The 144,179-nt window shown below is 45.3% G+C and overlaps 2 protein-coding genes and 1 long non-coding RNA gene across 5 annotated transcripts; 2 read left to right on the forward strand and 1 right to left on the reverse strand.

Annotated features, from left to right (window-relative positions):
* Positions 1 to 54,781: 54,781 nt before the first annotated feature.
* FBXO15 (F-box protein 15) lies at positions 54,782 to 103,119 on the reverse strand. 3 transcript variants are annotated; one of them, XM_045457195.1, is made up of 10 exons: positions 102,914 to 103,119; positions 95,380 to 95,451; positions 92,533 to 92,637; positions 88,960 to 89,202; positions 88,190 to 88,399; positions 83,728 to 83,854; positions 82,246 to 82,328; positions 81,167 to 81,309; positions 57,697 to 57,821; positions 54,782 to 55,165 (listed from the first exon to the last, which is right to left on the reverse strand). In XM_045457195.1, the coding sequence occupies exons 1-10, from the start codon at positions 103,018 to 103,020 to the stop codon at positions 54,899 to 54,901; spliced, it is 1,482 nt and encodes a 493-aa protein (XP_045313151.1). In that variant the 5' UTR covers positions 103,021 to 103,119; the 3' UTR covers positions 54,782 to 54,898. The 3 variants fall into 3 exon arrangements, with proteins under 3 accessions (XP_045313151.1, XP_045313152.1, XP_045313153.1); XM_045457196.1 differs by lacking the exons at positions 95,380 to 95,451; positions 102,914 to 103,119 and adding exons at positions 92,914 to 92,939; positions 93,302 to 93,982; XM_045457197.1 differs by having other exon boundaries at positions 54,964 to 55,103.
* On the forward strand, positions 103,107 to 112,913 carry TIMM21 (translocase of inner mitochondrial membrane 21). The gene is made up of 7 exons (XM_045457198.1): positions 103,107 to 103,220; positions 103,757 to 104,248; positions 110,084 to 110,146; positions 110,241 to 110,338; positions 112,128 to 112,201; positions 112,287 to 112,392; positions 112,498 to 112,913. Exons 2-7 carry the CDS (start codon positions 103,951 to 103,953, stop codon positions 112,591 to 112,593), a joined length of 735 nt encoding a protein of 244 aa, XP_045313154.1. The 5' UTR covers positions 103,107 to 103,220; positions 103,757 to 103,950; the 3' UTR covers positions 112,594 to 112,913.
* Positions 104,255 to 106,740, forward strand: LOC123587440. The gene is made up of 2 exons (XR_006707304.1): positions 104,255 to 105,567; positions 106,245 to 106,740. It is a non-coding gene; the product is annotated as an uncharacterized LOC123587440 (long non-coding RNA).
* Positions 112,914 to 144,179: the final 31,266 nt, after the last annotated feature.

The raw sequence follows: 144,179 nt of genomic DNA on the forward strand, positions 1-144,179 counted from the left end.
CACTCAGGGAGGCCCCCCGGCACCCTCAGCCTCCCCCAGTGACCCTCTGAGCCATCACCTGGCATCTCCAAGGACCCCTACGGAGTGCAGAGAGATCACAAGGTGCCCCACTGCAAAGCCGAAGGCGTGAAGAAGGAGGCAGTCTCTCTCCCATCCTCCAGGAGCTGGAACATTGTCCCGTGACCTAAACAGAGTCTACCCGGGACCCTGCCCCCACGAGGGACTGCCCTCAGCTGAGGGGCCAGAAGTCGGCGAAGAGGGCAGAGCTGAGAGTCGAGGAGTGGCCTGCTTCCAGCCTCCCCAGCGCTGTGGGGACAGCAGAGGGAAGGCACGTGTTTCTATGACAAGGCCTCGGCGGCGCCTCGCCTCTCCTTACTCCTGGCCAAGCCTTCTGGTGGATTCTGGAAGCAGCCAAACACACGTCCAAAACGCCTTTTCTGTTTCAGTTGACCAATTTGTGCTATTTGCTACTAAGAACTCTGACTGGTTCATACTCTCCACCATCCAAAATTAACTTCTTTGTGTATTTTTTTTTTTTACATGTTTTCTATCCATCTTCCCTTCTAAAAGGTAGAGTCGGTGCAGAAAACGTGCCTTCTTCACCAGTGTGAGCCTAGTACTTAGTAGGTTCTCAATAAATATTGGTCACCTGATTGGTTGAAGTGAGTCTAAGCCTCTTATGAACAGAAATATTCTGTATTTTATATTCTCCCTTATAGCCTCAAAGACACTCCTGCAGATTTAAAAAGAAAGTCACCAATTTATATTTAAATTCTGGAAAAAGTAAGATTAAAAAAAAAAGTTTTGAAGGGATTTTGAGATGGTAAAGACACTGATGCCAAGACCAAATGCTACATATCTCTGATTCATCCATTTGAATTCAAGCCAGAAGTATCTAAAACGAACTACAAATCTGGTAGCTGTGAAGCTACCTAATACCTTGTGGGTGCAGGCCACTCAGCAATCACGTCCACATATGACATGCCCCTCAAGGCCTCTAGGACAAAGCCCTGCTTGCAGTGTCCCTTCCTGGGGCAAAGACCGAATTCCACCATAATAAGGCCCCTGTACACTTGCTCCCAGTGATTGTCACACACTGAGTAGCATCTGAGGAAGATCGGGACCGGGATTGATGGTGAGCCCCTAATCTGTCCAGTGTGCACCAGGCACAGCGGTTCCATGGGCCCTCTTCCTCCTGGCTTTTCTAGGACTTTCCATCTTTGTTCATACCTGGAAGACCAGTAGGTTTAGAACTACACCCATTCCTATTATGCTAAGTGAAATGAGTCAGTCAGAGAAAGACAAGTATCATATGACTTCACTCATATGAGGACTTCAAGAGACAAAACAGATGAGCAGAAGGGAAGGGAAACAAAAATAACATAAAAACAGGGAGGCGGACAAAACAGAAGAGACTCATAAATATGGAGAACAAACTGAGGGTTACTGGAGGGGTCGTGGGAGGGGGGATGGGCTAAATGGGTAAGGGGCGCTAAGGAATCTACTCCTGAAGTCATTGTTGCACTGTATGCTAACTAATTTGGATGTAAATTTAAAAAAATAAAAACTTAAATTAAAAAAAAAAAGAACTACACCCATTGCTAAGGACGCTTCCATCCAATGAGATAAAGTATTCTGCCTCCAATAGATGAATTGGAAATGAGACCAATAGAGAGAAAGAGAGAAATTCAATAACAGAAAGAAACTCAAGGCTGCCCAACTGGGCACAATACCAGAGCTACAGAGAGCCAAGTGACCAGCACAGAGCCAGACATATGGTCAGTGCTAAGAAACAGGCACTGACAAACGAATAAAAACACACAGCTCATCTACCTCTCCCTATGTTGGGGGTCCTTAAGTTTTTTTAGGTCACAATTTCCTCTGAGTGGCCATAATGAATGCTATAGACCCTACTCCTGGGAAGCGCATATGTGCTGACTTGTATGATATTTTGCACAATACCAGTGCTGCCATGGTCCGTCGGAAGCAAGTTCCTGGAGTCCCTAGAAGCCCTCAGACCTGGGTTAAGAACCCACAGCCCAGACTTAGCCAACACGGAAAGTCTCTGAAGGAGGGAGCTATGCAGGAGGGAGGGAGGGAACGAGGAGTCTAAGATTTGGAAGACGAAGGGGAGACAATTTGAGCAGCCCAGGCGCCAGGAACCATCGGCCCGGTGTCTCCATCTGCCGAGCACACAGCGGGACCCTGGAGAGACCACCTCACTTCCCTCCACCAACTCTTCTTCCGTCTCCAAGATATCGGCGGCTGGCACGAACGATTCCGAGAGCCCTTTGGACTCCACATCCAATGACACTGTACAACACTCATTGAGACTTTCCTCTCTGTCGACCCATCAAGTTGACAAAGTTCTCCAGGAACAACAACAACAAAAATGTCACAAAAGTCTCTTACCCTTTTAGGAAAAAAAAAAAATTCCCAAATAAGGTGCTCCCTTAAATAGCTATCTGCCTGTCTCAGTACATAGCTGGAATTGTCACTTGAGAACAAACGTAAAAGAATCAATCAAGAGGCTTCATAAATATTCCAAGCTCTTGCCTCCCACCACCTCCACAGAGCTCTGCAAAGCACTCGCTTGTGACAGTGAACCCCGACGCTTGTCTGTCTTCTTACGTGGGGGAGGTCCCTGCAGACCCACCACTCGTGCCACTAGGCAGTAGGAAGTGGTGTCAGCAAGTTCAACAGCGAATTCTGGCCGCAAAGGATTCCAATTCAGAAACTTCGTGTAAGTTCAGACGTAAAGCTCACAGTCTCATGAGTTGAATCAGAGCAATGGTTCGGCCGCACGTGCTGATGAGGTCTGACGCACTCTGTGCAGAAGCCATGGGCACTAACGTCGACACGGGTACGATGTCTCCTGGCCCCAAGGGAGGGAGGCCCCAAATGTTACTTTTCATGCAGATTAAAATCATGGACGGGGCATCTGGCTAGCTCAGTCAGAGGAACACACAACTCGTGATCTCAGGGTTGTGAGTTCGAGCTCCATGTTGGGCCTAGAGATTACTTAAAATCTTTATAAAAACTAAAAAAAAAAAATAGGGGCACCTGGATGGCTCAGTCAGTTACGCAACTGACTTCGGCTCCGGTCACGATCTCGTGGTTCGTGGGTTCGTGCCCCGTGTCAGGCTCTGTGCTGACAGCTCAGAGCCTGGAGCCTGCTTCAGATTCTGTGTCTCCCTCTCTCTCTGTTCCTCCCCTGCTCGTTCTCTGTCTCTCTGTGTCTCTCAAAAATAAATAAACGTTAAAAACGAAAAAAAATAATAATAATAAAATCAAATCATGGCGATTTCCTCATCCATGGAAAGCTCGCTCCTATGGTTTTCAGTATTGGGGCAGTCCACACACAGTAAGTGTAAATATACTTTTTAAGAATCCTTCTTTTTATATGGACACTTTTGAGGAAACAAAAAGCTGAAATCCGTTGTTTGAATAGTAAAAAAAGATTCACTGCGAAATTTCCTCGTGTCACGGTTTTCTTCCTCACTGGTGGGTGTTATGCTCAGACCAAGAGTGTAATGATTTCGTCTCCCAGAGCTTCCTATTCTGGGTTTGTGGCACATCCCCCACACAGCCCCCGCCTCACTGCAGGGCCAGTAAGTGGCACAGCTCCCTCTTTCAGTCATTAGGGTTTCTTTCTTAGAGAGAGAGAGAGAGAGAGCCCATCGAGCTGGTTACTCACAAAACAGCCCTTCATTTCAGAGCTCGTAAGGAGTTTCCATTAAAAGAAATAGGAGAAGGCAGGCGTCATTTCTCTGGGATGAAGACACGAACTGTCACGTGAGGCAGCCACAGTGGAGCCGGTGGGCAGGTGGAGGGACATCCATCTGCTGGGGGCTCCCTTTGCAGGGGAAACCATCGTCACACTCAAGGCCAAGGTCAGGGCATGCTGGCCTGGGATGCACGGTGTCCTGATCTTGTCTCGTCAGTGCAGACCAGGCAGGCGTCTCCTTCACCCTGGAGGCTCTGTGGCTCAGCTAACGGAGTAACAAATCCTTCGGGCAACGTGGGTGCCGTGGGGTCAGCCCTGTGCCGGGCACTAGAGACCCAGAAACAAGCCAGACACGCAGTTCCTGCTGCGTTCCACTGGAAAGACGTAGCTCACGATGATGAAAAGCAAATAAAACAGGAGCGCACACCAGCCAGCAACCAGCTAAGCAAGGCGAGGGGTCCTTACAGTGTCGTGGGTGTGGGGTTGGACCCCTCAGGATGGGGTGCTCAGGACTCACCTCCCTGGGTGCTGTCATAGATCATGGGGACTCCTTCTTCTTGAAGGCTGAGTAGTATTCCACTGTATGAATGTACACCATTTTCTTTATCCATTCATCCATCAGTGGTCTTTAGGTGGTTTCTGTATCTCAGCTGTAGTGATTAGTGCTGCAGTGAACATAAGAATGCTAATATCTCCTCAATACCCGGAGTTCAATTCCTTTGGAGACATAGCCAGACACAGGATCGTTGGATCCTATGGTAGTTCTGGTTTTGATTTTTTGAGGAAGCGTGATTCCACTTACATGAGGTATCTAAAGTAGAATCAAAGCGCAGATGGGTGGTCACCAGGGGCTGGGGGGAGCGGGGACTGGGGAGTCCCAGTCAATGAGCATATAGTTTCAGTTAAGCACAGTGAATGAGCCCTAGAAGCCCGCTGACCATCACTGCGCCTATAATCAGCAGTCCTGCACTGCACACTCAAAAACCTTTCAAGAGGCAAGATCCCATGTTGGGTTCTCATCACAACAAAGTAAAATTTAAAAAATAAATAAATAAAGGATTTGACAACTAATTCACACAAAGGTGCTAGTGCTGGTAAGGGCAAAGCGATTTACCACCTAAATGCATTTGTAGAAATATTAAGAAACGATTCTTGACTAATGTAACAGCAGGATTTCAGGCATCGGCTTGTAGCTTCCTGGCTTTCCTCAAAACACCGTATAAAAACATTTCTCTTCTGCCATCAGAGGTTGTCACCAGCACGGAGACTCACGCCATGAATCGTTACCCTTGCTTACATACAGCCCCAGTGACATCACCTCTCAAAGGTTATTTAGCCAAAGCCACCATCGGGTCAGCAACGTTTAATGACCACCTACTCTGTGATGCCCAAGATGCCAGGCACGGTTTTTGACAAGTACAAACGTGGAATCCACTGAAGGTCACAGTGAGGCAGCTCAGTGAGATGCCATCCTGTACCTCCCTCCTGTGAATGAGACACACATTCCGTGCAACATGAAACATCCGACTAATTTATTTATCTTTCTTCTACGAGCAATTATAAGGAAGCAAAACAAGTTAGAAGGCAGAGGGCTAGGGTCTAGAGGTAATTTATTCCGACTTCATACTCTCCGAGGATTTAATAAAAGGTAGTAAATCCTAAACTAAACACAGTCAGCAGCAGGGAGCTGCTCAAAATTTATTCTACTCTAGATTAGTGATGATTAAGTCACACTGTGGTCTATTTTAAAATACAGTGCTTTTCAGTACTGCATATGTTTAAAACATTCAGTTTTCTCCTCTGGCTTAAAACAAAGAATATAATTCCTTCGTTTTTTCAACAATACTTCTTAAATTTTCCTTCCCCTCCACAGCTGAGAAAGGGCTTCCTTGTCTGAAATACAGCTTCTGCAACCATAAAACAAGGAAATTTATTTTTTAACTATATTGCATGAGAATGTGCACAATTTTTCAAAGTAGCAACTTGCCATGAATTCAGCAAGGGCACTGGAACTTTCCATGAATTTAACAAGAATTTAAAGAGCCATCTGCATAAAGCTGAGAGATTATTAAATGTAGGGCAAACCAGAGGAGAGGGGTACGCCCCTTCCTCCTGGGCTCCCCCTTTATCCCCTCCTGGTTTCTTCTCACTCCCCAGTGTTTCTCTGGGCCGACATCATGCTCTGTGACCGAGGGCTGAGGCTGCTGCCTGTGTGGGCTCCCCCCTCGGAGTTCCAACATCTTGCCCAGGCCTCCCCACAGGATTTAGTTTTCCTGATGATGCTGCTGACCTCTGCAAAGTTCCAAATGTAGGTTCTCAGTCCTTCCCGATGGAATCGAGTGCATTTCCACTCGATAAATATGAAGTAAAGAGGCCAGAATTCTCCAAAGGTCTTTGTGCGTCAATTAAAACAACTCCTAATTGCTAAGTGCGGTTCATGTAGGGATGTCCATATAAGACACGTGGCACCCACGATGCCACATGGGCACCTTTGGGAACACTCAGCTCTGACACGAGGGCCTTGGATGCTCCACTGCGTTTCCTCCTTTTCCAGGGCCCTCCACACCCCGCCGCCTGGAGCTGTACATTCAGTGACCCAGCCCCACTCCACACTATTGTCATCAGCCCTAATTCATGGCACTTAGGGCAATGATACTCTAGGTACATCAGAACACAGTGGAAATGTCTCTAGCATTTGCTTTATATACCTTAGCTAATATATAGTAAATTTAGATGGCTCCAACTTTGGGATATGAGCTCAGCCATTCTCGACAAATCTTTGTTGCCTTTTTTATAAAGTCTCGGTGTGGAGCCTTCATCTCGGTACTGCTAACCGGTGGAGGCCTGCACCCACGAGGGCCTTCGCGCCTGTGAGAGCAGAGATACTCAGCCCTGGCCCAGAGGAAGAGCAGCAGCACTTGGCAGGGTGACTCTCCCTGGATTTGCGAGTCATTAAAGCTGCAAAGAATGACCCTGAAGACAGACTCCTGCCTGCGAGGATTTGGTAGGAAGTGTGTGAACCACGTGATTTCCCTTGGATTCTCTTAAACGTTTCCTACATCCAAAAGTACGCACTAAGGAAATATGTAAGGTGATAAGTGAAGAGATACGAGGAGATTTCTCGTGGAAAACTGGACAACTATTTAATCCTTCTCAAAGACAGGAAGGTGACTATTTAGCCAAGTAAATTCCCACAATAATATATATAAACCATTTCAAAGAGCAGTGTTCTGATTTTCAGATGCCCTACAGAAAAGGCTTCTACATGCCTTTCTTATGAGCTTCTGTAACATTTAACAACCCTTCCAGGCTCTACTTTTTTTTTTTTTTTTAATGTTTACTTATTTTTGAGAAAGAGAGAGAGAGGGGAGACAGAGTGTGAGTGGGGGACGGGAAGAGAGAGAGGGAGACACAGAATCCAAAACAGGCTCCAGGCTCTGAACTGTCAGCACAGAGCCCAACATAGGGCCTGAACTCACGAACGGCGAGATCATGACCTGAGCCGAAGTCAGACGCCTAACTGACTGAGCCACCCAGGCGCCCAATTCCTGGTTCTACTTTTAATAGAGCAGCGGTAAATAAAAGTAATAATAGTAGAAGGTTCCTTTTAATTTGCAAGGGTTTCTGAACTTTTTGAAGGTCACAGGCCTTATTGAGAATCTTCTGAAAGCAGGGACATCCCTTCAGGTGGATAGGAGTAACATATGTGTCTTCTCAAAGAACTGAATTGTGTCTTCTCAAAACTCAGGTGCTGATCCCCAGAACCTCAGAATGTGACCTTATTTGGAGAGAGGGTCTTCACAGATGTAAGCAAGCTAAAATGGGGACATTAGGATGAACCTCAATCCAATATGACTAATATCTTTATAGAAAAGGTAAATTTGGACACAGAGACATACGTAACAGGAAAGATGATGAGAAGAGACACAGGAGAAGACAGCCATCTACCATCTAAGGAAAGGGGCCTGGGACAGAGTCTTCCCTCCCAGCCTCAAAAGGAACCAGTCCTCCAGAACCTTGATTTTGGACTTCTGGCTTCCAGAAGCGTGAGACAATAAAACTCTTTTGTTTAAGCTACACGGCCAGTGGTACTTTATTAGGGTAGCCTTAGCAAACTAATACTATAATTTCATGAGATTCCTTCATGTTGATATGTGTACCTATAGTTCGTGTCACTGCTGTCTGAACATACCAGGATTTATTTATCCAATCTGCTGTTGGTGGACTGTTTCCAAAGTTTTCCAGCATGGAGTGATGCTGTTATAAACACGATAATACATGCCTCTCAGTGTGCATGGACAAGGTTTCTCTAGAAAGCCCAGAACTAGAATCGCCAGATCAAAAGCTGCATGTTTCTGGGGCGCCTGGGTGGCTTGGTTGGTTAAGCGTCCGACTTCGGCTCAGGTCATGATCTCACGGTCCGTGAGTTCAAGCCGCGCGTCGGGCTCTGTGCTGGCAGCTCGGAGCCTGGAGCCTGTTTCGGATTCTGTGTCTCCCTCTCTCTCTGCCCCTCCCCTGTTCATGCTCTGTCTCTCTCTGTCTCAAAAATAAATACATGTTAAAAAAAAATTTTTTTTTAATAAAAAAAAAACTGCATGTTTCTTCTGTGGAGGTGGTTTGGAAAGTGTATGTGCCAATTTCCATACGTATTACCAGTGTAAAATGGGATCCTTCCACTCCTCTAATCTGCCAAAGCTTGATATCATCACTCATTTTTACCTATCTGTTGGGTGTGAAATTGTATCGTATTGCAGAGATAGGTAGATAGATTCACTGATTGATTTCCATTTACTATTATCAGCGTCACTACTTATGTCTTGCATCAATTGATTTTTCAACTTGTAAAAAACCATGAGACGTGATTTGATGTTAATATCTTACGTCTCAAAAGTAGTCAGTTTATGACGGGAGCATAGTTCCTAATGAGAGAATTCATCGGCAGCCTTTCCAACACTGTTCACCCCCAGTGACCCCCTGCCCCCAAAATGTTTGTTTCCACGTCTAATTATAAGTTCAGAGCGGTTTCAGTGACAATGTGCAGACAAGAACTAGAGACCCCGGGAAACAAGTGTTGTGCTGGTGTCTTTCTAGGTCTGTGTTAGTGCCTGTAATCTTTGGTTATTTTCCTATAGAGTCTTCATTAATGGTAAAATATCATCACCTGGCCATAAAAATCTCATCTTTTTGGGGGGAAATGTCATTCCTTGGATAGAGTCATCTCATAACAACCTCTAGAGGTAAGAAGAAAAATTGCTCTTAGATCCATAAGTGAGTAAAGCACGCGGATAGGATTTAATTTCCCAAGTGCCAACCTGCAGGTCAGTGGTAATATTTAAAACAGAGACTGAGTGTCCAATGCCCCATTGCTGCCCCATCCATTAAACGATGCCAGTCCCCTGGCAAGCATTGGCCTTCGGTTCTTGCTCAGAAGAAGCAGAACTTTCGGACACTTCATCTGGTCTTCCTGACATAAGCTTAAACTAGTAGAATCAATATTTTAAAGCTGAAAGGAGCTTTAGAAATCACCCTCGCCCAATCTCTCCCCTCTTGAACATTTCAAAAACAAAACAGAGGAAATGACATTCTTCAAACCACACGCCTGTTTAGCTATAAAACAAAAATAAGAATCCTGGATTTTCTGCATCCCAGAACTGAGCCCCTTCCACAGGACACCCAGACGATTCACACTGCATCCTGAGAGGCCCAGCATCTTGCAGTCAGCATCTGTGAGAGAAAACCTCGGTTCTCTGGGCACGTCTACAGACCTGAACGAATAGCAGTTAAGGATGGAGATTGGAGATGCAGGGATTTCTCTCCAGGCAAGAAATACTACATGACCAAAGAATTTTGTTTTTTCTGTTTGAGAAAGGAATCTGAGTTTGTATTACTGATATAAATAAAATGATGTGCAAAATCACAAAGCTCAGGGCGAAAAGAACAAAAAAATATGAACATAGTGATGCTCTACCAGCTGCATATAAAAACTTTAAGAAAAGATGTCACATAGCGGAAAAAAATATTACTTATTGGGTACTTTCCAGGTGGGCACTGTACTGGTCACTTTACAGACTTTGTCTTACTTGGTTCTCATAAGGTCTTATTATCCCCACTTAACATATGACATAAATGTGGCTTCACAGATGTAAGTAACTGGCCCAAATAAAGTAAATAACACTTATAATTCAAACTCTAATATTATAATGCCCTATACACACAACTACAATTTGGGGCAGTCAGGATTTTTGCTTTTTGGTTTTTGTTTCTGATGATGATGAAGTAGAAATTCAGCGTAAGTAATTACGAAGAAAACTGAAAGTACACAGAAACAGATCTATATCTAGATAGATTAGATAGATATAGATAATATACAGATAGATGGACAGATATAAATATACAGAGAGATGTTAATAAGCGTATCATCACATCACCTGGAGAAAACTGCTTTTAAAATTCAGGTGTACAGGGGTGTCTGGGTGGCTCAGTCAGTTAAGCATCGGACTCTTGATTTTAGCTCAGGTCATGATCTCATGGTGCATGAGTTCAAGCCATGCGTTGGGCTCTGCGCTGACAGTGCAGAGCCTGCTGGGGATTCTCTCTCTCTCTCTCCCACTCTCTCTACCCCTCCCCACCTCAAAATAAATAAAGTTTGAAAAAATTAAAAAAAATAAAATTCGGTATACATTGCATTGGACAGGACCCAAAGATGGCCACCATTATTCCTTCTCTCCCTAAAGGTTCCTACACTCCACCCTCCCGTTGAACTTGGCCTCGTGATGCATCTTGACCAATGGACTGGGCAGAGGCAACGCAATGCTGGCTTTTGGTCTAGCCTTTAAAGATCCGGCAGTTTCTGCCTTTTATCTGAAGAGAAGCCGGCCACCAGGTAGAAAGCCCAACTACCCCAGACCACCTTGCTGTGAGCGAGCCTAAACTAGCCACACGGATCGGCTGCACGGAGGAAAGCTGAAGCCCCAGGCCTGGGAGAGAAGCCTCCTTGGTCCCACCAGCCACGTCCAACCCCCAGCGAGATAGAGTCATGTGAGCGACCCCAGCCAAACCCAGGAGGAAGGAACCCCAACCCAAGCACCAGCTAGGCCTAGTCAAGCTAGAGAATCACAGGAAGTGATAAATTATTGCTGTTTTACAGCAAAAGATCACTAAGACTTCATCCTCATATTCTCTTGTATGCATGAGTATATGTCTATGTGCATACTCTAAACCTATGTTGTACTCTGCTTTCGTCACTTAGAAACTCTTTCCATTTTCACTAAATATTCACATTCTTCCATAATGTGACTTTTTTAATGTCTACATAGATCTCCTTGTGTGGCTCTCGTGGTTTGTATGTGACGGGCAGGCAGGTGGCTTGCACATTTTCACTAGGATACACGGCATCCATAGTGAGCAGTCCTGTGTACCAATCTGTGCCCAAATATTTCACTTTCTCTGGATGAATTCTGGATGCGTAATCAGAGCCTCCAGGGGCTAAATGTTCTTTATGGTTCTGGTCAAACTGTCTTGAACAAAAATCATCCTAATTCCACTCATACCAGCTGTGAAAGAGGATGGTCACCTCTGTGCCCACAATCTAACACCACCAGGTATGCTTTTTATTACCTGCTTCCAACTTGGTAGATGAAAGACAGTTGGTCTCTCGTTGCTATTCTAATTTGTCTCTCATTAATAGAGGGTGAGACCTTTCTTCCCAAGTGTGAGACACCCAAGCCCACCACGCTCTGCTGCCTCAACCGCGTGACGACGTCGAACACAATGTCTGACATTCAAGGGGAAGTGGACAAGGCTACTGGGAAAAGACATGGCGGAAAGATTACTTTCAATTCGTGAATGACAGGAATAATTTTGTAGTGGGGCCTAAAGAGTCATAATCCATTGTTCTGACAGAAAAATTTCACAACCCATTGATTTAGAATCACATGGATGGATGCTGACGTTTCTAAAGCATTTGTACCCACCACTTACACTTGTTACCTACATTTGTAGAGAACTGTAAATCACTTCTCGGGAAGCCATTAACTGGGAAAATACATTTCAGCCTGATAAAACTTCTAAAGCCATTATTTTATACTCCTAACTTTTGGCAATAGGAATTAATTCTGAAATTCCTCCTCTACACAAGTTAAACTTTAATTAAATAAAATCTGACTAGCCTTCAGCAGCCATGTAGGAGAAGTTTTATGTGAAACGTTAATCTTGACACTAAAGATAAGTAAATATAATCAAATAAAAACCAGATCTGAACAAACGTCATTTATAATGTGACGTGCTGTACAAACAATTTTTCAAAACTACTTCGTTGAAAATGTTTCTTTAGTTTTACTTATTTGAAATATCATACAGAACCAAAAAAATGAAAACCTTTACATACTTCAGTTTGACTTAAGCTATTGTTTAGGAGAATGCTGCAAATACAACCCTAGAATTATGCTGAATTTTCACATTATTATTAAAAAGAAAAGCAACTAAGCTTTTGCTAGCTTCGCTCTTACCTTTCTGTTTTTTCACGTAAACTCTTCCCCTGCCCCACTACGTATTCCCCGAGTTCCATTTTTTTCCCTCCTTTTAGCTACTGTTCATTGCTTGCGTGCTGTGCGCTTGTCATTGGGTTGAGCTCCGTGTAGACATCAGTCTTTAATGATCACGAGAGCTAGAGATGGGTAGGATTAGCCTCAGCCGACACACGGGGAAAGTCAAAGTTAAAGAGGTTAAGAGATTTGCCCGAGTCACAAAAGTATGCTCTCCCTGAGAATATTCTCCCAGTGTCATCAGCTAATGTGAATGCCAGCGTGAGGCCAGAGAGCTCCCAGGTCTGTATCTTTGGTCCCCAGTTCTCTCTGAGAGCCGGCACCACACAGCAAGCCACGTGATCAGCACTGCTCCCTCCACGTCCCACAGACAGCACTGCCAAAATGACACAACTGATATGCAACCGTGGTCTTTCCTCCTGAACCTGCTGCTCATGCCACATGTCCTCGTGCTGTGGGGCATCACTAGACACTCCCGGGAGTCCCCCTGACCTCCGAGCTCTCTCCCTGCTCACTCGTGCCTGCGGTCACTGCTGCACCTTGAAGATTCAACAGCAGACAAGACTCTGTACACAGAGGCCCTGCCACTCACTCATATTCCGGTGGGAAGATGGACGAACCCAGTGGAGTTGAAACCAAAGTCGTTACGATGAGAGTAAATGGTGTAAAATGACGGGGCAGGCCACAGACTGAGGTCATGTCAGGGTGCGGTGGGGAGAGGAGGTGTCCGAGGGGGCAGGAAAGGGAAGGTGGGTAAAGCCAGAGTAGATGGAACAGCATGAGCAGGAGGGAAGGGCAGAGAGGCTGACAGAGTGCCCGCCTGCAGGGAAGAAGCAGTGGACAGAAACAAGGGAGCAGAAGCCAGATTTTAAAATTCTGTCCACTCTCCCTCCCAAGTGTCTTCCAAAGCTACTGTCTCCTCTCTGTCTGGAGTGTGGGCACAGCTTGCTGACTTGCTTCTTCCCTTCCATTCTCTCCTTCAGTCACCCTCAACACTGCTGAAGGAGTCCTTTTCCTAAAACCACACAGCTGATCAGGTCCCCGCTCAAAGCCTTTGGAGGCTCCCCATGGCTGCCAGCTCAGCTCAGCTCCTCCCGCCAGGCCGCTGCTCCAGGCCAAGGGTCACCACCAGCCCATTCCTCGGTGGGGTGCCCCTCCTTGCCCTTAGGGTTTTCCTCAGGGTCCCCCCCAGAGTCCCACTGTCTTTCCACTCATCTACCTACCTCCCAGGTGCACTTCTCTCTAATTACTTGTGATTTCCACAGGCACCATTTCAGAAAAGAATACGCCTACAAATCTAGTCTGTCAAGAAACCTCCAAGCCAAGAAGCGAGGGATCCTCCTCCGAGCTGTCGAGCTGTCGTGGGGGGCTGAAGGACCACTGCGGGGGGGCACAATAAAGACAAGTGTCTCCGGGTCTCTGGTCTACCCCCCCCCACCCCCACCCAGCCAGGCTCCTGCCTTTGCAGTGAGCGCCCCCTGCTGGATGGTGAACCCACAGGGGGGGCTGGCAGCCAGTTCCAGGAAACAAGGGGTAAGTCCTTCCCCATCACAAAAAAAACTGATTATAACGCAGGTGTTTTTAAATGAACGAAGATTTAACCTGCTTTCAATTCCTGCCTAGAAGAGCGTGCGTTGTAAACAAACTTGAACGTACTCATGTCCACTCTAGGAATGGCAGGGCAGACAGGTTACCCTTTCCCAGGACAATTCTGGGTAGACACCCTGTGCTTCTTGTGAGCTCAGCCAGTCTAGGCCGTGTTCGGCTTTATTCGGAAAGGGAGAAAGAGCAGGCACGCACCGGGGTGCAGGAGAGGGGACCCGAATGCAGCCCACTGTGTTTCAAGAACTAAAAGAACACAAGTCCCCTGGCTCTCAGATGAGCCCTGAGAGGGCTGAAAGAATGAGCATGGGTCTGGGGGGGGGGGGGGGGGGGGGAGGGGGCTCAGACACACAACCTGCCCCAGACAGAGCGGCTGGGCTGCCGGAAGATGAAAGGGAGGAGAGGAGTGTCGCCGTCCCTCCACGGTGCTCCCTGGCTGGCCACCTGGCTCCGCACAGCCCCCCATGGTGTCCCGGAGCTCGCCAGCACTCTCCTTTTCTCCTTCTCCCGCCGCTGGGGCAATAGGAGAAGGGCTGGCCTCACCATCTCCCGGCTGGTGGGGAACAGGCTCTCGCCACTGCCTGAGGCTTCTGTTGAGGCTGTGTTCTCATATGCTTATGCATCGCCTAGAACCCGAGGCCAGGACTCCCCACAGGCTCACGTCAGTCCCCGCTTGAGGCTGAGAGTCAGGAGGTGTGAGAACATGTCTGTGTGCCCCCCGTCACAGGGTGGATGTCCCTAACTGGGCTGGAAGGGGCAGATCTTGTCGCTGAGGATAAAGGCAATTTCAAAGGAAAAACAGCATAGAAGTGACACTGGTCCTCATACAAACGGGACACTGAATAAAGGCTTCTTTGGGACACACATGCTCACACACACACACACAGACGTAACTCACGTGCCTACAGAGTTTTGCACAAATGCTTAAAGACCCCCACCCCACAGTGACCCGTTTCCTCAGGGAGAGAGTGCACTCCAGGACCCTTCCCAACTCCTGTGACACTGTGCAATGTCAGCCCCATGGCACTGGCGTTCGTGGCCTGTCTCTGCAACCTGCTGAGTGAGCCATAAGGGGATGGAAGGTGGATTCCAGTCCCACAGGCAACTCTCCTGAAGCGCCTTCTGCATAGGAGCTGCCCTTCCTGTGTTCTCACCAGGAAACCGTCTCCACAGACCCTTGCTGGCCGAGCCCCCACATCAGCACGTCTCCCTCAGAGACAGCGCAGCTGAGACACGAGGAGGGGAGAGCACTGGCCAGCTAGTGTGGCTTGGGCTCTACCCCAGTGTCCAAGGACCCTGCTGCTCTGTTGCATCCTGCAGTGTCCCCGAAGAGCTCTCCCGGCCGCTGATGTCTAGAGGCTGCTTTGTTACTGGAAGACCTCAGGTCAGGTTGAGTCCACAGAGGAGGAGGTTGGGATCAGAGGGGCAGGATGCCCACGCCGCCCGAACCGTCTGTAGCCAGCATGCTCTGTGTTTGGGCACAGCAGCATAAGGGGACCTAAGGCAGACTTCAGCTGCTTAGTGTAGGGGGCTTAGCGAAGGGGGTAGAGGGAGAGGAATGTTCTGGAAGGCAGAAGCTGGTCCTTGCCGTCAGATAACCTGAGTGTTACGCAGTGTCGTGGCCAGTCATGTGAGTGACCTTCAGTAGTCTCATTTTTAAAAGTGGGAAGAGAAGTACCCACTTTCCGGGGGGTGCTGTGAGGATAAACTGAATGGTCTGAAAGCGCCTACACAGTGCCTGACGTGCGATCCACGGTGTCTTCTGTTCTGTTCTGCTAGGCTTTACGATTGGGTCGATAATAAAGAGAATTCTAAAGTCGCTCAGTCATTCCAAAAAGCAATTTGTAAAAATCTTCCAAAAGAACAAAGGAGTTTTAACTCCCATACAATTTAAAGCAGATTGGCGGGGGGGGAAAAAAAAGAGAAGGCACATTTTTCAAAAGCATCAAATATGCCAGCAATGGGAGAAAACACTGAATCATGTCTGGACCGTAGACTCTAATACAGCTCTTAATTGTTCTAATAACTCACTTTTACAGAGAGATCAAGTTATCGTTGAAGGAAATGATATCCTGTTAATGTCTTATTAATAACAATCCCATTCTTCAGAAATTGACATATGAGAACCAACAGAATTCAGCTGCTTCAAAAACATACAACTGCAACTGTATCATTTGGTGGGAAGTGTTCTGGTCACAAAATGTCCATAGTTACTGTCATTCTCTTCATTATTTGAGCCTGAAATTACAGAGCTGACATCCCTTTAGTGACAAAAGCACTTTGAACAGCCAAAACATCTTAGATACGGCTGGTAAGTCTCTTTTGATTGGAACCCTGTTGAATGCAGCTGCAACATTTCTGAGTTAAGCTATGTTCATATGTTCTCATTCTGGCTGGAACATTTCAGTCTCTGTTGTTTTGATTGCAATATTGTCCGGCAGGCTGGGTTATGATTAATTCACGTTATTAAGATGACTAACACCCTTTCAGATGGCAGTTGAAAATCCACAGCAAGAACAGCCTTGAAAGTGACTCGACTGCAGATTTAAGGGGAGGGGAGGTTTTTCCTTCCATAGTTCAACAGTAGTTAAGCAGGATGGACTTAACCACCTGTAAGCCAGTGTGGTTTCTCGAGGACCCTGTGAGTGGCCAGAAAGACGAGTCATAATTGCTGTGTTCCCAGGGGGAGAATGATGAATGCCCAGACACAATCAGTCACTGCTGCGATAAGCATACTGGAGTCCCAGGTGGGAGTCAGAGGTGGGACTTCTGTAGAAATACATCGGAGAGGGGCGCCTGGGTGGCGCAGTCGGTTAAGCGTCCGACTTCAGCCAGGTCACGATCTCGCGGTCCGTGAGTTTGAGCCCCGCGTCGGGCTCTGGGCTGATGGCTCAGAGCCTGGAGCCTGTTTCGGATTCTGTGTCTCCCTCTCTCTCTGCCCTTCCCCCGTTCATGCTCTGTCTCTCTCTGTCCCAAAAATAAATAAACGTTGAAAAAAAAAATTAAAAAAAAAAAAAAAAAAAAAAAAAGAAATACATCGGAGATGCCTGTGTAGCCCATCTCTTCTAAAATACCATCTGCATTCTGTGCTAGGGGGCGGCTCTAGGAGATACCCAGCATCGTGCCAGAGTGGGCACTTGACCCAGGGTAGACCAACAGGATTTTACTTTTACCTGAAGAGTTTGAATTGAAAGTTAAAAACAATCCACCCACACTGGATCGTGCCAGGCATTGACCACGTAAGCTCACACACAGTTGTGGACATGCCTCACACTCAAAAGCCACTTGTTTATTGATGTCAGGAGGAGGCAAGAGTTAAAGCCCATAGGGAAACCAGTCCAAAGCAGGTGCGCACGAGAAATGAACTTCTGGGGGAACGAATGCACAGGACATGTTCCAACACCCCCAAGGCTCCCACAACTGGGAGCTACAAGACTCTGCTCTACCATTACGATAGACCCTCACCTACCCCAAAACCAGGACGATGACTGGGAAACCCCAAGTACCAAAGCCAAAGGCCACCACTGCCCATCCCACAACCAGCACAGGGAATGCTGAGGAACACAGGGGACAGGGGGAGGAAGACTCTCTACCATGACCCTAAAATGACCCTCACAAGCCCTTCTGGCAGCTTCAGTATAACTGAACTAAGACCTGAATTGAAAATAATTTTTTAAAATTGGATGTTCTTTCACTGTCTTAAAATATAATTCTTCCTTCGAATTGCTTATTCTACCTAATGCAAAAATACAAAACTGGAATCAGAAACACGTGGGCTCAACTGGCCTTATTACTTCCTGTCCATGTATGATGGGAAATTATTTTACCTCTCTGAATGTCTATTTCCTTCTTTGAAAAATAGAGATGATTTGGGTACCTGGATGGCTCAGTCAGTTAAGTGTCTGACTTTGGCTCAGGTCATGATCTCACAGTCTATGGGTTCGAGCCCTACATCAGGCTCTGTGCCTGGAGCCTGCCTCGGATTCTATGTCTCCCTCTTTCTCTGCCTCTCCCTCACTCATTCTGTCTCTGTCTCTCTCTGTCTCCCTCTCTCTCTCTCTCTCTTTCAAAAATAAATAAACATTAAAATATATATATGTATATTTAAAAAATAGAGATGACAGTAATATCCATCAACTATTTCTATGGTACCTTCTTTATAAAGCCTTCTCTAATTGCCCAAGATGGAATTAGTTTGAATGGAACTTGGATTATATGTCTATAATAACAATGGACATTGTGATAGCTAATTTTATGTGTCAACTGGACCTAGCCATGAGGTGAAAAGACACTTGGTTAAACATAATTCTGGTTATGTCTGTAAAGGTGAGATGAGATGAATATTTAAATCAATACAGTGAGTAAAGCAGATTGCCCTTCCCAGGTGGGTGGGCCTCGTCCAATCAGTTGAAGGTCTGAAAAGAACAAAAATACGGATTCTCCTTGGAGTAAAAGAAAACTCCTCCTGCCTGAATGCCTTCAAACTGGGACACTGATTTTTTCCTGCCTTCAGACTCAAACTGAAGCATCAGCTATCCCTGCGTCTCAAGCCTGTCGGACTCAGACTAGAAGTACATCATCAGCTCTCCTGGGTCTCCAGCTTGCTGACTGCAGATCTTGGGATATCTCAGCCTCCATAATCATGTAAGTCAATTCCTTACAATAAATCTCTTTCTATATATATGCACATCTTATTGGTTCTGTCTCTCTGGAGAGCCCTAGCTAACACAGACGTATTGCATTATAATTCTCTGAGTGTATTGGTTTTCTTCACCACAACATAAGACCTAAAGTTGCAAGAACTACCTCAAATGCATCTTTGTAAGCACAACACAGTACAACATCAGGCAGAGAGTAAGTGCTCAATAAACGCTGAATGGATGAATGTCTGCCTTTCATATTGGCTTTTGTGGGTGTTGGGAGGCATAAAAATAAAATGTGTGAGTACTTGAAAATCGTGCAACTCTATACAGAAATTAAATATTTCTCCACATTCATGCCCAAACCCAATCTTACTGGAGAAAATCAAATCAAACCGGGACTTAAGTGTTTCTAACCTGTTTTCCATTAACATTAACCTATTTTTGATTAACTCTAAATGTAAGCAAGGGTTCCTGGCCCTGAGGGTAAATGATGTAGCTTCTAGTAGGGGTGAGGCAAACTTTAAACACGTAAATGCATAAACAGGCAAGGTGATCACCAGTAGTGATGGGAACTGGGAAGAAAACCAAGCAGGGTCATCTTGGAGCAGGGACTATATTAAATAGCACCACCTTACCCACTAGGAGATCTCCCCACTTGTGTGTCTTTCCAGTATATTCTTAGCTCATTTTCAGTCTCTCCCATCTCAGGAAGGAGCTTTAAACAAACTCTGAATTCACCCAAATTTATTTTCTTAAAACAGAATTTTGATCACATCCTCCTGCTTAACAAGCGCTGTTGTTTTCCCATTTCCTACAAAGCAATGTCCAAATGACTTACCAGTGTCCAAGGTCTCTGCAGTTTGTTCTCAGCTCACGCACACCCTCCCATCCTCTTAATCCATGGATGTGCCTGCCCACTGTCCATTTCCGGGGCACCCCTGCCTTCATTCACTCCATCCCCCAGAAAAGTCCCCTCTTAACTCGCTCTGACCTTCCTGTGGGCACAGAGTCATCCATTACACGGATAATGGGTTGCGACACCTGTTCTCTGCTTAATAAATATTAGTTCCTTAGGGCACCTGGGTAGCTCAGTTGATTAAGTATTTGATTCTTGATTTGGGCTCAGGTCACAATCTCATGGTTCGTGGGTGCGAGCCCAGCATCAGGTTCTGCACTGACAGCACACAGCCTGCTTGGGATTCTCTCTCTCCCTCTCTCTGCCCCTCCCTCCAACTCAAAATACATAAACTTAAAATAAATCCATTCATTCATTCATTTTAGTTCCTTCCTTCCCAGCCAGAGGAAAATGCTCCCCCAAGTCTTACAGCTCCTGGTCCAAAACTCCCATAGGACACTCATCTGGCACTACGGGGTATTTTTTTACGAACATGTCACATCTTCCATCTGGATTATTTCCTCAGGAGAACACATTGTTTCATTCAACTACACTTTTCCTATAGTCCAGTAGAAAACAGCATTAGATAAATGTTTTCCAAGAGGGTGAATTTGGTGAGTAAACAAATGGCCCAGCAAGTAAAGAAGGAAGAAGCTCAAATTCTTCATATTTTCTCCTTCAAAGAGTAATGTCATACTCAGAGTAAGTCTCCTATAGATACGTTCATCTTTCCTCATGGACTTAAGCAGTCACCACAGAAGTTCGGAAAGTGAGAATAATTTCTTTTTGCCAAGAGTGACTATTTTGGCGACAATTCAGTAAATTATGTGCTGGGTGTAAGTATGAGCCATTTCCAACAATTAAAAAATAAGTAATGTTTAAGTTTTCTTTTACAGAAAATTCTAAGTTTTTGAGTCTGGTGATTCTACTACACGATCATCATGATGACACTTCGTGGCAATAAGACACCCACGGCCCTTACAGCAGTGTCAGGTTTGACCAGCCTGTTGGAACACATAGCCCAGTGGACTGTCAACATGGTCGTGAGGCTGTCATAGGCCATCCAGCCCCACGGGAGCAACCAGATGGCTGTGGCCACACGAGGAACCCTCCGCAAGACCAGACTGCTGAGCCCTCTGACTGCTGTCCCCCAGTATCACAAGCAAGCAAAGCAGCTGTTGTAAGGCACAAACTTTGGGGCATCTTGTCATGTAGCATGAGATAACTGATGTGCTGTCTATCGCTAGGGGAATAAGAAATATGTGGGAAAATACATACTGTTGATCATGACACTCTAGTTAAAAGCAACAAGCTAAGTATATATTCAGCACTATGAATGGATGGCAAAAAAAAAAAAAAAAAAGAAGTGGAGAGGAAAAGAAGAAAAAGAGTGAGATTTACAGATCAACATCATGTAGGGAAATTAAAAATACTAGGGGCACCTGGGTGGCTCAGTCGGTTGAGTGTCCGACTTTGACTCAGGTCATGATCTCGTGGCTCGTGAGTCTGAGCCCTGTGTCAGGATCTGTGCTGATAGCTCAAGAGCCTGGAGCCTCTCCAGATTCTGTCTCCCTCTCTGCCCCTCCCCACTCGCTCTCTCTCTCAAAAATAAGTAAACATTTTTTAAATTAAAAAAAAAATAATAAAAATCAGTGGTGCCTGGGTGACTCAGTCGGTTAAGATCTGACTCTTGATTTTGGCTCAGGTCATGGTCTCATGGTTCGAGGGATCCAGCCCCACATGGGGCTCTGTGTTGACAGTGCAGAGCCTGCTTGGGATTCTCTCTCTCCCTCTCTCTCTCTGCCCCTCCCCCTCATGCTCTCTCTCAAAAAAATAAATAAATAAACATTTAAAAAATTGTCATTCTCAGAAGTAAAAGCAAAAAATTAACTTCCTGCTTTGTGTACGTTATGTACCCTCTTCAGGGACGCCCGCCTGTTCTAAGTACCTCCCTGTCACCATGTCACTTCCCTGCTCCAAGGTCTCACAGGCAGCCCCTGAGGCCGAACTCCTTAGAAGGACACACCCAGCCCTCCACCACCACCGGGCCCAGGGCAGACAGCCGGCTGCCAGCCATGTGGCTAAGAAGGCTGAACCATTCGCCTTCTCTCTGCACAGGTAAGAAGCCTTCACATGATCACTTGCCATGGAGCATTTCCATGCATCACTCTTGAATCCTTCAAACAATATCCCCACTTGACCCACCAGAGAGAGGAGTCTCAGAGCTTAAGTAACTTGTGCTCTACGGTTCCTCTCATGGCTGTCCTTCCCCACCCTCCCTGCCCCCCCCCGCCACCCACAGACCCTCAGCCCGATGACATTCTGACAGGCTTGCTCCTCACTGCAGCCCCTGACCTCCCTTTCCTTAGAGCATTTACTTTAGAGGACGTGTCATTGTAAATCCTTCATCCGCCCCTCCGAGATGTCAATCTTCTCCCAGCTGCTTGCCATCCGTACGGTTCCAGGAATGTCTTTCTTGAAGACCTGGGAGCCAGCCCTTTGGTATGTGACCACCGAGGAGACGGGCCCTGGTCTCCAGTGTCTGGGGGGAAGCCAGCCACCTCCCTTCCATCTGGTTCCCCTTTATGTTTCTCCTCCCCTGTTTCCAGCCCATTGGCATTCAGCACAGCACCCGGCCCTCAGAAAGCGTTGGCTGAAATGACCCAATAAATGAAGAAAACACATCTTTAAATGACAACATTTTAAATCAGAAAGAATGCAAAGGAAGAGAAAAGCGTGTATTTTATGTATATTTCACCAGCAGCTTCCAAACTTTAGGATAAGGTTTCTGTCAGCTTCTCAAGCCTATGTTACCCAAATGTCCCCAGTTCTGCTCACCGTTTGCATTAGCCCATGTTGCTGCTAAGTCCTGATGCACAGACACAATTCATTGTGATAAGCTGCCCGGCGAAACACACAGAATAACTGTATTAGTTGGACATTTATTATGGACCAGGTTCCTCCCATCCCATTTAATACAGCAATCCTGTGAAGAATCCACTGTTGTTATAAGATGACATCTTACAAGTGACAAAAGTGAGACTCATTTAAATCATATACACCAGGTTCCTCAGTTAAGGTGCGGAAGAGCAGTGATGCCAAAATCAATGCTTTGGCCCTTCTACCACCCTGCCTCCGAGCCCAAGGTCACATACAGGGAAAACCACACTTGAAAGACTACTGGTGATTTCTCCCAAACGTGATGAATACTCTTCAACTTTAAAAAGGATCTCATCTCTATCACAATTTCTTCTCCAGTCTTTCCTACTTAGATCATTACATCAAGACCTCAAAATGAACAGTTATCTCAAAAAAATAATAAAAAAAAATGTTTTCTAAAAACTCGGAGAAAATGTTTGGTGAGAAAACTGAACAACTCTTTGGATTTTATCGTGCTGTCTTTTCTCTCTCTCTTTTTTAAGTTTATTTATTTTGAGACAGAGAGAGAGCATGAGCAGTGGAGGAACAGAGAGAGGGGGAGTCAGAGAGTCCCAAGCAGGCTCTGCACTGTTTGCATGGAGCCCGATGCAGGGCTTGGACTCATGAACCATGAGATCATGACCTGAGCTGAAATCAAGAGTCGGACGCTTAACCAACTGAGTCCCCCAGGCGCCCCTGTCTTTTCCCTTATTTCTCTCTCTCCTTCTGTTCTCCAAAGGTGTCTGTGTGTTTTCTATTACACACACACGTACATACACACACGTGTACACACACCTTCACATACACACAAGCGCATGCACACAGACCTATCCTTCCTACTTGTCTTCCTTTTTTCTCTTTTCCTTCATCAGCCCAGTAGACGTCTCCATATTTTCACTTCCTTGTCTCCTAAGAAGAAACAAGAAGCTCACTGTATCAAACAATGACAGACCGCTCCAAACACCCCCATACAAACAGCAGTCATAAAATATATTTTAAGAAATGTAGTCTCATGAAAATATGCCTCCTAAAATTCTCAGGGTGCTAATTACAGAGCTCGGCTGAACCAGACAGTTGCGTGATTCAGTCACATCGATGCAGCGTTGTCCTCAGTGTCCCTGGAACCTGGGGGCACAAAGGGAGCACCATTTCCTCCTGCACCTGAGGGCCCAGGCAGGCTGGCTCCTCACGTCCACATCACACAGCACAGCACCTAGAAGTCCCGCACATAGAACAAAAACACAACGCCATCAGCCACTGTTTTAATATAAGCGACAAAGCCAAAGTCAAAGTGCAAAGGTGCCCCCCTCCACTCTCCCACCACAGAAACACACGCAACTCATCCGAACATGAAGCCCAAACACTGGGTAGTCAGCAGGTCACACACACAAGTCTTTGTTTCCCACTTTAGCTCACTTTTAGGCCTCACATCCATTCAGATTTCCTACGCTCCCTGGGGAAGAGGAGAGGAATGAACAGAGAGTAGGCACCTCCCAGAGGCAACCTCCCACGTGATGGAGGTGACAGCGACCCACTACTGAGCAGCAGGCAGTATGTCCATTTGGCAGATGACACACAGGGAATGGGAGAAGCGAAGGATGTGGCTCAGATCGCATCCTGGTAACTGACAAGGTTATGATTTGAATCTGAATTTGTTGAACTCCAAAGCACTTGCACTTTCCACTTCAGCCTCCTAATTTTACAGGTTTATAAAGCGCAGCTTCTCTAAGAAATTCAGGTTTTTAGAGTGACTTATTTCAGGGCGCCTGGGGGGCTCAGTTGGTTGAGTGTCCAACTGTTGCTCTCAGCTCAGGTCATCTCACAGTTCATGAGTTCAAGCCGCACATTCTTGATTCGGATTCTTTCTCCCTCTCTCTCTGCCTTTCCCCCCTCTTCTCGAAGTAAATAATGAAACAAAAAAAATTATAATGAAGTGACTTATTTCAATATATCCAACAGACGTAGCTAAAATGTGAAGGCCAGAAGGTTGGGTAAAGACGCTTTCCTCTGATGTCCACAGCTCCTCATTTTGGACCCTAAGTTAGAATCTTTCCCTTAGCAGATCCTACTCTGCCCCAGCTTCCAGTTGACCTCTGTCCATGCCTGGCCCCAGTGGAAGCCCCTTCTTATCCTCATGCCCGCCATCTTGTAGGTCTTGGCAACCAAAAGCAAATGATGGCGATTCTCCCTTTCGTACGGCTCCTAATAAAATACGTGATCAAAATTAGAAGGCCAAAACCTCTTATTTATAAAATGTTTTTATCTTTAAAGCACCTGCCTATTAGAGACATCATTGTAGGGTTCTCTCCAGGCTCTTTAGGGCCTTCTGATTGACACTGAGCAAAACATGGTCAGAACCAAAAGGACAAGTCAAAGAATAAAATGGGGACGTAGGATAATAAGGCTAGAAATGCAAAGCGTCAGACCGTCCTTCACTATCTGTGACATCTATTTGCTTTTCAAATATTAAGTAGCAATTATCTCCTTGACCTACATAAAGTACAACAGTGTGAAAGAACTTGCCAAGCTTGGTAAAACGGGCCGCATATGTTCAGAACTAAAAGCCACTAACATGTCCCTGCACCAAGTCAGACTACGATGGCAGACAAATGATGGATTTTCACTCATTTTTTCATTAAGTAAATGACATTTTTGTTGGGTATTGACTCTGTGCCAGGCACTGTGGTTGATCAGCGTTCTGGGAGGAAAAGAAGCCCAAACATCCTGTGTGCCAACACTCATCAGCATCACCCTCCATCCAAGAGGACTGAACCGCCCAGCTGTACCCAGAAACAGATGCAGTGGACACCTCTCTCTGAGTGGCTCAACACCCCGGTGCAGGAATCAGCCTGTGCTGTAACTGCAGCTCTCTCCATGCACAGGTGACTAAGAGAAGGATCTTCAGAAGCTTTCAGAAGCGAATAGCAGATGTTCTAGTATTTTCACCTAAATTTCCATCTTTCTGCTGCAAGATAGCACAGTCCTCTTTTCAGGCCTCTTTCTGAGAGTCCAAAGTTGATGCTAATGCCCTTGAAGTACATTTCTAACGAGAGAGCAGCAGGAGGTAAGCCATGGTGTAGCGTTCACAACAAGCCCACTTGACTTGCCCATCACCTAAAACGACTTTGCAAATTGGTACATAGTCACAATCGGCCCCAAGGTGACTCAAGGGCCATCGTTGTCTTAATGAGATTTTGTAGTTCCTCCTAGTCAAATATGGAAGCGACAGCAGAGCTCTGATTACGAGAACTAAGGACTCAGCTGTGCATCACCAGTTCCTTGCTCCTAGCAGAGATTACTCCTCATTTTGCATCAGTTCTAAAGCTACACAGAGCAGTTCTGTTCAAATCAAGGAGTCAGTGGCTTCTAGTGAATAAGTGGCTTCTAGTGTAGCCTAATGTGTGGTAATCTAACGTACGAAGAAAAAGACATCAGAGCATGTGATGGAAAGGTTTACAATCATGTTGTGCTCTTGTTGGCCTGATAAATTTGTATCTTAAAACTCAAATCAGAGATACTTCCTCAGTCCAGTTTTTGCCTTGTTTTACCATGCTTGGCTTTCTTGCGTCTCACAGATAATGTGCTTTTTACAAACTAAGTGTCTGTAGCAGTCCCACATCAGTAAACTCTATTGGTGCCATCTTTCCAACAGCATTTGCTCCCTTGGTGTCTCTGTGTCACAGTTTAGTCATTCTCACAATATTTCAAATCCGTTTGTTATTGTTATATTTGTTATGGTGACCTGTGATCAGCGACCGCTGATGTTGCTATTGTAAGTGCTTGGGGGCACCGTGAACCACACCCACATAAATGAGAACTTAATAAGTATGGTGTGTGTTCTGACTGTCCCACCAACCGGTCTTTCCCCTGTCTCTCTCCCTCTGTTCAGGCCTCCCTGTTCCCTGAGACGCCACAGTACGGAAATTAGGACAATGAATAACCCTACAATGGCTTCTAAGTGTTCACGTGAAAGGAAGAGTCAAGCATCTCTCACTTTAATGTTTATTTATTTTTTTGAGAGAGACAGAGACAGAATGCGAGTGGTTAGGGGCAGAGAGAGAGGGAGACACAGAATCTGAAGAGGCTCCGGGCTCTGAGCTGCCAGCACAGAGCCCGACGCGGGGATCGAACTCACGAGCTGTGAGATCATGACCCGAGCCATGACCCATGACGCTCAACTGACTGAGCCACCCAGGCGCCCCAAGCATCTCTCACTTTAAATCCAAAGCTAGAAATGACTAAGCTCAGTGAGGAAGGCTGAGACAGGCTGAGACAGGCTGAAAGGTAGGCCTCTTGTGCCAAAAGCAGGAGTTGTGAATGCAAAGGAAAAGTTCTTGAAGGAAATCAAAAGAGTTCCTCCGGCAAACACACTGACGATAAGAAAGCAAAAAGCCCTTACTGCTGACATGGAGAAAGTTTTCGTGGTCTGGATAGAAGATGAAAGCAGCCACGGCAGTCCCGTAAGTCGAAGCCTAATCCGGAGAGAAGCTTTGGCTCCTCACTTCTGTGAAGGCTGAGAGAGGTGAGGAAACTGCAGGAGAACATCTGGAAGCTAGCAGAGGTTCGTTCCTGAGGCCTAAGAAGCCGTCTCCGTAACATTAAAAACGACAAGGTGAACCAGCAAGTGTTGATATAGAAGCTTCAGCAAGTTATCCAGAAGATCTGGCTAAGATCACGGATGAAGGTGGCTATGCTAAACAACAGATGTTCAGTGCAGATGAAACAGCCTTCTATTGGAAGAAGACGCCATCCAGGACTCTCCCAGCTAGAGAGCAGAGGTCACTACTTGGCTTCAAACTTCAAAGGACAGGCTGACTCTCTTGTCAAGGATCAATGCAGCTATGACTTTAAAGTCAATGCTCATTTACCATTCCAAAATTCCTAGGGCCCCTAAGAATTATGCCAGATCTACTCTGCCTGTCCTCTATAAATAAAACAACAAAGTCTGGATGATGGCACATCTGTTTACAACATGATTTACTGAATATTTTAAGGCCACTGTTGAGACCTACTGCTCAGAAAAAAAGATTCCTTTCAAAATTTTACTGCTCATTGACCATGTGCCTGGTTACCTAAGAGCTCTGATGGAGATGCACAACGAGATTAATGTCTTCATGCTCACTAACACAACATCCATTCAGTAGCCCATTGATCAAGGAGTAATTTCAACTTTCAAGTCTTTTTATTTAAGGAATACATTTCAGGGAGAGTAGTTACGATGGTGGAGTAGTAAAGGGACCCTGGGCTTGTCTCAGCCCTCGAACACAGCTAGACCAACATCAAACCACTTTGAACACCTAGGAAATCGATCCAGGGATGAACAGAACAATGTGCATCATTTCAGGGAGAGAATATGGCAGTATGCAATGCAGAGAGGTGAGTAAGGGGAAAGGAGAGTTGTGCGGTGCCACAGAGGGGAAGTAACCATTTTTGCGGAGAGGGGAGAGAGGGGGGTAGATTCAGCAGCATGCTCGGATGGCACAAGAAAAGCACTCCTCCTCAAAGTAGCTAGACAGAAAGAGAGTGTGAAAACACGTACAGGGGACTGAACAAGAAAACTGTTCCTCCAAAACCATTGACGGTGGAAAAAGGAGAGGGTTTCAATACTGCCTATTTTTTATAAAGAGCAGATCACAGAGACTGGAGTCTCAGAGGTCAGTGCCTGGCAGTGCTCTGGCGAGGAAGCAGGATGGAGCCCCATGAGGGGACCTTACGGTCTGAGGATCCCCTGGTCACATGAAGAGAAACAGTTCCCCTGTTTGGAGTGCATTTGGTAGAGGCAATACGCCTCCCCAAGGGCAAAGGACCCAGCAGGTGCCAAACAGCTGCTCCACTCACTGGTACAGGAATAAAGATGCCAGCTGAGGACAGCAAACCCTGGCGCCAGCTCTGGGTGGTAATTTACCATAAACCCTGAGCTGCTGCCACTGCATAGTCATGCAAACATTTTCTGGACAAACTGTACTGGTCACAGTGCAGTGAGACCCTCCCCCAGAAGATCACTGCAGGTCTGAGCCCCAGGAGTCTCTGAAGTGTGGGGTTTTGAAACACAGCTACGCCTGAGATAAAACTCTGGAGGGGGGGCAGCCCCCTGGCAGGCACACAGCTCAGACACTGACCAGGGAAAGGCGGGGAGCTGATGGAAGCCAGGGACACAGAACGGGTAAATGATCACATGTGTGTGAGGTGCAAACTTCCTGCTCTGACGACTAGGGAGTGAGGAGAAGCCATTTTTGCCACTAGCCCACCCACACTAAATGACACCAATGAGCTAAGCAGTGTCACCAAGTGGAGAAGAGAGCCATTACACCAAGCCCAGGCTATCTTTCCCTTCCAGGCACATCGCCACTAGGGCAAGTCCACCTGAGAATCAGAGCAGCAGGCTCCACCCCCAGAAGACCAGCACAGATGCTTTCCACATACTTAGCCTATGGATCATAGAGTACTGCAAAGCTTCGGCTCTAGGGGGAAACAGGATCTAGCTTCATTTGGATGTTTTTGGTTTGTTTGTTCATTTTTTTATACTTCTACTGTTGTTGTTGTTGTTGTTGTTTTCCCTTGGATACAGGAAGTACAAATTTTTAATTTCATTTCATTTTTTAAATTTTTTTTCTCTTTTTCTCTTTTTCCTTTTTCTGTCAAGATTCTCTTAACAAGCAGAGAAAAACACACCAAGGATCTAGCTTCCTATATTTGATTTTTTTTAATTTTTAAAATTTTTATTGTATTCTGTTACTTTTTTCTTCCTCCAAAATAACAAGATGAAGCAATTCACCCCAAAAGAAAAAAACAGGAAGAAATGACGACCAAGGATTTAATCAATACAGATATAAGTAAGATGTCTGAAGTAGAATTTAAAACAATTATAAGGATTTTAGCTGGGCTTGAAAAAAGCATAGAAGACATTAGAGAATCCTTCACTACAGAGACAAAAGAGCTAAAATCTAGTCAGGCCAAAATTAAAAATGCTATAACCGAGATGCAAACCTGAATAGATGCCATAACAGTGAGGATGGACAAAGCAGAGGAACAAATTAGTGACACAGAAGATATAATTATGGAAAATAGCGAGTCTGAAAAAGAGGGAAACAAAAGTAATGGGTAACAAGGTAGACTTAGGGAATCCAGCAACTTATTAAGATGGAATAACATTCATATCATAGGAGTCCCATAAGATGAAGAGAGAGGAAAAAGGGCAGAAGGTTTATCTGAACAAATTATAGCTGAAAACTTCCTTAATCTGGGGAAGGACACAGGCATCAAAATCCAAAAAGCACAGAGAATTCCCAGTGAGGTCAATAAAAGCCAGCTACCACCAAGGCAAATTCACAAAATACACAGACAAGGAAAGAATTCTGAAAGCAGCAAGGGAAAAAAGTCCTTAACCTCCAAGGAAGACAGATCAGGTTCCCAGCAGATATGTCCACAGAAACTTGACAGTCCAGAAGAGAGTGGGAGGATATATTCAAAGTGCTGAGTGGGAAGAATATGAAGCCAAGAATATTATATCCAGCAAGGCAGGAATTTGAATAGAAAGATAAAGAGTTTCCCAGACAAATAAAACCTAAAAGAGTTTGTGACCACTAAACCAGCCCTGCAAGAAATATTAAGGGGGACTCTTTGAGGTGGGGGGGGACCAAAAGCAACAAAGACTAGAAAGGAAAAGAGAACATCACCAGAAACACCAACTCTACAGGTAACACAATGGCACTAAACTTGTATCTTTCAATAATCACCCTGAATGTAAAAGACAAAATGCTTCAATCAAAAGAAAGAGAGTATCAAAATGGATAAAAAACCAAGACCCATCTATCTACTGCCTACAGAGACCTAAAAGACATCGGAAGATTGAAAGTGAGGAGAAGGAAAACCATCTATCAGGCTTTTGGACTCCAAAAGAAGGCTGGAGTAGCCATACTTATAGCAGAAAAACTAGATTTTAACCAAAGATTGTAAAAGGAGAGATGATGAGGGTATTATATCAGATTAAGGGGTCTATCCACCAAGAAGATCTAACAATTATAAGTATTTATGCCCCTAACTTTGAAGCACCCAAACATATAAATCAATTGTAACAAAACAAACATAAAGAAACTCATTGATAGGGGTGCCTGTGTGGCTCAGTTGGTTAAGCGTCCAACTTCAGCTCAGGTCATGATCTCACAGTTTGTGGGTTCGAGCCCCACATCAGGCTCTGTACTGACAGCTCAGAGCCTGGAGCCTGCTTCGGATTCTGTGTCTCCTTCTATCTCTGTCCCTCCCCCACTTGTGCTCTGTCTCTCTCTGTCTCTCAAAAATAAATAGATGTCGGGGCGCCTGGGTGGCGCAGTCGGTTGAGTGTCCGACTTCAGCCAGGTCACGATCTCGCGGTCCGGGAGTTCGAGCCCCGCGTCGGGCTCTGGGCTGATGGCTCAGAGCCTGGAGCCTGTTTCCGATTCTGTGTCTCCCTCTCTCTCTGCCCCTCCCCCATTCATGCTGTGTCTCTCTCTGTCCCAAAAATAAATAAACGTTGAAAAAAAATTTAAAAAAAATAAAATAAAATAAATAGATGTAAAAAAAATTTTTTTAATAAAATAAAAAATAATAAATAAATAAATAAATAAATAAATAAATAAATAAAAGAAACTCATTGATAATAATATAATAATAGTATGGGACTTTAATGTCCCACTTACAGCAATGGACAGATCATCTAAGCAGAAAATCAACAAGGAAACAATGGCTTTGAAGGACACACTGGACCAGATGGACTTAACAAATATATACATAGCATTCTATCCTAAAGCAACAGAATACACATTCTTTTTGAGTGCACATGGGAAATTCTCCAGAACAGATCATGTATTGAGTCATAAATCATCCCTCAACAAGTAAAAAAAGGATCAAGATCATACCATGCATATTTTCAGACCACAATGCTATGAAACTTGAAGTCAACCACAGGAAAAAATTTGGAAAGACCACAAATACTTGGAGGTTAAAGAACATCCTACTAAAGAATGAATGTATTAACCAGGAAACTAAAGAGGAAATTAAAAAATACATGGAAGCAAATGAACATGAAAACATGACAGTCCAAAACCCTTGGGATGCAGAAAAGGCAGTCCTAAAAGGAAAGTATATTGCCATACAGGCTTATCTCAAGAAGCAAAAAAGGTCTCAACTACACAACCTGACCTTACACCTAAAGGAGCTAGAAAAAGAACAGCAAATAAAGCCTAAAGCCAGCAGAAGAGGGGAAATAATAAAGATTATGACAGAAATAAATGCTACAGAAACAAACAAACAACAAGGAAAAAATAGTAGAATAGATCAAAGCTCTTCCTTTGAAAGAATTAATAAAATTGATAAAGAAAAGATAAAGGACTCAAATGAGAATATTATAAAAAAATATACGCCAACAAACAGGGCAAGCTCAAAGAAATGGATGAATTACTAGAAACATACAAATTACCAAAACTGAAACAGGAAGAAATACAAGATTTGAACAGATCCATAACCAGCAAAGAAATTGAAATGGTAATCAAAAATCTCCCAACAAACAAAGTACAGGGCCAGATGGCTTCCCAGGGGAATTCTACCAGACATTTAAAGAAGAGTTAATACCTAGTCTTCTCAAACTGTTCCAAAAAATAGAAACAGAAGGAAATTTTCCAAACTCATTCTATGAGGCCTACATTACTTCATATAAAGGAGAATTAAAGGCCAATATCCCTGATGAACATGGATGCAAAAATTCTCAACAAGATACTAGCAAATAGAATTCAATAGTATATTAAAAGAATTATTCACCCAAGTGGGATTTATCCTTGGGCTGTAGGGCTGGTTCAATATTTGCAAATCAATCATCATAATACACTACATTAATAAAAGAAATGATAAGAACCATATGATCCTCTCAACAGGTACAGAAAAAGCATTTGACAAAATATAGCATCCGTTCTTGATAAAAACCCTCAACAAAGTAGGGATAGATGGAACATACTTCAACATCATGAAGGCCATATACGAAAGACCCACAGCTAGTATCATCCACAATCAAGAAAAACTGAGAGCTTTTCCTTACAAAACAAGACAAGGATGTCCACTCTCACCATTACTATTTAACATAGTACTGGAAGTCTTAGCCTCAGCAATCACACAACAAAAAGAAATAAAATGCATCAGAATCAGCAAGGAAGAAGTCAAACTTTCACTATTTGCAGACATGATATTCTATGTAGAAAACCTGAAAGACTCCACCAAAAAACTGCTACTAGAACTAATACCTGAATTCAGTAAAGTTGCAGGATATAAAGCCAATGTACAGAAATTGGTTGCATTTCTATACACTAATAATGAGACAGCAAAAAGAGAAGTCAAGGAATTGATCTCATTTGCAATTGCACCAAAAACAACAAAATACTGAGGAATAAACCTAACCAAAGAGGTAACTTATCTGTATTCTGAAAACTATAGAACACTTGTGAAAGAAATTAAAGAGGACACAAAAAAAATGGAAAAACTTTCCATTCTCATGGATTGGAAGAACATTGTTAAAATGTCTATACTACATAAGGCAATCTACATATTTAATTCAATTCCCATCAAAATGCCAGCAGCATCTTTCCCAGAGCTAGAACAAACAATCCTAAAATCTGTATGGGACCACAAAAGACCCCCAAAAGGCAAAGCAAACTTGAAAAAGAGAAACAAAACTGGAGGCATCACGATTCCAGATTTCAAGCTATATTATAAACCCGTAGTCATCAAGACAGTATGGTGCTGGCACAAAAATACATAGATCAATGGAACAGAATAGAAAACCCAGAAATGGACCCACAACTATATGGTCAACTAATCTTTTACAAAGCAGGAAAGAATATCCAACAGAAAAAAAGACAGTCTCTTCAACAAATGGTGTTGGGAAAACTGGACAGCAACATGCAGAAGAATGAAACTAGACCACTTTCTTACACCATATACAAGAGTAAATTCAAAATGGATGAAAGACCTCACTGTGAGAAGAAACCATCAAAATCCTAGAGGAGACCACAAGCAGCAACCTCTTACTAGACACATTACCAGAGGCAAGGGACACTAAAGCAAACATGAACTATTGGGACTTCATCAAAATAAAAATCTTCTGCACAGCAAAGGAAACAATCAACAAAACAAAAAGGCAGCCTATGAATGGGAGAAGATATTTGCAAATTACATATCTGATAAAGGGGTTGTATCCAAAATCTATAAAGAACTTATCAAAGTCAGCAACCAAAAAAATAAATAAATAACCCAGTTAAGAATGGGCAGGTGAGGGGCACCTGGGTACCTCAGTCAATTAAACATCTGATTCCTGATTTTGGCTCAGGTCATGATCTCATGGTTTATGAGTTCAAGCCATGCATTGGGCCCTGCACTAACAGCATGGAGCCTCTTTGGGATTCTCTCTCTCATTCTCTCTGCCACTCCCCCACTAACATACTTCCCCTCTCTCTCTTTCTCTCTCTCTCAAAATAATGTTTAAAACATTTTTAAATATCTTTTAAAAAAAATGAAATGGGCAGATCACATGAATAGACACTTTTCCAAAGAAGACATACAGATAACTAATAGACACATCAAAAGATGCTAAACATCACTCATCATCAGAGAAATACAAATCTGAACCATGATGAGATACTATCTCATGTCTGCCAGAATGGCTAAAATTAACAAAACAAAAAACAACAGTATGGGCAAGGATTCAGAGAAAGGAGAGCCCTCTTGCATTGTTGGTGGGAATGCAAACTTGTGCAGACACTCTGGAGGATAGTGTGGAGGTTCCTCAAAAAGTTAAAAGTAGAACTACCCTACAATCCAGCAATTGCATGACTAGAGATTTATCCAGGATTCAAAAATACAGATTCCAAGGGGTACATCCATCCTGATGTTTAGAGCAGCATTATCAACAATACCCAAGCTATGGAGAGAGCCCAAATGTCCACTGAATGATGAATAGATAAGAAGTGGGGTGTGTGTGTGTGTGTGTGTGTGTGTGTGTGTGTGTGTGATGGATTATTACTCAGCCATCAAAAAGAATAAAATCTTGCCATTTACAACAACATGGATGAAACTACAGGGTATTATGCTAAGCGAAATAAGTCAGTCAGAGAAAGACAAACACCACATGACACCATTCATATGTGGAATTTAAGAAATAAAACACATGAACATATGGGAGGAGGGAGGAAAAAAGAGGGAGAGAAACAAACCATGAAAGACTCTTAAAGATAGAGAACAAACTGAGGGTTAATGGAGAAAGCTGGGTGGGATATGGGCTAGCCGGGTGATGGGTGCTAAGGAGGGCACTTGTTATGATGAGCACTGGGTGTTGCATGTAAGTGATGAATCACTGAATTTTGCTCCTGAAACCAATACTGTACTGTATGTTAACTAACTAGAGTTGAAATAAAAATTTGAAAAATCAAACATTTCATAAGGTATAACTGCCAGAGGTATAGTGATTCCTCAGGGCAAAGTAAATTGAAAAATTACTGGAAAGGATTCACCAGTCTAGATGCCAATAAGAACATTTGTGATTCATCAAAACATCAACATCAACAGGAGTTTGCAAGGAGTTGATTCCAGCCCTCATGGATGACCTTGAGGGGTTTAAGACTTGAGTGAAGAAAGTAGCTGCAGATGTGGTGGAAACAGCAAGAGAACGAAAATCAGGAGAGAAGCCTGAAGATGAGACTGAATTGCTATGAGCTCATGATAAAACCTGAATGGGTGAGGAGTTGCTTCATGTGGATGAGCAAAGAAAATGATTTCTTGAGAAGGAATCTACTCCTGGTGAAGATGTTGTGAAGATCGTGGAAATGACAACAAAGGATTTAGAATATTCCCCATAAACGTAGTTGATAAAGCAGCAGCAGGGTTTGAGAGCACTGACTCCAATTCTGAAAGTTCTGTGGATAAAATGCAATCAAACAGCATCATATGCTATAGAGATACTGTTCATGAAAGGAAGAGATTATCAACACAGCAAACTTAATTATCTTATTTAAAGAAACTGCCACTGTCACCCAATTTTCGTTAACCACCACCCTGATCAGTCAGCAGCCATCAACATTGAGGCAAGACCCTCCACCAGCAAAAACATTACAGCTCGCTGAAAGCTCAGATGATGGTTAGCATTTTTTAGCAATAAAGTATTTTGAAATTAAGGTATGTATGTTGTGTTTTTAGACATAAAGCTATTGCACACTTATTACAAATGACTCTAGTGTAAACATAACTTTCCTATGCACCAGAAAGCCAAAAAATTCATTTGACTTATTTTATCATGATGCTTGACTTGTTGAGGTGGTCTGGAACTGAACTACATCTCCAAGGTGTGCCTTTATATTTGAGGGTTCATTTAGGCTCACAATCCTTTGTTTAGACATTCAGGTATGAGGGATTGGCGTGGAAGGACTGGGTTAGGAGGAGATTGTATGAAAGTCAGAGGTAGTGACCTCCATCCACTTTTTTTCTTTCACAGTCTTCTTGAGAATTGCCAACTGATACAGTAAATGAGATGACAGGTGTATGTATATTTAGATGTTGCAAAGATTTCTAAAATTTTAAGTAAAAACAAACTTTATATACATTAAAGTACAATCAGGAAATCACTTTTTAATGTATTTCTATGAATATGTTATGTCCTTACTAAGGAACACTGAAGATCTTAAAATGTAACAGATAGATAGATAGATAGATAGATAGATAGATAGATGATAGATAGATATACACAGACAGACATGGATGGATGGATGGATGGATGGATGGATGGATGGATGGATGGATGTTGGGTTGATGGGTGGATGGGTAGATGGATGTATATAATGATAGAGATAAGATACATACTGATTATAGTTTTAACTTCCATACAAAATATTTCGAACATATCCTTAGATATCATTTAGTCAATATTTTTCCAATATTGGCTTAATATCAGTTCTAATTTTTGAGACAGAGAGAAAGAGAGAGAGAATAGGAGCAGGAGAGAGGGGAAGAGGGAGAGAGATAGATAATCTTAAACAGGCTCCATGCTTACCACAGAGCCCAACATGGGGCTCACTCTCATGCCTGTGAGATCATGACCTGAGCAGAAATCAAGTCAGACACTTAACCCACTGAATCACCCAGGTGCCCCCATATCAATATTTTAAGTATTCTTAGTCTCTTGACCTTCCTTCCCTCCCTCTATAATCACTCACTTGAAGTTCATCATTCCCGTGCACATCTTTAATGCCTTAAATATATTTTCCACAAATTCTTGCTTCCATAAAATATATGAGAGTTGGCTTTGAAGGTGTTAAACCTTATATAAATTGTATCATACATTTTTGAGATTTATCCACATGCATTCATGAACTCTGTTCATTCTTATAAACTGCCGTATAATATTTACATTTTATAAATATTCCACGACTTTAAAATTGCTTTTCTTATTGATGAACATACAGGATTTTTCCAATTTCTTGCTATTACAAACAACAGTGTTATAAGTAGTATTATAGTAGTATAAACAACAGTGTTATAAGTAGTATTATAAGTATTATATTATATATACTTATATAAGTAGTATTATAATACTATAGTATTTTAGTAGTATTATATAGTAGTATCTCTCCTTGTACATATGAGCACAAATCTTCTACTGATACATACATAGTTAGAAGTAAAATTACTATACCCTAGAGTATGCAAAATTTTGACTTATTGGAGGATACAAAATTATTTTCCAAAGTGGCTGTACCAATTTTACCCCCACCAGTAAGGCAAATGAGTTCGAGGCTCCACATTCTGACCAAAACTTTTCAGATCTTTACATTTTTGCCAATTGAAGAGTATGAAATGGTATCTCAGGTTTTACTTTAAACTTCTCTGATGACTAGTGAGATGGATTGTTCTTCATATGTTCAGTGCCCACCCATCCTTCCTACCCTGCGACTTGTCTGCTCATATCCTGTGTCATTTTCCTAGCAAATTTCTAGTCTTCAGCTTATTGCTTTCAAGGATTTTGAATGTATTCTGGATACTAATCATCCACCAGTTATATGTTTTCCAAAAACCTCTCAGTCCATGGTTTGTCTTTTCATTTGTTTACGAATGGAAGTTCCTTTCACATGTAGTCATTTTGATGTGCATTTTCTTCCATGGTTTGTGTTGTTTATGTCTTATTATTTAAAATCCCAACTCACACTGAGGTTAGATATTCTCCAATGTTTTTATTTCAGATTTGAAAATTTATGCCACTAGTCTACCTGGAATGCATTTTTATGTATGGTGTGAAGTAGGGAGGCTAATTTTAATTTCTTGCATATGAGTCTCCAATTGTCCCACACCATTTATTGAAGAGTCCATCATTTCCCATTTGACATACAATGCAACCTTGCCATAAATTGTTTCCATTATGCATGATTTTGTTTCTGGGTTACCAACTTTATGTGTTTATAAATCAATGTTTTGCCCTTGAGCTAATTTCACACTGCTTTAATTACTATGGCTACAAAATTAGTCTTGAAAGTATGTCTGCTACCTTCTTCTTCAAAATTGTCTTCTCCATTCTTATATATATAGTTTTCCAAATGGCTTAATTATCTTAAGTGTAAAACATTTTTGCAATTGGGTTGCAGTTAGATTGCATTTGTAGATTAACTTCTTGGAAACTGACATTGTTAGAGTAAGTCTTTCCATTTATACAAATGGTAACTCTATTTATTTACATTTTCTTTAATGTCTTTTGAGAAAGATGTACATTTTTCCATGAAGATCTTATGTATACTTTGTTGAGTTTATTTCCAAGGACCATAGAGTTGTTTTGTTTTGCGTGGAATTTTTGGCAGCTACAAATAATACATTATTTAATTAAACTTTGTTGGTTTTTAAAAGAAACTGATGTTCACACATAGATATTTTATTCAGAAGCTTTGCTGAAGTCTCTAATTTTAATACTCTTCCAATGGGTTAGCTTGGGATTTTGATGTAAAAAATCATATCATCTGAAAACAACATTTTGAGAACTTCTTTCTAATAATTATTCATTTTTTTCCCCTTTTTTCAGCCTTACTGCAATACCTCAGACTCCCATCCGAAACAGTTACACAAAGTTCACAAATGGAAAAAAATTAAAGCATTTAGGCAAGCATGCACACTTAGATTATTAAATTATGGCAAAAAGTAAGGATGTGTTAACCAAAAAGTTGGAATGGTGGTTATCTTTAGGGAAAAGAGAGAGTTTTCATTGGAAAGGCAGCTGGGGACTTGTAGGGGTAGAATAATACCGGGTGGGGGTTATGCAAGGTTTTGAATTACAGTCATTCATCAATCTTACACTTTCCTTCACGCAGTTTTTCTATATGTGTTATACTTTAAAATTTTTTAAATATTTTTAAATTGTTTAAGAATGAATGGGATACCATTTTGTTTTCACATACTCCAGAACAGTTGGCCAAATGTTGGTATGATCTGGTCCTTATGGAGAATAGAGTGAAAAAACAGTTGTAAATTCCTCGAACTTGGTGGATTTTTTTCAATACATGGGGTTTTGATTTCTGAGTTTCTTTAATGATTATAATTCACTCACATGTTCCATTTCTTATTAAATCACTTGGTTATATTTTCATAAAAATTAGTTTGCTTTGTTTTCCATTTAATAAATTAGTTCATAATCTTCTCATATTTTCTATCTGTCATATCCATACTTTTGTCCATTTTTTTCACTGCTAATATTATTTATATCTACACCCTTTGAAGGTGATTTTTATTTTTCTCTTTGTACTTCATTTTGTACTGTTTAAGTTTCTTACAAAAAAAATCATGTATTGCTTCTATAATCCATGCAGCCTAAGAAGCCTACTTCAGCTTTGGGAGGGGAAAGTCAGGCATCTGGCATTCTTTCACAACGTGAAGCAGCATCTCATGAGGCAACCACTTCACCCTAGTGTCCTAATTAAATATCCAGCATGTCACAAGTCAGGTCTGTGAAAGTGTCCCGTGGTACAGGAAAATGGATGTCACATGGCACTTTTGGAAATACAAACAATGCGTGTCTAGGAATGATTATCAAAGCAAATGGATTCCCCTTCACATTTGCATCTTGCCCTAGAGAAGCCCCAACCTTGTGTTGTCTCCAGGACGAGAAGTGTGTTTACCTCAAGTGTTCACTCTCTTGGTCTCCCCCAAATGAGTATTTCATTGTCTCTGGGACCACTGTCTACTAGAATTACATTTTTGGCAACAGCCTTAGAAAGGTCACTTCCATCAATGGAAGAAAGTAGACTAAGCTATTTCCACCAAACCCTAATGTTCTGAGGGATTGTTGGAATGCAACGTATAGGAAATGTATTTCATTTTCTTTTTTTTTTATTTTCAATTTTTTATTTAAATTCTCATTAGTTAACATAGTGTGGTATTGATTTCAGGATTAGAACTCAGTGATTCATCACTTACATAGGACACCCAGTACTCATCCCAACAAATGCCCTCCTTAATCCCCATCACCATCTAGCCCATCCCCCACCCTCCTCCCTCCATCAACCCTCTGTTTGTTCAAGCAGGAGTCATCTGTGGCTCAACTATGACTTCACGTGTGCCATGCCCCTTTAGATGCATCTTAAGCTTTTATTTTAGATAGAAGTACCACATCATCTCGATTTAGCTTTACCTTGTATTTTAAGCTACAGAGTGTAATAAGTGAAAACGTCATCCTCATAGGTCAGTGTTTAACTACCCATTTCTTTTCCACTTCTCAAAGGCAGACAGGCTCTCCAACTCATAATCCCATCCCCCCTATGCCACACAGTCTGCAGAGCTGCTAGACTGCAAGGTGATTCTGCAAATGACAGCAGCAGTGATGTATCATTTGTAAGGTTCACAGATTGCTCAAAGAGGACTTATCCCAATGTTTCTGAGGTGAATTCCATCCCAGTCACATAGATCTCCCAGAGGTTGACTCTGGCCGAGGATTTCGAGACAGCTCATTCCCCAAACTGAAGCTATTAACTTCTTCGGGCACACAGCTGTAAAATGTGCTGTGAGCGAGACTTGGGCACAATTTCCAGTATTCATTTGCCTCTGAAAATAACTTGCCTGATCACATAAACAAAGCACCATTTCTCTGATGGATATTAGTGGTTTCATTGTTTGATTCGAGCCAGGAAGAGACGCGTAATTGCATTCACTTCCGCAAACTCACTGGGGTTGGACATTTGTCGAGACTGCCTACATGTAAAGGATGGCATCGGTTTATTACTGTAATCTCTTCCTTTGGCAAATGTTAATGAAGAATGCAGCTTTCTCAGTTCAACATGTCCGCTCTGTGGGCTTTCTTTAGCATGTGATCTTGGTCAGCAAGACCCCCTTGTAAATGACATCCTGGAGGTCATTGTGAAAGTGAACCGCAAAGTTAGGACCAGGACACGACGTCCTCCACTCCCTCAATGCCCGGATGGTTAGAGTGAACACGATAACCTCCGTGCGATCACAATGCTCTTAACTTTCTAAAATTGAACGTTGTCAGCTGTACCCTGCCTTCCTCATCCACACATTAATGTCTTCCTCTAGATGCGTTCACAGTGTGGCTGCTGAGGAGGAGGGAGAGAGTAACGCCGCAGCTTTCCATAGCACGTGCAGCTGGGTGCTATGTATATACACCGGATTTCCGATCCCAGGATGGGCACAACTGACTTCCTTTCATATGGAACAAATTCTCTAAGACTCCAATACGGCAAGTGGAAAACAGAGTTATGAACCCATTTTTAATTCACAGGGAGTTTCAATTTCCTCACTGACACTTGTCCGGAACTTTAATTTGAGCTCTGAAAATTTAGGCATATCTTCAAGTTAAATAGACATTGAAGGTTGAAAACAGGGCAATTACTGTTGAATCATAGGCAAATTTTATTACAGACTGCAGTAGAGTAAATGTGGTAGAGACAGGTAATAATTTGTACCTGCTATGTACTCAGTCAATATTTGTCGTACTGGATTTAATAACCTGAGAAGGAGCCTGAATAAAGGCAGCTCTCTTCACTCCATCACAGCTATGGCTTCTCCTGTATTTCTCAGAATCGGACCCCGTCCTCTGCCAGACGTTCTAAGGGCATACATCAGCTCCATAAGGAATTTCTACTCTCGTTACCATGCGATTTGTCATATTGCACCAATGGGACAGTAAGAACACAGTTATCTACCTGAGGCTGAATTCCTGGTGGCCTTCATTTATGATTCAGAACTCTCAGGGAATATTTTCCCGGAAAATGAACGCTGTTAATGTGTCTGGTGGTAGGAGAGGGGAGAGGGAGTGTGCAGACACAATATATGTTTGTGCAGTGAGAGCTGCGTTATGTGTTTGTCATTCCAAGTTACTCAGTCCGCAGTTTCCTCTACCTCCCATCAAATCTACACAGAGATGACCTCTGCCATGTTGCACTGTGCTTGTACTACACCACAGGCTTTTACTCGCATCACTCATTTATTGCTTCGGGGAACTCCATTCTGGGTTACACACAGCATGCAGATTCCCACCATCCAGAAAACGCCCGACTGCCCACTGAGAGAGCGGCGTATATTCATTATGGAATGACTGAGTGAGCATTTACGTTTTGGCATCAGGCACCTGGAATGTTTACTTCCAGCCTTCTCCACCCAGCGAGGCAGTGTATGCCCCAGCCCAGGGTGGCCCACCGGGGCAGCCAGTGCCCCTCCATCAGGCTGCGAACAGGTCAGTAGACTCCTTGGCTCAGACAGATCCTAAGAGATCCCCTGGCTAGGCTGTGCATGTTTGGAAGACAAGGAAGGACAGGAATATCCCCTGTATATACAGAACAATGTCTCCCATGTACTATTAGCTGAGTGAGTGAAGGTTTTGTGAGTGAGTGAATGAGTGAGTGGATTAATGAATGAATACGTCTTAGAGTCCTTCTGCTAACAGCAGTTTCTCAGGGGGAAATGTATAAATATTACCTGATGGATTCGAGGCAGATACGAGAAGGAAAAGTCTTCCTGTCCTAACCAAATATTAGTACATAGAACTCTGACATCTGGTTATGACTTTCAAGAGGGGCTTTGTATGTCTATTCAGTGAGCACTTGCTGAGTCTCATGAGTCAGAACAATGAACAAAAAGACGCACTGGCCATGCCTCCGAGTGCAAATCATCTGTTCCAAGCCTCTACTTCTCTTTTCTTGGGCCTTCTTAGGACTGTCCCATGCTGGGTCTCCCCAGTGCTCCCTCACCCCCAATCTTCTTGACCATTACTCTCTCCACCTACCCTCACCCTATCCTTGAATTAAGAAAGTTATTTCTGGGGCGCCTGGGTGGCGCAGTCGGTTAAGCGTCCGACTTCAGCCAGGTCACGATCTCGCTGTCCGTGAGTTTGAGCCCCGCGTCAGGCTCTGGGCTGATGGCTCAGAGCCTGGAGCCTGTTTCCGATTCTGTGTCTCCCTCTCTCTCTGCCCCTCCCCCGTTCATGCTCTGTCTCTCTCTGTCCCAAAAATAAATAAACGTTGAAAAAAAAAAATAAATAAATAAAAATAAAAAAAAAAAAAGAAAGTTATTTCCTGGGACGCCCAGGTAGCTCAGTTGGTTAAGCATCCAACTCTTGATTTCGGCTCAGGTCATGATCTCACGGTTTGTGAGTTCAAGCTCCACTTTGAGCTCTTCATTCAGAGCAAGGAGCCTGATTGGGATTCTCTCTCTTGCTCTCTCTCTCTGCCCCTTTCCCGCTTGTGCACTCGCTCTCTCTCTCTCTCTCTCTCTCTCTCTCTCAAAATAAATATAAACAAACTTGGGGAGCCTAGGTGGCTCAGTAGGTTGAGCGTCCAACTTCAGCTCAGGTCATGATCTCACGGTCTGTGAGTTCAAGCCCTGTGTCGGGCTCTGTGCTGACAGCTCAGAGCCTGGAGCCTGCTTCAGATTCTGTGTCTCCCTCTCTCTCTGTTCCTCCCCCACTCAGGCTCTGTCTCTCTCTCTCTCTTAAAAATAAAGACTGAAAAAAATTTTGTTAATAAATAAAAATAAACTTTAAAAAAAGAAAAAGAAAGGGTTCTTTCCTGTCCTCTCCTTTGGTTCCTGAGGCTCTAGTGACATGGTCAGCTATGCATGGCTGCCTGGAGACTGGCCAGGACTTCTCCAAGTGGGGTCCTCATCCAGGAGCCAATCAGAAATGCAGATTCATGGCCCCACTCCAGGTGTTGTGAGTCAGAAATTCTGGGAGCAAGGCCCCTGATTCAGACATTAGCCAACACTGTGTGAACCCCCACTCTCATCTAATCCCCCAACACCCTCCTGAGACCCTCCCAGGTGAGCAACGTGGCTCTGGACAAGAAGGACAGCCCTGGAGCACAGGACAAGCCCTCGGGAGGCTGTGTCTCCCAGTGGGGGGCTGTGGTGGGGGACATGAAAAGGTCACTGAGCAGCAAGAGTGATGACAGAGAAAGGAAAGGGTCCAATCCGCAGACAGTGGGGGACACTGGGTCAGTCAGGATTCCCCAGAGAAACAGAACCAACAGGAGGCATACTTATGATTAACTTTAGGAAATGGCTCACTCCATTGTGAGGGCTAGTAAGTCCAAAATCCACAGGGCAGGCCCGCAGACCAGAAAGTCAGGTAGGGGGTGATGTGCAGTCTTGAGGCCGAATTCCTTCTCCTGCGGGAAACCTTAGTTTTTACTTTTCAGTGATAGATGAGCCCCACAAAGATAACAGAGGTTAATCTCAACAGACTGTAGGTGTTACCCACCTCTACAAAAGACCTTCATAGCAGCACCTCAGTTAGTACGCAGCCTGGCCCACATGACATGTAAGACTACCCATCACAGACACCAGAGACAGACCTCACTCGCAGTGAGATTTTCTGAGGACCGGGATCGGATAAGACAGTGCAATCTAAGACTGCAATTCCCAGGGGACCAAAGTCCCAGCCAACGCAGAAAACCTGCAGTTTCAGCGTTGAGAGCTCACCCTAGAGATCACACAGCTAGAGGGTAATGTCAGATGGATCGATTTTGCTGCCCACACGTGTAATTGAGGTCAACAAATAGTTATTGAACAGCTACTAAAGACACAAAATTAGGCACCTTTTCCATCAGTAGCCAGACCTCATCGCCCACCCTTTCATGGCACAGAGCCAGGCCTGGGTGAGCTGGGCGATCGGCTTTCTCAGGTTGTGAGCATATCTGGTCATCTCAGAAACCGCAGTACCCAGTTCAGGGCTCTGGGCTGAACAGGTGCACAATCAGTGTTTGCTGAATTTCATTCTTAGCATCACTGGTCATTGTTAAGGAGAAAAAAGGTTTCCTCGCTGTGGTTTAGAATGAGTGCCATAAGGTACGAGCAAGAACTTAAACTTGAATGTAAAGTATTTGCTGGAGCTCAAGGAGAAAGGACATGGCTAAACACCCCCGAGCTCACACTGAAGTCTGAAACACAGAGTTTACTTTCATCGGCTACACAGTAATCTCACCCCTTTCACGGAATCCAACACATTTCAAGCCCTTGAAGGCAATCCTCAGTTTTCTGTTCAGGTTTCAAGCCCACACAGAATATGAAGGGAACAACTTCCTCACCTAGCCCAGCATCTACAGATTGGTGGGGATGATGCTGTACACAGAAGTAATGCTCTCTGTTGCTGTTAGGTTTTTAACATAAATCATAGTGATTAAAATGCATGGCTATACTTCCTAATTTAATAATACCCATGAGGAATAAATGTAAATGGTAACATAAATCCATGACATTACATTACGCGCTCTGCCTCCAGAATGAAACTCGTAACCTTTTCCTATTACCATGTGGAAGGTTTCCAATTTTGCTCCCCTGCCCCATCTCCCCCAATGAAACAAAGTTCTGCCATCTGGGGACTTTTTCTATGGAGAGTTTTGAGGATCTCTGTAAAAAAAAAAAAAAAAAAAAAAAAAAAAAAAGTTATAAATGTACCATAATTATCTCCTTGTGAAAAGAGAGAAGAGCCTACAATTTATGGTCGGGCATCACGCGGCCCTATTTTAGCTGCACACACAGCGCGTAGTAAATAGAAACATCAGCATAGCCGTTTTAGAGGGCTGCTTCAGAAACAAATTTCTCTTGCATGACCACTCATTCCACTTGAGCAGAACAAATAATAGGGCAAATTAGCAATTTAGTTGTGGAACAGTAGCCAACAGAATCTTATTACAGAAAGAAAGTATCGTGTTCTGGGAAGATGGGTACCCAGGGTTTATAAATCTGTAAGGGATACCACTTAGTATCTCATTCCATGACATCTGCGATTTCTCGTGCCCTAATCAAAGGCAAGAAATCAGTACATGTTGGAAAAGCACAGGAACCAGGGGCAACAGAAGACCACTGGGGTGTGGGCCGGATGTGAATAAAAGATCAAATAATTTTTACTGCAGGCTCCAGAGTCTAGTTACATCAGAATTTTACAGAGCTCATGCAGCCCCAAACTAAATTTCAGATTTTTAAATATTTTATTACATTATAGCGACATTAATAGGATTGCACATAAAATGTACTCATAATTTCGTGACTTCAACAAATCAAATTGCATACATTCGCCCATTTTTCCATCTAGTCCCTGTTACAAAAAAAAAAAAAAAAAATAGATAATTTTTGCTTAGCTTAAAGCACACTGCAGTGTGCTTTTTAAATCAATACAGAATGTTTTTAACCCCACCATTTTGACCCTGAGGATGTGTAGTCTCTATTTATCAATAAAAACATTTTCCTCAGAATTACAGCAACATTAAATGCCATTAAAGCAACACAAACCTCTGATGGGCTCTCTGGATACCTAAGTGAACTGTGCACAGTGTTTCCTTTTTCATAGCACCAATCCCTTTCCACGTAAATTTCACAACACAAATCTGATTCATTGATTTTTTGGTCCCTATCAAATTTTACAAATTAACATTTTTGCACTAAGCATTTTCTTAACTGCTCATTATTTCTTCCACGTCTAATGCTTTTACGTGAAGTTTCAGCTACCATCAGTCTTATTTTGTGCTTACTATTTGCACCAAGTCTAAATTTTCCTAAGAATGTATGCAACCAAAACATCACTGAAGCTAAGATGGTAGGGTCCAAACATCTACGTTATTTATACATACGTTACATAATAAGACTTTTGTTTTTCACAGCTATAATCATCCAGGATGGACTAAAATCCCCCAAATGGATGTTAACAGAGATTCCTACACCAGGTTCCTCAGTTGATGTTTTAGGACCTGCCTCAGCTTCGCTCTGAAAACAACAGAGGTGAGGGGCACCCAGGGGGCTCAGTCAGTTAAGCATCTGACTCTTGGTTTCATCTCAGGACATGATCTCACAGTTCGTGAGTTTGAGCCCTGCCTTGGGCTCTGCATTGATAGTGCAGATCCTGCTTTAGATTCTGTCTGTCCCTCTCTCTCTACACCTCCCAGGTGTCTGTCTCAAAATAAATAAATAAACTTCAAAAAAAAAAAAAAAGAAAAGAACAGAGGTGGAGCCAGCTAGGATCAGACATACACTGTGTGCCTCCAGTCTGAGGCACTATGGCCCAAAGTCACCTTTTTTTTTTTTTTTTTTTTTTTTGACAGTATTTAGAGGCACGTGTTGGCACAACATGGAGAGGAATACTCGGCTAGAGTTATCAAAGGAAGGAGTGTGCTTCCTAACAAGCGAAGGTCCTATTTCTAAAAGAATAAAAGAAAGGAACTTGAATTGAGTCCCCACTGGAAATGCTACCAAGTGGGAGTACTAGCCATGTTGTCTTGTCTTTTTTTTTTTTTTTTTTTTTTTCAACGTTTATTTATTTTTGGGACAGAGAGAGACAGACCATGAACGGGGGAGGGGCAGAGAGAGAGGGAGACACAGAATCGGAAACAGGCTCCAGGCTCTGAGCCATCAGCCCAGAGCCCGACGCGGGGCTCGAACTCCCGGACCGCGAGATCGTGACCTGGCTGAAGTCGGACGCTCAACCGACTGCGCCACCCAGGCGCCCCAAGTCTTGTCTTCTAATTGTGGTGAGAACACTTAGATCCACCCTCTTAACAAATGTTTAAGTGTATGACACCGTTAACTGTAGACAGTGTGTGGTACAGATCTCTCCAGTTTATTCATCTCCCACTGACAACTCCCCTCCGCCATCGCCCCAGCCCCTGCAAGCCACTGTTCCATCTCTAGCCCCCTGAGCTTGACTGTTTTAGACACTTCCTATAAGTGGAATCATCAGGATTTGTCCTTTTATGACTGGCTTACTTCACTTAGCATAGTGTCTCCAACGTCCATCCATATACAGCAGGATTTCCTCCTGTTCTAAGACTGAAAAATATCCCACTTTATGTATACACCACATTTTCTCTTTCCATTCATCTGTCTGTGGATATTTAGGTTATGTCCATACCTTGGGTGTTATGACTAACGAACATGGAGGGGGTCCAAACCTCTTCGAGATCCTGATGTCAATTCCTTTGCGTGTCTACCCGAAGTGGGATTATGATAGCTCTGGAGCATATGGAGGTTCTATTTTTAATTTTTTGAGGACCCTCTATACTGTTTTCCACAGTGGCTGCACCATTTTATATTCCTACCAACAGTGCCCAAGACTCCCGCTTTCTCCACATCTTCGCCAACACTTGCTATCTTCTGTTTTTTTCATTTTAGCCATCCTTGCAGGTGTGAGATAAGACCTCCCTGTGGCTTTGATTTGCATTTCCCTAGTGATTGGTGCTATCGACTCCCTTTTCATACACCGGCTGGCCATACGTCTATCAAGTCTTTTGCCCATTTCTCAAATCATGTTATTTTTGCTATTGAGTTGTAGGATGGCCTATGGTCTCCCAGAAGCCTTCTTATGTTGCTTTAGACACTGAGGTCTATAATCTCCCTGGAATGTGTTTTCTGGGAGTGGTGTCTTTCTTCCAGACAGTGATCTAGTTGTGCAACATCATCCGTTAAAACCCACCCTTCTCCCCACTGCCCCCATGTCACTGCCCTGATATCATACAACACGTGTCTGTTTCTGAGTTCTGCATTCTGCTCCAAAGTCTCTTCTTGTCTTGCACCAAGGAACACTCACATGCCTTCTGTGGCTCCTACCAAGTCTTCTTACGCAGTAGAGCAGGCCCTGCCTCCTGGTGCTTCTTTAAAGTGACTGGTTACTCTCAGTTGTTTACATTAATACATATCAGTTTCTGTGATTTAAAGCAGGATTCTTTTAAAGTTTTCTTCCCTATTAGGCAGAATTGGCTTTGTACACATGTTTGTTTATGTTATGCTAAATACTCACTTAACATTCTTTTTCTCAAGTGTTAAATGTTCATGAAGGTCCTCCCACCTGGGGGACCACAGAACATGTGACCATATGCAGCACAGTTAGGCATGGGCTTTAAAGACCGGGGAACCCTAGCTCTGTTACCAGATGTGAATCTCAGGGCATTTAACCTCTCTGAACCTCAGCTCCTTATTGTAAAATGTTGTTAGCACACCACCTACCCCATGGGGTTTTTAAAGATTTTAAAGATACAGGTAAAGCCTGTTACACAGTGCCCAGCACACAATCAGCTCTCAGTTTTTAAAAATGAAAGTTATTGCTTCATGGTGAATTTCTCACTTTCTCTCCAGCCAACAGCAAGCCAGGAGAGATCAAAGGTGTTTCATCTCAAGTGGATGGGCACTTTTCTGAGTTAGACACATAGAAAGGAATATATTTTTTATACCCATTTCACTGTCACTCAATCATATGACTATATGTCAACCAGGGAACAAACATTTGCCTTTGGGGCAATTCCCAGAGTTCATTTCGTAACCCCCCAGAGGCCGGAAGGTAAAGTGAGAGGGGTACCCAAGGCCAGCTGTCCAAACTAGGGCTGAAGCAGTTCGGTAAGACACACGCACAGGTAAACCCGACCGCTGCACATTTCTCCCAGCACACGTTCATCCCCGTGCGTCGAGTTCAGGAAGAAAACACAATTTCGCGTGCACCTGAAATGACGGATGTGTGTGCCCGAGTGCCGGCCTAAGTACCTTTGTTTCTCCTGTTCTGCAGGGCCCGTCGCTGTTTATAGCTGTGCCCACACCAGCCCTTTCCTCCAGGACCTTCCCGGGGGGACTGGCGGACTTTGCAGGGGTGAGCCTGGGAGAGGCATCCTGCTGTCCCCTTCCTCTCCCCGTGCGTAATCCTCCTGAGCTGTGCTCAGTGCAGGTGGCTTTCAGCCCCCGTGGCTTCTGCAGCCCAGGTCTTGTGTAATGGAAGTGCAGAGAAAATCCAGATGTTCGTTATTCCTTGAAGCCGCTGGACGCTACAAAACAATTCAACCACGTTGAAGCTGGATGATGGAACATCCCACATACGACGTACCCTGGTGTGCGGGACCCACACTTTAACATCCAGCTTTGGGTGATTTTCTCACGTGAACATTTTCTTTCTGCAGGGGTTACTGTCATTGGACTTGTAAGAGGTGCATGACAAGGACACGGCAGTCAAGCCACACATGAAAACCACCTGGCTGGTCAGATCTCTGGTCTGATTTTAAATCAGGCACGATTTTACATCCGGAGTACATTTGAAATAAAAATATGTCCCCCCTGATTCTACACTAGTGGTAGGCATAATTAAGTTTGCACCTGTTACTTTTCTGGAATTGATTTAGCTCCGTGAGCCTCGATCCTCTCGTGGTATTTAAGACATCCAGCCTAATTCCTCTTGCTTTTCAGACAAAAGGCTTCCTCTCAGACAAAGGCGTATGATCACTAAATGCTTTTATCTTATGTGTCTGACAATTTAATGTCACTACATATAATACTAAGATGGCCAGTCCCTGAAAAGGTTTATTACTTATGTTGGGCATGATGTGGGAGATTTATGACACATACTAGTATGTCTTAACTCTTGAGAAATGTCTCCACTTCGCCCATTGTTGATTCCTACAGCCATGAAGTCAGATCGAACAAGGTGGGCACCTGCAGCAGGGCGGGTGGGGAGGGCTCCTGGTGAGGGAGGAAGCATGTACCGAGGGTGGTGAGGACATCCACGCCAAGGAGAGGCTGTAAGCGGTTGGGTTTGCCGTGGTCTGGGGCTTTTCTTAATGCTGCGGTGAGCCGGTCTTGAGCCTGGAGGCAGATCGGTCCCCTTCCTGAGCGACTGGGTAAGTCCACATCCCACCCACTTCCTTTACCAGAAGGGCTCTCACCCTCCGGTGCTGCAATGCACCTGCCCGAGTGGCCCCGGTCCAGGAACCAGATAAGCAGGGACTGCCCCTGTGTCAGATGATTATTCGAATGTGCCGGTCCACGAGGAGCCTTCCAAACCTAGCTATCCCTACCCTGCTTTTCATTCAAAAGATGCCCTTCCGGCTCCAGCTTGTTGTCACCCTGTCCCCAGGTACAGCTCCCCGCAGGGCCCTGCCCGGCAGCCCTCCCTCAGGCCGAGTGGCCTTTTACCTATCTGAGCATCAGTATGCTGTGTCCCAGAATCAAGAGACCCTGAAATCGTATCAACTGGTGGCCATACCGTGATGCCTCTGGACCCACGTGGGGAGAGGGGGCCGCCGAGGCATGGCGTGTCGGGGCCTGGCAGAGCATGCAGTCAGTGTGAGAAGGAGGCATCTGGCCAGAGGGCAGCAATGGAGAATGGGCTCAAGTGCTGTCATTCCAGGGGTGCCCAGGGGCGGGGTGGGGGGGCTCAGTCAGCTGAGTGTGTGACTCTTGATTTCAGCTCAGGACATGATCTCACAGTTCATGAGTTCGAGCCCTGCGTCAGGGCTCTGTGCTCTCTCCCTCACTCTCTCTCAAAAATAAATGAACATTTTAAAAAAATAAAGTGCTGTCTTTCCAGGTTCCTCCACTGTGAACGCACTGTTCTGTCCTCTGCAACAGCAAGTCCCTTGTGGCAAGATGCTCTGAGACCACGTCCCTAACTTGTTCCTCCTCCTACCTTCACCCACACATTTTAGCATCCATTGAAGATTCTTTGCCTCAAAGAATCTACCACAGTTTTGCCAAATGGTGAGGATGAAAAGCTTTTTGAAAACTAAAAATAACCTCAGAGACTTTTGTGCAGGACTTGAAAACTAAAGCCACGGGGCCAAGTTCAGCCCGCTGCCTGTTCTAGTAAATAAAGGTTTCTGGAACATACCAGGCCCACTCACGTGTGCACCGTCTGTAGCTGATTTCACGCTGCAGTGACTCAGCCGAGTGGAGGCAACGGTCGCCGTATGTCTCGCAAAGGCTAGACTATTATTGGGCCCTTTGCGGAAAAAGGTTTGCCAACCCTTGTTTTCAGGAAAATACTGCGTTTGTGAGACAGATACAGAAGGTTTGACAACTAGAAAAATAATTCTTATAAAAACCTGAGCAGATCATCAAAATAAAAAAGAAAATTCAACGGAAACATTAAAAAGCCAAATGGAGACAATATTACAGAAGCAGAACACAAGACTAAGACAGAAGGTTGGAAAGACGAGAGGATCCAAAAAGGATGATGACTAATAAAAGTTACGGAAAAAGATGAGAGAGAAGATAACAAAATTTTTTAATCCAGAATTAAAGTACAAAAATTCTTAAAATGACCCATAATGAATGAAAAAGATTTACTCCAAGGCACATTCTCTTGAAATCTTAAAATACCAATTAAGAAAAGTGAATTCTAAAAACTTCCAGAGACGGAAGAAAAAGGGGTCACACACGAAGGAAGGACAATCAAAATGGCATCGTCTCCAACAATAACAACGTTAAGAGAAAAAGCCATGAAAAAAATGTCTTCACATTCTAAGAGAAAATATTTGTTATCCTACCATTTGTACCCCATTAAACTATCCAGTAGACGTTTTCAGGAATTTGTAGATTTAAAATGTGTCTCCCGTGTCTCTTTTCTTAGCTGCATGAGAATGTGCACCACTGAAAAAGGGGCAGAAATCAAGAAAGAGGAAGATAAGACTCCATAAAACAAGATTCTCACAGGAAACTTCCCAGGACGAGAGCCATCTAGCAAGGCTAGAAAGAAGTTTAAAACAAATAGAGGCAGAACTCTGAAAATGAAACAGCCTGGGCAAAAAAACAGAATTCATAGATTATTTGATACGATTGATTTAGAGAAAAGAAAAACCACTGGAAAAAACTGACCAACATAGGAAAGACTGAACAGAACTTTTAAGAAAACTTTAGGTTCACTAAAACCCTGTAAGAAAAATGGGAGGGCAGTTATTCTTCCAAGAAAAATACGAAGTTGTAAAAGAAAGAAGTGTGTAACTCTATGTGACTCTGCAGAGAACGGTAACACAGCCATAATGAACAAACCATAACAACTGTTATAAACCTGCTGTATTTGGTATGATGCAAGAGGGGACGTGGCTGGAGTAAAAGAGCTCTATTTTATCTACCTTAGGTCAATAGGTGTCTACAACAGACAAATCCAGAAACCGCCAGAGAAGAATATTATTTAGAAAAATGTAGACAAATCTCAGAAGAAACGGCTTTAAAAATTTGCTGAACATTATCTCAGACCCATGAAAGGGCAGGTGGGGTCAGGGAGGAGTCTTCTAGCAACATCTGGTGACCCGTGGCACACACACGTTGCTCTGATGAGACACTCACAGTCGCCCTGTGAACGTCCCTCCTCCGCCTCGCTTCTCCTTGCCCGGCACTGCCCAAAGTTAGCTCAGAGTGAAGGGCGCCCAGGCTCATCCAGTCAGAATTCATCCCTGCCTCCTTCATGCTCCCATAGCTGCTGCTATGTTTCCTATAATAATTTCTGTTGATTCAACAAATAGTATTATGAGCCTGGCATCCTGTTAGGTGCTAGAGATAAGAGTTGCAAACCAGACAGCACAGTCCTGCTCACGAGGCGAGCAGCCTGGCGGGAAGACAGACACTGCACACACATTCGATTCAACATGGCCAAGAGTTATAACGAGATGCTCCAGCCTAGGAGTTTCCCCGCAGCACTGCCATCCCAGAAGTACCCGGCTTCCCATCCCATCCCAATACTGTTCCACTGTGGGTAAAGGGAACAGTGCCCTTCCTCTGGCTCCACCTCGCTTCCTGTGTTTCCAGGACACCCGGACCCTCTACCATTTAACCCAGTGAGTTCCAGGAGTCACCACACACCGTTCTGTGCTCGTTTCCCAGTTCCATCTTGCGGGTGACACGTGACTTCTGCCACCTGCCTCTCGTGACATCTGGTCCTCCGCACGGTCCAAGCCACTGCCCCTCCACCAACCCCCCAACGCTCACCCAGGTGAGGCAGGTGCTCCACACCCTGCTGGTGGTGCCACGAAATGACACCATCCCTCACTCTCAGCTCTGACACAGATTTCAGGTTTCTCCCTTCCCAGGGCCCCTGAGGTCGGGACGGCAGGGACGGAGTCAGGACAGGAGTCTTTTGTACTGTCGCATTTCTTTGCCCAAGAACCTGATATCTGTCCCGGATCTTTTATTGCACACACACACAGGCACGTACTTCAAAAGAGCTGATCAGATTGCTCAGGAGGAGAAAAACAGAAAACAGACAGGAGGGGGAGCTCCCCCCAGCAGGACTAACAAAGCATTTCAAAAGTCACTGCTGGGAGGAACCTTAAGTGGGTGATAAAAACATGATCAAAAATAATCTATACAATCTTAAACTAATTTAGAGCCAAATCCCTAAAAAAGCTACATATGCTTAGATACATGTTACCTCTATTTAAAGCCCAAGTACCTGTTAGTTCTCTGAAGACATGTCTGCATAGGATGTGCTCACTACTAACTTAGCGCCTCCACTAACATGGGGGGGGGGGGGGGGCGTTAGTTTGTATCACACTTTGCTCTTAAGCAGCAACAGTTTGTCCTGATGATTTCAGATACATCTTCCCCTGTGCAGTAGGTATTTTACTTTGTTTCATCAAATACTAACGTGGTTGCTGAATGCCAGGAACACAGCACTTTCTAAGTTTAATGAGATTCATATTTACATACACTTTCTTATTTGAGGTTCTACCCAATAAGGGGGAAAAAACCTATCTATACAACATAAACACACACACACAGTGATCACACATGCACATATAGACATGCACACAGAGTGATCACACACTTGCACATACACACATGCACAAAGCGACCATACATACACATACACACGTGCAGTGATCACACACATGCATACGCAGTAATCACACATATGCACAGTGATCACACACGCACATACACACACGGAGTGATCACACACACACATATACATGCACAGTGATCACACAGATCTACACATACAGTGATCACACACACACACACACACACACACACACACAGTGACCACACGATCATATGCGTCAGAAGAATTCCTTGCTTTTTAAGTTGTATGGCAGAAGAGAAGCAGATATCTTTTTTCTTATTTTATATGAATTTTCATTGGGACGTTTTTAAATTTTAACTTAGCCCTCTACACATTAGCTTGAAAATGACCCAGGAATCACAACTTCTAATGTGAAAGAAAAAGGCATCAAACAGACTACTACTTTATTTTAACTCCCAACACCAAGAACAGAACGATTAGTCCAAGATAAACAAACAGCGACACTGATCTGCCACCCGCTGCCAGCACTCAGTACGCCGTCCCAAACCAGTGGTTTATTTTCGCTATCCTCAGGTACAGGACCAGGCTGACGATGAAGTACTCTTCGGTCTCCTTGATCCACACCAGCTCCACGTGCACTTTTCCTTCCGAGTCCACATAGTCAACACAGGAAGTCTGTCCCAAGAAGCTGGGACCGTCAGAGGGCCCCAAAGCCCTCATGCAAACCGGAGAACTGAAACACCAAAACGGTTTCCCATATTCATCCAAAAGAGTTATGTCCATTATAGAACAACTCTACAAAACAAACACAAACATTCATAAGTGTAAGGGAAAAACGGCCAATTAGACCTGCTTTCCAGGTCTGATTGACATGTGCCTGGAGGGACAAACGAAGCCATGTCGTGAAGGATGCAGTGGGAGGGGAGGGAGGCGACAAAAGAGAACAGAATGGCAGGCGGAGGCAGACGCACACCGAGAGCCTGAAGGACGAGCGGCGGATGGGGCGAGGGGCACCAGGGGACGGGGTCACGAGGGCGGCGGGCCAGCTCGCCCTCATCACCTCCACCACGCGTGTCCGATGCACAACAGAGCAATAAATGGGGGTGGGGGCGGTGACGCAGCACGGGGATGTTGGTGGTCCTTACACGCCCCCCCTGCTACTCCTTCCCTCGTCTGGCACCAGTTCACTCCCTGCAGGCAGCCGGGTCACACGGGGGAAGTTCGAGATGGACAGACAGCCTCCACCGGTCCTCCCCTTCCCAGACTCAGCGGATGAGACCCAGACCCCGCTTCACAGACACAGAGGCCCCCTCCTCCTCTCCTCTGCACTTGACTCCCCATCCAGTCCCAGGAAGCAGGGCTCCTTTCCCATTTGGTTCCTTCACCATAACAAATCACTTCTGTCCTGGTGGGGGGGGGAGGGGGAGAGGAGGGGGGAAGTGTTTTATAACCTCCCTCAAATCTTCCTCTACCTACCTTCTGCCTTTCTCATCAAGAGAACTGTTCCCAATTACCCTTTCCCAAATCTGTCTCTCTCAACATGAACTTCTAGAATGTACACATCCAAGCAGTAGGCAGAACCCACCTTCCCTGAAGGGCAAGTCCGTTCTCCCCACCTGCACCCCCTTTGCCGAAGAACTCTGCAGCGTCAAAGGCTGAGGTCAGACGTGGAGTGTCGGGTTCTCCCAAGGTGCCCGACCCCCTCAATCACCCAGGCCACTGCAGCACGGTCAGCAAACTGGCCAGCCAATGCATCTTGTGGGGGGCAGGGCGGGGGGCACAGCCATCACCACACATGAGCCTGTGACGCACCCATCAACCACAGTTATACTCAAATCTCTAGCTTGAATTAAAATGGATTTAGAAGTGAGGTTCAGATAAACATTAAAACGCCAAGGCAATGAAAGGCTAAAGTAAAGGAACAGACAGAAGAAAAGCCTTAGCAAAGGACACCCCATCAGCTGGCACGTCTGAGAGGAACAGAGAGAAGGCAGAGCAGGACAGGTTTTGTTCCGAGCGTCACTGAATCAGACCGAAGACTGAAGCAGGGCTCCCACCCTGGCTGTCAGAACGGTCTATAAAACAGTATGGCGGCCAGTTACCGAGCAGCTGTCGTGTGGGGACTCAGGACTGACATCAGCCACTGCAGGCGTCTCTAAAACGTATTTGAGATCATAATCTGACTCTAATAAAGAAAAAGAGGGGTGCCTGGGTGGCTCAGTGGGTTGAGCATCTGACTCTTGATTTCAGCTCAGGTCACGATCCCAGGGTTCATGGGATCAAGCCCCACATGGGGCTGTCAGCCGGAGCCTGTTGGGATTCTCTTTCTCCCTCTCTGCCTCTCCCATGCTCATGCTCTCTTTCTCTCTCAAAATAAATAAATATACAGAGAGAGAGAGAGAGAGAGAGAGAGAGAGAGAGAGAGAGAACAACAGGGAGGGGCAGAGAGAGAGGGAGACACAGTATCCAAAGCAGGTTCCAGGCTCGGAGCTGTCAGCACAGAGCCTGACGCGGGGCTCGAACTCACCACCGTGAGACCAGGACCTGAGCCGAAGTCAGAAGCTTAACCCACTGAGCCACCAGGCACACCTGATAATTAACTGCTTTGAATGCTTGGTCTCAGTCATCATCAGTAATTGTTCTAACTTGTACGGCAGAAAAAAGCCATGTTACTGGAGACAGATCCCACTGCCTCACCTGGAATATGAGAATGCTATTCATCCCACAAAATAAAGATGGCGAACAGGGAGAACCAGGGGCGGCCATGGGCACAAGATCACAGAAGAGAACAAAACTAAGTTACAAGGGCTCTCACCCTCCTCCACCTCCTCCTCCTCCTGCCAACTCCCTCCATCCCTGCCAACCCCCAACCACTAAATAAACTCTCCCGTCCATGTGGCTAACTTCTGATGAGACACCAATTAATGTCACTGTTCAAGGAAGGGTATTCACGGAAGTATCTGTATCCTGACTTTTAACGTGGTGTATGAGCATTTAAGATGTTGAATAAATGCTACTTGCCTGGTCCGACCGAGAGCACCACTCTTTTTCCACAAGACAGACAGACAGAGGGGCTTCAGGGGGGCAAGGGTACAAGAATGTGCTGCAAGCTTGCCCCCCTCCCCACACTCAACGAAAGACAGAAGGCACGCAACAGGCACCTGTTGAATGCATCGACTGTCTGTGCCCAAGAGAAAGTGTACATATCTTCAGACATTAGAACAGTCAAACTAGGACTTTAAAAGCAGGATCATAGATATACATCAACAGACTTCTTTTATCACACAGAAACCAGGTTACATTAAGAAAATTAAACAACAAATTACCTTTATACAGCCATCAAAAATATCAGTTCTCCAAGAGAGGCCAACTTTTCCAATAAGAGGTAGGTGTTCTGTGTTATTTTTAAAACTTATAACAACAATCTTCACATATCCATCTTCAATGTACCCTGAAAAGATTTAAGAGGTTGATAATTACGACATGCCCATGCAGGACAAGTCAGGACTCTTCAGGAGGGCTGCTTCATAAAGAAGGCCTCATGGGGCTGAGGCCCAGGTTCGGGCATGTGGCCTGAGGCCAGTGGCCCGTACGCTGGAGACATGATCTGAAAGGTGAGTCAGGGAGACACCTGGATGTCCACCTGTCACCAAGAGGGAGATTGCTAAGGAGGCAGGGGTCCTTCTGGTTTGATTACACCTACGGTGCTAAAAACGGTAAAGGAGAACTGTGCAGCTTAGGATAGCAGACGCCAAAGTGGTCCAGAAAGGACACTGAACGTGGGGGGTCAAGGAGGGCAATGGGCCGGACTGAGGAGTTTTGAGAGCTGGGGTGCATGGACGAGACTCAGAGCCGCGCGCACACGCTTCCTGGTGGGTGAGCATCCTTGCACACACAGCAGCCGGAGGGCAGACACCCGGCCCCCTGTGACCAGCGAGGCGCTAAGAGCAGCCTGGTCACGGCCAAGAGCCCCGCACAACCCCGCTGCCATGTCCCACTCTCCCAGGCCCTGTGCTCTGTGCTCCGGACTCCCGGTACCACTGGGTGTCCCGTGACAAGCAGCTTGGCGCGTCACTGCCCGCACCCGGAAAGTGACTGCCGAACGTGCCGCTCCTTTGCAGGCCACAAGCTTTCTGAGAGAGACCTGCACGGGGTAAGAGGTGAGTGCTGGGGCAGAGCAGAGGGAAGAACAGAGGGGAGCGGACGCTCTTTGGCCCAAGGTGGGTGACTGCGGGGGACAGAAGGAAGCCCACGGAAGCTGTCTGCGGAGCCCAAGCGCTGCCCTAGACATCCTGGACCATGTGGTCACCGAGTGGAGCTTGAGCGCTGCTTCGCCAGCGGCCCCCTGGGCGAGACGGTGATGCGTTCCAGGCAACACATCCCCTCGGAGCAGAGCTCCCAGTCCTGCAGCAGGGCGCCGGGAGCCCTTCTGCAGCAAGGACAGAGGCAGCCCACAGCCCCCCCAGTCCCCTCTTCCACTGAGCAACTAGCAAGAACCGTGTGGTGTCCCCCCCCTTCTCCCCAGGGGCAGGAGTGCATGCCACAGGACACTGTCCCTTCCCAGGCAACGCTCTGCTGTCACCTCGGCAGGGATCCATGCAAGCGGTGGGGAGAGCTGCGAGAAGCGGGGCCTCAGAGGAGACGCGGTAATGACATTCGGAATGGACCAGATGCGGCTCTGCTCTGCTCTGTATTACTGCACAGCCATGTGCAAAATCGAGAGAGACCTCCGACCGGCTGGCATGTGTCCTGGCAGCCAGACGACGCCATACAGAAAACCGCGAGTTCATTTTCCATGTGGCTTGTCCTCAGGACACTGCAGAAAATGGACTCCGAAGTACAGCAGCCCATAACAGCTCAGTGGCAATTGTCTAAGCTAATAAACATGAAACCTCTGTGGAAGCAAGGGCTGCTGGTATTTTATTACCAAATATTCTCCCACTTTAGAACAACTTTAACATTTGCCGTATCTTGAAAGGTCAGGGCTCTTTCTACGCACTCTGTAAGTGCCTGTATCTATAGGAGAAAAAGGTTAGGCCCTCCCCACAGTTAAACAATCCGCACACAGAACGTATGCAAAAACGTGTATCTATAAAATAGGTAACATTTTTGAGTACTTACTGTACATCAGGCATTATGTTAAGCGCTTTATGCACGGTAGCTCAAGACATCTTAAGATACTCCTATGAATGAGGCATTGTATGTTCTGAATTCACAGGTGAGAGAACTACACACAGGTTAACAGTACCTCGGGCAAGGTCGTGCCAGTCATAAGTGCAGAGACACGACTCAAACGCTGTGAGGTGTCTAGAGCCTTTCTTATAACAGATTAACACATATACAAAAGGGGGAAACATAATCACCTATTTACTTAAACACTAGCTGAGAATTTACAATATAGATTTAAATTCTCATGAAATCTTGCTTTCATATTACTGCCAGTAGAGGAAAACCTATAAATTAGCAGACAACATATGCTGGGGAATCACTTATGGCTCCTCCTCCAAATTTGTGGTAATCCCTCCAGCTGGGAGTCCGATGCTCACGTATCTCCTCCCCTCCCCAACCTTCCTATAACAAGGCCATAAGTGGCCGGGGTTCCTTCTCTGTGAGATCATGTACCCTTAGTGAGTTCCTGTGTTGCTTAAATCATTCAGAATAAATTCTGTTGTTGGAAATTCCAACTTTAACCTACCAAAACATAAGACCATCCCCAAAATGCAGACAAATTAAATTCGAGGCTCACTGCCCTTGGCTTCCAGTGACATTCAGTTACAGGCATGGCTTTTAGAGTCATAAAGGCCTCATTCCAAACCCTGCCCAGCCATTTATTAGCTGTGTAACCATGGTCAAGCTCTAAGCTGAGTAAAATAAGAACACACACAGAAGGTACTTTATAAGGCTTTGTGAACACTAATATAACTAATAATATATATTAACATTAAAGGGTAGATTATTATATATCCCAGGCTAAATGTGCTAAGCACCTCAGATGCACTATATCAACAATAATACTCTATCTAAAGAGTCAAGCCTACAGCAGAGGAGACAAAAGATGTGTACCATGTACGTGGATTGCAAGACTCAATAATTATTGAGACATCCATTCACCCAAATGATCTACAGGTTCAATGCAATCCTAATCATAAACCCAGGAGACATTTTAATTAATAATTTATAAATATTAAACATAGAAAAATACAAAATAAAAATTAACAAGCTGCTTCTAAAATTCACATGGAAATACTAAGGACCTAAAATAGCCACACAATCTTAAGAAGAAAAAAAAAGTTGACTTCTAGACTTACTATAGAGATACAGCAATGAAGACACACAAGAACAGAACAGATGGGTCCAAAAATAGACCAATACTCTTACTGGAAGTTGACCTCTGACAAAGACATCAAGATAATTTAATGAGAAAATCTTTTCACAAATGGTGCAAATAACTTCTTATCAATATGGAAAAACAGAATGAACCTCATCCCTTACCTTATACTTTACACAAAAATTAATTAGGGTTGGATGACAGACCTAAATATAAAAGTTAAAACCATAATACAACTTGAAGAAAGAAAGCATACCTCTATAACCTGGGGTAGAAAAAGTTTTTAAGACCAAAAAAAAAAAAAAAAAAAAAAGACAAAATTTTAAAAACCTGATAAATTAGATTTCATCCAAATGTGAAACTTCTGGTCATTAAAGCATATCATTAAGAGTTAAGAACATACAATGGGGAAAGGATGGTCTCTTCAATGAATGGAGTTGGGAAAACTGGATAGCCACACGCAAAAAATAAAATAAAATAAAACTGGATCCCTTATCTTACACCATATACAAAATTAACTCAAAATGGATTCAGACTTGACTGTAAGAAACCATACCAGAAACCATAAAACTCCTAGAAAAAAAATAATAAGCTCCTTGACATAGGTCTTGGTGATACATTTTGGGATCTGACTCCAAAAGCAAAGGCAACAAAAGCAAACATAAACAAATGGGACTCCATCGAACTAAAAAGCTTCCGCACAGCATAGGAAACCAGCAACAAAGTGAGAAGACAACCTACCGAATGGAAGAAAATATCTGCAAATAATATGGGCAACAAGGGGTTAACATGCAAAATATATAAAGAACTCATAAAACTCAATGTCAAAAGAAAATCCAATTTAAAAATGGGCAGAGAATCTGGGTAGACATTTTCCCAAAGAAGACATCCAGATGTCCAACAGACACATGGAAAGATGCTCAACATCACTCATCACCAGAGAATCAAATCAAAACCACTATGAGGTATCTCCTCACACCTGTCAGAATGGCAATTATTAAAAAAAAAAAAAAAAACAGGAAATAACAAGTACTGGTGAGGAGGTGGAGAAAGGAGAACCCTCGTGCACTGTTGGTGGTAATTAGCTACATTAATTCATCCTCTCCACCATGGAAAACAGTATAGATGTTCCTCAAAGTTGTTTTTAAAAAATTACTATGTAATCTAGAAATTCCACTTCTGGATATTTGTCCAAAGGAAATATAATCACTAGCTCAAAAAACAAATCTTAGCATTGCATTATTCACTAAAGCATGATTTATAACAGCCTAGGCATGAAAACAACCTAAGTGTCCATCAACAGACGAATGGATAAAAATCTGTAATACACATACACATACACACACACACACACACACACACACACACACTAAATGGAATATTCAGCCATTTAAAAGAAGGAAATCCTTTATTTGCAACGACATGGATGGACCCAAAGAACATTATGCTAAGTGACACAAACCAGACACATAAAGACAAATATGTGGATTTCACTTATATGTGTAATCTGAAAAACAAAAGAAATAAACACAGAGAACAGAATGATTGCTGCCAGAGAGGAGGAGTGGATGAAATGAGTAAAGCAGGTGAAGAGACACAAACTTAATGGTTATAAAATAAGTGAGTGCAGCATGGGGACTATAGTCAAATATTGGTAGAGCATACTTGAAAGTTGCCAGAAGAGTAAATCCTACAATTTTTTATATGGTGACAGATGGTAACTAGACTTATGATAGTGATCATTTCAGACTGTGTGAATATCCAATCGTTATATTGTACACCAGAAAGTCATGTAATATGTCAATTATACCTTAATGAACAAAATTTTTAAGATACCTTGAAGGCAATGAGTAAGCCAGCCACAGACTGTGAAAAGATACTTGCAGAACATTTATCCGCCAAGGGACTGGCATTCAGAAAACACAAAAAAAGCCATGTAATTCACAAATAGTTAACTGTTTTTAAAAAGGCAAAAGTATTAACAGACACTTCAAAAAGATATGAAAATGGCCAAGAGGCACACGAAAAGGTGCTCACCACTACTGGCCATCAGGGAGACGCAAATCAAAGCCACGAAGTCCTGATCCTACTCCCACAGGCTGGAATGACTAAAATTTAAAAGACTAATAACATCAAATGTTGGTGGGATATGGAACAACCATATAACCGTACTGTATGCTGCTGGGGGGGAGGGGGTATAAAATGGTACAAACACTGTAAAAAATATTTGGTAATTTCTCATACATAAAATGTTCTTATACATAGAAAAATGTCTGGCAATTTTTAATACATAAACTCTCCCTGGAGAGGAGGAGCCAAGATGGCAAAACAACATGGAAATTTTCTGTGTGTCTCGCATCCATGGAACACAGCCAGACCAACACTAAACCATCCTACACACCTAGAAAACTGACTGGAGGACTAACACAACAATCTGCACAACCTGAACCACAGAATTCAGCAGGTACGCGGTGCAGAGAAGTGAACTTGGGGAGCAAGAAGGCGCAGGAAGGGAGGTGCTTTTGCAAGCGCAGAGAGGAGAGAGATGGGGGGGAAGGGGAGAATACGGGCAAAGCACCCCTCCCCAAAAGCAGCTGGAGATAAAGTAGAAAATTGGAAACAGCTGCAAGGACTAAACTAAAAAGGGAGAAAGGAGAAAGGAGAGGGTTTCAATCCCATTAAGACTGTAAACAAGGGGAGCGCAAAGGCTGCAACTCCGCAGTTCCCTACCTGGCGGTGCTCTGGTGGGAAGGGCGAATCCCCAGGAACAGAGTGGGGTCCGGGAGGTTTTCGGGCCACACGGGGAAAAGCGGTTCCAGGGCTGAAAGGACATTTGGTAGAGACTGTTGAAGCCACCTGGACCCGGCAGACCCCAGAAGATGGCCACATTCTCTGGTGCTGGAACAAGGTCGTGGAGGGTGAAGCCTGGTGCCAGGCGTGTGTTGTGATTTTCCATCATCCCTGAAACGCTGCTGCTACACCGTCTCATGAACTTTTTCTGGGGCGGGCTGGCACCTGACCGCAGTCCCGGGGCACCGGCAGCAGCAGGGTCCAGCGGGCGTTCCTGGGTGCAGCCGACATTCGGCCATTGCTCATTCGGCCACTGCTCCGTGAGACCCTCCCGCAGAGGGGTGGAACGGGTCAAAGCCTCAGTCCCTCAGAAGCAAGGGGCCGGGGAAAACAGCCGCATCTGAGACAAACCTCAGGAGAGAGGTACTGCCTGGGGCCTGGTCACGGAGAGTGGAAAAGCAGGGAGTGGATGAGAGCTGAAGACGGAGGACTGGCGCGCCACTGCTGATCCGGGAGAAGGGACTGGGTGGCTGGCCGGCGCCATTTTTCACCGCTCCCGCACATGCGCACGCAGGCGCACCTACCAGCACGGCAAGAATCCACCCCAGGAGGCTGGCAGCGCCATCTAGGGGAGAGCGGAGCCGTTACACCGAGCCCCGCCCAACTGGGCCAACTTCGCTCTTCAAGAACACAAACCTCACCACCGGCTTAATCTATGGACTGTAAAGAGCTACATGGACCGACCTCTAGGGGAAAACGAAGCAATTTCAGTCCTACTTCAATCTGTTAGTAGGTTCATCTATTCAATTTTCTTACTTTCCTTTTTTTTTCTCTTTTACACTTCTTTTTCTTGAATACAGAAAAAGAAAAAATTCATTTTTATTTTCAATTTATATTAAAAATATTTTCTTTAATTATTACTATATTTTTTACTTTTGTGTAAATTTTCTCAAATTCTATTTTACTTCCGTCATTTTATTTTAGTCTACTTCCATGTATTCACCTTTTCAAATTTTCAAACGATCTCCTTTTTTCTTTTTCTTTTTTTGTCTTTTCCATTTCTTTTCTTTTTCTTGAATGCAGAAAGGGAAAAACTTCATTTTTACCTTCAATTTCTATTAAAAATATTTTTAATTAACTTTTTTACTATATTTTTTGCTTTTGTGTAAATTTTCTCAAATTCTATTTTACTTTCATCATTTTATTTCAGTCTACTACAGTGTATTCACTTCTTCAAATTTTCAAACGATTTCCTTCTTTCCTTTTTTGTTCTTTTTTCTCTTTTTCATTTCTTTTCTATTTCTTGAACATAGAAAAGATTCATTTTTATTTTTAATTTTTAATAAAAATATTTTTCTTTAAATTTTTTCTATTTACTTCTGTGTATATTTTTTCAAATTCTATTTTACCTCCATCATCTCATTTTAGTCTACTTCAGTGTATTCATTTTTTCAAATTCTCAATTTCCCTTTTTTTTCTTCTCCCCCCCCCCTTTTTCTCTAATCTGTCAAACCACTTTCAACACCCAGACCAAAACACACCTAGGATCTAGCATCATTTATTCAATTTGTGTGTGTGTGTGTGTGTTTAATTCTTTAATTCTAATATTTTTTTAATTTTAATTTTTTTATTTTAATTTTTCTACCTCATTAATTCCTTTTCTCCCTTCAAAATGACAAAACAAAGGAATTCAACCCAAAAGAAAGAGCACGAAGAAATGACAGCCATGGATTTAACCAACACAGATATAAGCAAGATGTCTGAACCAGAATTTAGAGTGACGATAACAAGAATACTAGCTGGAGTCAAAAATAGATTAGAATCCCTTTCTGCAGAGATAAAAGAAGCAAAAAATAACCAGAATTAAATTAAAAATGCTATAAATGAGCTGCAATCATGGATGGATGCCACAGTGGCAAGGATGGAGGAGGCAGAACAGAGAATCAGCGATGTAGAGGACAAACTTATAGAGAATGATGAAGCAGAAAAAAAGAGGGAGATTAAGGCAAAGAGCACAATTTAAGAATCAGAGAAATCAGTGACTCATTAAAAAGGAATAACATCAGAATCATAGGGGTCCCAGAAGAGGAAGAGAGAGAAATAGGGGTAGAAGGGTTAGGTGAGCAAATCATAGTGGAAAACTTCCCTAACCTGGGGAAAGACACAGACATCAAAATCCAGGAAGCACACAGGACCCCCATTAGATTCTACAAAAACCGACCATCAACAAGGCATATCATAGTCAAATTCACAAAATACTCAGGCAAGGAGAGAATCATGAAAGCATCAAGGGAAAAAAAGTCCTTAACCTACAAGGGAAGACAGATCAGGTTTGCAGCAGACCTATCCACAGAAACTTGGCAGACCAGAAAGGAGTGGCAGGATATATTCAGTGTGCTGAATCAGAAAAATATGCAGCCAAGAATTCTTTATCCAGCAAGGCTGTCATTCAAAATAGAAGGAGAGATAAAAAGTTTCCCAGGCAAACAAAAATTAAAGGAGTTTGTGACCACTAAACCAGCCCTGCAAGAAATTTTAAGGGGGACTCTCTGAGGGGAGAAAAGATGAAAACATAAATTAATTAATTAATAATAAATAAATAAAGCAACAAAGATTAGAAAAGACCAGAGAACACCACCAGAAACTCCAACTCTACAAGCATCATAACGGCAATAAATTCCTATCTTTCAGTACTCACTCTAAACATCAATGGACTCAATGCTCCAATCAAAAGACATAGGGTAACAGAATGGATAAGAAAACAAGATCCATCTATATGGTGTTTACGAGACCCACTTTAGACCTAAAGACACCTTCAGATTGAAAGTAAGGGGATGGAGAACCATCTATCATGCTAATGGTCAACAAAAGAAAGCCAGAATAGCCATACTTATATCAGACAATCTAGACTTTAAAATAAACACTGTCTCAAGAGATGAAGAGGGATGCTATATCATAATTAAGGGGTCTATCCACCAAGAAGACCTAACAATTGTAAACATTTATGCGCCAAATGTGACAGCACCCAAATATATAAATCAATTAATCACAAACATAAAGAAACTCATCGATAGTAATACCATAATAGTAGGAGACTTCAACACCCCACTCACAGCAATGGACAGATCATCTACTCAAAATATCAACAAGGAAACAATGGCTTTGAATGAGACACTGGACCAGATGGACTTCACAGATATATTCAGAACATTTCATCCTCCGAAAAGACCATATATTGGGAAACAAAATCAGCCTTAAGTAAGTACCTGTAGTATTCCTGTAATTTTTTCTAGCTTGGAAATTACATCAAAATAAAAAGTTACCAAAAAACCACACTCAACAAAGGTCAACAATCAGCAGCTATATCAACCTCCCTCTGCTTATTGCAACTAGCTATGCTTTGCCTACCCAACCAGTAACTCTGGGGATGCCAACCAAATCTGTGTCCTCAGATCTTCTTCCTTTGAGGGATTTAGTCCCTCAAAACTTCACCATTCACCCCTATGGGTTATAGCACCTTTCAGCCTACACTAATCTCTTCCTTTTCTAACCCTACTGCACATATACCTGAAGATTTAATTATAGTGGATTGTTTTTGCATGTTAGATATTTCCTAAAATAACCTGCAGTCTTTGGGAATAAAGGTCATGTCTCCTATGGCATGATTAATGGCACTACTAATAACATTTCTCATTTTTCAGCTATGATTAGAATTCATTTTTTGGCCCATAAATAGAACACAGAAAAGGCAGGGAGAGTAAAGAATGTTGGGAAGAGAGACTGACTGACCAATTGGTCTGACTGCATGGTCTTCCTATGGCAAACAGGAAGAAGAGGTAAGGGGGTTAAATTGGATTAAAACTGCCTACAGCTAGAACAGCAACACAGGCTCGCTAAACACATAACTGGATGAGCGGAAATCGAGTAAGACAGGCCCTAGAGTGCCATCTGAGAGGCCGACGTGGTAACATGAATAAATGGACCAGACATCTGGACATTGGGGAGCAACTCTAGGGGCGCGGAGATAAATCTCGGGTAAAGAGGAAGGAAGACCCTACAATCTCAAAAACATTCACCACCGAGTAGTAACAATGGAAAGCTGCACAGACACCAATGCTACAAAGGAATAATAACAACAAAAAAATGTCATTAGACTCTATCAAATAGAATAGGCACTATGCTCTTGGGGTAAGAGAATCTTTAGTATTTCCCCCTTTTCCTTGTTAGGTATGGAACACAAATCTCATGGCAAACACCCAGCTTCTCTCTTTTCTCGGCTGTTTCCAGATACCTCTGTTTTCCAAACCCCTGATGCACGTGAAATTAAACTAATTCCACGTAGTTGAAAGCAGACATAGATCAGTGGACTATGAAAGGAGAGGTCTCCGAATGTGCTGAGGATCAGAAGTTTCCCCTCCGTTTCACTGGCTGTAGTGGCCACACGAGTGACAGGAAGAAGAGCTGTGCTGGAAGGTGACAGAGGAGGAAAACTTTCAAATCTGTAGGACCATTTCCCTCCCGAGTCCAGAGTTGGTGAGTGCAATGAGTTTAGTAAAAGCTCCTAAGTCTTTTGAGCCACAGAGTCTCTATTTCTTTCACGTCAGCAAGAACCCTCACAGTTTACATTTGCTGCGAGTATTGTCCCTGGTACTGGTGACAAGTAACTTGATTAAAAACAGGATAAAGTGTGCACTCAGACTCTTTAAAAGCTCCCTGCTCGTTAATTCAATAACGTTTGAAAATAGCTTTTCCCATCGACGTGCATAAAGATTCAGACCGCTGTTTTCCCAAGACCTGGTTCTACCTTCCATACCATTGGACCAATTTTCTATCAGTCTGGTTGATCTGAAAATACACTATTTTTTCTAGGGTAGTCCTTCCACACGTTCAAGGGGAAGGTACATGGATATTTGTTTTGGGCTCTCCGGCAACTGTTCTGCTTCTCTCACTAAGCACGTTCTAATATTCCTCTGAGACGCGCTCCCAGCTCAGTCCCAGTATCTCCGGCGGTAGCAGCCAGACCCAGATATGGAGCATCCCATTCACCTGGCACCTGGCTGAGTCCGGGGTGAGTTCAGAACCCGACCAGAGTCAAGAAGATGCAATGAGACTCTTAGGGAGGAGTGCTCAGGAGGAGAACCTCAGACTTGGACGTGAGCTCTCGAGCTAGCCAGAGCTGCCTGGAAAGGAGGAAGCAGAATTCAGAATGTAGGGAAGTAAGAAGATGGAGAATGGACAAACCAAGATGGACAGACAAGCTGTCTAGACACATCCTGTCCCCCTGACAGGCAATAAGCCCTTGCATCAAACTGTCCGAAATAAAACATCCCCTTGGGTTTTTCAACAACATGAATCCTTTCTGCTAAGCCAGTTTTAGGTTAGGTTTTCCATAGCTTGAAACCAAAATTTGCTTTATTTGTACAGAAGTGTTTTGGTTCTTTTAAAATAATTTTTGAGTCAGAAAATATGAATATATTAATGAGTGAAAAAGAAGAAGATGATGGGAAAACAGATTTGAGACGATGCTAAGAGACAAAAGGCTAAACACAGGGCCCAGAGCAGGTAAGAGCAGATATATTTAGGAAGAGAAATTGGGATGTACTTTTTGGAAAGAAGTGGGACATCTTTTTCTCTGAAACAGGAAAAAAAAACCAAGAATACAAAGAGACCGTAATACAGTGACAATGTGGCAGCAGAAGAGAGAGGAAGATCAGGAGGAAGCACAAAGGTGACGATTTTTCTTAGCACAGCAGGTGGTGAGCCCAAGAACCAGGAACAGAGCAGGACGGTGACGGTGATCATACTTAAAGAGTCTTACATGAAATATAAAGGGGACTTATGAGCTGATTAGAAGATGTCTGAGTAGCAAAAAGGGGTAAGTCGAGTCTGAGAGCGCCAACGGACGTGCACTTGGGATTTTCCCCCAAGGAACCGGGGAGCCTTCAAGTGAGGAAAGCAACGTCAAGGTGAGAAGAAGTACTTTAGCTATTGAGGCAGGGAGGCCACAGGGCAACAAGGAAAAGGTCCCCAAGTAGTCTGACTGCATCTGTAAAACCCAGGCTGTGTGCCCCGAAAAATGACGCCAGAAAGGGAACAGAGAGCCAGAAGAAATCAGGAGAAACCCCAAGAGGTCTGTAAAAAACCCAGGAATCATGGATGGTAACATGTTTGTGATCTGAGAAGTGACTCTAAGCTCAACATCCTGAAGATCTAAGTTTTACCAACGACTAAATTCATACCAGTGGAAAAACTACAAAACCATTATTTATGTTTCTTATTAGACTTCCCTTCCTCAAACGGCTTGTTTTAAGTAAGAGATTCTACTTTGCACAATTGCCTTAATAAATATCTAGGGAAAAAAGCACAATATATTATCTGAACAATATCTTTGAAGATGAAAATATAAACAAAGACCTCATTACCTTCCCTTTAAATGATTTTAAAAATTCAAATCGCCAGAGAGAAAGAACAAATCAAAATCAGAGGTCACATCTCAAACAGAAGTCACAGTCCAGAACAGCAAGAAAAGATGAGAAGGGCCCTCCCTGGGCTCTGCTGCCACCATTGTGACATCTTTACATTTCCAAGGAAGAGCCCGGTGGCTTCATTTTGCACTGGGTCCCACAAACCATGTGGCCTGTCTTGTTTCCACGTAGAGTGGCACCTACTCTTGATGAGCTCTGACATAATAGATATAAAGATCTGGGTTCTCCTGTTGTGTGAACAGTAATCTGTAATGCTGATTTTTCATAAGGGATCACCGGATGGACAAAACAGGAAAAATGTACTAACAACCAATGAGGAAGATGCTGTAAAGAATTATCTGTTCTAATTTTCATAGGTAATCGCCATCCAGACAGGACTGTACTATTTCTAATGCCTTCCAGTTATGATAAATGCTTAGAGAGAATAATCTGGCCTAGAAACATAGAAAGTAATTAGCATCAAGGAACAGAGAACAAAACAAGTCATTTATTTTTGGAATCACAACAATAAAAATGAGATTAACATGCTACATATGAAAAATATCTGAAACAAACTATTAAAACTTTAAAAGTAGAGCTCTTTTAAAGACAGGTTATCTGGGCTTTATCAGGTTCTTCTGCTGAAGAGCTGAAACCCACTCTTCTGCAGGAAAAAAAGAAGTTTCTGAAACCCCTACCTTCTTTTTACCCCCTCAACATTTTCTACTGTGTCTTACAGAGTAAGGACTGAACATGTATTATTTAATCAGTATTTTAATGAAGACCATATTGAAGAAACTCTGTAGGAAAGAGCCTGAATCTAACAGATCATGGAAACATAACCTAAAGGAATTTACTAGGGCAACACAAAAAGGAAGCATCAGTGAGTGGAGAAACATGCAGGGTCCACACAGAGAACACTCCTCCCAAGGGCAGTGACAGAGACTTAAGGAGAAAGAGAGTCTGAAACCCTAACTAGAAGAGATCGATGCCTTCCAAATTAACACACACATTTATTGAAAATCTCATCAAAATCCAAATGAGATATTTTAAAAACCTGGCCAAGTGATTATTAAATATACCTAATAGAATAAATGGATTAAAGTAATGAAGAAAACCTAGATAAAAAATCATCAGTAAGAAATTTTGTATGGGGGGGAGGGACACATACTTTCATAACAAACTACACAAGAGGGGCCCCTGGCTGGCTCCATCTGAAGAGCATGCGACTCTTCACCTCGGGGTCCTGAGTTTGAGCCCCATGTTGGAGGTAGAGATTACTTAGATAAGTAAAAAAAACTTAAAAGGAAAATACACAAGTAAAGCTTGAAACATCTTCTTGCCTGCTGGGGATACAAGAAGAAGGGGTATGGTGATTCTCAACAGAGAGAGGGAGTCCTTAGAGGGAAGGGCTTGGGAATCTATAGACTTTATACATTTCATGTTAATCAAAAGGAAGCATGGGTTTACATACAATCAAAAACCTTTGAGAGATCCAAAAGCAACATATACTCAATGAAAAGGCAAAAGACAAAATGGAGAAAATATTTTCAATGAATGGAACTCCTGTAAGTCACAGAAACTATGGAACCAATCAAACTGAACAGACCCATGGAAATTCAATCAGAAGAGAAATATACAAACAGCAGCATATGGCCGGGCATCCTGGAGGCGACCGTTATTACCTCCCTGAGCCTCGAGGAGCCTTGGAAGGCAGGTTCTGACGTGGCCACCCCCTACAAGAGAGGACAGTGATAACCGTCCATGGCCACACGCAGCACCAAGGTAGCTCCCTTCACACAGCCCACCCAGCGGCCACTACAATAGCCACCACCCTCTGCTGTATTCAACAGCTTATTTAAACAGTCAAGCTAACATTCAAAGGCACAGGTTAATTTAAAACAATCGGATGTCACTTTCAGTTCTCAAATCATCAAATATTCTTCAAAATAACGCTCGTCACAATAGTGCTACAATCATGAACACCGGAGACCTAAATGCCCAACGTTAGGAGACTGGGTCAATAAATCATGATAAAACCAACCAGTGGGAGGTCATACAACTTTTCAAGAATGAACCTGCTAAAACAGTTTAGTGCCATGGGAAAATGCCCACAATGTGACGGTAAGAAAAAAGAGCAGACTGTGGCATTGCTCACGTAATGTGGTCCACAGATATAAATATAGCTGTATATTTGAAAATGGACTAAAATAGAAACAACAGTTGTCCTGGGTGATTTCTATTTGCTTCTTTATAAACTTTTACTATTCAGAACTTTCAAATCCTATAATAAAAAGACACTAGTTTTTAAATGCATCTTTAGAACAATTCAACAAGGCAGATGCCAGGAGCAGCCTACTTGAAGAATCCTGTCCCTTTGCTTCTTCTGTCTTGCTTTCCCTCTCAATCCCAGTAAAAAGGTTACAACGCACTGTCCTGGGCAAAACGCTTTTACTTCAGCTTCTGCAAATTGGCAATAATTAGCTTGATACAAAGATCAAAAAATACACACTCCTTGCTGCTTTGCATTGCTGACATGCCCTTTTTCAAGCTCTAGTTACACTGCAAAAGTGCAGTGGGACTATTTGCTGCCGGCTCCTTCCCTGGGCTGCCCACACCCCCATCACAGGGCTCACTGACAGTGGTGCAGGGCAGAGTTAACACAGCAGCCGGGGATGTCTACTCTTGAGAAGGCCTGCTGGCCGGCCAGCCCACGGCTGCTGGGCACTCCGATTCTGGAAGCATCCCCACCTCGTCTTTCCTAACCCATACAAGCGGCTCACTGCGTCCGAACAGTTTTTATCAGCAACGTGGTTTGTGCGGAACATCCCTCCCTCTGGGGGTCTGGAATCGGGGTAGCTCCAGGCAGAGGGTGTCTGCCTCACCAGCCCCCAAGCACAACCCCAGGTACTAGTCTTTAAATGAGCTTCTCCTTGGGTAGACAACATTTCACAACTTGTGTTTTCACAACTCATTGCAAGAGAAAACAAGCCCATCCTGGTGACTCCCTGGCTTTCCTTGGCGCTTCCCCACCCCCCACCCCCGCCTTTGCCCTTTGATGATTTTGCTCTGTACCCTTCCTTCCACTCCACCAAATGTGGGTCATTAATAATACACATCCTGAGTCCTGTGAGTCCTCCTAGCAAACTGCTCAACCCGGGGTTGGTCCTGGGGACCCAGTGCCAACAGTGCACCCACGTATCCAGAACAGAGCACAGAAAGACAGAAAAACACGTGAGGCACTTCTATACGCTTGACTCATTTTCATTCACGAACTCCTCCTCCAGTATTTCCTTCACTGTTTATCCCTCCCACCCCTGCCTCTCAAATATCCAATTCAGGTGACAAAATGTTTCTTCTCCTAAACTGCTATTAGCTGGATTTTACTGACAACACACAAAGAAGCAGGTAGCAAATGTGTGCAGGCTCAGGAATCATAAACTTTTCTTTGAACAGAGATGATACGGATCCTTTCAAGAACACTCTTGTCGCAGCCATGACTTGTCAAAGTGGCTGAACACATAAAAATACAAAGAGAAAACGTCTCAGTTCCGTGGGGGAGGAATAGGACAAAGTGCCAAGGGGAAGGGGTCAAACCTTTAGGGAGACAAGAAAGGACACAGATCCTTTTACTCACTACAAGGTGGTGCGGGGAGGCAGAAACTCCTCCCTCTCCATACAGTGTCTGAGAGAAAATAACGTCTAGAAGCTTGAGCAATGCCTTATAAAATGGCGTCCCTGGCTCCCCCTGAGCACACGGGAGTAAAGCCTGCTCTGACCTGAAGGGGCAAAGAAGAGTGAAGGATACAGCAGGGCTTGTACATCACCAGCCTGGGAACTCAGCCCCCACGCCCCACCCGGACAAACGTTTGGGATTCAAAGTCAAGAGGCTTCAGCTGCGGCCTCGGGTGGATGAGGACATGGCACCCAGCACAGGGGCCTTGCTGGTAGGCCACGGAGGCAGTGCTCGTCTCCCCCCCCCCCACCCCCCGTGTCTCCGCTGAGCCAGCTCCGGCCTGGTCTTCCCACCTGTGTGTGTCAGGGGTGTCACTTCAGGCGCCAAGAACTAACCGGGGTCTTCTGCTCTGTGGTTAGCACCATGCATTGTAAAAATAATGACAATAAATAAAAATTTTTTAAAAATCCAAAGGACCCAGTAGCAAAGTCCATGAGACAAAGTTAAGAAAACAGAACACAGGGGTATCTTGCTCAGACAAAATACAGTTGACAGAGATGAAGAACGTCTCAACTGGCCACTACCCAGTCTGATACTTCGCTGGGCTTGTGCCATCTGAATATAAACATGGCGTGAAACCTTTGATTGTCCGTAGTCCCTAAAGAGTCAATTCCAGAAAGCCTCTTAGGCAAATGATTCCATACAACACATTCTATACTAATATTGCAAAGTGATACAACACATCCTCTGAAGGATGAAGATAATACTCAGATACATAGGGATATCATGGAAAGCTAGTAATTGCTTTCCTGTAAGTCCCACATGTGTGAGAATCCTCTGACAAAAGACTGTGGAACCACAAAAGAAGATCCATTCCAGGGACGCTGTACATTCTTGGTTAGAGTGTTTAACATCAGGAAAGGCCGGTCCCTTTAACTATCCATTTTCAAAACTTAAGACCTGGATGGCAATCACACAGGTGTTTGCTTTATGAGAATCTGTTTTATGCATTTCTCTGTGTCAGTTCACAATACGAAGAAGTTCAATTGCAGAAAGAAAGAAAGAAAGAAAGAAAGAAAGAAAGAAAGAAAGAAAGAAAAAAGAAAGAGTTAATATGCAGAACGGTGGTTAACACAACACACAGAACCAGCAGGAAGGGACACGCCGGTGATTCCAAAGTTGCTGGGAATGGTCGATTTCTTAAACTGTGGGGTGGCTGCAGGGGTTTTACGGTTTTTCCACAGCCTGTACAATGCAGCATGTGTAGAGAAGAACAGATTATCTCACAATTAAGATTTTAACACAAAAATTTTGTCACCCATCCCCTATGCACATATGTGTATTTAGATGGATTTTAGACTCAACCTTGTCAGCTGAATAAATTCCCACTGGGATTTTTTAATAAAACTGCGGTGAATTTGTGGACTAAAGCGGCACATCCTCAGAAATCTTATTTAAAGATGGAATTCTGGCAAGCGTCCTACCAAATGACCAAATTCAGGCTCTGTTTGTAAAGCTGTGTTGTATTTGAGGACAGCCTTTCCCACTGCCCCATGACTCCCGCTAACTGGTCTAGACCATCCCCCCTAACCTGTCTCCACGCTGCACTGGTCCCTGTACTCCAACCACAGCTCCCCGTGGTCTGCCCTTCCTCAGAAACCTCCAGGACTCCCTAGTCCCCCGCACATGCCTGTCACCTGGCCCAGCAGACTTCTCTGTACCGAACTGGGGGAAGGGCAGGCACCGTGTCCGACATGCCTACACCCTGTGCCCCGGCACGTCTCCTGCTTCAACAACTCTTTGTCAATGAATGAATCACATAAACAAATTGGCCTTGTCCCCTTTACTTCCCGCCACCCCCTACAGATGGCCTCGTTAAAATCAGGCCAGGTCTCCTATCTCACCGACGGCAAACAGTGGACAGAGACACCTCAAGGGTAGGGACGCGATGATCAAACGTTTTATCCTTGATAGGGAGAGACAGTGTTCTTAAAAAACAGGGGCAAAGTGCTGTCATCCCCAACTGCAATGACACAGCCAGAATTTACTAAATATACCACATGGTACCACAAGAGAGTTTCTCAAAAACCTTAGAGGACATTCCAGCTTGCACTTTGCTAAACTGCAAGCTGACGCCGATGGCAACAGCGCCCTCTGCTGGTTCCTAGTCACTGAACCACACGCAGAGGAAATGCATCTCCCTTGAGTGGTCTCCTTCAGGAGGAAATTTGTCTTCTTACTGTGAAAACAGATGAAAGCTCAGCTCCCCACCCTCCTTCGTTTTACTCAGTCTCTTGCGTCTTGTACTAATTGTCCGGCCTCCCCAGCGAGTTATTGTCATGAATGGGAAGTGGTTCAAGGCTGCTCCCGCAAGCCTGCACAGAGGGCCTTTCCTGACCACCCCTGTGATGCCAACACTTCGAAAAGACACACGAGTCACACACATAGGAGCGCGGATTCTAGAAGCATGTCACTGAAAAGTACAAATACACAGAAGCCGGCACAACCCTGTGCTTGAGACCCACGCTCTGGAGACCGGCCTGTGCATGAGCTACACAGACTTAGAGGATGGACCTGCACGACCAGCTCCAGCCACCTCACCAATAACACGGGAGCGGAACCAGTACCCAATTCCCAAGCTCGCTATGAAGATCAAATTGAATAATTAATATAAATATAAAACACGCAGAAAGAACCCATAACGAGCACTCACAAGTGTTCTCTGCACACCATCATCCTTACTGAGGGCACAGTTTAGGTATAAAGAATGCATACAAAGCTTAATCAAGGTTATGCTGTTTAGAACTAGGAGAGGGCGAGTCCTCTCTCTGAAGTTCTCCCCTAAGACCTAATCCCTGGGAGATACAATAGGCGCTCAAGGAGAGTGTACATTGTATTAGATAAGAAAGGCTGGAAGTCAGAGGGCGCTAGAGGACATAAGGGTGGAGCCATGGGAGGGAGAGAGACCAAGTTCCCCACTAACACCACCCAGAGGGCATATGCTGTCCCCTGGGTACAGACTGCAGCCCGTTAGTAGCACCCTCAAAAGAACATACCAGAAAGAGGGAGGAGATTTTATTCTCTATTTCGAATAACAGAATAAAGTTAAAAGGGCTGAAGTAGAGAGAAGAGAGGCAGAACTCTCACACCTTCATAAAATTGGGAGGGCTGTTCCTGGGGCAGGGCCCAGATCAGAGGTTGCAGGGCAAAGTCAAGTTCGTGATCACCTTTCAGTTCCTTCCTGATTCAGAGACTCCAAGATTCTGAGCATGGCAGAAAGAGCACCAAAGAAAAATAAGAAACTCTGAAAATTAAACCACCCAAGCAGCCAACTCAAAAAGCTTGAAAAAGATCAAAACAAACCTAAAGAAAACAGGTGATTTTCTAGGAAATCATATAAATACTAAAAAATGATTCAATGAAAAGTAGAAAACCTCATTATAACCACATCAGAAGCATGTTTAAAAAAATGAAATTATAAATACTCTAATCTGTGAGTGTAAATGGAGAAACACTAAATACCAAATAAGTGAAACCAGTAGCTTAAAAATAAGTATACATACAACATGAGAAGCTTATCACAAGGGCTCCAGGGCGTTTACCATTAGAAGATACACTGACGGAATTTGCTACATTAACAGCATAAAGGAGGAAGAACCATATGATCATCGATAGTTGCTCAAAGATGGATTTGACAACTTTTAAAAAAAATTTTTTTTTAACGTTTATTTATTTTGAGACAGAGAGAGACAGAGCATGAATGGGGGAGGGGCAGAGAGAGAGAGGGAGGCACAGAACCGGAAGCAGGCTCCAGGCTCTGAGCCATCAGCCCAGAGCCCGACGCGGGGCTCGAACTCAGGGAACGTGAGATCATGACCTGAGCTGAAGTCGGACGCTCAACCGACTGACCCACCCAGGCGCCCCTGGATTTGACAACTTTTAACCACCATTCCCAATTAAAAAAAAAAAAAATCCAACTAATTTAGGAATAGAAAGTTCCTTAACCAAAATGCCTTGAATGAACACATAATCAAACCTAGAACAAACATCCCTAGTAACAAAACATTTTATTAACTGCCTATCCCTATTAAGTTAGAAATAAGCCCTCATAAAGGGGAATGTGATGGTGTCTTTCAAAATTATATGTACAGTCGCCCGTTGATCTAGCAGTCCTATTCCTAAGAAAGTACTCCAAAGACAAGCTGGCAAAATATAAAAGGATGTGTGAACAAGGCAATTTACTATACCACTGTCTGTAAGAGCAGAGACTAGAAACCACAGCAAGAAACTGTTAACAAACTACTACCTATAGCTGGTTTAAAAAGACAATGAGAAAAATCTCTCTGTCATTCTAATGAGTAATCTCCAGAATATATTACTAATGGGAAAAAAGCAAAGAACTTATATGATATGCCTCTTTAAAAAAAACTGGAAGAAATATAAATACATTGGTGTATAGCATTATAAATTCAGAAAAGAGCACTTAAAGGTTATGCCATAGGCTGATATGAAGGGTCACCTTTGGGGGAAGGGAGAGAGCAGGGATGAAAGATAAGGATAGAAGTAAACCTCTGAACTTCCTTGTTTTATAGTTTCAACTATAAACTATGTAAATGTGGGATGTAAATTTTTTAATGTAAAAATAGAAGCATAACAATCCTGAAAAATAAAGAATCAACTGAAAAAAACCACTCTGATTTTGTCAAAGTGGCATTACAGCCACACAGAGAATAACTATTTTAGGATATTGAACCCTCTGGCATGATGTATCTTAAACCCATAAAGAACCATAAAAAAATATTAATTAAAAGAATATTCAATGGGTTCATTACTAGTAACAGTATCAGTATTGTTATTTTTAAGTTATTATATATTTTGATGTTGTTTGCAACAAAGACTTTTGGTGTGAGAAAAGAGGTACAAGTATAATCAAAGAAGCTAATTAAAAACCTTAAAATATTTAATTTAAACATATCCATGATTTGATTCTTCACATTACAAAAAATCTGCAAACTTCTTAGCCCTGCCTGCTGAAAACCCTAAAAGGAATAAAAACCCGAGAGCAAGGTGCATCTCCAGGATCCAGATTTTGGCTTCTAAATACCATAGTGTGGTGGGAACTAAAAGGAGCCAGAGCTCCTAGGAAAAATGGATAATTCCAGATCTGTGCAACAAAGGGGTAAATGAGCTTGAGGTCTCTCCTCGTGTTAGAACGCAAGCAAGCTGCCAGAGATGACTAGAGTCACGTCAAAGATCACAGAAGAGGATGACTCATGACAGGACAATAACTATAAAAGGAATAATGACTGAAAATAGACTACATTTTTCCACCCATGAGTTCACAGTAACACTACCCCCTCCCACAAAAACCTCTAAGTCATCTTTGAAGACTGTTAGAGCATTAATCACTATTCTATAAATAAAGAGAAAGGCTCAAACATGGACCCTGCCTTATCCGAACTAATTGTACTTCAGCTAAGTAAATAGTTGATAAGAGAAAACTCTTCTTTATAGAAGAATTCCAGATAATAGACATAGAAGGAATAATAGGACTAGGGAAACATTATTTTTGCAATCTCTAATAAGATCATGGATATAGGTACCCATCATTTGGTCAACGTTCATGGAGAAATTTGTAATAGAAGGAGCAGGCCAAAAAAAACTGCTTAACCCACTGGGAAAGCTTAACTAGTTAACATTTAGACAAATTTCTTAAAAGACACAAAATACCGAAGCTCACACAAGAAGAAACAGATAACCTAAGTAACCCCTATGTCTATAAAAAGAAACTGAAACTGTAGTTAAAAACATTCCCACAAAGAAAACTCCAAGCCTTAATGGCTTCCCGAGTAAATTCCACCAACCATTTAAGGAGGAAATGCTACCAATTCTATGCAAAATCCTCCAAAAAATTCAAGAGGCAGGAGTACTTCTCAACTTATTCTATGAGATCAGGAGTGACTGAGACCAAACCCACACCAAATATTACACACCAACTGGAAGATACGATGGGAAAGAAGTAACAAAATGAAGTACTAAAGACCTAAATAAAAAATAAGCAAAACTAGTATGAAGAAAATTCTGAAACACCCTAAAAGACATAAAAGTATCTCTGAAAAAACGAAAAACATACCACATTCTAGGATACGACAATTCAACAATAAAGGTTGTCAATTCACCTCAGGTCAATATATAGATGTGACATATTTCTAATAAAAATGCTAATAAGCATAGAAAAACCTAGATACCCTGGGTCAAAAAGCAAAGACTCAGACTAATGGAGCTGTATCAAAAGCACACAGCAGCCAGCTTGGATTAGATCCCACTGATCAAACGAAGGACAATTTTAGCCTCAAAAAGAATAATGTCTATAATTATCTATAAATTATTAAATAAAGGGGCACCTGGGTGGCTTGGTTGGTTAAGTATCCGACTTTAGCTCAGGTCATGATCCCGTGGTTTGCGGGTTCGAGCGCCACACTGGGCTCTGTGCTGACAGCTCAGTGCCTGGAGCCTGCTTCAGATTCTGTCTGCCTCTCTCTCTGGCCCTCTCTGGCTCCCACTCTGTCTGTCTGCCTGTCTGTCTCTCTCATAAATAAACAAACATTTTAAAAAGTTATTTAATAAAAAAAAAAAATCCACAATGACACTAAACAACAAAGACAGAAAGAGAGGGAGCACACCCAAAATAATTTCCACCCACAGGAGGTAAAGATCACATCAATTTCTTAATCTGAACATTGGTGGCCAAAAGAGACAGGATTAAAGCATTTACCCTGCCACTCCAGGAGTTCACTAGTTGATGCGGGGAAGTATTTTACAAAACCTCAGCTAAAAAACGTGGAAATACTGACATAATTAGAAAATCACCATTTTCTAAACTCTAAAAGAAATTGACGTAGGCAGGGGATTAGTAATGGATGCCAAATCTATTAGATGAAACAATTTGGGGGAACAGGGTATTCAGAAAAGGAGTATAAAATTTCCCCTATGAAATTTATTACCAAAAATGTGAAACTTGAATCCATACAGTTCTTTACACCAAACTTCCTTCTTCCCTTTAACTTGGCTGAGGTCCCCTCCCTTCACTGCCTACTCTAGTCTCTGTCTCAGCGTTGGTGAGCATGATAATCATGGACGCAATACATGCAGAAGGGTGGTTTCTCTTTATTCTTATCCTGGGCAGGAGATACACTGGCTCTGTGGGCAAGTTTACCAAGTTCCTCGGAGAAAGAAGGGAAGAAGTTTCGGGCAGGGGAAGAGGCATGGCAGGGCAAAACAGTAAGGGAAGTATCAGCAGAAAAGATGAGTAGTGAATATTCCAGAAGGTAGAGAGATGGTGATGAGGAGCCAGAAGCTAAAGAGACCAGACCCAGCCACGGTATTTCACAAGTCCTAGAATGAGGTATGGGTCTAGGAAGACAGAGAGCCAACAGATAATCAGTTAAGAAACTATTCTTAACTCAGATATAAAAATTGGTCCCCTACTGTCTCTAATCTTTTAACTTAATACTGAAGCAAAAACTCAGTTATTTCACCTTTCTTGGTAAAGAGATTGCGAAATGTACCACACAGGTAGAAAATTCCACCGCTGTGCATATCAATATGGAGTTGGTAGCCATGCAGTCCATACTCTGGGTTGTCATCCAAAAGGGGGGTATGAGGAGGTAGCTCGTAGGGGCTAAAAAGCAAAACAAAACATACACACAGGTTTGTCAACACCAGAGACAAAATGCTTGAACTGAAAATACTCTAAAAATATCGGCATCCATTTAAACACCAGTTCCTGTCAATCCTCAAAAAGGTTCCTCCCAGTCATCCTCTACACCAGGAACTCAAAAGAAACACTTTGTGCTCCTTTCACCAACTTCTCTAAAACGTCTCTAAAAACGGGCAAAGGCATGAGTTCCATAGGTACCCACGGGCGGAAGTGTTTCTGGGATCTGCCCGGCGCAGCGGCTCTAGGAGGCGCCCCTGCTCCTCAGCGGTCTCAGTCACTGGAGGACAGAGGTCACCAGAGGACAGAGCTGCTCAGCAGGAAAACGCACCAAAGAACAGACCTACAGGTCAGGAAGTCGGGCAGAAGACCCAATGCTATGACGAACCAAGTTTTATTCAATGAGAAAAACCTTACTACATAAGGTAACAAACTCAAAAGCATTCAGAGCTTTACCTTTTCAAGTCATTAAAAAAAAAAAAAAGAGTCTGAGAGCTGTAGTGAAATGAAAAGCATATTCCCCACCTGAAGACCTGCAAATTCATGGAGAGACACACACAGTGCCGGGCTAAGCAAACCACAACTGCAGGCCTTGCAAGATACGAAAAGGCACAAGAGTGCCAAGCACAGCAAGCACCTTGATGCACCGGGACCTTGCAGTGATGGACCCATCCTGCCCCCACTCGGCACAAAATCCTTAACCCGGAACAAAGAAAGCAAATATGTACTCACGAATAATCCAATTATTTTAGCCACAGCTAAGTAATTATGCCCGTGGGCTCGTGTCTACTGATTAAAAACAGAGTATCTTTGTAGCTGTTCTCAGGATGTTCAGATAATATCAACTTCTAATCCTTCACATTGTACAAAACATGAATAGACCCACGTGGAAATACATACACGGTGGCGGAGCCTAACGTGCTCTTCTCCACAAGCTGATGGAAATGAAGATTTGCCATAACAAAAGCCAGTTCTTCCTCCCTCTGAAAAGTTAATTAGAAAGAAGACATTTTTCAACAGAAATATTTTAATTTTTCACCAGGTCGTTGTGAAGATCGCAGCACATTCATCTTGCAGATAGACAGTTTCTTGTAACTGTTAAGATTACCCCAGTACCAACGCATTCTTGCTGCTAATACGTTATTACTATCCAATAAGACTTCTTTGTCAACTGACAGCAGGGCCACAATTCACCCAAACATGCAGTGCATGCGGTACCAAAAGGATTAACAACCCAGCACTTGTGAAATATCAAAACACTCTGCCAGGATGATTGTGACAATATACATTGTCAGTTCCAGGTTCTGGAACTACAGAGGGACGATACTGGTAAGACCCTCAAACATACAAGGGTAATGCCACAGATACGGAACATGAGTGGCATTCCATGAGGATACATTCCTCTCTTGAGAACCTGTTGACTTGACAAAGCCAGTGGGAATGAAAACATTCACCCACCAGGCTGAGCAGCAGAAAACGTGACTGTAGAGGAACAGACATCCATTTCTCTCCAAGCTCACAGCCGACGCTGACTGGTGTAGTTGCCCCAGAAAGGTCGACCTGAGGCACCACCCAGCAGTAGGCAGCCAGGACAATCGGACGGACCAGGGTCCTTGTGACAATGCAGGCCAGCACAGACTGATGAATCCCAGTCAAGGAAACAGCCAGCAAGCAAACTGGCACCTAGGCCACAAGTCACCCTCGTGCGGCGAGCACAGGGACAGTGACTGCCTCAGCAGGTTGAGAAAGACAAAGCTATGTCAAGAGAAGGATGCCGTTGATCGTGGTTCCATCTAGTCATTGTTTATACACGCGTGCTGTTATCCTCAAAATCACATTTGTGAACTTCTGTCTTACAACACCCACAGGCCAAAGCCACAGATTTCAACACACGTGTGGTGTACAGAGAAACATCACACTGGTTTGCTTTTCACTGGAGTGACTGCCCAGAAAATAACTCCAGAGGAATTGGGAAAGGATAGGCAGGTTACACTCAAGGCCACATCTACAGGATCAGAAACACAGGGGAGACTGGGTTAAACACACAGGATGAGAGACTTGGGCAGACGCAGGCTGGGGAAGAGGAAGGAAGGAGCACAGATTGACTGGAAGGAGAAGGGGTGAGATTTTCCAGGATATGAACGGTCTAATGTGAACAAAAGCATCCAGGCAGGAACAGGTAGCTTGTCATCTACAACAGGAGAACAGAGTCGCCTCCACAGAACAAGGGGCCATTTAGTTAGAAAAGGAAAACTGGTAAGAGAGAATTAATGCCGTTAGTGAAGAGTCTTCAGGACCTCACATCTGGTGTCACGCACAGCAGGGAGTAAATGTGGAATGGGCAGGGAGGTGGCATCACACAGGCAGGGACCCAAGTCTTACCTTCCACAGCCCCACCAGCAGGCCTGGGCAGAGGCAGAAGATCCGAAGGAGTCTGTCCCCGCCAATCATGGTGGATTCGGTTAAGTTACTCAGATTGTACTTTGCAATTAAAGAATGCCACCGAGGTCTTTGAACATCCATGCCAAAGAAAGGAAGGAGAGAAATGAGCTTTCACACCTGCGGTTATCAATTCTCTTGAGTGTACTTAAAAGTACTTTTGAAGAGCATGCTAATAACGTGCACCTTGCTAATGAATGGTGTGTTGAGGGTCAGGGGATGCAAACCATTCATGTAAATAAAAGGAAAATGGATACACCCAAATTTCTCGCCCAACTATGTTTCTTTCCCCTCCTCCTCACTCTTAGTGTCAACTCAATGGCCCAGTCAGAAGTGGAAGAACCATAAGGGTGAGGAACAATCATCTTCTGCTCTCCTCCCCTCAGAGCCCAGCACAATGCTACAGTCAAAAGTAGATTCTCGGGGCACCTGGGTGGCTCAGTTGGTTAAGCGTCCGACTTCGGCTCAGGTCATGATCTTGCGGTCCGTGAGTTCAAGCCCTGCGCCGGGCTCTGTGCTGACCGCTCAGAGCCTAGAGCCTGTTTCAGATTCTGTGTCTCCCTCTCTCTCTGACCCTCCCCCGTTCGTGCTCTGTCCCTCTCGTCTCAAAAATAAATAAACGTTAAAAAAATTTTTTTTAAAAAGTAGATTCTCATATGTATTGTAACTGTATGTATCCCTAATTAAGGAAGCTAAGGCATAAGCAAAGATGAAATATTTTTTAAGTGACAAAAAAAAGCAGGTGGTCTCAGTAGGCTCTTGGAAGCAGATATATATACCTTTTAAAGCTATTATCAAGGATAACTCAGAGAGAGTGAAAATTTTAATACTGGAAAACGAATTTAGTCCAAAACCCTGAGGATTTTCATGGAGGAGATCCACTGTGAACTCTATATTAGAATTACTATCTGAGACTAAGTAATAACTCAGATGTGTAAGGAAACACAACTCTGCTATTCATCATGAGATTTAAAAAAAAAAACGAATGAAACATTCTAGAAGCACTATAATGGTAAACATAGATGTCCTTTCCAAGGACCTAGAGATAGTTCAGGAAATTATAAAGGAGATGAGATCTTAATGGTCAATTAGCATAGCTCAGCATTGAGGAAAAGTCCCTAAGGAGCTGCGGCCACATGGCATCCAAGCGTTCTCCTCCAGCACCTAAGACACACGCCGGCAGGAGACAGGTATTCAAATGTTCATTAAGTAAAAGAATCAGAAAACGAAGGACTTCAGCTGTTTCAAAGTGGAGGCATAGGGGTGGGAGGAAGACCTGAAGCTTCCAGACTACCTTGGTTCTTCCCTCAATTTTCAAAGGACTTTTGGCACAGAAAACTACACTGCCTGGGGGATGTGGTCAGTGAACAGGCGTGTGACGTACGATCTCAAAGTATACTCCGCATAGACAGAATGCACTGGGAGGAAGCCACACGGTTAGGAACAGGAGTATGGCATCAGGGAAACTGGAGTTGAAACCTTAAAGCCAACCCTAAGGTGCTTAGAAATGGTAGTCCTTGCCACCATGATTGTCAGTGCAGACAGACGAGGTCGGGCGGAGGTGTGAGAACCCTCCTCTTACACTCTTCAATGTGTCCTAAGTAGGGACAGTCGTCGCCATGGCTCAAGAGCCATTCAAGCAGACTCCGCAGAGAGCAGGCTAAGTCCCCACATGCCTTGGCCTCACAGGCTAAAGAGAGAGAAACTAAGGCTGATACCTACTCAACATTCCTCCCAAATTTGGGGAGGTATAGCATAAACCACAGAACAGAGAACATTTCCAGAACAGAAAATTTAATGAGCTGACTAGAAAGGTATAAATTACAGCGAAATTCAAACTGCAAATTACACAAATAAGGCTTTCGCTGTTCTTGAAAAAATCCTCATGGAGGAAACAAAACAGACCCAAATAACCAAGTTTTTCCTTTGCTGTCACACAGATGCACACGACGATTTGTACTTCTGCATGATAAACACATTCGCTTTCAAACTTGCAATAAAAGAGCCCATCAAAACAAATTCCTAAAAAACACTTCTAGTGTCTCTTCTCCACAGTTTAGCAAATGCTGGCTGAAGTCCACTGAGTTTTAATGAAAATAAATTACATTAAGTCAATTTTCCCAATGAATTCTAGCATTTGTCACCGCACAGAATCCAGTATTCCCGACCTGGATGGCAGTTGTCAGGAGCACAGCATCTGTAACCGAGCCTCACTGTTCAACACTGCCCACTGTGTCTTCCGTGACCATCTTAATTGACGTTAACAATGTTGTCCTAATGCATATAAACAATACTTCATGATATGCCAAGTAACATATTGTTCAGTCAAATTAGTACAGAGATTATAGACTGATTCTCCAAACATAACTTCATAGTGCATAAAACCTAAATACTGCATTAGAAAAATCTAGTGTCCATCATGATACCATATGAAATTTCAGAGATTTATCCAAATAGAGGTCCCATTTAAAAAAGTAAACAAGCTTCCAGGGCGCCGGGGTGGCTCAGTCGGTTGAGCGTCCGACTTCGGCTCAGGTCATGATCCCGCGGTCTGTGAGTTTGAGCCCCACGTCAGGCGCTGTGCTGACGGCTCGGAGCCTGGAGCCTGCTTCGGATTCTGTGTCTCCCTCTCTCTCAGCCCCTCCGCCACTCACACTCTGTCTCTTTCTCTCTCTCTTAAAAATAAATAAACATAAAAAAAATTTTTTTAAGTAAACATGCTTCTAAAATACCTTCAGTAATATAATCAGGGAAGATAATTCACACGTTATCCTTCGCAGCATTAAGGCTATTTTCAGAATACAATAAAACCTGGCTTCACCAACACTAAGAAGTGAAACGCCCTCACACTCCCAGCATGACAAGCAGAAGCACGATCACTGACACGATCCTCAAAGGACCAGCCCCAGACTGCAGAAGAAAAACAAGGTCCTGGTTACCAAGCTGCAAAAATGAGTCCAGAGTCCAGGGAAGCCATTAAGGAAAGGTGTCCTGCCATGGATGACACCTGCCATCACAAGGACACAGGTGAGAGAAGCCACAGGTAGAGCCACAGCACACGGGCTGGCAGGAACAGTGATGTGGTAAATGCACGGCAATGTCCGAGGATGGAGGGCCATGGAGAGGGCCGCTGAGGGCAGGAAACCAAGCCTGGAGAAGGCAGCTACAACCCGTGTTTTCCACGCGTTCGATGTAAAGCTGCGCCTGCTCGCTCGGGAAGTCAAGACACCACAGCCGGCAGCATCTAGCTCTTAGGAGAAAGTGACTGATGGCGAGAAGAGTGAGCGGGACGGACTTCGAATGCACGTGGACGCAGCACAGAGCCCCTCAGGACAGAACATGAGGACACACAAATCTGACTGATGCCCCTTCTGGTCTTCACAGCAGCCACACGTGCTAAATACTCGTCGCCATCGTCATCATCACCCCATTTCACACATGAGAAAACTGAGGCACAGAAAGGCTGAGCCACTTGCACAAGGTCACACATCTGGTCAGTTGAACAGAGAGGCACATAAAAATAACTAAGCAGTACTGTATGTCCTAATGTTTAAACTATGGTTACTGTACCATTTACTAAAAGAAAGATATAATAGTTTTTTTTAATTTTTTTAATGTTGATTTATTTTTGAAAGAGAGAGAGAGAGAGAGAGAGAGAGAGAATGAGTGGGAGAGGAGCAGAGAGAGAGGGAGACACAGAATCCGAAGCAGGCTCCAGGCTCTGAGCTGTCAGCCCAGAGCCCGACGCGGGGCTCAAACTCACGGACTGCGAGACCATGACCTGAGCCGAAGTTGGACGCTCATCCGACTGAGCCACCCAGGAGCCCAGATATAATAGTTTTATATACCTTTGATTCAAAATGGTTAAAACTAAAAAGCTCAAAAGGTTAGCTATCAATCACCTAGGAATTCTGTTAACTAGAACATTATTCTCTTTGTTAACTAGAATATTATTCTCTGTTACAGACAACCAAGATATGAGGAACTGAAATTTAGATCTAATCATAAATGTGATGAATCCATTCTTTTTCTCTTCTATAGTGATCCAGAATGCAAGAGAAGTCTTGAAGATGCAATCAAATTAAAATACACTGGCGGTATCTTTAAATTACAAGAATAGTAACAACTGAGACAGCCGGGTGCCTCAGTTGGTTGGGCATCTGACTCTTGATTTCAGCTCAGGTCATGATGTCATAATTCATGAGTTGGAGACTAGCAGTGACCTCTGTGGTGACAGCGCAGAGCCTGCTTGGGATTCTCCCTCCCTCTCGGCCCCAGTCTGCCCCTCCTGCGCATACACACGTGCTCTAATGAATAAACATTTTTTTTAAAAAAAAGAATAACAACAACTAGTATTTACATATAAGATGTTCTCACCCAAAGCTTCTGTAGAATTAATACTTACCCATTTTTGGAGGGGGTTTTAGACTGGTCCATAAAAGCTGGCGTCACACCACACAAATCTAGGGTTGACAATGTGGCCAGCCGTGGCCAAGTTTTGCCATACCACATAATCGTCACCGATGAGTCATTTATGGAAAGGTCAATGTGCTCCATGATGTATTCTTTTCCATTTTTTTCTTTCAATATAATTACCCAACCTAAGCCAGATATTCTGGAGAAAGAAAAGCTAACAATGTTGGCCTCATTGCAGAAAGAAAAAATGCTAAAGTCAATTTCATGTATCATCTCTAAAGTATCTAGTTCCTGAAAAGCCAAAGCCAAAGCCAAAGTCCTCAGAAAGTGCCTGACATAAATTTTCATTCCATCAATGGTCCTCTCTTTAGACTTTTTCTCCTCACCTAACAAACTCTCGTTGAACATTTACTGTGTTCTCGGAACTGGCAATACATACACGAGACAAAGTTCTTCCCCGAAGGAAGGACGCATTGGATGCTCTTGCTTTACTGCAGCAGATGACTAGGTGATTTCTGCTTTTCATGAACACATCAGACTGCTTATGTGAAATAGGAAAACACTATATAACTTAAGGACGCACAGAAACACAGGAAAATACCAAGAGACAGTCCCCTCGCAGTATAAACTGCACGTATGTCCTTAAATGTGCAATACTCTGAGCTCACACCATCACTGTTTCTAAAGCAACACGCGTGCAGATGTTAACAGCACCCTCCAGCACCCGGCGTGCCCATAGCTCGGGAGGAAGCTGTGTACCTGACGGCCTCCTTGGTCTTCACCGGCAGGCCCGTGTAAGGGTTCACAGGCTCGAGCACCTGGGCGAGCGCCACTCTCACACGCGCTCTCTGCTTTGCAATATACTCTTTCTTCCAGTACCCAGCTTCTTTATCCTTAACCGACAGCACGTTCACGGATCCAGCGGTCTTCTCCACTGAATTAACTTTCCAATTAGATCTTTTAGGTGAAAAGGCCGCTGAATAGATCCTGATCCAAAGAAAACTGGGGGAGAAGAGGAACGTCGTTAACTAAAAGACACAGTCATGTGCCTGCAGAAGTGACACGTTAAATCAGAGATGCACAACCGTTTGTAACTAGTCCGATTCCATGAACAAAGCAAACTGAACACTGACAGTCATTCACGTGTTAGAGTGAACCGTGGTTTGAGGGGAGTGTCCCAGATCCACTGACCCCAGAAATCTGTACGAAAAGGAAAAGCTTGTTGCCCCCGGTCAAGTTAAAATGAGTGACCTCCTGTCATTTGACATCATCCAAACCACTGCCTTCCTACAGTAATCACTGAATAAGGGATTACAGAAAAATAACCAAGTGACTCCTATTGTGTTATTTTAAATACGTACACTTCTTAAAAGGCTGGAAAGGAAGTATATGTACATACACACAGAGAAATGCCAACAGCAACGGGACTGTATGTTCCTTTCCCACGTTTTAATTTTTCTACAATGAACATGCAACGTTTGCACAAAGAGAAGAAAAGGAAAAAATTCCCTGCATAATGCAAAAAATGAAGAAAACCAGTTAATATTGTTTGTGCAGTGTTAAGCATCACTGGAGCACTTCGTAAACATTAACTACTTTAATCGTCAACAAACCCATGAAGTAGCTACCATTATGGTCCCCCCCTCGGCAGATAATGTCATGAGGCCCAGTGGGAAGTGATCTGGCCCGGGCCAGCCTGTGTGTGCCGAGGAGATGGAGACCCAGGGTTGCACCAACACAGCCTCGACCAGAGCTCACGCACTCACGCCCTGTGCTTCCCGGCCTCCTCAGTCACAGAGAAATGAACTCAAGGAAACCAAGTAATTTATCCAAATTCGAGAGCCTATCAGCCACAAGGCTGAATTCAAATTCAGCCCTGACCCACAGCCTGTGTCCCTCCCACTCATCACACCCAGACGAGACGTCACAGGAGCAGTGGCGGTTAGCAGGGGCCAAAGTGAGCCTAAGGCACCTCTCTCGATGCTCTACTTCAGGGGAAGAAACAAACTTCTCTTAGGGGAAACTGAGACAGGGGCTCAAATCAATTTCCTACTATAAAAGGTGAGCTGTACATAAGTAAGTGTAATTACTTGCTAATTCATGTCTCCACATTTCTATTTAGTGCAGTGGGACGGAATGGCCAATGGCCAAGAGGCAGCTGGGAGAAGGCAACGCCCCTGCAGAGGAGGTCCAGACGAGATGCCAGGGCACTCTGGAGGTTCCTAAGTGCTCGGGTCACCCAGCAGTAACCACAGCGGCAAGGGGCACTTCTCAGACATTCGACCTGCAGACGTGTCCCCTTGATCCAGGTCGGACGTGGACTTTCCATCAAACTCATTTTCTATCAAACGCATAATCAGATCCCTACTGACATCACTCTCTAGTATGCATTTTCAAATCATTTCTCACCCCACAAAATCATTTCACACCAAGCTTTCTGCCTTAAGGTATTTCTCAGTTCGGAAATTTCTGAGTTTTCGTACGTGAGCTAAGAGTTGCAAAATGACGATTCTTTGAGTACATCTTAGGTAAATCTGAAACCGTTTTGCCAAAATCCCTTGCGTAGGCAATTTTTAAAACTCCCTTTACATAAAAACTTGTTCATATTTTCTTCAAAATTTATTTTACTCATCATTTTACTCCATATAAGTGTTCCCAAATCTCTCACATCAGCACCACATGAACTGCAGCTGACTCTATTCTTGTCTGTGGGCCCGCACTCGCAAACTACAAAACACGGTGCCTGGAGAGGACACAGAGCGGGAGCCCCACACACCTTCAGGTACAGCTACACCTGACATCTGTGCGAAGAGCCACTTACACACCATTCTCTTACTGCAGTTACCGTAGTGAAGTCCAAAAAGAACTCCCATAGAATTAAAATACTGTGGAGACTGTCCTGCTTATTCATTTATAAAGCAAAAATGTCAGGCCTAAGACGCTTTTAACAAGTACTCAAAATCCAGACACATTCATTTCTTGATCACCCAATGCCCCGTCCTGTTAGAAAGAAAGAAAGAAAGAAAGAAAGAAAGAAAGAAAGAAAGAAAGAAAGAAAGAAAGAAACTAAGGTGGATTTGAGGACAAGAGCATATTTAGCTATTCTGACTACCAGTCAGGCACAGAACAACTTCAATCAGACAAGTTGTTGACAAAATGGGGCCAATTTAACGTTCTGATAAAGTGTTTCGCAGAGTGCTGGAAAATAAAAGCCCCACGTGATGATCCCAATCCAGCCTGAACAAGTTTCCCCTTACCCCTACGCAGGCGGAGCCTGGAGCTCAGGTTGAGGGAGGCAATACCCACAGGGAGGGGGCAACCTCCCCCCATGTAAGGGGGGCATCGGGGAGACCCCAAGCCTCCAAACAGGTCTCGCCATAAGTCATCAGTGTAACTGGCTACTGTAGGCACTCCCGCCCTCTCCAGAAGTAACGCTTAGAAAATACCATTCACTGTTGACAAACACTTGTTTACCAGTTCAATCGTCAACATGCCCTTTTTGAAGTCTCACTATAAAATCAGACTATGACTCTTAAAAATAAAATTCAATGTATGCAATTAAGGTACTTCCTTTAAAAAGAAAACAAACATGAGGGTAATTCCATCAGAAGCCCAGATTTTTAAAGGACAACCCCCAAGAAAGTGGAGCAGGCATGTAATTAATAACAAAAGTATGCAAGGAATATTACTAGAGGTGTGGCCCAAATCCACTGGAACGCCCAGAGCCTGTATCTTCTGGGCCTATGAAGTTCAGTGGGAAAAGGGGATATTTAGAGATACTAAGCAATTTGTAATTGATCACCTTATCCAAGCGATTGAAGTTCTATCCTTAAATAAAGTAAGAACCCTCCAAAAAGCTACAGTTTGGGATACTTGATCTCTCTCATGAAAAATGCCTTACTGCACTTTGCTTTGGTGAAATGTCTTCACCTCTTATAAAGAGTCATTAAGAAAGAGACACAAAAATCACTCTACGTCCATTCTAGAACTACTGTCAAAAACATGCTTATTTGCCTTGAACCCACTTGTGTGGGTATGGACACAGAGAGATTCTTCCACAGAGGAGACAACAGCTACCCCAATAGCAAGTTTGAGCATTTTCAGTTCATGCAAAGACACTCTTTTTTTTTAAGCAAATAAATGCAAATCTCATTTATCATTTATCAAATATCATTTGACCACTTAAAGTATTAGACATGTTCCATCTATGTGTAAACACACTTTTGAAATTACTTTAAATTTCAAAAAATGGTTTAAAAGGTCTTACTAGTTTTCATGACTTCCATCAACACGCCATCAAAAGATGGTAGAGAGATTTGGTGTTCTCCTTACTTGTCATTGGCCAGATGATAAAAGCGCCTATTCACACATCCCGTACACAGCAGGGTCACAGCATCCAAGTTGGAAAAGATCTTCAGCAACACTTCTGAAGGCATGCTGAGAGAGGGGAGGAGATCGGAGAGGTGGGCAAGCACATAAGCTAGAAGTTACCCACAAAACTGGCTGTTCATCTCCAGACAGAAGGTGACTGGCACCTGTCCCGTACAAGAGGCTAACTGCACCCCTACCTTCCCGTTTTCTCAACTGAAATGTTCTGACTACCACAGTCCTCGTGACATAAACGAATCCAGAGACCCAAGGGTACAGGAACCTAACTTCCTTGGCATGTTAACCATATTCACACGCTGTGAATCAACACGCAGGTTTCCCTACCTCCCTCGTGAGAGTATGCATCATCCCTTGGTTAGATAGAAGGAAACAAGAAAAAAGAATGCACTCTTAGCTATTAAGAAGAAATAACACAGAATACTCCCCCTCAAAGAAGAGACTGGAATAGGAAATACCAGCTTCTTTTCTACCTAGCCCATACCACCCTCACCCACCCTCTTCCTTCATATCCTCATGCTCCAGACCTTCCTCCGGGGCTTTCCAGAGAGTTCAAGCCCCACAAGATTTTCTGAATTCTCTCTTCCTTTTTTCTCATTTAGTGCCTAAATAAATTACATTGAGGTGCATTCTCAATATCCCATTCTCAATATTTCTATGATCTTACACTGTTACAAAACACTGAGAGAACCAGAATTTATCTACAAAGCCTTACCCATATTACGAAGTCAGGAATGGGCACGTATGGACCTCAGGCAGAAACAACAACAAAAACAAAAAGAAAGCTAGCAAACACTGTTGGGGTGAGGGGTGGGGACCTCAGGATAAAGAACTGAGGCAGTAAACCCTTTGGCCAATTTAGAATGGCTGCCCATACTCTGCACTTGTCATCCTAACTATTTTAAATTTTTAGATTGTGATGAAAATCGTTATCAAATGTTTCATAGGGAAATAATCAGTCCTAAACTCCTGATAATACTGAGAATGAATGGGGGGGGGGGGTCCTCAGAGGCAAGAGGACAGGCATGAGACATAACTGGCCCGTGTCACTAACCAGAGCTATCCCTACACAGAAGCTTCAGAGACTCCCTGAGAGTTTAAGCAAGCAGTTTTGCTCAGGGGTTCATTAAATCCCTCCCCCCAAATGAAACTCCTTCTATTCAGAGTCAATAAATTAGACACTTTTAGCGACCAAAAGTTGCTAACGCTAGAGATGGCAAAGCTGCAGGAAAACACGTTTTGTGACCATCTGGGTTACCCACTGCACAGAATTTTCACATTTTGACTCAGTGATTTCACAAAAATTCATGGTTATTATTTTTTAAATAATTATAATTCAAAGAATGTAGATTTGGGCTTAAAGGAAACATCTCAGAGAGGCACCCAGCAAATCTTATCCAGGAAAAATTATTTAACTGAACTAAAACCCTAGTCACTCTCCTACCTGGCAGACAAACTTAATGAAGGGGTGCTCTCCCCGTACCTTCCAGAAAGCAGAAAACCTCCACTTTACAGCTAGCACAGTTGGAATCAAAGCCATTCTCAATTATTGTTCATAAGGTTTCCTCAAAGCTGGCACAAGCACTGTCCATGCCCATACTGGGTCACTTTCTGCTGGATTCTAATCATTTCACACTGCAGGGGCAGAGGTGCGGGGGGATGGGGAAGGAGACGAGGAAGGTGAGCGGAAAAGAAGCTCAAAGTGTCAGAGCATAGTATCTGGTACTGAGAAGGTCCTCAAATATTTGATGGATGCATGAACCGAATGAATATTTGTTCTGTTTCCGTATCAGATTATTGTATGACAGACTGTGTTCTCAGAGTACGGGCTTTAAAGCTTAAATTGCCGTCTGTAATTAACTATCCTTTTTGGTTTTCACTTCTTTTTTAAAACACACTAAAAGTATGTTCCCTGTTAGCTGAGTTGTAATATACTACTGGAAGCCCAAAACTTGGGGGGGGCACCTGGGTGGCTCAGTCCGGTGAGTGTCCAACTCTTGGTTTCCGCTCAGGTCATGACCTCCCAGTTCATGAGTTCAGGCCTCGCATCAGGCTCCGAGCTGACAGTGCAGAGCCTGCTTGAGATTCTCTTTCTCTCGGGCCCTCCCCCGTGCTCACTCTCTCACTCTCTCTAGCTTTCTCTCTCTGAAAATAAATAAACTTAAAAGCCCGAAATTTGCAATCACGTAACTTAGCTTTGAACGTGAATTTGGCAATATGTACACTATGCCAGCCCTACCTCCTCCACTGTCAACATCTACAGTGATGCCCTCGGTCCCCCCGCAATGCTTAGCACAGAGTTGGTGGCCTATGTCAGTAGTACAAATCCACGGGCACCTCAGCAGCAATTTCAAACAATTAGCTCCAAACAGAGACTGCACGGGTCTCCTCGCGGAAGTGAGCGGGCAGAACCTTGCCAGGCTGGGTTCCCAGAGCACTGAGGGCGAAGAACCCCAGAGCCCAGGCCCCTGGAGCTTTTAGAAGAATGCGCTTTAATCCTCTTTCCCCCTTTCCAAGGGTCTTTACCGACTAGCAGTGAGTAATTTTGAAGAACATTTTTTAAAAAGGAACATGTCCTTGTCACTTGTTAGAAGTTCACTTCATAAAACCAGCCTAATGATGACAGTGGTGACAGGCTGATGACTCACAGCAAACGCTCCACGTCGTGCTTCCGTCCTCCGCAATTCTATTCTCAGCTCAGAACAGCCGCTTGGTACACATGCACCGAAACCGTCTCTGACGGCCCCGCCCCGAGAGCCCACCCCGGGGAAGCGGCCACGTGCCGCGACTCACCTGTCCAGGGACACAGACCGCTCAGCCGTGGACTCGGCTCGGAGCCTTCCCCGCCCGGCGCACTGCCGCAGGCTAGCACGTGCGAGAGAGAGCATGGAAAAGTCAAATTCTAATGAGAGGTAAACAGCGCAGTGCTCTCTACAAAACTGTAAGGGATTCATAAACTTTGTACACAAACTCACTGTACAACTACACGGATGGAGAGAGGGCGGTGAAACATTCAGTGTCCTGGGTAAACCTGGAAACCGGACTTACTCCGATGTGTTTTAAACATAAGACTCAATACTTGCTCTTATAGGCTGCCAGCCTATCAAAGAGGGGCTGTAAGACTTATTGAATGTAAGAAAAGGATAAAAATAAAACGCATCAACAGGCCAGTTTCAACCATACAATAGCACCAACAGGTTAACAAATACTTTAGGTCTGTGAACCACAAGTACCCAGACATCTACAACTTGGCTGGTCTCGGAGGGACAATGGCCGCAACCCTCGCTCTGGCGACCACGGCCACAGAAACACCAAATACTCATGCACATAATTTTTTCCACATTTTAAATATCCCATATCCAATGAAATATATTTTAACTGGCCATCTTTCTGTCTTAGTGGTATGAAAAATAGTAAATAATATAATCAATAGCTTTTAAGACTCAATGAAATAAGGTATATTTCACACAGTTCTTTTCAGAAGTTACTAACGTAAATTTTTATTAAAGTCAGCCCTCCAGGGGCGCCTGGGTGGCTCAGTCGGTTGAGCGTTCGACTTCAGCTCAGGTCATGATCTCGTGGTTTGTGGGTTCGAGCCCCACGTCGGGCTCTGTGCTGACAGCTCAGAGCCTGGAGCCTGCTTCGGATTCTGTAACCCCCTCCCTCTCTCCCCCTCCCCAACTGGCACTCTGTCTCTGTACCTCAAAAAATAAAATTTAAAAAAAACATTAAAAAAAATCAGCCCTCAAAATGAGCACTACTCAACAGCAGCCTGGTAGGGATCTGAAACACCCAGAAAGGTATGGAGCGCACAGCCTTCAGCTTCCAGGCAGCAGCCCACAGACAGAGCTACTGGTGGATCTGCTATTTCTCTTGGAAAGGTCTGGAAGCTGCTTCTTTACCACACACACACACACACACACACACAATTATTGGCCCACCTCCCACCCGGCATGTGACTCAAGTCTAGAGTGTACGTTCCATATGCTCAGTTCACTAATGCCATTGCTCTCAGTACATACTTTGTTCACCAAGAGTTGAACACCCCCATTTTTCTACCAACTGGTTCCCTGGATACATGTGGATTAAAGATCAAAAAGGATATGGGCAATAACTGGGGGCAAAATGAGGGTCACCAGAACTTGGAAGGGAAGCCAATAATCTCTCTGGAAGTGGAAGAATGAAAGCCCCGTGGAAGGACCCGCACAAAGGAGGGTTCCAGACCACAAGCACAGCCTGCCCCAGGAGGCACAGGGGGCGGATTGCCCACAGCTCGCCCGCTCGGATGGAACCACCGTGGAGCTGGCGCGCCAACACCTGCACATCAAACTGCCCGATGGCTCCCCGTACGTTTCTGAGCAGCCAAAGAATCCACCTGTCTTCCCTTTATAGGTTTTTCTCCTCAGAAACAGCGTAACGGCTGGCACATGATAAGCCCTCAGCAAACATGAGCTAGCATCCGCATGCCTGCACCTCAACCTAGGAGAAGTGGATGCTGTGAACCTTTTCAGATCCCGGACGGTGACAAATTCCCCGAGGTGAAAAAATGCTGGCTACCCAGCCTCCCCACTCCAGCTTCAGCAAAGCACATTCAGTATGCCTTCTGTCTTATCTGACTTCTAGCCTGTGAGTTCTTGGGAGTGCAACAAGTTAGGCAGACCGGTGGTAGCCACTCTGTGCTCTGCACAAGAGGGAGAGAGAGGGGCAGAAGAGGTCCTAATTTGGAAAACTCTGCAACACCCTCCCCCTTTAATCAGAGAATTCTGCCTGTGCAATACATTTTGGTACTTCTGTTGAAAGTACTATTTAAGCAAAGATCTCCACGACGGAAAAGCTTCACCTCCACTGACCCAGCTCTCACGTAGTAATAAGAGGTGAAATACGATCTCCTAATTGTATTAGTTTCCTAGGGCTGTCTTAACAAACTACCTCCAAATAGGTGTCTTAAAACAACAGACTTATTGTCTTAAAGTCCTAGAGGCCGAGAGTCCAAAATCAAGCTGTTGGGAGGGCCATGCTCCGTCCAAGTCTCTAGGGAAGAACACTTCCTTGCATCTTCCAGCTTCTGGTGGCTGCTGACAATCCTCAGTGTCCCTTAGCTTGTGGCAACTAAGATGACTAACTCTAACCTTTCTTCTGTCTTTACCCAGCCACCTCCCCAGTGTGTGTGTATCTCATAAGGACGTCAGTCACATGTGACTTAGGATTCACCCTAACCTACTATGTCCTCATCTAATTACATCTGTAAAGACCCTATTTCCGAATAAAATCAGATCCTGAGTTCTGGGCAGACATGAATTTGGAGGGCACCACTCAACATAATACACAATTTTTAAACATACACATTTCAAAATGATTTAAAAGCACTCCTTATTTTAAGTGGTTAACTTCTTATGATTCTATACCAACCTGTATTACATACTCAAAGACCGAATATCTTTAGTGGACAGAAGTTTCTAACACAACAGCTTTAAGTAAAAGGAATTTCTATTACCCCGCCATCAAATAGTACTATCTGCCTGGATTTACCAGCCGGTGACCCTCAGACCTCTGCCAGTATGAAAAGTCACACCAAGAAGTCTGAAGGCCTATTTACACACACCGTGTGAAGACTGAGAAATGCTTCTTTACCTTCAATGAATACTGCTGGGGCCACTCAAATACAAATTTGTTTAAAAGCATTAGTAAATTGATAACAGCTTTTTGCCATACATATGTCTTCAATCAAAAAATGTCAAAAAAAAATCAAATAAAATCTATTACCCTAGGTCCTTTCCAAGGGAATTGAAGAAAAGTAAATTAATATGCTGTATCGATCCATTTCAATCTAGCAAATTGGCAAGGACCAAATAAATGAGAACATTTCATTCACTGCTGGAAGCATAAATTGGCACAAACAGTATGAAAAGCCAAATCTGGTAGTGTTCATTAAGATCTTTAAAAGGCACATGTATCTTTTTAAGCCAGGAATTTCACTTGTACGAATACATCCCAAAGCAAGTAAATGAGCCCAAAAATGCTACTCAACAAAACCCATCTCAGAGTTGTCTGCACTGAAATACTTCCAGAAACAGTACAGAGATTGGGTAAATAGCATGGCCTCCATACAGTTAACAATGTCCAGACAATTAAAATGGACAGTTTCAACACAGGTGAAAGTGTCTGAGATAGAAATAGGCTCACAGTGCCTTCCAGACGTCTGCACGGCCTGTCCCCTCAGCCCCTTCCAGTATTCACACACACGTCACCATTTCCCTGAGAACTCCTTTGGCAATGCTGTCTAAAATCCCAATCCAGGGGTGCCTGGGTGGCTCGGTTGGTAGAGTGTCTGCACTCTTGATTTCGGCTCAGGTCAGGATCCCAAGGTCATGGGATCGAGCCCCACATCCTGGAGCCTGCGAGTCTGCTTGAGATATTCTCGGTCTCCCTCTGCCCCTCTCTGCCCGTGTCTCTCCCCCACTGTGTCTCTCCCTCTCAAAAAAATAAAATAAAAAACTCCAATCCATACTACACACACACGTACACTTCAGGCCCCCTCCTGATTTTTTTCCCTTGGCACATAACCACCCAGCACTACGCATTTTACTTATCCACTCTGCTCATTATCACTGGAATTGTAAGCTCCATATTGGCAGGTCTTTTGTATAAGTTTTGTTCACTACCGATGCTTCAGCTCCCACAACATGCCTGGCATACAGAAGGTATCTACCTGCTAAATTGACAACATATCAATTTTAAAAAATCAGGTTATATCAAGATACACTACATAATCATATTTTTCATATTTCTCTCTTAAAAGTAAACACACACAAAGGAAAAAGGTCTGGAAGGAAAGACAAAATGGCATTAACCAGTAATGACTCAAGGATTACAAGGTTTTGAGGTGGTGGTTGATTTTTTCTTAAGTTTATTTATTCTGAGAGAAAGAGAGATCATGAGTGGGGCGGGGGGCAGACAGAGGAGAGAGAGAATCCCAAGCAGGCTCCTGGCTGTCAATGCAGAGCTGGATGTGGAGCTCAACGAAGGGCTCGATCCCATGACCCTAGGATCATGACCTGATCCAACATCATTAGTCAAGAGCTTAACAGACTGAGCCACCCAGGTGCCTCTGGTGGTGGTTGTTTTTAAATGGGGGCTAGAGAATTGAAGGACTAGAACTCTGTATATCAATATTTCTTAATGTATTGAATATGCAATAAATTATGGGATTTTTGTTTTTTTAATTTCAAAACTGAGAATCCCATAAGGAGGAGGTTTGGAATCACAGCACAACCTTTTAGGCAGAAGCAGTGGTTCTCACAGGCATTCAGACCATTCTGGAGTACCAGCTGCCCTGAAATCTGGGGGGCACAGCCTACAGAAAGCTCACAAATGCTTTGAAGTCTCTTATTTGATCTCAAAATTTAATGCAAATGTTGCATTCCATTGGATAACTTATCTGTTGTCATCTAATTATACAAATGCATTATAGTACTTACCAGTTACATTACTTAACATTTTCTCCCAAAGCCACTGCATTCATTTTACATGTCAGAAGGATGCCCCATGCATCCCCTGCCCACTGGCACCTGTCTGAGAAGTACAGTCTGTCTGTTGCTGTTTTGCTTTTCCATAATTAAAAGAGATTTCAAGAGTCCCTATTTCACAAATCAGAAGACTATGGTTCTAACAAGGCAATCACAGTGACTCATTTAAGGTCCCAAGCTAGAGGCCCTCATCCCCTGGCTGTCCTTCCAGAGCTCATCCTACCATATTACATTCTACATCTTATCAGTATGGCTTTTGTCATTACTGAAAGTACATCTCCATTTGTCCATAAAATAAACCAACTGCACATTTTTAAGGCTCGCACAATTAACAAATCTGTAAGTTCCATGAATGTCCTCAGGTAGACCTATAGGTCTACAAAATTAAGTGCACACTTAGCTGATATAATTAGTAAGATGACATTTAGTTTAAAAAGTTTTCAAGTAATACATTTGAAAATTTTACCCTCTAAAGAAAAAAAAGGAAGAAAATTAACCTCTGAGCCTCACTGTGATATTTGATAAACCAAAACAAATTAGATCAAATAGAAATTAAGCCAACCTGATATGCTTTCTGCTACATTTCTTACAGTCTATGACATTTACAAATGTTCACATTTTGTGTTAAAAAGGGAACCACTGAGGGGCACCTGGGTGGCTCAATTAAGTGTCGGACTCTTGATTTCAGCTCAGGTCATGATCTTGTGGTTCATTAGATCGAGCCCTGCATCAGGCTCCACACTGACAGCACAGAGCCTGCTTGGGCTTCTCTCTTTCCCTCTCTGCCCCTCCCTGCCCCCAAAATAAATAAACATTAAAAAAAAAAACCTCTTTAAAAGGGAACCACGGATTTCTTATAAAATCTAACTTTTCTGCATTGATACAATAAAAATAACCACCTACTTAGACCATCCACAATCATTCTGATTTTTTCTTTTCCATAAAGAATGTGTACCTCACCAAATCACAGGCTGACATGCAGGCTCCCATGCCAGGCACTCTAATTACATCATTTCACCAGGAAGTTCATTCAACTTACAAAGTAACAGAAGATTCATCACATAAAAATCATTCGGCTGCCCACCAGCAGAGCTCTATATATAAAGACTAATTTTTGTAATAGTGGCAAATTGATTTAAAGTTCAAGCTTCCTACTTAAACGTCAGTTTTCCTCTCCTGCATAACAGAAGTTTTGAAGGCACTGTCACCACTTTAATTGTCACCAGGCTTGTGGTACGCCTAGCATCGCAGCTATTCTCAAGAACCAACCATCACCATAATACTAAGATTCAGAGCACCACTTCAGAAACCAGGGTGAGTGGGTAATGGACCCTAGGAGGAAAATGGGACATAGTCTCGGAGATTTAGGGAAACAAAAAAGTAACTTAACTTGTTGAAATGTGAAGGAAAAGCATCATTTTTTTTTTATTTTTTTTTCAACGTTTATTTATTTTTGGGACAGAGAGAGACAGAGCATGAACGGGGGAGGGGCAGAGAGAGAGGGAGACACAGAATTGGAAGCAGGCTCCAGGCTCTGAGCCATCAGCCCAGAGCCCGACGCGGGGCTCGAACTCACGGACCGCGAGATCGTGACCTGGCTGAAGTCGGACGCTTAACCGACTGCGCCACCCAGGCGCCCCTGAAAAGCATCATTTTTTATGCTTAAACATAGACATTTGGTTTATTAGAAGCATAATATGGATGAATTTTTATATTTTACAAATCACGAAGACTTGCAAGCAAAAAGAATTTCAAGAATGCAAATTGTTCTTTGTATTGTCCCTCCACCTGGCAGACTAACTGGGATGATGGGCACAAAGCTAGGAAGGAACCACTCACCATAAAATACAAAGGATCTAATAAGGTACCATGATAGCATGTTGGTACCTGTGACATACTGGAGCATTCACTGTGAAGTGAAGCATTGCCCTTGGAATTAAGCTAAAGCTCCTAATGCAAGATAGCTCCACCCCCTGCTTCCTGCCCCCTCTCCTGCCATCTGTCATGGTGGAAGAAGACCACCCTTCAGATCCAGGGTACCCAAGAGGCATGGAGGAGAGACAGGTCCCTAGACACTGGAACAAGAATAGCACAAGCCCAGCACTTAGGGAAAACGGGATTAGGAGCTGAGCACCAAGGGGTGGCTATCTACAGGCATCCCTTCAGGGTTGGCTTAGAAACGCAGATTTGGCCTTGAAGTCTGCAGTGCAGAAACTTCTGCCCCAGGAAAAGATGCGTCTGGACCAACCCGCCCGCCAGAACTATCTGCTTAGGGGTTGTGCCCTCCACTCACGAATTGGGGACGGGACAGAAAATGGGTAGCGTTTTGCTCAGTAGTCGCTACCTCTCTAACTTACAAATTCCTAAAAAGGACTATAGGTGATTTCCGGCCACGGAAGATGCGAGCGACTTTGGGGGAGCGTTCTGGAAGGCTGCAGTCTAGGCGGCCCGCAGGTGCAGAGGGAACGCTGCCCTCTCGGCGGCTTGCAGGTGCGGACCAGCGAAGTGCACCTGCCCTCCCAGGCGGAACGCATCCGCGCCAAGCGCCGCTCAAGGGTTCCCTGTTCCTCACACTGCCTAGAATTCAGTGAAGGAGGAATAACGTCTCCGGGGGAAACTGGTCTACTTGTATCAGGACTTAGGCTAACCCCACGTTTCCAAGTTGAAGAGATTTCCTCCCGCGGTTTTTCAGACCTTTCCCGCACTAAAAAGAGCCGCGCGACGCGCCGCAACCGAACGAATGAAAACAGGGGGGTAGGGTGGCAGAGCAGTGACCCGACCCACGGCCCCGCGAAAGTCACCTGAACCCGGCGGGCCCGGGGGCCGCGCCGACGCCTCCAGGCGGCAAACGCAGCGCCTGGAGGCCGCGCCAGTGCTGTTGCAGTAGCCGGCCGCGTCCCGTCGCCATGGAGACTCCACAGACACGCCAGAGGCGGAGTGGCAGCTGGAGGGAGGAACGCACCGCCCCGCGCCACGCCCACTCGACGCCGGCACGCTCTCCGCCGCGCGTGCGCAAGGACGGTTGGCGGTACGGCCTTTACGCCGGCTCCCGGAGCCGTTCTAGAAATTTCTGGGGCCCTGCTTCTTCCCACACCCGATGGCCTGATGGTGAGGACGCTGCGCGGCAAGCGGCCTTTGAGTTTCGGGCACTGGCGTTGGGCACTGCGGCGGCCGGGTCCCTCCCCACCTGCTGGGTCTGGGGAAATTTGTGCTTCCTGTCTGGTTTCCTTGGTTAGAAACTCAAACGCAAAGGCTAAGGAACGGCAAGGCCACGGTCAGACTGAGAATTTACCAGTTTACACGGTTCTCTCTAGAGAGTTGCAAGAACACCCAGTTTGTAATCGCTAATTTCTTTCTTGGCACTTGTACGAACCGCCCCGCCCACCCCTACCGTCCCAAATACGAGCAGCGCATGCGCAGGGAACTCTGGGAGGTGGCGAAAAGGCCGGCATTGGCTCTGGCCGCCTTGCACTGTGGGAGTTGTAGTCCTGGCGCCTTTCCCCCTTGCGGTAACTCGGTGAGGAGTGAGGTCTTCGGACTACTATTCCCAGGACTCCCCGAGGTTTCCCAGCTTACTTTGCAAAGGCATGGCGGGTAGAGTGTGACTGTCAGTATGGAAGGTAATTAAAGTGTTTTAATTCCAGCAAAAAGAGCACCGACGAGAAGAGGAGGTGGACGCAACTTCTTTTGGGAGCTAACGTTTTTGCCGAACACGCCATGCAGAATTAGCGGTGTGAATGTGTAGACCTGAGTACACTCCGGCGGAGTGTGTATTGTGCGGTGAAACTTTGCTGTTCGTAGTTGTCACCTTTCCAAAGCGGAGCGGTTTTCTGTGAACATGATTTGTACCTTTTTACGAGCTGTACAGTGTGCGGAGAAGCTGCGCAGGTCCTCCGGGAAGCCGCTGTTTCTGCCACACTTAGTGCTTAACAAAGCTTGCTTGAAGACTGCGCCCACTTTGAGCTGGGGTCTGCGAGAGCCAAAGAAGACGGTGCGCCCTAAATGTGCCCCTGACGTCACCCAGAAAACCATCTGGACGCAGGGGCAGAGCCCCCCGAGAGCAAAAGAGGACAGCAGCAAGCAGGTGTCGGTGCACAGAGAGACCGGGGAGACCATCATCTCAACGTCACAGAAAGGTAACAGCAATGGTCGGTCTTTCAACTGACGAGCCGAGAGCCAGCAGTGTCTTTTTGCACGAATTCGGTGCCAAAGCTAGAAGAACAGTTCGCACGAATTAAAGGCTAGAGCCTTCAACACAGTTGAGAATTTGAGAATATAGGTCTACAATTTTCTTCAGACTTGAACTCAGATTTGCAAGTTGATTTTGACATAACTTTGTTGAATTATGGCTAAAAATTTTCAGCTTTTATTAGTTTTAGTGTGGAGCTGTAAAACTTAACCATTGTTGGGTGTAAGTAAGTAGATTTCACAGATGTCGTTTCATCTCACTTGAGTGTCCTGTTCGCTCCTTCAGACAAACATTAGCTCTTCATGTATGAGGCACACTTCCTCAATTTCCACGACTGAAAGTTAAAACCGAAGTTTCCTCATCTTAATTGTGTAGCTCTTTAGAAAAGCCATTCACAAGTATTTCCTGAGCTTCCGTTTTCCATGCTTAACACTTGAGTGGATGCTCACGGGTGTGCCAGGAACTCCTATACACAAATAGATTAGCACTTAATGAGGAAGAGAATGGATAAAAACAGTGAAAACAGTAATTGTGCCACAAAGAGAGTACCTGGGAGTATATGATACAGAGTAATTGGGTAGAATAAATAAAAGAGCTACTACTGAGTCATAATCCTGGGGCTTAGCTCACGTAGGTCAACTCAACACTGCTCTTGAATGCCTGCTGTGCCCAGATACTGAGTTAGACTCTTTCTGCTACAGAGTTAAACATGTTCAAAACATCATTTACCAGCAGGTGACATGGGAAGTAATAGGACGTATTTAATAGGAAAGGCGAAATGTAATTCTGTCAGGGAAAGTCAGAGAAGTTTTCACAGATGAGGTAATGAATTTAATTTTTATTTCTTCATTTTACAAGTAATTTGTAGAAAAAATAAGTAGGAAGCAAAGAGGAAGTAGGAAGGAAGATCAATGTCCTTCAGACGCCCATGATCATACCATGCAAACATGACTACTGTTAATATTTATGTCATTTCGATGCATATACTTTTTAACAATATTAACAGAAAAACTTAACTGGATCCTACCCGTTGTTTTGCAGTCTGCTGAATATGTAAAACAGGTAATATTCCTTCATAATAGCCTGAACAGGGTTGTGAGGGGTGATTAAAAGTTGAGCATGAGGGAACAGCCCGCATGCAGAGGACAAAGGCATAGACCTGTTCCAACAGCATGTGTCAGGTTGTCTGGCTCCAGCGACAGTACTGCTCACACTGCAGTTGGGTCCTGCTGCAGAGTCCGGTCCTGATCTGGACCCCGTTCAAAGGTGACAGTCTTCCTGATGACTCAGTGAATGAGTGGGAGCAGCGTTCCCAAACGCGGAATGTGCTGCACCTAGAGTCCAAAGGGACCTGTCACACGTTGTGGTAGGACATACGGGATGCAGTGGTTTATTTGGGATAGGGGGTCTCAACATGCCCCATAGAGTGAACCCCTAAGACTTTTCTTTGTGTGGTTGGTGAGCCCTGGATCTATTTTTGAGGCTAATCCCCCCCCACACACACACATAGTACATGTGTTTTCAAGCTTCGCAACACACGTCCCCCATTACTTTTGTCTCTAATATAATGGCATAGGTAGAATGGATAAATGTGATGTTTTGCAGAATGTCCAAACAGCATTGTCCAAATAAAACTTTATGCAGTGATGGAAATATTCCAGATGTATGCTGTCTCAGTATGGTGGCCACCAGCCACACGTGGCTGTTCAAATGTAAAATGTCGTTAGTGTGATCGAAGAACTGAATGTTTATTTAATTTTAAGTTAACTTGATTTTAAAATTAAACTCAAATAGCCATATGTGGTGTGTGGTTACTGTACAGGACAGCCAAAATCCAGAAGGTCCAGGTCCCTTAAAACTACACTGTAACAGAGTAAGAGACCTAACAAATCCTAGGCAAGACCGTACATATACATGTTATTACCTGTTTCGTGTGATTGCAGACTGCTACCGCTGCTTCCTCTCAGTAGAGTTGGAAACGAAGGCCTTCTCCAGATCAGTGGCCAAAGCCATGAGTCTGTTAACGTGCTCCTGTAAGGTTACCATATCTGGCATTGCATCTGTATTGGGACGACTACGTGGTTGAATTTCTAGTGGGTCACTGTCCTACTCCAGGTTCTGCCTGATTTTTATAAGGGGCAGACTGGTAAGTTACATGGGAATATGTTGGTGACCACCGCCTTTGTATCTTTGGGTCTTCTTAAGGTAGCACTATGGCTGACGCTCCCCCATGGATGTAATACTGTTTGGGATTTACTGTCTCCGTCTGGGGAGGGGCAGGGGGAGTGCAGTTTCAGAGGCTCCCATTCAGCTTTTCCCATTATGGTAGCTTTCAACCCACCCCCAGAGGAACCAAAGTAGGAATTGTTGTTGTCAATTACGAGTATATCCATTCAGTTTACACACTGGAAATAAATGATAACCAAATAAATCTGTGGACCCAGCTGTGAGCCTATTACAAGTCACACTCCATATTACATGGCCACTATGTAAACCTAAAAGAGGCGCCATGTGACTTTGGGTCCAGGGGTGTCACTGTCATCTCAGACTCTGTCCAACAGACCCTGAAACGTTTGGGTGTTCCCCTTCTTCCAGTGTATGCTTACCAAGGTGACGACTATAGGGCTCTTTGGTGAAGGCCCAGGGAATCCTATGTATGTGGTCAGGTCCCTCCTAGTGGGAGTCTGGGTAAGTTTCAGGTGCTCAGGTCCAGAAACTGAGCCAGTCCTCATGACTTTGCGTTGGGGCATCTGCCTTCAGCTTCCTGGTCACCCATAATTAACTCCTTAGGATTGTGCAGATTGATTGATGTCCTTGTCAGCTGCCCGTCAGTCTTGCCCTTGGGAACACCACGTTGCAGTGGCATCACCAGGTCGGACACCCCTGGCTGCCACCCCACCCTTGCCATTCATTGTGGTGGTGGCACCCACCTGGCTTCTGATGGTTCACGTGTCACGGCCAACCACCAGGATACCCTGTTCTGTGTCCCCAGGTCCTCTGACAGGATAGTCGGCTGGTGGGTTTCAGCCTTTATTATACCCATCCTAGCATGCCCGTTCTCTCAGCCTTTTCATCCTTTCCTCCACGATTTGCCATTTCACCTCACTTAACGTGGACCATCCTCTCTCCATGTTTCCAAGAGCATAGAACCTAACTGCATCAGCTTCCGGGGTGCTTGCCAAACTTCAGTTGGTGACCACAGGAGAGTGTTCCCGTGTTGATCAACTCTCACTAGTCTGTTCTGTGTCCCTTCATACTGGCCTCAGGACCCCGTCACCTGTGTGCTCTCTTAGCACCTGCCGGTGGGGCCTCCAGCTCCCTCTGGTCGTGGTCCTTTCCTCCTTCCTCCCAGTTATGTTGTAACCTGGCCAGAGCACATGTCTTGCTAAATGGAAGCCCTCACCTACTCTTAAAGGAGGAGAAAGAGCTGATGCTTCAAGGCCAAAGGGTTCAGGAGATCCTGAGGACTCAGGATTTTTAAGTGCATCAGCCTAGATGTCCCCACACCAAGCCTCAGCTCCTCTTTCCTCCCACATCAGGACCCAGGACTCGGCATGAAGACCTGTTGGGGTTGAGAGTCCAACCTCTCTGCTTCCCTTTGTGCCCTGGGCCTCACAGCTTCTCTGCCCTCTGGGTACAACAGAGGGGCATCGTTTTGCTCCCCAGGAGGCCTCTGCCTTTTTGGCACTTCATCTTCATCGGTAATTCTTCTCATCTTCTCTCTTCATCCAGTGCACTGGTGGTCCCCCGACCACAGCCATCCAGTCTGAGTTCATAAGATTGCTTGTTCCCGAAATGTGGCACCAATCCGCATTCTCCTCTACCAGTGCCACATCCCAGGTCACCGTTGGGGACAGCTGCAAGCACACCAGCAGCACATGCGGTCCTGTTGGCTGTGCTCTGCCACCAGGGACGGGGGCCTCGATGCGGCCAGCGGCCACTGGTCCAGCTCCGAAGTCCCAGTTCAGAGCTACTTTCTGGGACCGCTCCTGGTAGCAGGTGCTATAGGTGGGATTTGCATACAGGAGGCTTGTTGGGAGGGCTCTGAGAACACATCTGTGAAGGTATGAGAAGCCGGATGACCCAGAGGGACAAGTTGAGTCACATATTTGCCTATTCCCCAGGGAGCCCTGGGACTGGACTGGCACATCACAGTCCTTCCCTCCTCAGGCATGGGGGCTGCACCTTTTACTTCAGCACCAGCCAGGCATCGGGTGTGAGAACGGCCCTGACCCTGGTGAGAGGGCGCCCTCCAGATGAAGGAATTGCCTAGTGGGGAGCTCGGCTGAGGGAATCAGGAGGCTCAGTCCGGAGGGGAGGATCAGGGTGGCTCACCACAGCACCCTGTGGTAGGAGGGGTAGAGAATCGCAGGAAGGTGGGCAAGGAGCATCTTGTGTTGAAGACAACTGTGAAATGATGCTGAAACAGACTTGGAAAATGTGTAGGCTGTGGATAGATCCACAACAGATGTTTGTGGCTGCATAAATAGAGAAGATGGCCTTCCAGGTGCCCTGAGCAAGACTGGTGTGTTGGATGGGCAGTCAGGATTCAGGTGTTGGGGCCAGAGGCCTGATCTGGGAACAGGGACTAATACGACAACTTACAGTATAGCCATTAGTGTGTCCTCAACTTGGGGCTGGCACACACCTGGCAGTTAATATTTGTTAAGTATCTTTTGTGACCTTAATAAAATGAGAAGTTCCCACTGTTGGCCTCTCTACACCCGAGGACGTGGACTGTGGGCTGACAGCGATTGTGGGGATCAAGCCATGACTTAGGTTTGGGCCGATGCAGTCTTTTTATTTTTTGAATCCCCTCTTTGTGGTTAGGAACCTGTACTGGAGGAGTTGAGGATTACTCTTTGCTAGAGTGCTTTTAAATAAGTTTCATTTTGTGGAAGCAATAGAAGCTCAGTGTACAGAAGGGGAACTTGGAGAAAACAATAGCAACAACCACTGTTAACATTTTGTTTTTCTGAAAAGTCTGTCAATTTATATTCCAGAAATCTGTGTTCTTACTGCGGCCAATAAATTAACCTACAGATAGAACATCGGGCCGTGAGTCACGTTTTCAGCACCAGTGAAGAAGGTGCATTTGTGACTGTGATGGTATAAAACAGCTCAAACGTGTAGATCCTTCCATCAGCGCATGCAAATACGTGCACGTGTGTGCCGCGTCCCATGGTGACACCTTGGATTCATTTCGCTCTCAGAGCTTCTGTTTGGTCCACACACTCATCTTTATCAGCGTTGAAAATACAAAGTGCAGTATCTGTGCAGATTCCCCATTTTCTAAGTCATTTGATTCACAAATCTGTGTGGCCGGGTGAGTTCCTGTTGCAAATCCCGTTCTGTGTTTATCGTGCGCGGCCAGGGGAGGAGGTGGCCCGCCCACCGGGCGGGAACCTGGCGGTGAAGAGCCAAGACCAAGTTTGAGCCCTTGGACCGCGGCCCACAAAGCGGACACTTGCCTTGGTCTGCGAACAGCACAACGTGTCCAGGGTTGCCTAACCTGTTCCAGCCGAGGGCCTGGATCACTTGGGAAAGTAAGGAGGTATTAAATTTTATAATGCAACAAATGCAATAAAAGTACGGATTCCTGGGCCCAGAATTCTGCCGAGGTTCTTTTGAAAACTTTGCTCAGGTGGTTCGGCTTCCCAGAACCAGGATCCTGCGCCCCAGAACACAGGCAGGGTTCCCGCGTGTGGGCTCACCCCCCGAAAGCGCTGGAGCAGGAGCTCGCAGGGCGCATGCGTAACTGGGCGGTGCTTTCTCGTTACAGTGAAGGAAGCTGGGAGAGATTTTACCTACCTGGTGGTGGTTCTTATTGGAATCGGCATCACAGGTCAGACACAGCAAGTCGAACCCCCCAAAATCGTTTTGACTCCTCCTTTGTCCTGCTCTCGCTTTGCCTGATCTCCTTTGTCTACAATTTTCAGGTGGCTTGTTTTACACGATTTTCAGAGAACTGTTTTCTTCGTCCAGTCCTAATAAAATCTATGGGAAAGCCTTAGAAAAATGCAGATCACATCCAGAGGTGAGTCCTCGGGATCGAGTTACACATGCTCTGAGGATCCTGAGAAAACGTCGGTGGGTGGAAGTGGGCAGAACCCACCTTGGTTCTGAGGCTAGTGGTGGTTGTGTGATAACAAAGGCATAATGGTTGGATTGCGATTGTTTTTAGCTCTCTGTTCCATACTTGACATGCTTCAAGACCTCCGTCGCCCAAAGGCCTGGCCTGTCGGGGGATTTCATCCTAATTATGCAAGAGAGGCACTTTACTAGTTGCCGTAGACATTAAGTGCTTAGACCTTTAAACTCACGTGACGTTTCTAGTCTTTTAAAAAGCCTGATTCACGACTTCCTGATCCTAAGAATTATTGACCCTTGGGCACATTAGACACCAGGCACTAGGCTCAGCGCGTCTTTCTTGGATCTCACAAAAACCATGTGTGTTAGATAGTATTCTGCTGTTTGCAGAAGGGGAGACCCACACTTCGGAGATCAGGTAGCCCCACTGAGATCACTGAGCGGGAAGTGGGCCGGTCAGGACCTGAGCCCAAGTTTATCTGACTCCAAAGCCTGTGCACTTAAGCACAGCCTGTAAAGCATTCCTGGAGGCGGCCGACATGTGGAAAAGTTGCCTCGATTCTGTACGGGTCCTGTCCAGAAAGAGGGCTTTCTGTGGTGCTTTCCAGTCACGGATAGAAAGCCTGTGAAGTGCCCGATTTCCTGCCCCCCTGGGTGGAAAGCTTCAGCATTGAAAACTACTGCTCACTGAAATCTTAGTCCTCGTCCTGGGAAGGAAGACGGCAGATGGCACCATCACCACCAGGGCGGTTTTGTGCACAGACCCGGGAGTGATGCCCGAGATAGACCACGCACTGCCCAGTGAGGGGACACATGTGAAGCCACCCTGACCGGTTTCCCTGGGGCCCCCACTCCGCTTGCTCCACCGGTTTTCCAGTCCTGTCAGGGAGAAGACCTCAGGCTAACGGTCTCTGGCATCTTTCTCTTAAATCTGTGGACTTCTTGTAGTTGGACTCTGGGCCTGTGAGAACGGTGGAGGAGGAGGCAGGGAGACCCAGCGCTGAGCAAGTGGAAAAGCAGCAGGGAGTACAGAAGGTTCCAGTTCTAGTTCTTTTTCTGGAAAGGCTCCAAAGTATTTGCACCTTAAATTCAGTAAAAACTACGTTTCCATGTGATTGTGAGTTTTCCCTTCGGAATCACTTTCATGCCTCTGGGTCTGGTTTGTTGTAAACAGATCGTTGTTAGGGTTTCCCCTGCTCTCAAGTGAGGAGGCAGCTACCATTTCGTAAACACCAGAATCCTTTGGATTTTTCTCAGAACAGCTGTTCACGTAGGTCTTTGTCAAAAGCAAAGTGGTGAAGCGAACGTCCACGTAGCTGCCGAAACCTGTACTTGTTTTATTTCACTGTGTTTAGTGACTCAAGAAATAGTCTCAAGAAATAGACTCAAGAAATTGTAGCTTTTAGTATTAGACCCCGTTAGATAAATTTCACTAAAAACGTCCAACCATTTGAACACTTCATGGTGTTTGGATTTTCTGCGGGAAGAAAGAACAATGTGGCTTCGGCCTCCACTGCTCTGCAACTACAGGTCACATGGTGAAGTCCCGTTTCCCTCTCTTTGTGGGAGGGTTTTGCGTAATTTCATTTTTTCCCGTGTTCTCGTTGGAGTTGTCATTTTGAAAGGGTCGCAGGTTTAATGATTTTTTTTTTCTCAAAACTGACTTGATTTGTCAAAAACTGTTTCCCTGGGAAGCTTACAAGAAGGCGCCCTTACAGAGCCAGTGTGTCCCACAGGTGATCAGTGTCTTTGGTGAGCCGGTGAAGGGCTACGGGGAGGCGACCCGCCGCGGGCGAAGGCAGCACGTCAGGTACCGCGGGTCGCTCGTACGGGCAGAGCTCGGGTGAGTTCTAGATGCAGGCCATTCAGGCCGTGCCCTTTCATTTTCCCGGCAGTTTCATTGAGTACGTCAAGGATGGGCTGAAACACATGCGTGTGAAGTTCTACATCCAGGGCTCCGAGCCTGGGAAGCAAGGAACAGTGCATCTCGAAGTGAAAGAGGTGTGGGGACCACGGCGGGGACTGTGTGGGGACTCAGGGCTCGGATGCAGCGGGACGTAGGCGCTGGGGAGAGAACTAACACCTGGAAATATGTTTGTTTTTCAGAACCCAGAAAGTGGCGAATATGAATTTCGATACATATTTGTTGAACTTGAGTCCTTCCCTGGAAGAACTATTGTCATCGAAGACAATCGATCCTGAGGGGATCGCGGGACTCAGGCACGCGCGGCTTCCGGGGGGGGGGATGTAGAACCCCGCACACCCACAGGCTGGTCTCCCCACTCTCCTCCCGAGTCTGCAGAGTAAGACAGGAAAGAACACATAGCTCATAAAAGTGAGTGTAAGGGTAGTAATTGCATTTAGACACACTGAAGTGGCGAGTTTCCTGTAGACGGCAAAATCATGAAATGGAATGTATTTTACGTTCTCTCTGAATCGATCGTGGACAGTGTTTCTGCTCTAGTGAACATCATCTTTCACGATAAGAGATTTTTGTTATTAAACGCTTTATACCATGTAAATGAGGAAAACGAGTTCAGTATTTTATGCTTTTATGTTGAGTAACTATATAAAATCTGTGAAAAGTAACAAAAAGATGTCAGAAGTAGCTTCCTTCCATATACTTTGGAATCTTGAACACGTGAAAGCATTTGAGGACTGAAGGAAGTTCAGCTCACAGATGCACAGGTGACCCTCTCCAGGATTGCTGTGGAAAGGCTGCACACGTGGCATGGCTTGTCGTAACCTAGTATATGCTGTGCTTCCTCAGCGAGCTGGAACACGGTGTATGCAGCGGGAGGAGCCCACGCCCGCAGACCTGGGGGACTGGCCCTCACCAGGTGCGTGGGGCCTGTACAGATGGCACAGCCACGTCAGATCCCACCGTCCCGGCTGGTGGACGACCGAAGGAGAGGCAGGTGCAGGCACCCAACCACAGATGGCATCATGGAGTGTCCCCACGCCCTTCAGAACATGCGCACCTCTTAAATGCCTGAGGATCATGGAGACCAATGAGGAAGCGTGTGTGGAATGCCTTTCTGGGTGATGACGGTTCTGTTTTTTCTGCAGTATACATACGGGCGATCTAGAGACATATTTAGGGGGTAGGAGGACAGGACTTTGCCAGCAAGTGGGTGAAGAGGGCGTTGTCCAGAGTAGCCCTCAGGTCTGCCTGGAGTGAGCACGAGAAGAATTCGGGGAGGAGGTGCACGATAGGAAGTTCCACGTCGAGCTTGATGAGCACCTGAGACAGCCAGGTGGCAGGTCTGGAAGCAACGGAACATTTAGGTCTGATGCTCAGGACACTGTCCTGCCTACAGAAGGAACTCGAAAGCCCCGCACGGAGGAAGCAGCTGAGGCCGATGGGGTGAGGGGGCTGTGTAGGGGGGCACGCAGGGGCAGAGGGGAGGGCGCACCACCCCACACCCCCTGGTTCCCTAGAATTCTTGACAGACACTGCCGAAAGGATTTCTGTTTCTGCTTGGAATTTTGAACTTGTTTCATCCTATTTTTCTTGCACTGTTGAAGATGAAAGAAATCTGGGGACCTAGAAAAGGAAGCCAGCGAGGAAACTGAAGTGCAGGGAAGAAAAGGGACAAGGATAGAGCAAGGTCCCCGGGGCTGGATTCGGAGCAGAAAAGGAGGGAGGCAGGACGGCAGCCCAGGCAGGGAAGTCTGTGTGGGGGGAAAAGGTGGAGTGTCCCCAGCTGGTCAGCCCAAGTCTGCCAGCAGTTGTCAAGATGCTCAGAGTGGGGTAGGGGGTGAAGGTCTGGAATAGCAACCAGAGGACAGGAGAGGGGACTGAGCAGGGGGTGGTGGCCAAGGTGAGACCAGACCCAGAAAGTGTGTAAGATGGTCCCCTGCAAACACGTGCGATCCGCCAGCTCGGGGACGGACAAGGCCGAGAGCTGGATGCACTAGCATGAGGCCGCTGGGCCACCCGACGAGTGTGAGCCTCACAGGCCATCAGGGAGGCCTTGTCCGCCCAGATGGCAACTCTCACCGGAAAGCTGCAGTGAGTGACTTCGTGTGGCTTCCATGCAGCCACGGACCCAGATGGACCACACATGTGGAAGCCGGTCCTCCACCAGGAAGGATCCGTGTTCATCCAACAGCTCTGGGGCGCCTGGTACCCAGGTGGGAAGACGGAGTGGGATCTCTGCCTCACACCACACAGGCATCCGACTGGGTAGGTTAACACCTTGCAACTTAGATGGTCCTTGTGACATTTTTGGACAGGATTTCGCAAGACACAAGATTAGAAACCATGATGGAAAAGGGTGATTTTAAGATGAAGAACTTAATCAGAAAAAAAGCCACTAATGAGAAAACGTTCCGGCACACATAGCAAAGAAAGCATTACTTTTCAGAACATACTAAGATCTCCCAGCCAGCCAGCGAGCAAGCGAAAAGCAGCAAGCGAGTGCCAAAGCGGGCAGAAGCCCAGGAAGGTTCTCAGCACACAGGAGAACACATCAAGCTAATGAAATTCTGAGAATATTCCGGCCTCACTGAAGAACGTGCAGTGTGGATTACTGGTTTCCATCTGCCAGACTGGTGAAAGAAGGCAAATGGAGCCAGGGAGCTCTTCGCTGCTGGGACGGGATCCAACAGCACTTGCTGGGCAGCCTGTGGGCCTTTGGAGGCAATTAGGCCGCGAGGGTGTGGTCCCCAGGAATGGGATTAGACCCCTCTTATAAGAGACCCCAGACAGCTTCCTAGACCTGTCCACCGTCCACCATGTGAGGACAGAGAGAAGTCTGCCCCTCCCTGGGCCCCACAGGCCCCCTGATCTCGCACCTCCAGCCTGCAGGAAGGTGAGCAGTAAACCTGTCCGTCTGTGGCCTTTTGTTAGAGCAGCCCGGACGGACTGACAACTCGGCACCGTGTGAGCGGAGGACACGGTGCCCGCGTGAGCACAGGTCGCGGTGCCGTGCGAAGCGGAGACAAGGAAAAGGAACCAACACCAGCCACATACGTCAGCACGCTGAAATCTCACAAATACTTTGTGCAAAGAAGGTGAGTTGCAAAGTAATACGTGCTCGTGACACCATGTTTAGGAAGCCCAGAAACACACAAAAGTGAATAAAATACTGCTTGGAGATGCGTACCTCTGCGGCGGACTCCGTGAAGGAGTGCAGGGGAAGACCAGCCCACTTCTGGGGAAATGGTACCTCGGGCAGGAGGGGAGCTACGTGGGCTTGGTCGCAGCCAGGATCTCAGGCCGGGGACAGGGACAGGGCTGGCCACCTGCCACCACACATGGGCAAATGTATGCGGAAGTCAGCAAAGCTTAATTAAGTGCAGGGTCCCTCACTGCCACAGCCCCCAAAGCCCAGTGCTGCACTGGGTATTATCCCCTTTCTTACAGAAAACTCCGAAAACTGCCAAGGACTTGGGGCCCTCAGGGTTCGGACTCACCCCTACCTGAAATGATGTGTCCAGCGTTTCAGGATGGAAACGTGAGAGCACTTCCCCCACCAGGCTCGTGTTCCAGGCCGAAGTGGGTCCTTCAGCCTGGTCTCAGATTTGACTTCCCCCGTTACACCGAATGCTGGGGTCTCTCCAGACTCCCTGTGCTACACCCAAGCCTGTAATACCTTTGTCTTTGTTTCCTTCGCTTATTTTCTCCGTATCCTAAGCTGTATCTAATTTTACAATTTTGGCTACACATCTGTTTTTCCTCCTTAGTGTTTAATCCATCCCTACCCCCTGCCCATGGTAGGTGCTCCGAGGGGCTGTCAGCATCCTCTCCTAGGTCACCGTCTCTGCCCATCTCCCCTCCTCGCTGCTCAAGCAGTGAGGCTTTCTAAAACCGGATCTGATTGCGCTCTGACCCTGCCCACACCCTTCAGGGACCCTCAGCTGTGGATCAGGCTGAGTCTCCTTTGCAAAGCCCTCATGATGAAATCTGGCCCCCGTGCTGTGCCCGAATCTCCCCAGCTCCCTACATGGGTTCCCCCGCCCCCAGCGTGGGTCCAGCCACCCTGTTCAGGGCCCCCTCCACAGGCTCACTTCTTTATATTCTCATGTTCAAACACGTCACTGATGGGTTCATTTAAGACTTGTGTGTATTTTGCTGGTAAACATTGTCGGCTACTTGGAATTTTCTTAACACTGGGCCACGTGCACATTCCTCTCTTACCAAAGCAGTTACGGAGGCTACACTTTAACTGGGTAAGATATCTCCTTCCCTCAGTAGCGTTTTCAGACACCATCTACAGAGTTCCATAAAGTTCCACACAAACCTTGGGGACACAATGCACATTTTATGTCCGCTCCTTAGCAGTGCCAAAAAAGCCAAACCCCCCACATTCGCAGGCCGTATGTTTGTGTGGCCGAAAGTACCCCTTACCTGCATGATCTCACTGGGGCCGCACAGCCACGTGGGCTGACCAGGGGCTCCCATTTAACCGATGGGTGGTGTGGGGCCTCATTAGTGCCAGGAACCAGAAACAGGAATTCTCACTCAGGCATTCAGTCTTTTAGCGCCTCCTGGGTGCACCTGTGTGGCGCAAGGGTGAGGGGCTGCTCCCCGCGAGGGGTATGGAAGCCACGTCCTGTGATTCCCACTGGGTTCACCTCCCAGCGCTCGCCATAGCACAGATGCGACAGAGACTAGACGCCAAAAAACAGGAGTCGGTGGCAGACTGAGGGAGAACCACTAAGGAAATAAGGCTTTCCTTCCCGCTCGAGGTGATCACCATGAAACCGGTCAACCCTGGGCCCCTCGAGTGTGAGACGTCATGACAAAGCCTCGGCGGCAGGGGCCTGAAGCCCGGGGCCGCCGTGCTCCCTCCCACGGACACCCCGGGCGGCTGAGTCCTCAACACCACACGTTCAAGGCTGAACCGAGCAACCCAAGATCCTTAACTTAATCACATCTTTTGCCTTATAAGATGATATGCACTTGAGATCTGAACGCGGACATAGCTTTTGGGACCCACCATTCTGGGGGCAACCAAAAGCGTTGGCTAAAGCCATCTGCTTTGTGTGACCTCACAGCCACGGAAGTGAACCCTGGGTGTTTATTACTTCACGTTGCCTTTCGTGCGTCTTCACCTCGCTACAGCTTTGTTTGCTCCTCTCTCAAATTAGGGCAATGCTACCACCTACGGTTTTTGTAGGGATTCTGTGAGGCGGTGTGGAAGGTGTTTCAACAATATTGCAGCTACCGGTGAAAGAGCAGACCTAGGCCGGCTGACTAGTGACTATGTCCCCGACACGGCTGCAGAAAGAAGTTGCTGCTCAAACCTCAGAACACGCCTCCTCCCCTTAAGTAACTTACCGATTGATGCATTCTTCCGAAGTCGGAGGTGGGAGGAAGGGGAGTGTGAGAGGCGTGGAAAGTGTGAGTAGAAGAGGGAGGGCTTCTCTCAGGTAGGGGCCAGAGGCAGGAGCCCTCAACCCTGTCCAGGCTTAGAACGACCTGGGAGCATTTTACCCCTCCCCAAACCAATTAATCAGAGTCTCTGGGGATGGTGTTTGGTGCTAGGTATTCATATAGCACAGCAAGGCTCACAGCCAATGGTTAATAGGTGACCAGTGAGAAACATTCTGTATACACTGAGGCCAAACATGTTAGAGATCCTCAGACACAGTGGTTTTGAAACTTCAGGTGCATCAGAATCTCCTGGAAGACTTGTTCAAACACAGATTGCTGAGCCCCAGCCCCAGAGTTTCTGATTCAGTGGGTCTGTGACCACCAGGCCCAACATTTGCATCGTTAATAAGATCCAGGTGATGCTGATAATTGCTGATCTGGGACCACACCTTGGCAGCCATTGTTCTATCCTTCCCCAGCCAATCGGCTGAGGCCACGACCCTTCCCCAGCCAATCGGCTCAGGCCACGACCCTTCCCCAGCCAATCGGCTCAGGCCACGACCCTTCCCCAGCCAATCGGCTCAGGCCACGACCCTTCTCCAGCCAATCGGCTGAGGCCACGACCCTTCCCCAGCCAATCGGCTCAGGCCACGACCCTTCCCCAGCCAATCGGCTCAGGCCACGACCCTTCCCCAGCCAATCGGCTCAGGCCACGACCCTTCCCCAGCCAATCGGCTCAGGCCACGACCCTTCCCCAGCCAATCGGCTGAGGCCACGACCCTTCCCCAGCCAATCGGCTCAGGCCACGACCCTTCCCCAGCCAATCGGCTCAGGCCACGACCCTTCTCCAGCCAATCAGCTAAGGCCATGATCCCTATAAAACCTTTGTGCTTTTGAAACTCGCTCTCTCTCCCCAGCATCTCACTGCTGCGTCGGTGCAGGTAGGGGATTGAGCTCGAGCTAGCTCGAATAAAGGCTCTTTTGCTTTTGCATCGGACTCAGCTCCCTGGTGGTCTTTGGGGATCATGAATTCTGGGTATAACACCGGTGTGTCACCAGTCTTCCCTTCAGACTGCAGTTACAGAAGGCACCGTTTCCATTTTGGATGTCCAGTTCTTGGACTGTTTGGGAAGAGTAGGTTCTCGAAAAATGTGTGTTAAATCCAAGCCTCAGAAACATGTAGTTCTAATGCATAGGCAGCACATCACTTAGAAGGTGACTGAAAAAGCTGCGGAATTTCTGGTACGACAACGATAAGAAACAGAATCTGCGGGTGTAGCCCCCTCGTGTCCCAAAGCAGCCCTGCATCAGTGAAACAAAATAACAACTGAAATAACATTTACCTAGATGCCTCTGGAAGGTTGACATACCTCCAGGAGCAGGGTCGGCAGAAGGAAAACACACCGCTCTTCAGGGTTGTGCGCGCACACACACACACACACACACACACACACACGTATGTGGCAGCAAAAAATGGTTTATGGAACAACCAACTGGCAAGACCACGTCGTAACATGACCACAAAAATGCAAAGAAAAGCAAGTAACATTCTGATTAAATAGTTACTAGAATCACAGTAGGTGGCCGCATGCGTATGTATTGATTTGACTGGAGACAGCTCTGTTCTTTTAGGCAAGAGTATTTTCAAGATAAAACATTTCTTTGGCTGCAAATGCTGTGACCATTTACTTGGAAACTCCCGCGTGTGCGGCTTCGAACAAACACTTGCCTTCATCAGTTGCGGTGGATAGTGTGCGGGTGTCCACTGACCGTCCAGGGCAGCTTCCTGACCCCACCTGGGGTCTCCCCGTGTGCCATTTATGCTACCAGCTCTCAGTCATTTATGTGTAGCTGTTAGGGAAGGTTCTGTCTTTGCTGAGGCCCCATGTCCCCTTTTCCATCAATATCCTGTGTCCGATTCCCCACCCAACCTAGAAAAATATTAGCACTTCTCTGGTTGGTAATCATAATACCAAGATCTTTGATAAACTTTCCTCTCCCCTTATTCCCAGAATCTGTGGTGAGCTTTTATTAAATCAAACAAACAAACAAACAAAACAGGTAAAAGAAATGCAAATAACTCATACACTGTTTAACATGTATTGATTTTATTTAATACTTTGAGATCTGAGGGATTAAAAAATAAAGCCTAAAAGGCCACGTTCATCAACTAGAGAACCCAGACTTCCTTCCTCGCCCTGGGCATCCCTCCCTGCCTCGACTGCACACTGTTATTTGGCATGTGTTGTGGCATCGAGTCGCGGGAGGGGCCGCACGATGAGTGAAGAGAAAGATCAAAATCATTTCTGTCAATAAGGATGCTCTAGTCCCAAGAGGGGTCTCATGGATGAGAACTCATTGTTTGTGTTCACTTACCATCCCCGCGACATGAGACTGCGGCCGTGGAATGTTCATGTTTTTAGGCAAAATTGTCAGTCTCGTTTTGGAGAGGAGGAAATGCTACCAACAAGTAAATGCTGAGTGAGGCGCAGGGCTTTCTGTCTATAGAGGAGACTCTCAAAGAATATATTGATTTCTCCATGAACCAAGCAGGACTCTTGTCTTCGGCACAGACGATGAAAATCAACTGTTTTTCCTGGAAGCTGCCGGCTGCTGTTGTAACGGAGCGCCAGTCCGTTAGCCACAGTGCAGATAAAAATGATAAGCTTATTAAGCTACAGGTCACAGTCATTGATACAAATTGAGATTTAGCCTATAGACACATGAAATGGACTGGATACATAAAAACAATGTATGTCATTTCCATTTCAAATAATATACAGGCAGTAATAGGCTCATCGTTCATTTCGAAGCATTATACAAATGTTCATTTCTGTCCTTATCAAATGCAATTGCATCATTATTTGTGTATTAATATTGACTCTATTTCTGATTTGCTTAATCCAGGAATGCCAGTGCGTCGGCCAAGGACTTGTGCAGAAGCTTCTCATTAATTGTCCCACCTGGAGGCTGTGTGGAGGGTTAGAGAATGTGGCCTAGGGAGCCAGTGCAGAGTGTGGCTTGATTGCATCCGTCTTTGAAGTGTTCTTGATGTGGTTCCTGTGGCCGCAAGCCTGAGGCCACCTCTCCAGTGGCCGCAGGCATGCCTCCTGTGCAAAGGGCACCTGCAGACTTCTTGAGTCTCAACGAGGGATTCGGGATCCCAGCGTGTGGGGAGCTCTGAACAGTAGTTAAACAGGAGCCAAATACCTCAGTATCCAGGTTGACTCCAAATGGATCTCCCGCCCCAGGGAAATAGCAGGATGTGATCCATCAAGCCCCAGTTCGTCCATTTTCCCCCCTGTGTGTCCCCTTCTCTCCATCACTACCTGACTCTCCATCTCTTCTGTCTCATCTCCTACCTCCTCCTCTCCTTCCTCTGCCTCCTCGTCTTTTCCCTAGTCGCTCCCAAACAGACTATGATAAAGACTTGTGTCTACCCACATGCCCTCTTGACACACGTTTATGTTCCTTCTTGTTGACTTGAACCAGGCAAGATCAATCTAGTGGGTCTCACCGGATCGGGAGAGGGGAGGACACATCTGGCCGGTTGGAAGAAGCACAGAACGGAGCCACTTCATGAAGTCAACTGAGGGGTCCAGAGCATCCCATCGATCCTTGAAGGCTGACACCACGACCCCATCCCACTTGCAGACCAGCTCCTCAAATGCTTATTTTCTGTTTGCAGTGAGGAGATCCAGGGACTCGTCTACTTCTCTTAAAGAGAAGCAATACAGCTTTGCCATCAAGTATTTCAGGGGAGGGTGGGCTTGAGGAAGTCTTCATGTTCCCATAGGCGGGACCAGGGGATGGAAAGAACAGACAAGGGCTTTGCACCATCAGTGGGCTGGACCGCAAGGCCCATGGAGGGAAGCAGCTGAAGGTGAGAGAGGGTCACAGTCTGCACAAAGGAATGTCCAGCAGCACCCAGCTCATCTTCAGTCACTGCCTTGTCTCATCCCTTCCAAGGCCACCTCTCTGCCCATCTCCTCCCTCCTTCCTACCCTTTCCTTCCACGGCCTTAATCTTCCTGTTCTCTCTGCACCTGGCCCTCCTTCTGGCCTCGGGCTGTCCTGTCCTTTCTCCCCTCAGCCTTGTGCTCCCAAGTCTGCTCTCCCAGGTGCAACCCCCACCCCCATTGTCCCGCCCACCTCACCCCTACCTGGAAACCTGCAGCCCTAGTTGCATTCCCTCAGAAGCCTCCCGCTCAGCCCATAAAGGCCTGGGGGTGGAGCACGGAAAAAAGGTGGGAAGGAAGACTGCCGATGAGGCAAAGTATCTGCTCCTTGGCTATGGAGACTGGATGTCCTTCTCCAAGTAAAGGGTAGCCATTGAAAGTTTTTAAGAAAGAGACTTGTGTTGAAGAAGATTATTCTGGCAGCAAAGTAAAGACTGGAATAAAGAGGGAAGACATGAAAAGGAAGGAGGCCCTTGCTCAGACACAATACAAGAGTCATGAGAGGCGAGAGAAATGGGGAAACCAAGGCAGATACCGGGGAGATATTAGGAAGTAGCATTTATAAGGATTGGAAACATACACAGAGATTAGCCAAAGATGGTCCTATGGTAATATTTCTCAAAATTAGCTCTGTGGATTTTTATTAGATTTTCTACTTTATTTTAAAAAAGAGTTTTATGGTCAAATAATTTTGAAAAATGCTGAATATATTTTAATTTTTAAACATAAGGTTACAATGACTTCTTGACTGCAGGACTTCTAAGGGCGTTTATGTAGAAACTTATACTGGTCAGCATCTAAGGGAAAGTTAGAATGAAGACTGACAAATTTATTTGATGATAGAACCTCCCCCGACAGACACAATGCATAATATATACATGTTTACACTTCAAGGGACAGTCATAGAACACAGCCTGGAAAGTGTAACCTTAAAGTGTCTAATCTTATATTTGACGAGGAGGAGGATTCAAGGTGGATACAAAAGTTGTAACACAGAAGCGATAAAAGGTTTGGGGAGTAAAATTATAAGTTCAGTTTGGGAAACTGAAATGCTACCAATACACAGATGTCCAACACTCAGCTGCAAATTCAGACCTCGGAAGAAAGGTTGGGGATAGAAACACAGCATTGGTACTCATCAGCATAGAGAAGATTCTTTAAAGATGGAAAATTAAGGGCGCCTGTGTGGCTCAGTCAGTTAAGCAACTGGCTTCAGCTCTTGTCAAGATCTCCTGGTTCATGAGTTCGAGCCCTGCATCAGGCTCTCTGCTGTCAGCACAGAGCCCCCTTCAGATCTTCTGTCCCTCCTCTCTCTGCCCCTCCCCTGCTTGCACTCTCTCTCTGTCTGTCAAAAAACAAAGAAACTTTAAAAAAAAAAAAAAAAAAAAAAAAGATGGGAAAGTAAAGACCCAGAGGGAACGGAGAGACCGAAAAGGGGAAGGAATAAAAATACCTGAAGACACAATGGCCAAAAACAATTCTGAATGTAGTGAAAAGCATGAGCCCACAAATCCAAGAGGCTCGGGGAGAGAGAAAGACCGAGAAAACCACATGGGGTATGTCGGGTTCGAATCAATGGAAACCAAGTAAAGGGAACCGTTTAAAAGAGGCAGAGAAAAGAAGACACGTTACGTGAAGGGAACAGAGCTAATGTGTGTTGACAGAAGTCATGGCAGTCTTTACTTCTGTGGGCTGGGAGAAACGACTGGAATGGGGATTCAGAACATTCTGGGATGGAGGGAATAGGGTAATGGTTGCACAGACACAAGCAACTGAAGAATTCTTACCTCTATGGGTTCTGTATACAAATAGCACTTCCATTTAAACAGAAAGGGGCAGGCAGAGGGAGAGAGGGCAGCAAAAAGTGGGTAAGCAACCTGGCCAGAGCGGGGAAGACCCAGGCTGCAAGGGATCGGGTGAAAGCCCCAACAGGAACCCGCAGCTCTTAATGACATCTGTATACCTTTAGCGTCCCCGCAGCGGGAGGCTCACACCTTCCTGCACATCGTGTCATGGCGGGGGTGGGGGGGTGGGGGGTGGGGGGGGGGGGTGGGGAGGGGGTGGCAGGGCTCGGGTCCACGTCAGGCCCCCCGAATCAGCATCCGAGGTGTGGCCTGGGCAGCCCTGCTTTTAAACCCTCCAGGTGATTCAGTGTATAACAGGTGACGAGAATCTCTGAGTCTGACCAAGGACTCCGATGGTACCTCTCAAAATTATCCCATCATCAGAATAGATGGATCTCAGCACAACAGGGTGTCTCCCCCCGGTGGTCCTGGGTGGGGCACGCACAAGTCTCCTACAGCTGCTGAATCGAATGACCACAACGTGGCTTGCCAAAACAGAAATGGAGGCCAGAAATCTGAGACCAAGGCCAAGGCAGGGACACGCCTGGCAGGCTCTACAGGGAAAAGCGTACCTTGCCTCTTTCCGCCGCTCGTGGTGGCTGGTGTCCTTGGCTTCTGGCTGCCTCTCTCGGGTCTCTGCCTCCCTTGTCACATGGCCTCGCTCCGTGTGTCTGTCCCCTTCCCTTCTGTGGATTTAGAGCTCCTCTCTATCACCTAGGATGGGCCCATCCTCTTTACATCTGTAAAAGAGTCTTCCCAAATAAAGTCACCATCATGAGGTCCAGATATTAGAACACGGACATCTTTTTTGAGGGGCCACCATTTCATCTGCCACAGGGCTAAGAATCTGTAATTTTTTTTTAATTTTTTTAAATATGTATTTATTTTTGAGAGACAGGGACAGAGCACAAGCAGGGGAGGGGCAGAGAGAGAATGGACACGGAATCTGAAGCAGGCTCCAGGCTGTGAGCTGTCAGCACAGAGCCCCACGTGGGGCTCAAACTCACAAACTGTGAGATCACGACCTGGGCCGAAGTCGGACGCTCAACCAACTAAGCCACCCAGGCGCCCCAAGACTCCGTAACTTTGAATGGATTTCCTAATATGGATGAATCGGAAACAACTGGCCAAGGGAACGCCCACCATTGGCCCTCAGTGCTTTGCAAGCTCACGGATCTTTCAGTTTCTCTGCAGGTTGTGGACTAACACCTCTTCTAGCATCTACTGGCATCTTCCTCCTGGGGCCAGGGGCCTGGGCAGGGGCTGCGCCAACACCCCGTCCGGACGTAGCCCGTGTGTGAGACGTGCAGCACAGGCCGCACCGAGGCGGCCCCCTCTCCGGAACGCAAACGCGCGGGGCCCCCTCCCCGCGGCCACGCTGCTCAGAGGCCCGCCCCCATCTGCTCACACGACGTCTGCAGTGATTTCAGAAGAACCGCACCAGAAGGTATCTCAGTTTCGCAAGGACACGTAACCTGCCGCAGAGGCCAACTATTTCGCTCTCCCTGGTGCGGGCCAAAGAGGTCGACCGTGAACGCAGCTTCCCTTGGGCTCCTGGGGCAGCCCAAGGGAAGCAGCCTGCTGCGGGCCGGGAGAATTTCCAGAACCACTTTTCCTCCAGCCGAGCCTTCCTGTGCCCCAGGCGCTGAGGAGCCACTCGGAGCCAAGCCGCAGAAAGTGATGGCGAGTAATGAACCATGTAACTCACAAGTCGCCGCAAGAAACCTCGACTTTAATAGAGCGGCGTCTTTTCTCCCCTGCAAACCATCAAACCACAGATGGTATCACTCCACAATCCCGGTGCCGGTACCTTGGCTGATCCCACGTAGGGACCCAGAGTCAGAAAGAACCACAGGGATCCAGCAGCAGATCGGGGCCACGGTCACCCATCTGCTCAAGGTTAACGCCGCAGAGCAATTCTTGAGTCCAAAAGCACAATTCAGGCCTTCGTGCCCCTTAATGCCTTTCACAGATGTTACCATGAAGTCTTTGTGACATGATTGCCAGAGGGAAATCCCACATGCGAGTTGTCTGCTTACCTGTAATGGATTTCAGAAACACCCGTGGCTCTTTATGGAAATTGCGGCATTATGAAGTGATAGCCATAGAAACCAACAGTATGTCACAGTTCATAGGGGACCAGCCTTCGGCTGTGAGTGTATTTGCAGAACGAGGAGGAAGACTAAATAATTACCGTACGTAAAGGCTTTAGCTTAATTAGATTCTGTTTTCCGGCCAAAATAATTTACACAGCAGAAAGGAAATAAGTCCTTAGCTCTGCAGCATTTTTAATACGCCATCCAAAGTCCTTGTTTGAGATTATATTGAGCAGAACTTTGGAGAAGTACTAAAGCTGTTTTGTATGTCTGTTTTAAAGCCTTGTCATAGGGTTCAACCACGTTCCAAAACTTACGGCCTGAAACAGAGGAATGGTTCCTTTCTGCTATGAAATCTTTCCTCACCCACCGCACACTGAATATAACATTTTCTCTCGTCATTATTCTCTTCTCCCACGACTCTTGTGCATGATTACGATTGAAGTCCTGGCCAACCTGGTTCTCCTGCCCTGTGATTGTCTGCACGTGTGAGAAGACAAGAGCTCCACCCAGGAGCACAAGGAGGGGGGGGTCACAGCGTCCGGATCTCACGCCCCACTCGGTGCAAGACGAGGCCGGGAGCCCGGGGCCGTCCAGCCGACAGGAGAAAGACGCTCCCACGTGCGGCTTTCCTTCTGCAAATGGCTGCAGGGACACGGTAGCAATCAATTACCAATCAACCTCCACTCCCACTCTTCAGGGAAAGCAGTCTTCAGAGAAATCTTGACAGTACTGGAAAAATCAAGATAGAATTAAACTATGATTCGGACATCATTCGGTGGATCATGGTCCGGTCGTGAGGGGTATGGCCTTACAGCGAGCCAGACCCAGCGATGAAACCATTGCTCTGCCCCTCACTTGGCCGAGCGCCACGGGTGATGTCACTCAATCTCTCTGAGTCTCACGGTACCTCCAGGTGGCACGGAGATCAAGAAGCATGAGGGACACAGAGGGTCAGAGGCGCACACACGTGTGCAGCTGAGCATGGGGTCTGGAATACGGGAAGCTCATAACTCAAACGCGACCTGCAGTTTCCACAGCCAGGGTCTTGCCTTTCCTCAAAAATAACGATTCACACTGACGACGACTAGATGTTTTAAAACCAACGTCACATTTTTCGATACAGTCCAAATGTGTGAGAATAGGAATTCCACTTCGTTTTCCAAGGACAGTGTAATGCATGTAACCCACGTATGCAATGTGAAAATGCAAAAGAATAAAAAGAATACGGTGGAAATGAGAAAATGGGAGCAGTCTCAACACTACCACAACGCTGTGTGACTGTTCTTAAAGAAAAAGCGGGCCCCTCACCCCCCCTCCTACTTGATCAAATAGCATTTTTTAAAAAGCTATCTTGGGGCGCCCGGGTGGCTCAGTTGGTTATGCACCCGACGTTTGATTTCGGCTCAGGGCATGATCCCAGGGTCATGGGATCAAGTCCCGCATGGGGCCCATGCTGACTGTGGCATCTACTTGGGATTCTCTCTCTTTCTCCCTCTGCCCCTCTCCCCAGCTCATGTGCTCTCTCTCTCTCGCTCTCTCTTTCTCTATCTCTCTCTAAAATAAAAAATAAAATAATAAAATTAGATTAAATTAAAATTTTTAAAGCTATCTTGTTTTCTTATGATTTACCCTCTATAGACGACCTTCCGCCTGTTAGTGGTAGCCATTAGTCCTGGGTTTTAAAGACCTGGAAAGTAGAAAAATTATAATCTTGTCTAACTGAATCCTTGTACAATATAATAATTGACAATAATCTATTTACCTACTCTGACCTAACTTCATAATTTACCCAAAAGGAATATACCTTCAAAGGAAACTCTCCCCCGTAATTTCTGTCCTCAATCAGCCTATAATAGGCATGTGGCTTCTCTTTCATTGCCATAAATTCTCAGAGTTGCTATACCACAGACGACCCTAAGAATTTTAGCCCGGACAATACAAGAGTCAGATGCCTCTGACACACTGGAAAGTGCATACACATGGCAGGGGTGGGCAGAGGGACAGAGTAAGAATGAGTTCACACCAGACATGCTGCCCTTAAGAGTCAGTCGTGCTGGGATGTAGGTCAGGCAGCCCCACCTGCCGGTCTTTTGCACCACTCAGGACTGGAGACTAGAACTGTAGGCCAGCCATATGCACACTCCAAGCATCTGACGAGCCATGAGAGTGGAATGAACACAGCCATCCTTCTGAGGGTGGGACTGCGGAGGAGGACAATGGTCTGATAGACACCATGATCGGGATGGATATTGGGAAGCACGGACAAGTCTCGATACCGACCCCGTAGTGAGTTAGAGAGTGTCCTCCAAAATTCCTGTTCGCAGGAATGGAGCATCAGAATGTGACTTTCGTTGGAAATGGGGTCTGTGCAGATATAATTAAGGTAAGGATTGAGATGTTCTCATACTGGATTAGGGCGGGTGGGCCCTGAATCCAAGGAGAGCGTCCTTATAAGAGACAGAACGGGGCACACGGAAGAAGGAAGGCCATGTGAGGACAAAGGCAGAGATTGGAGGGATGAAAAGGCAAACCAAGGCATGCCTGGGGCCACCAGAAACAGCAAGGGGCAAGGAAGGACCATCCCTGGGACGTCTGGGGGGAATGCGGCCTTGCCAACATCTTGGATTTGGACTTCTGTTGAGAGAATACTCTCGATGTGCTCAGCCCCCCGCTTTGTGGTCATTTGCTGGCAGCCCCAGGAAACTAAGCTGGCAGCCAAACGGGGGCAGCCTGCTCTCCACGAAGTGAATGGAGAGCAGTGGCAGGAGCTTCAGGGGGTCAAGAAGAGAAGAACGCAGGGGAACGTTACTGGAGACCTTCAAGGAAGCACTTGAAAAAGCAGAGGGAGCAATGAAAGGGGACAGTGGGCAGGAAGCTCAAATCCACTGATGGACGACCACAGGCCCGACACGTAAGGCAACGAAAAGGAGGAACACCAACGAACAGAACACAGAAGTGTCGTGGGGCCAGGAAACAGAGGTTAAGGTGGAGAAGAACTGCCATTGCTTGCGAGCAAACACAGGAGGCGTCCCCCTAAGTGGGGGTGAGGGACGGCAATGGGGGGCCCAGGGCAGGGTGACGGGCAAACACCTGCAAGTGGGGCCGTGGTCTGGTGTGGGCGGCCAGGCCCCGAGCACAGTGAGAAGAGCGTCTGTGGGTGTCAGAGCCCAGACAGGGAGGCAGGAGGCCACCACGTGGACCGGCCTGTCGGGAGAGGTGTCGGGGCTCAGGCGGGTCCGGAGGGGTTGCTGGAGGAGGCTGCGGGCGACTGGTCACAAACCATGGCTGCTAATTCACATGGACGGATATAGAAATAAATACAAATATAAGCACAGACATGTATTCCCTAACTCACACCACAGGTGCCCAGGTCCCACTACAATATTCTCTGGAGAAATGGGTGATTCCAGGACTGGGCCAGGTAAGGCCTGCAATAAACCTAAAACATCTTTAATATATATATATTAATGTTTATTTATTTTGAGACAGAGAGAGCTCACACGAGTTGGGGAGGGCAGAGAGAGGGGGAGAGAGAATCCCAGGCAGGCTCCGCATTGTCAACTCAGAGCCCGACTCGGGGCTCAGTCTCACAAACTGTGAGATCGTGATCCGGGCTGAAATCAAGTGTTGGACACTTAACAGACTGAGCTACCCGGGCACCCCAAAGCTAAAACGTCTTATGCCAAAACATGGGAAAGTGCTCACAGGCTGATGGGGACAAGTCAAAAGAACACAGGAGCCAGCTTGAAGGGCGTCCCCCTGGCCAAATCTGGGAAGAATTGCGCATCGAAGTGAACAGCAGTGGAGTCCGATCCACAGAGTAAACAGGGCGCTCTGGGTCCACACTGATAACAAACAACTAAATGAAGAACTTGACAGTTTCCTGAGAAATGGAACATTTACATGATCCAAAGCACCCCCCCACACACACACACACACAATTCAGTATTATTAACTGTGCAGCGGGAAGGAGTAACTTCCGGGGGGGAGAAGCCAGGCCGATGCCACCTTCACAGCCGCAGGGGACAGCAAATCCCGAGGCCCCAGAAAGAGGTATGAGAACATAGCGCCTCTCCTGTGATGCTCCTGCCACCAATGCGAGGCATCAGACACGCCCAGACTGAGGGACATCCTACTACTTACCCGGCCTGTGATGTTCAAGAGGATCAAGGTCATGAGAGCCAGGGAAACCCAAACTCTGGGAAACTGTTCCCCCCAGAAAGACCCAGAAGAGAAGAGAGGGCCGCGTGCAGCCTGCACACCCAAACTGGTGCCCCCATCACAACAGAGAGCCACACGGTGGCTGGGAATCCGCGCTGGCCCTCTGCTCCTGGTGGCCCCACTGGGCTTGCGGGTGCGAGCCGCGGCCAGGGCTGCCAGAACCGAGTACCCCTGAGTGGCTTACACAACAGACGTTGATTTTTGTCACGGTCTTTGAGGCTGGAAGTCCAAGATCAAGGTGTCAGTGGGGATGGTTCCTTCTGAGGCCTCCCTCCTAACACGCTGTTGGCCCTCGTCCCCTCTGCCTTCACGTGTGCAGCCTTCTGTGTGTGTCTGCATCCTGATCTCCTTTTCTTTTGGGGACACCGGTCACGTTGGATTAAGGCCCACGCACATGACCTCATTTTAACTAAATTACCTCTCCGAGGACGCTCTCTTCAAAGAAAGTCACCTTGTGAGGTTCTGGGGGTTGGGACTTCAATACATGAATTGTGAGAGGACACAACTCAGCCCATAAAGGTAGGAGAACGTCCTTGGTAGTAGGAAATAGACACTGAAGAATCTGGAAATAAGGTGACATCTGGACAGCAGTTTTTTCTCAGAGAATGTAAAAAAAAAAAAAAAAGACTTCTTTGTGCGGCACTTACTTGCAACTTCCCTGCAAGTTGGAGATTGTTTCAAAACAGTATTAAAAACAGTCACTCACGAGGGGCATTTAAAGTTCCGTTGCTGAGGGGCGCCTGGGTGGCGCAGTCGGTTGAGCGTCCGACTTCAGCCAGGTCACGATCTCGCGGTCCGGGAGTTCGAGCCCCGCGTCGGGCTCTGGGCTGATGGCTCGGAGCCTGGAGCCTGTTTCCGATTCTGTGTCTCCCTCTCTCTCTGCCCCTCCCCCGTTCATGCTGTGTCTCTCTCTGTCCCAAAAATAAATAAACATTGAAAAAAAAATTTTTTTAATAAAAAAATAAATAAATAAATAAGGTTCCGTTGCTGGGTAGCGAGATGGAAAGAGCTAGAGCAGGGATGTCACAGCATCTTGAACTCTCAGCTCTGCGCTTATTCAGGCTTTTTTCCTATCCGTTATCGAGACAAATGTTTGACTAAAGCAGAACATTCTTCAGGTAACCCATCATCGAACGTTGGCATGAATTCTTGATAGTCTGAAAGACAATGATCCTGGAAAGTATAAAATATTTACAGCCTGCTGTCTGCTCTCCTCACTTGAGGAACATTCTCATCTGTACACAGATGCTCTTTGGCTCTGGGAGCAGATGGTGGAGGGCAATAAAGACAGAAACATTAGAAGGCAGGAATTGGAGCACGAAGCCCAGCAGAGAGAGACCGGTCCCCGTGGGGAGCAAGTGTCTCTATGTTCTTGGGATAAAGAACTTGAACTAGCGTGGCTGTTTCGGTTCGTCCGATTCCACCAGTTAGTCCTCTTAATTTTACATAAATCTCCCCCCTGTGCCCGGAAGCTGTGTTATCACACACGGCAATGCCTGACTGCACCCTAATGTTATCATTCCGCAGGGCCACCGAGCAGGAACGCTCTGTCAAGCCATCATGAATCTCTCGCCTCCACAGGACAGGACATAAATGAAGAGGGGTCCATCTAAAATATCACCACCTACGTCACTCACCTTTGTTCTTCTAGAGATTGCCAGCAGCCCTCACACTAAAACCTACCCCCTTACTTTCTTCAGGTCCCTCTGGCCCAATAACAATATTGTCATCTTTATAATTTAATTTTTTAACGTTTATTTATTTTTGAGAGAGAGAGAGACAGAGCATGAGCCAGGGAGGGGCAGAGAGAGAGGGAGACACAGAATCCCAAGCAGGCTCCAGGCTCCGAGCTGTCAGCACAGAGCCCGATGCGGGGCTGGAACTCACGAGCTGTGAGATCATGACCTGAGCTGAAGTTGGATGCTTAACTGAGCCACCCGGGTGCCCCAACAATATTGTCATCTTACCTGAAACGTACTTCCAAGAGATTCCAGCATCACATAATAAGCTATGTTTAGGACTTCACTGACTCATTCCCCTAGACCATGTTCCGAAACAAGAACCCCCCTGTACTTCATAACTAGGTACGGACCTAAAAGAATAACCACACACATGCATAAATGCACTAACATTCCCCTGCTCTTTAAGACCAGTGCAAACCAAGCACGTCCTATCATATTCACAGTGGTTATTGGTGCATTTCATATTGGCTTTCCTTTTCTGAGCATCATTATAAATTCACAGAACTTCAAATTTTATCTTATTTGAATTTAAAGGTGTCACTTTCTTTTTGATGTTCACACTGTTGTAGTTAGATTAGCAGAAAGCCCTTAGGCTACCTGGGTCTCAATACCATTGAGACTCCATATAGAGAACACAATTGTGGGGCAGTAATGGGAATCTGGGCATCGGACGCACACGTGGCATTTGAGCGGGCGGAAGTGATGGGAGGCGTCTGGGTAGTTCATTCGGTTAAGCGTCTGACTCTTGGTTTCAGCTCAGATCATGATCTTGTAGTTGGTGAGTTTGAGCCGTGCATCAGGCTCTGTGCTGACAGTATGGAGCCTGCTTGGGATTCTCTCTCCCTCTCTCTCTCTGCTCCTCCCCAACTTGTGCTGTCTCTGTCTCTCTCAAAATAAATAAATATTTTTTTTTAAATATGGGAAAAACATATTTAAAAAAAATGATGATTCTGCTGCCCTTATCAGGCCACTTTTTTACGATGAAACTGGAGAAAATATTTCTTTCGAGTTATAATTTTAAATTAAGTTTATTTAAATTTCATTCCATTTCAATGAAATCAATTAGAATTGAAATTGTATTAGTTTATGTTTTTTTAATGTTTATTTATTTTTGAGAAGGAGAGACACAGAGTGCAAGCTGGAGAGGGGCAGAGAGAGGGAGACACAGAATCGGAAGCAGGCTCCAGGCTCTGAGCTGTCAGCACAGAGCCCGATGAGGGGCTCGAACTCAGGCACGGTGAGATCGTGACCTGAGCCGAAGTCAAATGTTTAACCGACTGAGCCACCCAGGTGCCCAAAGTTAAGGGAGTTTAAATAACTTAATTAAATATTTTACACTTAAAGAAATTTCTGTTTCTACTTTACTTCTTCTAAACGCTATCCATTTTCATTTCAAAACGTCTCTCCGGAGCTATGTAAACCTCCTTCCCTTTCCAGAGCTCTGTGCTGCTCCTTAATGCCATTCTGCAGTCAGCATACTATATCGACAGTTCATTCAAGAAGCCCGTTGCTCTTGCGTTTGTGGAACTAACATCTAAAACCAAGTACAGGAGACAAACTAGAACCTACAGCAGAAGCCAGCGTGGAGGGAGCTTTTGGTGGGAGAAATGGCCCTTCCCAGTTTCCTAAGTCCCTCTACCCCAGAAGGCTCAAGGACGATCCCTCTAAAGCTGCCATTTTGAGAATGCCTTGGGCCACCCCAGCTCCATGAGGCCACTCCACAGGGTATTTTCTGTCTCACCGAAACGTAGCAGAACAACGCTCTTCCCTTTGGTTTCTGCAAAGTCAGTTTAGGGGGTGTCACTGCTCATATGTTTTAATGAAGATGGAAATGGCTTTAAATTTTTACAAGTCCTCGGTAACGATAACGCCTTCTATTTCACTAAGAGTATTTTGGAAGATCTTTTTCAGCTTGCCTCATTACTCTTTAACACATACCTATAAATAAATGAGCCTTGATTCTTAGAAGAACAAGAGGAAAACGCTCTTCTCGAGGTGTGACAGCTGGCAGACTTGAAAGGGACAATTTGCTTTATTTTATTTACTTCCTTTATTGCCTGTTCTTCTCTGAAGAAATACAAATTGCCAATTAGAGAAGGATGGTGTGCAACACGGAAGGACTCCTCTGTTTACCAAACATTTCAACTTAGTTCCTTTTAAAAACCAAGACTCGGGGCGCCTGGGTGGCGCAGTCGGTTAAGCGTCCGACTTCAGCCAGGTCACGATCTCGCGGTCCGTGAGTTCGAGCCCCGCGTCAGGCTCTGGGCTGATGGCTCGGAGCCTGGAGCCTGTTTCAGATTCTGTGTCTCCCTCTCTCTCTGCCCCTCCCCCGTTCATGCTCTGTCTCTCTCTCTCCCAAAAATAAATAAACGTTGAAAAAAAAAATTTTAAAAACCAAGACTCTGGACTAAATTTAGAGATGGTTTCTATACCACGGATGTGATTAATAACTAGGCAGAAGTGCAACATTAAAGGCCTAATAGCACAAAAAGGGGAGAATGCAGGTGTGACCCTTCCGCTAGCCGATGTCATCCCACGTGGGGCTGGTGCTCCACCTCCTACCACGTGCATCAGAACATTCTAGAAGGGTCTTTCATGGTTGCTTAGGGTGAGTTTCAGGCCCATGAGAACAGGGTGATGTGGGAAAAATGAAAATGAGTGCCTTCCTATGTGGCATGTTAAATGGAGGCAATTTGGAAGTTTTGAGGTTTGCATGGGGCATCTAGGGATTCTTTGTAATATTTTTTTAAATATTTATTTATTTTGAGAGAGAGAGACTGGGGCAGGGCCAGAGAGAGAGAGAGAGAGAGAGAGAGAGAATCCCAAGCAGGTCCCATGCTCTCAGCCCAGAGTCCAACGCAGGGCTTGAACCCATGAACCGTGAGATCGTGACCTGAGCCGAGACCAAGAGTCGGACACTTAAGCGACTGAGCCACCCAGGTGTCCCCAACTCTTTGAAATATTTAAATGCCGGCAGGCTCACCAGGGCTCGGGGAGGGGAGCTGAGAGGAGGGCACAGGAACAGTCTTGGAACGAGTCTGAGTGACGCCTCAACCAGGACAGCTCCTGCCGCAGGCAGATTTCCAGATAATGGTAATGAAACAGAACAGAACAAAACAAATCCCCTACGATTCTGTCAGGCAGCCACACGGCGTGAGCTGACAGTTAATCACTGGCATACTACGAACACTTCCCGTATGCCAGGCATGATGCTAACTTGCCTTTCATTCATGATCTCATAGAATACCTAAAACACCAGGGACAAGGGTGCCATCCACACTTTACACGTAAGAAACCTGAGGCACAGAGCCATAAAGTACCTGCAGGAAGTCACAGGGACGGCAACTATAGGTTTGTGCCCGGGATCTCCAAAAGGCGGAGGCACGGAGGCTGGGACGCGTCCTTGTAGCTCTAACAGTGAAATAAATGACAAGTCCACGGCAGCGTTGTTCAGGTTTTCTACATACATCTTCGCCGGACTGCTGTCTAGCTGTTCCAGCAACTGCCTGACAGAGAAGTGTTGACGCCTCAGATTATATGACGGGACCGTCCTCTCCTTTAAACCCCATCAACTCTCTTACCCCTCACGGATTTTGAAGCTCTGTTATTGAGAATGTGCACGTTTATGAGTGGAATGTCTTCCTGTTGACTTGACCCTTTTGTCCTTGTGCGGCGTCCTTCCTTATCCCTAGGACTACATTTTGCTTTGACATTTACTTTATCATACTGATACGACCACGCCGACCTTCTTTGTCGTGTCTGCTTTCCATTCCCATGCTTCTCCTTTTCCGCTTCTCCGGGATTATTTTGATTTTTTTTTTTTTTTTTTAAGAATCTCTGCAGGTGAGAATCACCACTGACACAGCTTCGAGAAAGAAAACCTGGTTATACATGTCAAAATCCTTCATAAGATAGCTGTCCTCAGTGCAGCCGTTCCACCTCTGCACATTGAAGTTCCAAAAAAGTAATGTATAGGTTCAAGGCTAGACGCCAGACTTATTTTTCTGCCCCCAGAGTTGACAATAACTGCTGTTATTGTAGTAACGCTATTAGGGAACAGCACCATATAATTTCTCATGATAACCTTGGAGGATCTTCACCCCGCCCACCTACCCCACCCGCCTCTTGCCCTTTGCAAATCGCCCGGACATCCCATTGGCAAAAGCTTACAGTACAAATTACTGTAACTTTTAAATTACTTTTAACTCTTAGAATGGTGTGCAAATTAAGGGGGGAAAAAAAGCTTTTGAAAAAGCGACACATTACCTTCAAACGATTTCATTATGAAATTCCTCAGGCCCACGAGAGAATGTTATAAAGACAGTTGTGTGCCCATCATCTGGCACAAGAAATAAAATGATTCCTCAGCTCCTTCTCCCCTTGAGCTACTCCATTCAGTTTTCTTTCCTCCTCAGTCCCCAAACTGCTCTTGTTAAGGTCACCAACACCCTCCCTGTGGCTAATCCAGTCATTCTCCATCTGCCTTCATTATATGTGATCTGCCTGCAGTGACGGTGGCCAGGGACAATTTCTCTTGTCCTCCACAGCGCTGTTCTCGTGGGCTTCCCTTCAACCCCCCTGCTATCGCTTTGTATCCCTCCTACTGGTTTATTCTCTTCTCTTCGACCTTAAGGGTGAAAAATCCCATGCTTTGCTCCACAGCCCCCACCTCGTCTCTTCTGCACACTCTCTCCTCAGTTGTTTGCCTCTGGTCCCGCGGCTTTTAATAATACTGATATACGTTGGGGCGCTTGGGTGGCTCAGTTGTTCAAGCGTCCGACTTTTGATTTCGGGTCGTGATCCCAGGGTGATGGCATGGAGCCTGCTTGAGATTCTCCACCTCCCTTTCCCGCCCCACCACCCCCCCCCCGCCTGCCCCTTCCCACTTGTGCATGCTCACTCTCACTCTCTCAAAAAATAAAATAAAACAAAATAGCATTGGTACACCAATCTTGTTTGTCTTCTGCACTGGGGATGCAACTGGCAACCGATTCTGTGACATCTTCCCCCGGATGGCTAATTGGCATGTTGAACTGAACACGTCCAAACAAAGCACCGAACTGCCACTGCTCAAAACATCTTCTCCAGCCTTCTCCATCTTGGTAAAAAGCATCACGGCCTCCCTTGCTTGTACCTCCACCTAACTTTTCAATAAATGTTACCCGGTGTCCCTTCCAAATACCCCATGTAACTTTCCTTCCCCCCACCTCCCGTGCATCCTCTCTGATCCACACCCTGCATCTGGTCTCTACCCAACACGGAGAAGGGAGCCTTTATTTTCTTATTATTCTTTAAAAGTTTTCTTTGTAACATTTATTCATTTTTTGAGAGACAGAGACACAGAGCATGAGTGGGGGGAGGGGCAGAGAGAGAGGGAGACACAGAATCTGAGGCAGGTTCCAGGTCTGAGCTGTCAGCACAGAGCTCGACGTGGGGCTCGAACTCACAGACTGTGAAATCGTGACCTGAGCTGAAGTCGGACGCTTAACCCACTGAGCCACCCAGGTGCCCCAAGAAGGGAAATTTTAAAGTGCAAATCGGGTCATTGCCACCCACCCCACTTAAAATCCTGGAATAAGACAGAAGAAACTAAAGCTGTCACAGTCTGTATGCCCCTCTGGTGAGAATTTTAAATCCTTGGACAGAACCCTTGGGTGATGACTCGGGGTAACAGCCACATGTCCTAACTGCCACTCCAGCTATCCGCCCAAGGGTCTTCTTCCAAATTTACACTTTGTCCCCTTATCTTTATGAGGAGTCTAATAGGTTTTTATTGAGTAAAAATTAAGTTGGCACAGCCCTCATTCCCAGTTCAGCCACTGGCAAGTCAAACATTCAACGGTGGGTCCTGTAACTTCTCTGTAATACATGATTTCCCAGGGTTAGACCCCCTCCTGAGTTCATGTCTATCTGACAAAACAGAGTCTTTCCTGTACATAGAGATTTCCTTGAAAAATATATTCTTGGGTTCAAACAGTCATTTTTTTTTTTAAGTTTAATTATTTATTTCGAGAGAGAATGAGTACCAGTGGGGGAGGAGCAGAGAGAGGGAGAGAGAGAGAATCCCAGGCAGGTGCCTGGCTGTCAGCACAAAGCCCGATGCAGGACTCAAACTCACAAACCATGAGATCATGACCTGAGCCGAAATCAATGTTTAACCGACTAAGCCACAGTCATTTTTTTATTGAGCCTAAGGAGTTGAAAATTTTCTGTATGGTTGGACTTGAATCTAGGAAATTGTTTAAACATTTTCCAGTAGTTTCCAAAATATATAAAAATGTGCTTATTTTCATTCTGAGTCTGTCATTACTCTGCTCAGAAATATGCTATCATTCCAAATTGCCCCTCAAAGTCCAATATCAAACATTTAGCTCATGCTTGTAAGAGTCTCTAACTTCTTCCCACTGAATGACCACTTTCAGAATGTCCACTGTCCCCAAGTCAGCCACACTCAAACTGCTACATCCACGCCTGTCCCTCTCCCTTCACAGAATGCCGTCTTCTCACGCACCATACCACAACTCCAGCACGCTGACCACCTTCTCTGCATTTTAAAAATAAAAGTCATTCTCGGGTTGCTGGGTGGCTCAGTTGGTTCAGGTCATGGCCTCCCACTCTGTGAGTTCGAGCCCCGCATCAGTCTCTGTGCTGACAGCTGTCTGCTTGGGATTCTCTCGCTCTCTCTCTCTCTCTCTCTTCCTCTGTCCCTCCCCTGCTTTTTCTCTCTCTTTCAAAATAGATAAATAAAATAAATAAATAAATAAATAAATAAATAAATAAATAAATAAATAAATAAAAATAGAGGCCATTCTCCAATTTTCAAGTCTTTGTTTTAAAAAGTGCCTTCCCTGCTTGATCCCTCCTGGTAGGAATGTTCTAGTCACTCCAGCAAGAATTTTAGCACACATGCTTGCGAGAATTTCCTCTTTCTCTCTCTCCCTCTCTCTCTCTCACACAGACACACACACACACACACACACACACACACTCACGCAAATCTCTAAGATCTGAAACAAACACTACCACGAAGAGTGAATCATAAATCACACGAAACTGAGGGAAACACACACTTCTACTTCCAAGATCACCAGATTTGTAACGTGGCAACAATTAGTAAGCAATCCTTCGATGTTATTTAACTTATCACCATGGTAGTGGGAGGAGCGACAAAGGGACTAAAAACTAGCGTTTCCACAGTAATTTAGAGCGTCGTTGTCACCACGGTGACCCCACGACACGGTGTTAGCAATGTCTCCATTTTACAGGGGAGGCTCCAGGTCTCAGCTGGCACCCCAGGTACTGGCTCCCCACATCCCGTGCTCTGTCTCATGCACTGCGTATGGTTTTAAATTTAAAAAAAAAAAAAAAAGTATATCCACAGAGTGGATAGTAAAAATACCTCATTGTTCAATTCATCTTGCTCATGTGACTTTTTAAAAAAACTACAGTTTCTATTGGAACGATCAAAACTATGGAAAACACCTCAAAAATCCGAGAAGCCTAAGAGGCTAAACCCCAATGTCCAAAACAAACGGTGAAAATAACTGATAATAAGAGCCATTATCGATAAGGAAGTGAAGACTTTCCTAGTGAAGAGTCAGACTAAAAATCTCCACCTTCCATTTATTCCACATTGAGTACCGACTTCGTGCCTCATTTTAGGCAGAGCCCAGGCAACAGAGACATGAGAAGGAATCCATGTCTGTCCAGGAGGAAACTGCACTTTCCGATGGGGAAGACATTCCAGAAAGTGGCCATCACCGGACTATAAAAATTGCTTCCGTCAGGGCAGGGAAGTATCAGCCTTAAGGACACAGTTAGGTAAGCCGAGGACAAAAGAATAATGGGGCCATGCAGGGTGAGTGGGAAGACAGCATTGGAGACGGGAGGTACAGGTGCAGCCTGTGCAAAGGTCCCAGAGGAGGAGAACTTGGTGCGCACAGCCCAGGGCGGCTGCCGGGGCTGCAGGGCACAGGAGTCCCGCCATGCACTCTGCAACCCGCCACACCAGGGGCCATCAGCCACTCCCATCCTGGACCTCTTCATTCTCTGAAATTTCTTACATCTTTAGTATAATGTTGTCAATCCGAATTGGATATGTCTTATGTTTCTAACTATTTTCTGGCAGATAGCAGCAAAATGTCTTGTACTAACAAAAATTAATGTATTATGACAGCTCTCTGAGGATGGAAATAAAGTATATTATTCTAATACTATATATATATATATATATATATATATATAAAATATATTCTATATAATATGCTATACAAAGTGTTATATATCCTAACACTATATTATATATCATATATATAATAATATATTATAATATATATATGTTTGCTTCAATTTACAAAAGAGAACTACATCTGATCATCAAAAAATTTTACTGCTAAACGAGAACTGCATTCTAGCTGATACACTGGTGAACATTTTAAGATTAAAAAGCACGTCCTATTGCTATGAGATGGATGGATAGATGTAACCTTGCACATTGCATTTCCTATGAGTATTTCTCGGAATGGCATCACTGAGATGCCAGCTGAAGTCTTCTATCACTTTCCTTGTGACCCACATTCCTCTGCGATAGCAGCCCTGTTTGCCATGATTACCTACACGCGAGGATCACATACAAGTTAGCTATATTATGATAATGAGGTACTAAATATGGAAACTATTTATTGTTATGGAAACTTCATCAAAGTGATAATTAAGTGCTGTTAAAATTTAGAAGCATGTTGCATACTTTTACACTGTCGCGATTACTAAGATAAAATACTTGTCAGGTGTCAGGAAACAAAACTCAGGGTCAGAAAATGGAAAACTGAAAGCCATTAGAGAAGAAAATGAAGCAATGCTATTGAATAAGCATTTGGGGATAACAAATGAAATGTTGGGGAAAGCGCACATCATGTTATCCCAGCAGGCATGAGGTGGAATTTACCATCGGCTACTTCCTCGTCCGCTGTAATGTACAAATTGTATGAAATGTTGGAAAAGAAAAACCAGATGAAAATGCATCAGGTTAATTATTATATCCTAGTGACTTTGATTTCCTAATTATTTTGATTATTTTTTTAAACTTTTAATTAGGTTCAACAATTTGATTTATATCACTAGTGTGGAATGATTTCATGTTTTTAATCGTTCCTGTTGAGAAAATGTAGTATTCCAAGTTACACCTTTTTAATTGGAGAATGGTCTTTTTTCCTAACTCTCACGAACGTGCTTTGTGGACTGGGGGCGGCCTGGGGCTGAAACACGGGGCCCTGGGGGCCATGGAACTGAGCAAGCTGAGACCATCACAGATTTCTTAAGTGTGCAAACAACTCTTAATTTAGCTTTTAACAGGCAAATGAAATCAACTGAAGGCTTTATTTTCTTTAGCTCTTCACAAAAAGAAAAAAAAAAACAACACATGGGATAGCAAAAGAAAAAGCAACAGCTGTTCATTGAGTGAATATTACATATCCGCATCGGGCATGGCATTTTATGCCAATGTGTACGCAATAAAAATGAAGAAAGCAGAGAATGGCGTTTAAAAAGCTTTTAAATTTTCAGCAACTTTGGATCTCCTGCTGCCTTGGTAGAATGTAAAAGGTTATATGAAGGTGGTGGGCAAGGACCCCCAAACTGGGCTTGGGGATGGGGGTGGGAACAGAGCAAGGCAGATGGCACAAAAGCTCAAGGTTACAGGACACTTACTATCAGGAACAGCTTCAGCTCTCCACCCCCAACCCCCATCCCGCATTTTCTATCTTCCGCGAAGCCTTCTCTACAAATGCCAAGCACACTTGTATTCTTTCTGTCTTCACCGCGCCCACCGTTTTGCCCTTACTCGTTTCTCTTGACTGCTCCTGGTGATGGTCGCACGTGAGGCTCTTTCCTGCGACTCACCAGCTGCACGAGAGGCCTCTGTCTGCAGAGTTCAATGTGTGCGTATGCTGGTCCCATCAGAGGTACTCGCCGGCCTTTTGCTGTCCCAGCAAAGCTTCAATGGTCGCCTTAGCTTTGATTTCTCTCCAAAAGGGGAGGCTGTTCATTGTGCCAGCCTCTCCTCTTGACCCTACCCAGAAGTAGCTACTTCCTCCAAGTCCTGGCCCTTCAGCACTGCTGACCACCCAGCGCACCCCCTTAATACCAAACAAGGAATTGTCAAGAGGAGACACGACTGTCCTCTCTTTTGCCATCTGATGACTGAGAATCTCTGGGTAGACACGATCTACACTCTCTGCCTCCTCCCATAGTTGAAAGCCTCCAATCTAAAATCAGGCATTTTTAGATTTAAAAAAATAAGAAATAATAATGTTCTTCCAAATATAAAGGAATAATTCCTTAAGGAGACCTTTCGCTGGCTCTTGGGAGTATCTGCATTTCCTGCAGGGGAAGAGATATCTGTCTCAGCTGGGAAGCTCCTGCCCAGTAGTGAGGGATTGTTGGCTGGTGTGTGACCTGGAAGCTATTTTCTAGGGGACAAAATGGAGTGAAGGCCTTGACCCTTCCCCCAAGTCAGACTACAGTGGGACCCAAACCAGACACGGAGACACAGACAGCAGACACACACACACACACACACACACACACACACACACGCACACGCACACGTACAAAGAATGGGAAATAAGAGAAAAAGAAGGAGACCGTTCTCAAGAATATTGTTTTTCTGAGAAATACCTCCCAGTCCAGTAAGGCAGGGATCCACGTGGAGCAGATTCGGAACAGAACAGGCAGAGACAAAGTCCCGTGCAGCTAGAATGAAAGCTCTGTTCCAGGGACACAGCCATCCTGCTTGATAGTCCCCAGAGGCTCTGAGGGCAGGGAGACATTCCATGAGGCAGATTCTAGAAAGGAGGGGTAAAGCCCAGCAGGGCAGGGCAGGCACTGAAGACACTCGGTGAATGTCCTCACCCACCAGGGTAAGAGTTAGATTTTGTCTTCTGGGAAGTCGATGACTTGTTAGCAGAGGAAATGCATGATTAAATTTAGTTTAGGGAGGTCACTGGTCCTCAAAGTGGGAAATCTAGTCTGTCATGGACCACAGGGTCCCAGCTTTGGGACCTTAAAGGACCCCCCAAATTTGTTTGGGCAGTATGTCTGCCAGGATACTTTTTATGGTGAGTAACTTAAAGTCCGAATCAAACTGGCTTAATAAAGGGAAATTCTTGGCTCATACAACAGAAAAGCCAGGGGTAGATCAGGCTGTAGGTGGGGTGGAATCCAAGAGTCCAACTTCGACAGTGACCCAGTGTTTTCCAGTCTCTCCCCTTGGCCTCCCAAAGGGGATCCCACATCCGCTCCCACGTCTGATCTTCTCCAGCCTGAAAGACGTCTGTCAACAGTACCAGAGACACCTGACTCCTCATTGACATACAGAGGGATAAAGAGCATCTCTTTCCCCGGCCACCAAAGCTTCATTCCCACAGCCCCGTTCCGATCACTCACTCCCCTGAATCCCTGTGGCTCAGGTGAGGCAGGCACTGAATGGTCTGGGAGGAGATTCTATTGCTTCCTGAACCAAGTCCCTGTGTGATTAGTGCTCACAACTGGGTTTGGGTCTGTATGAATTCAAACAGCATGGTTACTAAGTCATGGCGAGGGGGCAGTGGATGTCACTGAGGCAACCACACTTCGCCAATTTCCTCCCCTAGTTATTTTTGGACTGAATATTGGCAATCGAGCAGCGTGCAGAATCAACAGTCTTTTCTCCTGCTCATGAGGGCAACGATCAAAAAGTGTGAGAGCCGGGGTGCCTGGGTGGCTCAGTCGGTTGAGCGTCCGACCTTGGCTCAGGTCATGATCTCACAGCGTGAGTTCGAGCCCCGCATCGGGCTCTGTGCTGACGGCTCAGAGCCTGGAGGCTGCTTCGGATTCTGTGTCTCCCTCTCTCTCTCTGCCCCTCCGCCGCTCATGCTCTGCTCTCTCTCTGTTAAAAACAAACATTAAAAAAAATTTTTTTTTTAAAGTGTGAGAACCACACAAAGTTTGATGCGGTATCCTCCAAAATGTCCTCCAAAAATTCATGTCCTCCCAGAGCCTCAGCATGTGATCTTAGTCGGAAATTAGGTTTCTGCACGTATAATTGATTAAGTTAAGATGGTCTCATACCGGATTACGGCGGGTCCTGAATGAAATATGACTGGTGTCCTTGTAAGAAGGGGAGAGGACTCGGTGACACACAGAGAAACAGCCACGTGAAGATGAAGACAGGGAGCAGAGTTAAGGAGCTAGGAGCCAGGGAATGACCAGAAGCTGGATGGGGCGAGGAAGGATTCTCCCCTAGAGGAAGCGTGGCTGTGCCAGCACCTCGGCCTCAGACTTCGTGCCTCCAGCGCGGTGAGAGAGCAATTATCTGCTGTTTAAAGCCACCGAGTTTGTGGCAGTTTGTTATGGTAGCCCTGAAACTATACAATATTTATCGCAGGGATATTTTATAAATTAAAACTGTATTCAGCTTCAAGTACCAGAAACGCTTAGAAATGTGGCTTAAGGGGCGCCTGGGCGGGTGTCTGACTTCACCTCAGGCCATGATCTCGCGGTCCGTGGGTTCGAGCCCCGCGTCGGGCTCTGTGCTGACAGCTCGGAGCCTGGAGCCTGCTTTGG

This window comes from Leopardus geoffroyi, chromosome D3, assembly GCF_018350155.1.
Source record: "Leopardus geoffroyi isolate Oge1 chromosome D3, O.geoffroyi_Oge1_pat1.0, whole genome shotgun sequence".
Classification (NCBI taxonomy): domain Eukaryota; kingdom Metazoa; phylum Chordata; class Mammalia; order Carnivora; family Felidae; genus Leopardus; species Leopardus geoffroyi.

What these genes read in the sequence shown, in the direction of transcription:
- FBXO15 (XM_045457195.1), bottom strand. Translation starts at nt 103,020, where the DNA reads ATGGCGACGGGACGCGGCCGGCTACTGCAACAGCACTGGCGCGGCCTC. An exon ending in TGCTGGTGGGGCTGTGGAAG is followed by an intron (nt 82,329 to 83,727) that starts GTAAGACTTGGG and finishes TTAACTTTTCAG; the next exon opens with AGGGAGGAAGAACTGGCTTT. An exon ending in CAATCTCTTTACCAAGAAAG is followed by an intron (nt 57,822 to 81,166) that starts GTGAAATAACTG and finishes AAATCTTTTCAG; the next exon opens with GGTACATTGAAGATGGATAT.
- TIMM21 (XM_045457198.1), top strand. Translation starts at nt 103,951, where the DNA reads ATGATTTGTACCTTTTTACGAGCTGTACAGTGTGCGGAGAAGCTGCGC. An exon ending in CATCTCAACGTCACAGAAAG is followed by an intron (nt 104,249 to 110,083) that starts GTAACAGCAATG and finishes TTCTCGTTACAG; the next exon opens with TGAAGGAAGCTGGGAGAGAT. An exon ending in TATTGGAATCGGCATCACAG is followed by an intron (nt 110,147 to 110,240) that starts GTCAGACACAGC and finishes TACAATTTTCAG; the next exon opens with GTGGCTTGTTTTACACGATT.